The sequence below is a fragment of the Odocoileus virginianus genome, unplaced genomic scaffold (assembly GCF_023699985.2).
Source record: "Odocoileus virginianus isolate 20LAN1187 ecotype Illinois unplaced genomic scaffold, Ovbor_1.2 Unplaced_Contig_3, whole genome shotgun sequence".
Classification (NCBI taxonomy): Eukaryota; Metazoa; Chordata; class Mammalia; order Artiodactyla; family Cervidae; genus Odocoileus; species Odocoileus virginianus.
In genome coordinates this window covers 1,071,938-1,195,000 of record NW_027224320.1, presented here as the reverse complement: position 1 = coordinate 1,195,000, position 123,063 = coordinate 1,071,938, and the positions used below count along the sequence as shown (strand labels likewise).

General features: G+C 53.0%; 3 protein-coding genes and 1 non-coding gene across 4 annotated transcripts in view; 1 reads left to right on the top strand and 3 right to left on the bottom strand.

Annotated features, from left to right (window-relative positions):
* Positions 1-12,014, top strand: part of RUVBL1 (RuvB like AAA ATPase 1) — a 31,731-nt gene extending 19,717 nt beyond the window's left edge. The window contains exons 5-11 of the mRNA XM_020881033.2: positions 150-239; positions 940-1,089; positions 2,603-2,666; positions 3,705-3,903; positions 7,690-7,792; positions 10,732-10,823; positions 11,630-12,014. Of these exons, the coding sequence (XP_020736692.1) occupies positions 150-239; positions 940-1,089; positions 2,603-2,666; positions 3,705-3,903; positions 7,690-7,792; positions 10,732-10,823; positions 11,630-11,789 (858 nt within the window). The 3' untranslated portion in view covers positions 11,790-12,014. The remainder of the gene's footprint in view (positions 1-149; positions 240-939; positions 1,090-2,602; positions 2,667-3,704; positions 3,904-7,689; positions 7,793-10,731; positions 10,824-11,629) is intronic.
* Positions 12,015-17,266: 5,252 nt separating this feature from the next.
* On the bottom strand, positions 17,267-30,539 carry SEC61A1 (SEC61 translocon subunit alpha 1). Its single transcript, XM_020881046.2, has 12 exons — positions 30,412-30,539; positions 30,205-30,272; positions 27,352-27,417; positions 27,185-27,263; positions 26,097-26,228; positions 24,321-24,430; positions 23,899-24,052; positions 22,167-22,327; positions 21,025-21,222; positions 20,581-20,772; positions 20,134-20,210; positions 17,267-19,096 (listed from the first exon to the last, which is right to left on the bottom strand). Exons 1-12 carry the CDS (start codon positions 30,416-30,418, stop codon positions 18,910-18,912), a joined length of 1,431 nt encoding a protein of 476 aa, XP_020736705.1. The 5' UTR covers positions 30,419-30,539; the 3' UTR covers positions 17,267-18,909.
* A 19,181-nt stretch (positions 30,540-49,720) lies between these two features.
* On the bottom strand, positions 49,721-103,694 carry KBTBD12 (kelch repeat and BTB domain containing 12). Its single transcript, XM_020881060.2, has 6 exons — positions 103,602-103,694; positions 93,127-94,296; positions 86,770-87,040; positions 83,623-83,773; positions 63,170-63,367; positions 49,721-52,360 (listed from the first exon to the last, which is right to left on the bottom strand). Exons 2-6 carry the CDS (start codon positions 94,182-94,184, stop codon positions 52,179-52,181), a joined length of 1,860 nt encoding a protein of 619 aa, XP_020736719.2. The 5' UTR covers positions 94,185-94,296; positions 103,602-103,694; the 3' UTR covers positions 49,721-52,178.
* On the bottom strand, positions 77,904-77,975 carry TRNAC-ACA (transfer RNA cysteine (anticodon ACA)). The gene has a single exon. It is a non-coding gene; the product is annotated as a tRNA-Cys (tRNA).
* Positions 103,695-123,063: the final 19,369 nt, after the last annotated feature.

Genomic DNA, 123,063 nt, shown 5'->3' with positions numbered 1-123,063 from the left:
GCTCTAGAGCCCACTTCACACGTCCTCACACACACATTCTTTCTCCATGTGGTCACTGACTACGTCAACTCTCATATGGGAAGCTACCTTACAGTATGTCAGAATATAATGTGAATTACAGTTCTCTGGTTCACTTTTCTTTTTTTAAGCTGGACCCCAGCATTTTTGAAAGTTTGCAGAAAGAGCGCGTGGAAGCTGGAGATGTGATTTACATCGAAGCCAACAGCGGGGCCGTGAAGGTAACGCCGCAGAGACCGGGGGCAGGAAGTGGCCTTCTCTCTGCACAGGGTCCGGGGCGTGTGGGGAGGGGCTGCTGGTCTGCTCCGCTTTACGCTTGCTCACGCTTGCTTCCCTTTATCTGCGTTCTTTACCCGACAGTCTGTTAGAAAAAGGCTAAAACCTGTTTGGAAGGGGAGAAAAGTGAGGAGGTGAGCTAGTGGTAGTCATTTCCAAATTGAAATGTGCAGGGTATTTAATCTTCCTTTTATCTCTTTGGTATTTTCTTCCCAAGATATATGCATGTGGAAAGGAATGCTGCATTAGTATCTGATTTCCAGGGTCCTGTATGGAGTTCCTCACTGTTTAATGGATGAGCATAATACTTCATATCGTGCAGTAAATCACCCACCTACAAAAGAGTCTGAGCAGCCCCTCTGTCTCCAGTTAATCTACTGGATTTGCCCTTTATCGGGAATTGCATGCAGTTAAAACAAGGGGGAGATTCTGGGAGAAAGTGTCAGGTGTTCTCAGCTGGGTTTTTGGAGCCCAACGATGAGCAGATAGCGCTTTCTCTTGGCAGCAGGGGACCAGGCCACATTTGGAGTTTGTCAAGGCGGCTGTTGGCCGCAGTTGGGACCGGAGACTTTTATCTTGTGCTGAGTGCGTGGGGACTTGGCAGGGGGCCACACCAGGCACTCAGGTTTCTCTCTGTCTCTGTAGAGGCAGGGCAGGTGTGACACCTATGCCACAGAATTTGACCTTGAAGCTGAAGAGTACGTCCCCCTGCCCAAGGGGGACGTGCATAAGAAGAAGGAGATCATCCAGGACGTCACCTTGCATGACTTGGACGTGGCCAACGCACGACCCCAGGTACCGACCCTCCCGGGTCATGCTGGGCAGCCGGCCGCTGGCCCTGCGAGCGAGCGCAGGAGCTTTTCATGCGGGCTGGGGGCTCCTGGATGAGCTGTCAGTCTTGCCGCTTCTTAGGGCAGACAGTCCTTTTCTGTCTGTAATGTTCAGCAATTAACATCGACAAGAGCGACGAGGGCCTCCTTTGTTCCAATTCAAATGCTGTAGTCACAGATGGCTTCCTGCGCATTGTTCCTTCTCCCAGCCCAGCCTCTGGCCTGAGCTGGCCAGCTTCTCTCTGGCTTCCCTCCAGCACTGGCTCGGGCCTGGGATGCTCTGGGTGTGAATGGCGGAGGGCAGGAGTGTTCTTTGAGCCCTTTGCAGGATTTCAGAGAGCCTCACAAAGCGGTCTTCCCCCTGCCTAGCAGAACCCCCAGTTTTATAGCTTTGAGCTGGAACTGTCCCTGCTCCTCATGTGATGGATGCTTGTGTCCTGACTAATAAAACGTGGGGAAGCGCGGGATGACTTTCTGCCGTCTCTGGGGAATGTGCGCTTCAGAGAACTGACTCTTTCCCCGCTGGTGGTCTTTGACACTGGTTTCCTCTTCATCCTAAAAGAGGCTATCCCCTCTAGCAAGGGGACAGGCTTTCTAACCTGAAATCCTATCCGTGGGTGTTCTGTCTCTTGGAGCCTTGGCCAGGAAACTGCTGGAGAACCTCCGCTCTGTCTGTGCGGCGGCTGTCCCAGACCACCGTTGGGAGCCGCTCTCGAGTCGGCTCAGGGACTGTGCTGCTCCGACACTGATTGGCTCAGCTAGTGGTCACTGTGGGTCTTCGGGCTTTCTATGATTTAGGGCTCTCTGATTTTCTCTTTGCTCCTCTGAGAAGAGGGCATAATATTTCCTACCTGGCAGGGCTGCTCTGGGGATCAGATGTCTTTGACTGCTGTGTGTTCAGGGACCACCCGTGTGCCTGGTAGGGCCTGGCAGCCCCAGCTGACCGTGGACAGCTGGCTTCTGGCTGCCTGCACAGGGGCGCTGGCAGCTGGAGAGCCTGCTGTGGGGCCACCCGCCGCGCCATCAGGCTCCAGGCCCTGAGAGCTCTGGTGGCTAGGCCTGGAGAGAGGACGCAGGGCCAGAGTCACTGCCGCTCCCCCAGGGCTGGGGCAGCGGTATGGAGTCGGAGCTTCCTGGGAAGTGGGATATGATTCCCAGCAGGTGGGCTCGGAATGAGTCCTGGAGAGTCAGATGCCCAGGGAAGGGTTGGCAGTTCTGTGGAGTCAGGCAGGCATTTGGGACCGGGAAGAGACATGGCTGGGGCGGGGGTTTTGCTAGATTCTGGCAGGATCGGGGAGCCTCTTACAAGCCCTGTGTTGAGACGCTCCTTAAGCTTCCAGTGCAGGTGCCAGGGGTCTCTGCTTCTCCGGACCCCTGTTGAGTTGACCAGTTGATGAGGGGCCCTGGGGGTGGTGGTGCTGAGGCGTTTGCAACTGCCTTAGGAAGCGAGACTGACTCCTGAACCTTCTCTTGTGCAGGGGGGACAAGACATCCTGTCTATGATGGGCCAGCTCATGAAGCCCAAGAAGACGGAGATCACAGGTGAGACGAGGCGCAGTGCTGGGGGCCCGAGCCCGGCGGTGCGTGGGGTCCTGCCCCACCTGACAGCGGGGGCTGCGCTGGATCCTCACGCGCATCCCGAAGGGGAGACAGGTGGTCACGGGCACGTCCCGCCTGCAGCACACAGCCCGCTTGCCCCAGCAGCCCCTGCCTGCCTCCCCAGGTGAGGCCATAGGCTGGCTGCCCTTTTGGGCCTGTGATTTACCTGCTCCTCTTGCTAACCGTATGCTCCTTTTTTTCTCATTACCACAGATAGCTTTGTCACTTGAAAACTGTCAACGTTAAAGCTGTTTTCTTTCAAATTTCAGCCAGTGGCACGATGTGAATCCCCAGAGCAGTGTCCTTATCATAACATGGCCTTTTCAGCTCCGCCTCATAGCTGTGGTGGAAGGTGCTGGGTGTGTGGGCTGCTCCCTCCTGCTGATGGTACAGGCGCTGGGTTTGGAGAATGAGAACCATGACCTTGGACAGTTATTCAGCTTTTGAGATGCTCGTCCCTCTTCGAGCTCTGAGATGGGACCTCTCCTCAGACCTTGTCATTCCTCACAGGTTTTCCTCCAGAGAGGATTCTGAACGCACCCTATTCCTTCTAGGCGCTTGATTGAAAGTTAATTAACTGAAGCTTTGTCACACAGGCCACGAAAAAGGGTCATTTACTCAGTATAGCACAGGGAAATTTGCATATGAAAACTGCCACCTTCCAGGCGCTGGTGTGAGATAATAAGGCCTGGTGGGGAGTGTGACAGACCAGACCAGAGGTGTGCGCCCTGGTGAACACAAGTGTTTACAAACTTAACACAACTTCAGGGTAGCGTGCCAGTGTTCTGGGTTTTAGGTAACAGCGCTATTTTCAGATGAAACTAGAGCCTGGAGTGGGGTCGTGGCCTGCGGGTGGGTTCACACAGCTCACACTCAAGCCCAGCTCTAACTTGGGGTTGGATGGGATTCGGAGGGAACGAAGAGGAAGGCCATCGCCTCCCCACAGCACTGACCCTGCCTGTCGCCCTCGCCTACTCCTAGACAAACTGCGGGGAGAGATCAACAAGGTGGTGAACAAGTACATTGACCAGGGCGTGGCAGAGCTGGTCCCGGGCGTGCTGTTCGTGGACGAGGTCCACATGCTGGACATCGAGTGCTTCACGTACCTGCACCGGGCACTTGAGTCCTCCATCGCCCCCATCGTCATCTTTGCGTCCAACCGAGGCAACTGCGTCATCAGGTACCGACGCCCCCCCAGGCTCCTTGGTGTCTGCAGGGTCACTTCACCCCGTCACGTCACCCGCTGAGGTGGGGCGGCGGGCGCCCTGTTCATCCTGAGGGAGACACTCGGAGTGGCTTGATTTCACACCAGCAGAGTCACCCTGTTCCTGTGTGTGAGGGCTTCCATGTGGTGACGGGTTCCCGCAGGTGTGACCTGGTTATCTGGCTGGAGTGGGCAGGAAAGGTCAGGTGGGCCAGCCCTCAGCGACACGGCCTGTGTTGACTTCGTCCCCCGTGAGCTCCCGAGGTGTGTGTTGTGACTTCACTTTTCAGATGAGGAAACAGGGACAGCATGGTGTGCCCCTGGCCACAGAGCGGACAAGAACCCAGGCCTCGGACAGCGAAGCCTGTTGTTTCCTTCTGGCCCAGACCTTTTCTTGGAGCCACACTGGCACCTCCCCCCAGCCCCCAGGCCCACCTTCAAGAGGGGAGCCCAGGGGCGTTCCTGGTGGTCCAGTGGTTAAAATCCGCCTTGCAGTGCAAAGGACATGGGCTCTTTCCGTGGTCCAGCATGATCCCACATGCTGCAGGACAGCTAAGCCCGCGCACCTTGACTCCTGAGCCCTCACGCTGAAGCCCGCCTGCCCAAGGGCACATGCTCTTCAACAAGGGAAGCTGCTGCAGTGAGAACTGGAGGGTAGCCCCCACTCAGCACACCTGGAGAAAGCCCACACGCAGCAACAAACACCCAACTCAGCCAGAAACCAGCGAGAGGTTAGAAAAGGAAGGGGGCCCAGAGGACTCGCCCCTCTCCAGTGCCTAAGTAAGCACCAGTGTGTCCACTAGTAGGCTTCTGGTCTTCTGCACTCCCTGGGTGTGGGGCCTGCTCCCAGCAGTGCTAGGGCCTGACAGGGTGGTGCAGGGCCCTCTGCAAGCCTGCCGCACAGTGGTGAGGGCGGCAGGGCCCGGAGAATGCATGCTCCTGGCCCAGGGGGAGCGGGAATCTGAAGAGAGACCCCAAGACCATGAGTGTCTCAGCACAGCTGCAGCCAAAGTGAGTGAGGAGCCCAGACCAACCTGAACCCTAGACCTGCCTCTACTGTAGAGGAGCTTTGTCTCTGCTGAGCTTATACGGAAGCCATGCTGTTGGCTCTGGGCAGGCCCCTACTCAGGTGACCATTCTCGCTCAGATGAGGCTTTGTGTGCACGGTGTAAGTGCGGGCGGCAGCATCTCGCAGCCCCTCTTTGAATCCCTGTAATGCTGTCTTGTTAAGAACACCGCTCGTCACCCTCACAGGTGTCTTCTGGTCTTGAAGGGAAGGCAGCTTGGACCAGGCCCAGGCCAACGAGGGCCTGGCTGCTTGGGCAGCATCTGGAAATGACACGTGGTCTGGTGAACCTGGTGTCTGGCCACACAGACCCAGTGTGTGTTTTCTGGACTTCACTTTGGTGGGGCCTGGTTTCAGTGTTGACAGCGGGCAGATGGGCCCAGCCTGGACAGATGGCGCCCTCTGCTGAGAGCTCTCAGGATCAGAGTCCTCTTCGTCTCATGCCATCTAGGGAAAAAACAGGCACGGGAGGGTGGCCCTGACCTCAGAACCCACCCAGTGGGACCTGGGGAACTTGGCCCCAGCCCCATCCAGAAGGATGTGTGTTCCAGAAGCCATTTTCTCTAATACGTTGTCTGAAAGAAACTTTGTGCCTCAGAGTCAGAGCTTGGACACACTTCCACAGTCTTTGGTCTTTACTTCCTCAGAAGTGCTTAGTATTTTTTAAGCAGAGGTGTTTTTTTTTTTTTTTCCTGTTTAAATTTTTAGTTTTATGAACTCAAAACTATAAGAAAAAATTTTAACACATATTGATAAATTCTGTTGTGTTTTTTTCCCTAATCTTTTTTTCTTCAGACTTTTTATACTTACTGTCTCTGAAATGAAGATAATTTATTATGAGTGTTGTAGAATTGGGGATATTTTAAGATGGCAAATTGAGATCTCTTAAACTTTTCTCAGGAGAATATCTAAATAGGATTTAAAAAGAGAAACATACGACCTAAACAGAATTAAATAACTGAAAATTAAGTGTAGTTTTTAAAGGTTATTTTGTTTAATGTGACAATTACAGGTATACCAAATAATAAGATTTTAATCATGATAGAATTTTATCTTAATTCTTTATTATTATTTTTAGAAATCTTTGTGGATGAAAAAGATTTGTTTTTTCTAATGGTATCTTAATATTTTGTGTTTGCTACTAGTCTGTTTCCTTTTTTGTTTGAAAAGGTCTTAATTATTTTTAAGTATTAGATGTAACAATTATTAATGTAGTATTTTATTCTTTTTTTTATTGTGGTAGAATGCATATAACATAGTTTGTTGTCTTAGTTATTTTTAAGTGCACAGCTCAGTGCTGTTAATAACATTCACAGTATTGTATGCCCGTCACCACCATCTATCTGCAGAGCCGTCCATCGCCCTGACAGAAACTCTCCCCACAGCAGGAAGTCCCATTCCCGTCCCTCAGACCCGGTAACCTCTGATCCACCCTGCTTCTGTGCGTTTGCCTCTTTTGCCTGTTTCCTGAGGTGGAATCATACGGTGTTTGCCCTTCTGTGGCTGCCTTCTTTCACTTACCATTACATTTTCAAGGTTCATCCTGTTATAGCATGTGTCCACGAAAACATTTTATACTTGCAATAATCAATATACATTTACACTTCAACTGACTTGGATAGAATGTCCACAGATATTCTTTCACTGAAGTTACATTTCTAGAATGTTTGCTTATATAGGAAACTGAGTATTCTGATACTGAAAGTTAAAGCTAGATGACCTGCCCTTTTCCTTGGTTGTGTTGATGAGTGATGACCATAGACTGCAGTTGGTCAAGTTGGGGAGGCCAGAACTGGGGACCTGCTTGCGGTGGCTTCCTAAAGTGGAGGCAGGAGCCCCAGGCTCAGCTCACTGGGCTTCCAGAGGCGCTGAAGCCTGGCGCGTGTGCCACAGGGTCTGCCCAGCGCACAGCCCACTGGGAGCTGGTGCTGTCCAACCCAGTGGGGTGGCCATTCACTGGCTTGGCTAAGGATTTGAGAGAGAGACAGGCAAGGGATGTGATTGGACAGTTCCCAAAAAGAAATAAAATAACTAATGAACATAAGGGAAGGCATTCAAATGATTCATTAATAATCAAGAAAGTGCAAATTCAGATGAGGTGTTAGACCTTCCTTTTCCTAGACCTTTAAGGAGCAAACTGCTAGACTGCTCAGTGCTGGCTACAGTATAGTGGGGCCAGATCGCTTGTGTGGCTTCAAAAATTAACACATTCCTTCATTCACCCATTCATGTGTTTAGGGAGATATTCAGGGTTGTGTCAGGCTCTGTGAGAGATGCTGAGGAAATGTTCATGGCAGTATGCCTAAAACACCATTAATTATAACAGCAACAACTAGGAACTGCTCGAATGCCTGGTCGTTTGGGTCACAGGCTATTAATACTGAAACAACATGGACGAAAGCAAAACAAAAACATCTACATACTTAGTATAGCTTAAGAAAATGTGGCAGATACCCATGTGAACATTTTTAATGGGATTTCAGTTGGCTTTTCCCTCCTCCCCCGATTTCCTGTGGTGTTGATATTTGCAAAAATAATGACGTGGTTTCTGATGCTGCCCGAGTTAGTCTGTGTTCTCTGTGGTCCTGCTTCTGACTCTCAGGACGAGAACTAGCTGCTTTGTTATCACCCGGGCCTCAGCCATGTTTCCACTGTCCAGAGAGGCCTGAGTGACGTGGAGCTTGTTGGCCTTGCAGGGGCACGGAGGACATCACCTCTCCTCACGGCATCCCTCTCGACCTTCTGGACCGAGTCATGATCATCCGGACCATGCTGTACACCCCGCAGGAGATGAAACAGGTGGACAGCCCCGCCCCGCCCCCGCCCTCTTCTCCCTCCAGGTCCCTGATGCCGAGCAGGTCGGCACACGTGAGTGGCCCTGGTCCCCCACCACCCACCACGGAGCTGCCGGCCACAAGCATGTCTCGTCCCCAGGGCGCAGCCCCAGCTCTCCGTACAGAGCTGGAGCCACAGTCGTGTGCCCGCAGCCTTGGCAGCTCCGTCCCTTCTGGGCCTTCCGAGCCATCCTTTCCCCCTGTGCTGGCTGAGCCCTGAGTGGCGATTCCAGGACACAAAGCTGGCCGTGCGCCACGGGGCCCAGCCATCTGCTCTGCCCACCCTGACCCCAGACGGTCTCGCTGGGGCATAGGTCTCTCTCTCACTGAGGGGTCAGCGTATGGCCACGGCTGGGGACCTGGGGTGGCCCAGGGCTGCGCTGACAGCCTGGCGACTCTGCTGCCCCCCCCACCCCCCCAGAGCACTCTCCTGGGTGGTGTGCTGAGCTGTTCAGTCCCCAAGGCATTGTCACTCGAGGCAGCGTGGACAGTTACTGCTGATGCTCTTAAAGAGCAGGGTGCTGAGGCGTAGACTGGTTAGCTTGCCCAGGTTCACACGGCTCATCTGTGGCAGGACTGGGACCGGGACCCAGGCTGTCTCATCCTGAAGCCCCTTTCCTGATGTCTCTGCCACCAGCTTCCTCCCCGTGAGAAATGTCTCATCTGGAAGGGAGTCTCTGACAGTTGGTCAGCAGGCTGCTCCTTTCGGAGCTCAGAGGGCCTCTCCTGGACCCTCCCCAGCAGCCCCCGCCTGCCTGTGGCCTGTCTGGCTCGGCCCTGCGTGTCTTGTTGGCCAGCGCCCAGGAGTGCCCATGATGTGCAGAGCCAGAGCTCTCCCTACGTGACTGGCGTGGATCGGACACTCGGGTGGTTGTAGTTGACAGCAGCAGCTGGGTAGGAGATGGGGTCCATGGCTAGAGGCCTCGTCCCCACACAGTAACCTCTCGCTCTTGGATGAACGCTAGGTTGAAGCCAAGGTTTGGACTGGGAGCAGGAGTAAAATCAGAGGAGAAAGTGGGCCCTTCCTCACCCGACTGTCGTGGCTGGGGCGGCGCCCTGCGCCCCGCAGCGCTTCGGGGCTGAGTGGTGTCCTCCGTGGGCCTCCGCCTCTGCTCACAGGACAAGTGCTCCCTCCTCTCGGGGCCGTTGGGAGGCCCCAGGGTTGAGCGTGGGAACTCAGGGAGGCGTGACTGCTGCTCACAGGCTCCTCACAGCAGCTTTCAGTGGCCAGGGCTGCAGGCTGGCATCGCAAGATCAGCCAGCCAGCCTCTGTGGCTTCCTTTCCACCCGGAGCACGCTGCCCTACCCCCGGCACGTGCGTGCTGCCCCAGGGCCGCCTCTTGCCTTCCTCTTGGGCGGGGAGCGGACGGAGCAGCTCCAGGACAAGCCTGACTGCTCCTGCTGCTCAGGGGACAGTCTCAGCGTTTCCACTGGAGATTGGGGGGGGTTTCTAAAAACAAAGTGATGTAACTTGTGTACTCTGCCACCAGCGCCGACACCCTCATAAACTATCCCTTGCAGGTTATTAAATGATTAAAGATCTAATTTATGAACTGTCGCTGGTGAGCGGTCTAGAGCAGGAGCTCCTGGCATTGCTGTGACCTGCTCCAGGGAGAGTGAGAGCGCAGCGTCCCTGACACCCTGCAGGGTCCGCCTCTCAGGCTGGGTTCTCCCCACCAGGCTCCAGGGCCCCGTGTCCACATCTCCCCAGAGCTCCCTGAGGCCCTGGGGACTCCTCAGGGCAGACCCAGCTGCTGGCGAGAAGCTCTTTTTACTTGAAAGTGCAGAGCTGCGCTGCTCCGACGGGCGTGATCGGAGGGCTGTCCTTCGGCGGGAGCCGTCCGCGCCTCCTTTCCCCGCCGTCCGCGTGTGCCCGTCTGGTGACCTCTGCTCAGCTGCGCTTCCCTGCAGCGCCCGGCTGGACCCCTCATGCACACAGATGCTTCTGACTGAGGTCACACCTGGCAGTCCCCTGGCTGAGCCGATGAGTTTGATGTGGTCAGCACAGTGTTTGTGAAATGTTTAAATAAGTGGACAGCATTTTAGCGCTCTGGACATTTCATACAGAGGTCTGAATTGAGACCTTCCTGCCAGCACCTGGCCCTTGGCCCTGGCGGCACCGCTTACTGCAGAGGGGCTGCCCTCCCGTGCACCTTGCCCCCTGCCCACTCCCCGCTCACGTCTGCGGGACCTGCTTCTGAGCAGGGTCTTCCCTGGTGACGCCTCCTAACCCTCTGGTCCCTCTGCCCTTGTGACGCTTTAGCCTGGGGCTCAGTCTCTCCCACTTCCATGGCTGTATCCCGGGTACGTTTATGTGGCTTTAATTTAAACAAGGGCTTCTTGATATCTTGTTTACGAAGCTGCCAGAGTGAAAAATTCCTGTATTATACGAGGCTCGACGTCCCCGAGTTATCTCAGCTACACAACACGCAGCATCATTACCCCGCTGCCCCTTATCACTCAGCGCTGCCGTGCGGCCAGGGTCCCGGCGCCATGCGTGCTGCCGTCCCCACCCAGCCTGCCTCCCGCCAGTCCCCGGGATCTTCAGTGCTCGTGTGTCAGCCTCTTCTTGACGGACGTGATATCGCCCAGTGAGGTTATGAGGGCTGCTGAATCTTTAAAAGTAACTTTTAAAATTTATTGAACCATCATTTGTCAGGCAGAGAAAAAGCGTCTCTCCTTGCCGATGGGCTTACAGGTGGCGGAGCCCGCCCTTGGGGGGGAAGGCTGGCTGCCCTGAGGGGCAGGGCAAGGAGGTTCTGGCTGCCTCCTTGGGGGCGTGTGGCTGCGCCACCAAGGGGTGCGAGTCCCGCAGTGCCCACGGGTGGCTCTGCCCCGCCCATCCGGGTTGGGCCTTTACGCTCTCAGGAGGTGCCACTGTTGATCACAGTTTCTCTCCCAAAGATCATTAAGATCCGAGCCCAGACAGAAGGGATCAACATCAGTGAGGAGGCGCTGAACCACCTGGGGGAGATCGGTACCAAGACCACTCTGAGGTGAGCTGGCTGCTGGGACCCGGCAGGATGGGGGTCCCGACCCGGCCCAGGGCCAGAACGGCCTGCTGGCGATGTTGGGAAAGCTGAGTGGCGGGCAAGTCCTCCGTCCCTGAGATGGTCCCCCTGCCTGGCGGCCCCTGGGGTGCAGGAGGGGGACAGGACTGGACACGGGGGCGGAGCAGGCGGCCCCCTCCAGCCCGGCACCTCTGTCTGCTGGGCAGGGAGGCGTGCCGACAGAGGCAGCTGTGCTGCCTTCCCAGCGGCCAGGAGCCGGTTGGTGGAGGGCGCCCCTCTGTCCGGATTCCTTCCTGTCAGTCACGGCTTTTCAGTGCTCAGCCCAGCCCATTCCACCTCGGCTCCTCACTGCTAAGGGGCTTACGGAGCTGCAAGCTGGCTAGGTGGCACGGTGTCTGCAGAAGCGCTGGGACGTCCTCGCCTTTGGGTGGCGCATGTGCTCTCAGGGGCACGTGTTCCTTTCCCCGCCATGTGCCCTGCCCCGGCTGGACCCTGGCGTTGCCTCCCCACCACTGTGTGCACCCAGTTTGCAGGCCCTTTCCAGTAGCGCGGGTGCCTCCTGCTGGAGCACTTAAGGCGGTGTACAGATTCAGGCAGTAGGGCTTACGGCGTGTTGGTGACTTCTGGCTCCTCTGGTGGGGTGGCGGGTCCAGATCTCTGGGAAGTGAGCACTGTCCTGTCTGCTGCATCTGCAGCAGCTGGCACAAGCTCCCGGGGCTCAGCAGTGCTCCTGCTGGCATGGGGAGGGCTCCTGCCCGCAGCCCCGCCTCACCCCTGCCCGGCCACTCTAGGTACGCGGTGCAGCTGCTGACCCCGGCCAACCTGCTGGCCAAGATCAATGGGAAGGACGGCATTGAGAAGGAGCACGTGGAGGAGATCAGCGAGCTCTTCTACGACGCCAAGTCCTCGGCCAAGATCCTGGCTGACCAGCAGGACAAGTACATGAAGTGAGGAGACCGAGGGCCTCTGCCAGGGGACTGCGGTCAGCCAGGCCCAGTCCAGCTGTGGACAGGAGGTCCAGCCATGCTGGGTTCTGTCCCCCCGGGCGGAGAGCAATGCTGTGAGGTCGGCGTGGAAATGTTTCCTTTAAATTATTATAACTCCTCCCCTGGCTGCTTTGAAGGAACCCTGCCGCTGGTGTGCTTTCTAATAAATCCTGATAGGTTATTTCGATGACATCTGACTCCCTTAATTTTTAAAAAGGAAGCTTTGTGCTTTGGAGCAGTGGAGAGGTATAGGACTGTGAAGATGGCCCAGGGGTCCCTGGCTGTCAGCATCTCGCTGTGTGGCGTGTGTCATGTGCGCTGAGCCCCTGGTGCACATCGTGGGCTCTGTGCACGTATCCTCAGCGGTCCACTGTCCTCTGTCCACCCCAGGAGCCATCCGGCGCCCACGTCACATTCCATCGTCACGCCTGTGGTTTCGTCTCTGATGACCCAGATGGTTTTGAGGAGTGCTGGTCAGGTACTCTGTCATATCGCCCTCAGTGGGGCTGGTTTGGTGTTTTTCTCACAATTAAACTGGGATCGAGGGTCACTAGGAGAAAGAGCAGTGGGCCGTTTCCAACACGTCCCGTCAGGCGTGCCCGCCGGCGGGACTCCTGGCTGCCGTGCTGACCCGGATCCCCGGCCCGGCTCGTGCCGTGAGGCGTGCCGGCCAGCGGGGCTCCTGGCTGCCGTGCTGACCCGGATCCCCGGCCCGGCTTGTGTCGTCGCGTTTCTCTGTCTGCCTTCCTCACCGTCCTCCGTGGAAGGTGTCTTTAAGCACAGCCCTCCCAAGAGGGGTGACACTTTCACTTCACCTCCTGGAGGCTGAGTATCTTTGCCCTGGAGATCATCTGTTCTCTTTTGTGTCAGGATGGACTTCTGGATTTTTTACTTTTATTAGTTAACTTATTTGGCTGCATCGGGTCTTGGTTGTGGCATGGAGTTCCCCAACCAGGGCTTGAACATGCCCCCAGTGTTGGGAGCGTTGAGACTTGGCCACTGGGCCACCAGGGAGGGCCCTGGATTTGTATTTTATACTTCGGGCTTATAACCCAGCACGACGTTATTTTGTGGCTCAAGTTGTTCAGCTTTGACCACCGGGATCCCTCTCAGTTGGACCCTGTGTCCCTGAGCTGTGCCCCCGTCATGGGGACGACGTCTTTCGTCAGGCGCTGGGAGGGAGGGCTTGCGGAGCCTGGGCAGACACCGCCTGGGTGTCGCTGCCCGGGAGGAGAAGCACGGCGCGCTCTGCCGGGCCAGCCCTTGTCCCTGCGCCCGCTGCTCAGCAGAGGCAGCGCCCAGCACAGGAGCAGCGCTCCTCGGGCAGGCGCTCTGGGTGGTTTTGTGTGCGCGAGAGGAGACCCGCCGAGACGGGAGTCCTGAGCACCAGTGTCAAGTCAGCCTGCACGCACCCTGTCACCAGAGCCTGAGCGGGAATCCAGGCAGGAGGGCGGAGTGCCGGGGTCCGCGCACTCCCGCTGCCAGCACGGGTCTTGCGTGGGCCCTGCTGCTCCCCAGCATGGGGGTCCTGAGGTGGGGGGGTGAGGGCAGTGGGCAGGGAGGGGTGGTGGGGTGCTTCCTGAGGCCAGGGCCGTGCGCGCTGGCCTGACCTGGCTGCCCCTCCCCGCCGCGTCTGCGCCCGTGTCTCTGGTCTCCTGGCTGCAGCCGCGCTGGACCCACAGAAGTGTGAACTGAAGATGAAGACGCAGCGAGAGCTTGCCCTGCTGGGCTGCACGGCTGTGCGCCTCCACCTGTGTGCTTGCAGCAGCCCCCCGGGATTGGACTGGGGGGTCCCTAGCCTAGCTAGTGACGATTCGTCAGGTGGTCGGAGGCGTGCCCCTCAGCGTGCCGGGCTGTCAGGGGTGGGCCCTCGAGCCCTGGGGAGGACGGGCGTGTGTGTTCACAGCCCCCTGTTCTCACTCCCCAGGTCTCCTGGCCTTGGTGGTGCCCAGAGAGATGGCCTGCTTGTCCGTCGGCACTCATAGTGAGGGAGATGGGTCTGGACAGGTAGGAAGGTTGGGTTATTTTAATTTCCCTCCTATTTTTCCCAGCAAAGCTTGTGATTATTACATCAATCTTCCAGGCGAAGTTTTTACGACCAATCCCTCGCCGACTATGAGAAGTTTCTCCATCCATTACCAAGAGGGAAACAGACCCTGGCGGGGAGGGAAATATTTGTTACATCTTATCTGGCTGACACGCAATCTACCAACAATTACAGCAGTCCCATTTTTTGCACTATTTCAGCTCCGACGTGAAGAATTGTAATATTAACGTGAGGCAGGGAGGGGGCTGTTGGTAGGAAGTGGCTAATCTTCCACGGTCTGGTCCCAGGCTGTCCTGGGTGCCTCCCAGCAAGCCAGTTGGCCGAGCTGCCGGTGTTAATGGCCAGGAATGCATGTGAGGGCCCGGGGCCTAAGGGCTCTTGGAAAGGGGAGTCCCTGCTTCCATTTTCTCAGCCCATGTCTTCTCAACACCACACCTCTTAGGTTACACCCCCAAGGTTGGTTCTTACAGGCCATTTGTTTTTAGAACTAAACAGATGGTGGTGACTTCTTGGCTAGCAGACCTTTCTCAACCGTCTTTCTAAACATGGAGCTCCGCAGTGGTGGGCGTACGTTCCCTGTTGTTCCCAGCTTGGGTTGTCTTTGACCCTTGCCCTTGATCCCTCTGGTTCTTGAGCTTTGGTTTCCTCCTGTGAAGAGGGATTGGTGTGTGGACTTGGGGGTCTGGTGTGGCTGCATCAGGCACTCGTTTATTGAGATGCAGTGAAGAGTCCCGACCCCTGTCCCTCTTGGAGGAGGAGGAGGCCACACTTCATCCAACAGGAACCAGACGGTCCTGACAGCCCGTCCTGGGAGAGCTGGAGGTCCCCTGCAGCTGGACCCTTCAGCTAGGCCCACAGACTGGAGAGGGGAGAGAGCCGGCAGGGGTCTGGGCCTTTTCCTCAATGTCCACTGCTTCCAGGAAGGGTGTGCTGGCCCTCGCTGCCCCCTGGCCCCCTCCTCAGCGAGGTGCAGGCAGGGCTGGGCAACGGGGATGGGGGCACTGGTTTCCCGCCTCGTCCCAGCCTAGCCCCGCCCTTTGGCGTCTGGGGACAGGCCGGCTGAGAGTAGAACGGGGTCCAGTCATCCAGCCCTGTTCTGCCTCCGCTTCCTGGGGACAGAAGGCCCCGGGGAAGGGGTGCCGGGGCGGCCGCAGGGCTGGCAGTCGCTGGCTGGCCCCGTCACCCTGGCCGTCACTCACGGCAGGCGCGGTGATTAATGGCCAGGCTGCGCCGCCCGGGCCGCCGTCAGCTCGCGTCTGCGGCGATGGATGCGCTGTCAGGCGCCCGGCCTGCGCTGACCCCGGCCCGGCCGGCGCGATCAATGGGCGGCGCGCGCGGCGGCTGGGCCGGCGCGATAAGATGCGCCGATGGGCGCCCGCCGGCCGCCCGCTCGACACCGCCGTCGCCGTGTGATTAATGGGGACGCGGCGGTGCGGGGGACGCACGCGCGCGCGCACGGGGCCCGTCGGTCCCAGGACACTGGTACGCCGCCCTGCGCGAAGGCTGGGCTCGGCACCGCCGTTCGACCTCCGCCCGCGGGCCGCCAGCCTCTCCCCACGGCCCGGCGTCTGGCCCGATCGCCCTCATTCTCCCTGGCCCCGTGCGCGAAGGCGTACAGGCTGGAGACAGACGGCATGCGGCCGGGGAGGAGCGCGAGCCGGTGCTGCGGGGGCGGCTTCCCCGAGGAGGTGACCGGGGCGAGCAGCAGCCGGCTCGCACCAGGCCCTCCTACCCCTTTGCGGGGTCTCTGCAGCCGGCCGGCCGCGCCCTCCCGCCTCTGCGAAGCCACAGCGCCCCCGCGCGCCGCCCGCGCACAGCGCCTCAGCCCGGGGTGGCCAAGCCGGCTGGCGGCTGGGCCCTTCTGCCCCGCGATGGAGAGGAAGCCCGTGGAGGGGCAGGGAAGGAGCATGCGTCCAAATGCCCACGGGTCAAAGAGCATCAGGGAACTTTACTGAACCCGGCTTTTAATTTTAAAAATCTCCCTTGCCCCCTGCTGTCAGCCACCCTCTGCTTTCCAGCATTTTTATTAAGATTTTTCACCTCCACTCCTTTGCACTTTTTTCGTTTTTATGCATGTTCCCATATATACCACTCAGGGTAGTGTGATGCCCCCCTCCCTCCCTCCCCGAGGGTCTGTTTGGGGGCAGGGAAGTTGGGGGGCACAGCCCAAGGGGGCCCATGGGACTGTCTGGAACCAGGCACTAAGAGGTGTTGACATCCCTGCAGAGCCTTCTGCTGACCCTTGTACAGGAACACACGCCCACCCATTTCCCCTGCAGTGAGCTTCCTGAGGACTTAGCCGGGTGGGGAACTGGGCCCAGTAAAGGCCTTCAGCAGGAGCAGGCCGGGGTGGAGGGCGGCCGTGGGCCTGGAGCAGGGTGGCTGGGTGCCCCAGGAGGCTCCTGCATGCAGTGGGTGGGCGGCCCTCCCCAGGCCCCCCTCTCCTTGCCCCACAGAGGCCTCCGGCAGAGGCCCCCGCGGGAGCTTCCCGGGGCCTGTTTCTTCTCTGGTGGGGTAGGAAGAGCCCATGCTCCAGGAAAGGCCCCGAGTGGGCAGCATGGGCAGGGGCTCCAGGGCTGTCCCGCCACAGGCAGAGCCCAACTGCCAGGCGGGCAGGGCTGCCACGCTTCACGGGGGAGCTCCTCTGACCGGAGTCTCTGGGGGTCATGACGGGGCACCCCGCCTGTCTCACGCTTCAGTGCCAGCTTCCACAGGCCAGGCCGGAGCACCTGTCCCTCCAAGGGTCCCAGGGTCCATCCTGCCTTGCCAGCACACCCCCTCAGACATTTCCTGGATGAGAGGAGGGCCAGGGCTCCACGTGAACGGCTCAGGAGGAAGGCCCTGTCCATGTGTCATCGTGGACCCGAGGAGGCGGGGTGGACAGCTTGGGGTGCAGCCTCGTCTGGACGAGAGCAACAGCTCACAACACGGGCTCACGTCACTGTGGAAACGCCTGCCATCCAGCTCGATGGAAACTGCTGGAAATTTCTGCATGGCACATCCCAGGGAGCAGCCATCGCGCCTGCCACCGCGGCGCCCAGTGCTGGGGGTCCAGGGCCGAGTGGAGGCCCTCCGAGGCGGCCAGGTGTGGGAGGACATGTGCCACAGCCAAGGGCAGCAGCCTCTCGGCCCGGACGTGGAGCGCTGGCAGCTGCCATGCTCACAGCTAAGTCCACCGCCCATTCCTGGAGGGGCTGCCGGGGCCCACATGCGCGCAGCGGCAGACACCCGGGCACCGAAGCTCTCGAGGTTCCCACCAAGGGGGAGCCCTGGGCACCGTGCAGAACTGGGACTCAAGTCTCACATGTCCCCTGGCCCCCCAAAGGCAGCCAAAGCCATGCCCTCCTCTCACCGGCCTCGGCAACAGAACTGAAAACCAAGAGGCCACCAGCAGGCAGCTTGTAAAAAGTTGGCTTTATTTGTCTCTTATTCACCTTATCTCAGTTATGCCGCTTGGGCGTCCACAGTGACAGTCCCCTGGAAGTCCGGGTCAGCCCGCCTCCATGACCAGTGACGGCAGGTCAGCGGCCTGAGCTGTGCCGTGGTCCGAGGCTGCAGCGGGGCTGCGGGGCGTCAGGTCTCCGCGTGGGACTGGGTGGGACAAGGCCACGTGTGGTGTGGTGGGTGCCCCGGCCTGGGGGGACCGGCTGGGGCCCATCCTGGCTCTGTTGCCAACTCGCCAGGTAGTGCTGGGCAAGTCTCATCCCTCGGTTGGTCTGCTTCCTGGGCAGCACGGCCAGTGAGGTCTCGGAGCCCCTGGACTCAGATGGGTGCCAAACTCACCACCTCTACTGGCTCTGTGCTTCAAAGGCCGCCGTGTGCCCACTGCTGGGCCCATGCGCCCAGGGGGACCCTCTCCAGGGAGCACCCCTCAGGTTGCAGCACCTAACTCTGCTGGTCCCCAAGAGGGGCTTCCCTAAAGGCCTTTGAGAAGGTTCTAATTCCTAAGATCTAGGTCACCTATTATTGCAAACAGAATTTGTCTCAGACATAATTGTCTTTTTGTATCAAACATGGGCGAAACTTGGCAAAAAAGCAATGTCTCTGAGCCTGATGTCACTGTGGATCTACAGCCTATCTCCTCTCTGCTGGGCAGTTCTGGTGACACTGCAGATCAGAGGCATCCTGGCATTGACTTCACTTGTGTTTGGTCCTAAGCACAGTAAAAACGTTCTAAAAAAGTACAAATGGGAAGTCTTCAGCCTAGAAGGTAGCGTGTGGGGCCGGCCACAGCTCGTCCCCTCGCCAGGGGCGGGTGCGGGGGACACAGCACAGAGAGCAAGCAGCGATGGCCAGGGCGACTGGGCCGCTAGCAGCCCAGGGTCCTCCACAGCACGGACCACGCTCAGCCCGGCGCGGCTGCGAAGCTGTGGCTCCCAGCCCGGCTCCATCAGCGAGGACACCTGGTCAGCCAACAGAAGGACGCACAGACGGGCCAGGAGGGTCTTTCTTCTGGAAATTCATCCCTCTATTTTGGAAGAAACTCTGTCCTAAACAACTAACTTCAAAAGGGAAAATGATTGTCTTCCAGAGAAACCGTTTTAAACCAGATGTTCTGGCAGGACTGTGACGGGGACACGCCAGCGAGCCACCCTCAGGCACCAGAAAACAGCCTGCTGCTGGGGGCCCGCCTCCTGCCACCTGAGACAGAGACGTTTCAACAACGTTTGTGCTTCTAACCAACGAGACGCTCCGTCTGAGGGGGCAGCCGAGACTGCTGCGGTCGCCGGCAACACTGAGAAGGTGCAAAGGCTAACACAAAAGTGACGTGGACGCCGGGGATGCTGACGGCCCAGCCCCGCCTCTGGCAGTCAGCCGAGGAAGGCCCCACTTCTGCAGTTCCGCTGCCAGTGGCAGAACGAAAAGCAAAATTCTAAACTGGGAAATTTCTAACACTTTTCAAAGTGGAATGAAAAGAACATGAAATTCAAACACACGAGTGAACCGAAGCCTTGAGCCTCAGCAGCGCCTGAGACGAGCTCCCGCAGCGCGGCTCCCTCGTCCCCTTGGCCGCCTCTGCCGGGTCCGGGGCCGCGGCTCAGAACAGCAGGGCGCCCATGCTGCCGACCTCGCTCTGCTCCTTCACGAAGATCTCAAAGTACTGGTAGATGATGGTGACCGCCAGCAGGATCCCGGTTCCAGACCCGATGGCGCCCAAGAAGTCGGCCAGGACCGAGAGGGCCCCGATGCACAGCCCGCCGAAGGCCGCGGCCGTGGGGATGTACCTGGGGAGGGGCGCGCGTCAGCCACAGGCTGCCCAGAGTCCTCGGGAGCCGCCGGGCAGTGACCCACGCCCCTCTGCCTGAGGACCCTGACCCCTCAGGGAGCCTCCACGGCCCCGTGAGGCTTCCTCTGCTCAGGCAGCCTCGCGGTCTAGACTAGGCCTTGCTGTCTCATGAGCTGCCACACAAGTCACCGGCGGCTACCGAAATAGGAGCAGTCCAAATCGAGACGTTGAAAACGTCACAAAAGATTTTGAAGGCAGGAACCTGAAATGTCCCCTTATGACTTTCCGCTATAGTTCTCCTCAACAGCACTATAAATCTAGAGGCATCAGAGAATTCTTAAAGGAATGAACGGAACTGCCCACCCCTCTGTCAGGAACGAGAAAATGACCTGGCGTTTGCCACACTGCCTGCCTGTGGTTGAGGCAGGGGAGCTGTGGTCCCCAGGACAGACCCGGTCCTGACTACAGAACCTGACGCTGGACACAGTTCTACAGGAAACCACCACGTTCATCCACTCGCACACGGACAGAGGCAGAGTGAGCTAAGGTGGCTGAAGAGTCTACGGCGCTCACTGGGGCCCACGCGGCTGCCCACAGGCCAGCGCCACCGCCGGGGGAGAGGCCTGCAGACCGCCGCAGCCCCCTCACCCCTCCCACCCGAGTCCAGCCCTCTCGCCCGGCCCGGCGGTCTCAGCCTCCAGCACGGGCCTTCCACGCACCAACCCCCCCAGCGGCCTCCACCGGCCTCTCTGACTTCCCCTGCACTTGGACGCTCCTGAGACGCCTGAGCCTCCACCCTCCTCCTGGACTGCCCCGAGAACCCTGCAGAGAACCCCCCGCGGGAGCAGGGCGAGGAGCCGCTCCGCCAGCGCCCTCACCGCGCCGCCCGCCACAAGCGTCAGGTCTCCCCGCTCCGGCTGCCCCACTGCAGGCAGCGGCCGGCACACCGAGCCGACCTTGCCAGCATCGGCACTAGCAGGCTCGTGAGTGCCTGAAGACCCCAGGAGCCCCGTCAGCCTCAGGGTCGGCACTCACCGGTTGAGCTCGTGGACCATGGACGTCTCTCGGTGGCCCCTCATCACCATCTGCTGCTCCTTCAGCTGCTTTGCAACCTGTGTGACACCCACCCGGGAGGACGAGGTTCAAGTTCAGACGTGGAGTCCGAGGCCAGGCAGACTCTCGTGTCGCCAGATGCAGGCGCCCCCCAGCACCCTCACAGCACGGTGAAACCGCCGCCAAGAAGGTGAAGGGAAAGTCAAGTTTACTCTGCCTGCTGCTTCCCAGACAAGCGCGGGTTCATTTACCCCGGGCTCCGGCCATGGTCGCTAGCGCTTTGGGACTGGCTCTAGCAAGGACTAACTGCCATGAGTGTGCACAGGCCCATCCCAGGAGGAGGGCCAAGCCGAGCTCCGTCACACCAGCCGCAGGCGAAGATGCTGGTGCTGCATGAACCCCCTCCCAGAGGCTGTAACTCCTACTCACGTCCTTGGCGGAGGAGCCCGAGACCTCAATCCACGTCTTGGAGAAGAAGGCGCAGGAGCCCAGCATGAACACGATGTACACCACGGCGTGGACGGGGTCTTCCAAGACAGAGCCGAACGACTCGGGCGGGGACAGGTAATAGCAGAGGCCACCCACGGGGTAGGCCCGCGCCGGCCCGCCAGAGGAAGTGTCCTGGGGGGATTGCAGAGAGCGGTGAGCGCCGCTCCTCACCTCACCTCAGCAGACACAGCTCTGAGCAGGCGCCCGCCGTGCAGCTGTCCCCCACAGAAACGTCACCGAGTCTGCGACAGGCACAGCCGGAAAGCGTCTCGGGGGAACCAAACGCTGGCCGTGAGCGAGGCCCACGGCGCCAGCCCTGCCCGGCCACAGCCCTCACACAGCGGCGTGCGGCCCGTCACGCGCTCCCGAGGCCGCTGCACTTACAGACCAGGTGCCCAGCAGGCTGACCAGCAGGTTGCCGCTGAAGCGGGCGGACAGCATCTGGGAGATGACGTACAGGTTGGACACCAGGGCAGACTGCAGGATGATGGGGATGTTGGACGTGTAGAAGAGCTTGATGGGGTAGGTGTTGTACTGGCCCCGGTACCGCGCCGACTTGATGGGCAGGTCGACGCGGAAGCCCTGAGGAGCCGAGCAGAAGCGAGGTTCTCACTGCCGCGCTCGAGCCTCGCACAGGGCGCAGACCCGGGGCCTCAACGTCCCCCCCACCCAGCCTCCGCACTCGAGGGCAAAGGGACAGAAGGGTCCAGAAAAGCTGCTTAAAATGCACCCAAGCACAGCAGTGTTTTTGTCAAAAAACAAAGTCCACCGCATTACAAGAACACCAACGTGGAAAACGCGAAGTGCTATCGGTGGCTCGCCAGTCTTCCCCCACTCCCACGGCAGCCCCGGACAAGCCCCATGCCCAGCAGGGCCCTTCACGGATGCTTCACTCACTGCAGAGAAGCTAGGCTTCTCTACTTTTCTGTGAATACAACCTTTCCCGCTGAAACCCTTGGAAAATAAAAGGGCTTCCTTTATGTACTTTTTTTTAAACAATCTCCCAGTGCCTAGAACAGGGTTCAGAATATTTAAAATAAAACCTCAACAATAAAATCCCAAGACCCCAAGGAGCTAACGTGTCATTAACCAGCATCAACTAAAGGAATGGATGTGTTCAGCCCTCAGTGCCTGGCGGCATAAACACCCGTATGTCAAGATACAAAGCGGCTGACTGAAGCAGACAAACACGAGTCCAACTAGAGAAAAGCAGTGGGCAGCTGAGGTCTCCTGGGCAGAAGCACGTTATGCAGACTCACCACGTAAGAGCTGACAGTGCTCGCGAGGACAAGGAAACTGCCCAGAGGCACCTACAGACCTCAGCTAAGCAGCAGCGAGCTGCTGAACTAAGACCGTGAAATGTTAGAGCCGCCTCAGCTTGTTAGTTCAGGCAAGTTCCCGTAAGTCCGTGGAACCCACTCCGTCAAATGCCACCTGCTCACTTCACTGCTATACAATAGCCCACACCAGCCCTGGGGTGTGGGCATGGGAAATCCAACCCTCCCCAGGGCTGGATCTGGACGCACCTGGAAATAGATGACCACCGCAAAGACAAAGATGGTGGCGATGAGATTCATGAGGTTGGGGAGGTTCTGGCGGTAGAACGCCTCTCGCAGGGCTCGGACCTTGTCAGTACGGGTGGCCAGCAGGTGAAAGAGCGCGATGATGGCGCCTTCAAACTCCATTCCTGTTACGGGCGAAGGTAGGCGCAGGAGCTCGGGGCGGCCCTAAGCACCCTGGTGGCCGGAACCCAGGAGAACGGGACCAGCTTCGGGGACCGCAGGGCGGGGAGGCCTCTCAGCCCTCCTTTCTGTTCTGCAGACTCCAACCTGCAGAGGGGGCTATTCTTCCTTTTTGAATGAACTGATCTTACTTCTGTGGCTGGTGAGTCAACGGCCATCAGGCATGTGGAAGGGCTCGGAACACCAGGTCTCCCTGGTGGCTCAGCCAGTCAAGAGTCAGCCTGCCACGTGGGAGACATGGGCTCAACCCCTGGGTCGAGAAAACGCCATCCAGAAGTGGCAGCCCACTCCCGCATTCTTGCCTGGAGAGTCCCATGGACAGAGGAGCCTGGCGGGCTACCGTCCATGGGGCTGCAAAGAAGCAGACGCGACTGATCGACCAAGACTTTCAACATCTGAAGAGCTGTGTCTGTGGAGCTCCAGCTTAAGGGGTCCTGCCTGAGGGGCCCAGAGGCGCCCACCCCACGTCCCTCGGGGCTCCCTGGCAGCACAGCACCCAGACTTGTGGCCACGCTGTCCAGACGAGGCAGGCTCGGGCTCTCTGCTCCTCACCCCAACAGCCAAGCTGAGAGGACAACACATGTGCCCACACACGGCTGACTGCTGTCGGAGCTCACGCCTCCCCACAAGAGCGCGCCGCGGAGGCAGGCCGGCAGCAGACCAGGAAGAGGGCCAGGGAGCGGAGCACGCCCACCAGCGGCTCACGGGAAAGAGCAGGAGCGGCCTTCACCGGTGTGGGGACCTATTTCAGTCTAGTGACAAGATTACGTGGGTTCTGGAGGTCAGGGACTGTTTTCGGCCTTTACTTCAAAGAAAACAGTCAAATGTGTGCAAACATTTGCTTCTCCTAGGCCTCTTCTGAGTGAATAACGCATTTAGTGATGAAAAAACCTTTCCTAGTCAGCCATGCTTCCCTGAATGTTCGGAACTTTTCCTTGAACACAACCTCTGTAAGCTGGCGCTGTCACATTCACCGTGCACCTGCTGTGAGCCTGGAGTCCCGTGAGTTCATGTTATTTGTCATTTAATCCTGGCAGCCAAGGGTGCGGCCAGGATCGGAGCTCAGCTTGCGAGCGCCCACATCCCTGCCTCTTTTACAAGGCTGCCCCTTGCAGAGGCTGGAAGCAACTGGGTGTCGCCCAGGGAAGCCCCGCCCCGCCCGCGCAGTGACAGCCAGGCCGGCCGAGTGAGGTGGGGCCGGCTGTCCCGGCAGGGCCAGTGTTTGTGACCCTAACCCTATCCCTAAGTGACACATCGGTGTCAGCAGAAACCTGTATCTTCAAAACCTCTACATATACACACGCAGAACAACCAGAAGCGCTGTACCTAAAACTGATCCTTCTTCCTTTAAACGGGGGAGCTCGAGGGCTTTTTACCGAACCCTATCCACGGGCACCTCTTCCCTGAAACGGGGGACGCGGGTGCTTTTTACCGAACCCTGTCCATGGGACGCTTCTTCCCTGAAATGGGGGGACACTGGCACTTTTCACCGAACCCCATCCATCTGGGGCCTCACCTCGGCCAGTGTTGACGGTGGTGGGGCTGAACGCCTTCCACACGATGGTCTCGCAGATGTTCGTGGCGATGAACAGGGAGATCCCAGAGCCCAGGCCGTACCCCTTTTGCAGAAGTTCATCCAGAAGCAGAACAATCAGGCCAGCCACAAAGAGCTGTCAGTATTAAAAAATAAAAGTACAGAAACCTAAAAAGATGGCATGACTGCTCCCCAGAGCACAATTCTGTCCTTCCTTGGGAACTAGCTTCTCCGATATGAACCCGTGAAGGCAGAGGGCATGCCAGCCGTTGGGGGCTCCTCTGAACTCAGAAGGGAACCCGGGGCCTGGACCTCTTCTCAGGAAGCTTCTCTTAGCCTGACTCAGGTCTGCTGTTGGGCAGGGGTGGGTGTGAGGGCCTCAGAGGGGTGCGGCCTGGCGTTACCTGTATGGTGATGAGCAGGCAGACGCCGGCGCCCATCTCGGATGGGTCCCCGTACATCCCCGTCATCACGTACACGATGGATTGCCCGATGGTGATGGTCATGCCGAACACTAGAGGCGGGAGGAGAGCGGTGCTCAGGGGGCTGCCGTGAGTCCTGAGGATATGGTGACCAGACGCCGAATGCATGCCAGCAGGACCAAGGTGAGGCCAACAGACCCTGCCCCCAGGGAGCTCGGCCAGGAACGCTCCACACCCGTGTCGACAGAGTGACAATAACGCAAACTCTGAACAAGACTTCGTGAGCCCTCTCATTCCACCTCCTCCTAGATGCAGCTCCTTTCAGTGACGGGCAGAGGGAAAGACTGGAAGCACCACCACCCAGCTTCTTACGACAGATGTGAACACAACTCAGGGATGTCCGCAACCTGCACACCACACTGAGGTCATCATCGGGGGCCCGGGTTCCAGGAGCGCTCGCCCAGGGCGCCCAACAGGCTCGCGCTTCAGGGCACAGCACACAAATGCGACAAGGCGAGCCCTTCCCAGTTTGTATTTAATGTATTATTTAAGGAAAAACCTATCACGCCACCAATTCACTCAGCCCACTCCCCCGCCACACAGCTCTCCCGGAGCTCTCCTAAAGGAGGCTTTCCTTTCTATGGACAGTCTTGTATCCTGTTTCATTCACTACATTCCACCGGGATGCACAATGGAATCTACACGTTTCTGTTGGATTCCACGACGTTACATGGATCCTGCAGCATGGGACTGGGATTCGGCTCCAGCCCTTCTGCTTAGCTTGCCACCCCCCGCCCCGATACACACATTCTACTCCAAAGCGCCTGTCATATGCAGTCCCTTTTCGACTTCTTAAAAGTGCTCAATAAGACTGAATTCTTAAGGCAGAAAAAAGAGCAGAAAAAAATTTTTTTATAAAGTCCAAGACCAAAGAGAAAACAGCTGATCTATACTTCTGAAATATAACGCACATACATATTTTAAAATCCTGATTTGTGTCTGAAATTGAGAAGTTTAAACCAGATTAGTCTTTTGTGCTCAACTCTTTAACCTACTAACTTAAGATCTTAAAACATGCTGGTGTGGAAGGAAAAATGGCCAGGTAGGAAAGTGTAATTATTATTTCCTGATTAATACCTGTCAATCCACAGTCAGGCTTAACTTGGTTAATTCTGATGACTTTACCAGTGCTGCTTATGATTTACTACTGGGAAAATATCATTACCCCCATGTTTACAGGTGAAGAAACTGGGACACGAGCTGCCTCTAACTGCCCAGTCACACAGCTGGTACCCGGCAGAGCTGAGCGGAGAGAAGCATCATGCCTCTGAAGTGACTGCTTTAAAACTCCCACAGGAGGGAGATCACTCTGCCAGGTACCACCACTGACTAGGCACTCACTGGTGTTTCACACACAATATTCAAATGAAGTCTTACCACAGCCCTGCTTCTAAGTGGGAAGGACAGGGCGATGGTGGAGGGCAGGCTCTCCAGCCCGGCTCCCTCCCTGGACCTGCAGCCCTGGGCACCGGCACCCTTCCTCTGCCCGCTCCAGCCCTTCCCAAGTGCCCTCTTGCTAACAGGCCACACAGGGCTGGGGGGAATAGGGAATTACAGCAACGACGCCCCCACTCCTGCCAAAGACAATGAACCCCCCCCGCCCCGAAAACCCCAAGCCAATTTTTGATGACCCAAACTTCGTAGCAAATTCAAATTCTCAACTACAGACATCTGAACGTCATTTAAAACCGCACTTACACTTCTGGGCTCCGTTGAAGAGGGCTCGGTCTTTCGGGGTGTCACCAACCTCAATTATTTTGGCGCCAGCCAAGAGCTGCATGATGAGGCCAGAGGTGACGATGGGCGAGATGCCCAGCTCCATCAGCGTGCCTTAGGAAGGGGGGCAGAACACAGCTGACGTCAGTGTGGAGGAGAAGATGCTGCTAAGAAAATGGTCGCACACAGCTGGACTACGTGCCCCAGCACGAACCCAACGTGCTTCAGTCTGCCAGCAACATTTAACTCAGAGAATTGCCCCCAAATATCAGCAATGAGAGGGTAATTCAACGCATTCTGTTCAGTCTGCCAGCTAACATTCTGTTTAGGAGTCACATGGCATTTAAACTGACTGCTACATTTAAATTCATGAAAATAGATTCACGCTGGTTGTACAGAGATAAGATAGGTTTGTCTCTTCATCAGTTAACAAAAAAGGATAACATTAGAATAATTCCCAGAGTCTGGAGATGAGGGCCATACAATTGTATCTGGTTTCGAGTAAACCTCTATTTCCATTATACTGAAACAAGCTATACTTCCAACTGACTTAGAACTTAATTTGAATCGTATTTTTAAAACGAGTTAATCAAAAGCAGTATCAGCACAAACATTCAAAATCCCCCCTCACCCCAAACAGGTAACTGGTTAGAGTATACAATACACTGTTCATGCATTTATTTTTTTGGACACGTATATGTAACCTGTAGATATGGACAAGACACAGCTGAGAAACAAATTACATATTCTAAAGAATGTTATCAAAACAGGAGAAAGATAGAAACGTCATCATTTCAGCTGTTTAAGCAGCATTCCAATGTTTCCATGTCTTTTAAAAACCTCTGCCATGGAGACTCATCTTCTGGATACAGGTTTTGTCCTGCATACAAAGCAGTTCTAACAGGATGACACGCGTGGCGCTGAACCCAGCACTCACTAGGGCTGTTTCAGCACAGCATGCTAACACTCTCTCCAAACACTCTGGACTCCATCTAACGCCAAGCCTGCAATGTAACTGCAGGTGGCCAGTCAAGCCCGCGCAGCACGGGGGTGCAGAGGGCCAGCCCTACCTCTGTTGGAGGCGAGGATCACCCTCATCCAGTAGAAAGGGTCGGCGGAGTCTGAGGACATGATTCCAAACAGGGGGATCTGCAAACAAGCAGAGAGGAGCCAGGCACGTGCTTCTGGCCCCCTCGCACCACCCAGACCCTGGACCTAGACCCAGACCCAGGCTCACCTGGCAGCACACCAAGAAGATGAAGAGGGTGATGGCGGTCCATAGCACCTTCTCCTTAAACTGAATCTATGGCAGAACGGAGCAAATCAAGACAAGAAGTTATCTCTATACGCAAGTTAGCAGAAACGGACTCTGCTCAGACGCCTTTCTCTGCTCACAGAAAAGCAAACCTTGGACAGTCCACACTAGGCACCGAACATAAGTGTGTGTATTGCATGCTTTCTGTGTACACGTGTGTGTGCACACGTGTGCTCAGTCATATCCAACTCTTTGTGATCCCACGGATGTAGCCTGCCAGGCTCCTCTGTCCATGGAATTTCCCAGGCAAGAACACTGGAGTGGCTTGCCATTTCCTCCTCCAGGGGATCTTCCCGACCCAGGGATCAAACCCACGTCTCCTGCGCTGCAGGCAGATTCCTTACCTCGGAGCCACCTGGGAAGCCTTTCTGTGTATAAGGCACAGATGCAAAAACCTGCATATACATCATCTCATTTAATCTTCACACAACGTAATGTTATCCTCACTGTTTTACGAGAAAACTGAATCTTAGAAAAATGGACTTCCCTGGTGGCTCAGACAGAAAAGCATCTGCCCACAATGCAGGAGACCCGGGTTCAATCCCTGGCTCAGGAAGATCTCCCGGAGAAGGAAATGGCAACCCAGTCCAGTGTTCTTGCCTGGAGAATCCCATGGATGGAGAAGCCTGGTGGGCTGCAGTCCATGGGTTCGCAAAGACTTGAATACTACTGGGTGACTTCACTTTCACATTTGTCTCAGAACCCACAGCTGTAATGGATTTGAGTACAAAGCCTGCGCTCTTAACCGTCAGTTTGAACAGTTTAGGATCCAACCCAAGATCAAAGAATAGAAATAGAAAGTGATTCTGAAATAGACTCGCCCTAACAGCACAGGATCATCACTTCTCACTTGAAAGGGTTTTGTAATGGACAAAGTCTTGCTATGCTGGAATCAACTAATCTGAAACCTGTGTTTCTTTGTGTTCTCCAGTATTCTCCGAATTAAGGGTAAAACAATGCTATAAACACTGGAGGAGCAAGGAGAGCTGCATACTCAGCCAACTCACTAACTACTGGCAGCGTCTGTTTAACAAGAGTTTTCACATCTCCTCAGGTATGTCAGTAGGATAGGTGACTATTCAGAATCATTTTACAGATCACTGAGAAGCATCTTTGGGGAAGCTGAGACACCCTGCCCGAGGCCCCTCTGCTCTGAAAGCTAAGTGTCTTCATAGCACCTGCGGCCTGCACAGCAAGAATGAATGGCTTAGAAAGGCTTAGAAAACACAGGAGTTATTCTGTGGACTAAGAATATTAACACGGAAACACCTTGTGAGTGAAGATAGTAAGTGAACAAAATCATGTTCTTGAAAAACACTTTTTAAGCTTTGTTCTAAGTGAGCACAGAGCCGGAGCCACAGCTCTCTGGTCAGACAGGGCTACAGCGCCTCTGCGCTGCCCATTGGACAACCACACCACGGTGAGGGGATCGGATACCGAGACACTCCACGTGCCGCTGGGGGGAGTCCACAGAACTCTTTCTTGAGAATGCTCCCGCACCCCTTCCCACTGGGAAATCAGGAGGCAGCCAAGGAAATCAACGTCTTGTCAGGCTGACTGGTAACATAACAAGCTAGAAATGATTCTTTATGGGGAAAGATAGTGGACAGGTCTTACAGGACTCCTCATTCCTAAATAACCAAGTCTCCTCTCCTGGAAGCAGCCAAATTCAACAGCAAAACATCAAAAACTGTTTATCCCAGTTTTGCCTCCCATTCCTCTGGAGTTCACTCTCTTGGCAGAATCCTCTCAACCTCTACCCTACCCCAAAGCAATTGTCTCATCTGTCTGGCTCCCTGCCCACCCTTTCTGTTCTATCAATACTGAACACCCTCCCACCCACTGTCTTCTATGCCTCAGCAGACTCCATCCTCCTTATGCCATTAGAATTCCTGTCCTTTCCTTCAAGGCTGCCATCAGACACAATGTCTTCCAGAGTCAATCCCTTCTGGAGCCACTGCTGTACCCTGCACAGATTTCTACTGCTCACCCACCACACTCAGTTACACACAAGGCCAAGGTCACAAATTAAGAGGCTGTGTGAGGGTGGATCCCAGGCGAGCCTGCCTCCAGAGCCAGGCCCTTTCTACTGTGCTGGGGACACACACACAACTTGGCCTGTCAGCCCATCAAAGCCAGCACATACACGGAGATGCAAAGAATGTGAGGACAGAAACACCTTCCTATTAATCAGCCTAAGAACCCAATGAAGCTTTTCTTCCTTGGTTAACAGCTTCGCTTACACTGGCAACTGGGCCTGAAGCCGTGCACGTGCAAAACTCCTTGATAAAGAGTCAACAGAGCTCTACATTCCTATCTTCCCACGTTTTAATGAACCTACTGTAGACAGGGGTCACAATATGCCCTCATTCTCGATAGAGTGAGGGCACACGGAAAAGCGACAAACTCAGTTACACACAGTAAAGTGGCTGCTCTCAACTCCCTTCAGCATCTGGACAAAAAGAGCATCTCCGGGAAAGAGGACAGCCGGCGATCCGCTCCCGCTGGAGCGGGAGGAGGGAGAGGAGCTCAAACCGGAGGGTCTCAGGCTCTCGAGGCCTTCCTCACTCAGGCCAGGGTCCTCTTCGGGGCAGCGCAACCCCCGGGTTCGGGCCACCCAAGGAACGTCCACAGAGGACGCTCCAACCGAAGCCCGGCGCGGCTCGGGGGAAAGCACGCCGCCCGGACCAGACTCGGGGGAAGGGGCGTCCACTCGGCGCGTCGGGGCCGCTTCACCGGGGTGCAGCAGTCTCTCCGAGACTTGCTCCAACTCACCTTCCGCTCCGGCTTCTGAATTTCGGGCAGGATGACACAGAAGGGCTTGATGACTTCCAGAAACTTGACTTTGGGGGGAGAGACAAGGGGAGAGTTAGGGCTGGGGGGCCCCGCGCCGCCCCGGGGAGCAGGGGCGCGGGGCCGGGTGGTCTTCCCTGCCGGGGGAGCGGGGTTCCGCCCGCGCCCGTGCTGCCCCGAGGGACTCACTCCCCATGGCGGCGGCTACTCGGCTCCGGATCCCGCTTCGGCTCCGCCGCGCTCCGACTGCCGCTCCAGTGCCACCGGGCCTGCTCTAGAGCGCGGCGCCTAGCCGAGAGACACGTCAGTCCTAGCGCCGCGGCGGCCGCTTCCGCTTCCGCTTCCTGCCACGCGCCACGCCCGCGCGCGTCGCCCGCGCCGAGACCACAACTCCCGGCGTGCAGCGGGGCCGCGCGGCCTGTCGGGAGGGAGGCCGGAGGGGCGGGGCGAGGCCGGAGGGGCGGGGCGAGGCGCGGAGCCCGCCGAGAAGGGGGCGTACGCCTGCGCGGTTGGACCCGCGTGTTGGGGCCCGGAAGACGTTCCCACGCCGGCCTGTCCCCCCACGCTTCAGGGCAGTGGTGGTTCGTTTCTCGGGTGTAGACCATGAGCTCCTTAGTGCAGGCCTGTCCTGGGGCCGTCTGAGTGCCTGGCGCCCGGCAGGTGCGCGGCGGCGGGACGACAGGCATCCTTTTGTGGGCTTAGCGAGCAAACCCGCGGCCGCTCGGGGCGCGGGCCCTGCCGACTGTGGGAAGGGGGCGGGGCCGGGGAGTCCAGGGGTCCCTCCCGGAGCCCCGGGAAAGGCGCCGTTGCGAGCGCGGCAGACGCTGCGCCTGCCAGAGATCTCCAGGGATAGGAGGCCTGCTTGGCGGAGGGCTGTGTGAGGGGAGCGATAACGTTTAAGGCTCTTGGGGCCGTTGGGCGGGGCGAGGGGTGCTGGACGCGGAGTTTGGGGTTTATGTCCGAGCAGCTGTGATCGCCGGTGGCGCGCGAGAGGTAATCTGAGGAAGGAGACTCCGTGACGTCAGCATCTGGAGCAGGCTGGCTCTGCTGCCTGGGTTTAGGGGAGGTTCCCGGAGCGCAGCCTGGAGCTGGGCCAGATGTAGTAGGAGGCCGGGGTGAAGTGCTTTCTGCTGCCGTCAAGTCACTGAAGTGTCCGACTCTGTGCGACCCCATAGACGGCAGCCCACTAGGCTCCTCCGTCACTGCGATTCTCCAGGCAAGGACCCTGGAGTGGGTTGCCATTGCCTTCTCCACCAGTATTAGTTTAGGGATTGCTATTTCTCTTTTCACTTCCCTCCCATTTCTAGCAGGTCTTTCCCTCAGGGTTTTTTCTTAGTTGTGAAGGCCTTTTTCGGAAACCTAACCCGTGGTTGGAAAATGCAAATGCCAGCAGGAGGTGGGCAGGAATTTAAGTGAAGTGACCAGATGTGGTAGCACTTGCTATGCATCCCCCACAGAAAAACGTTAAGTCCGACCCTCCTCGGCCTGCTTCTGAGAGCAGCCCCATCTTCCCGTGCAGGACCCCTTTGTAATAACTGCTGCAGTTTTGTGTCAGCCCCTGGACACAATTCAGCAGGTAGCTCAGAGCTGGTATTTAGCACATGTGACCCTGCACCATCCTGATGGTGAAACTATTGAAACGCTTTATGGTAAAAATTATCATAGTGATTGTATTGTTGTTGTTCAGTTGCTTCTTCAGTGCTTTGTGACCACGTGGACTGCAGCACACCAGGCTTCCCTGTCCTTCACCATTTCCCAGAGTTTATGCAAACTCCCATCCATTGAGTCGGTGATGCCATCCAGACATCTCATCCTCTGTCATCCCTTTCTCCTCTTCCTTCAATATTTCCCAGCATCAGGGTCTTTTCAGATGAGTCAGCTCTTTGCATCCAGTGGCTAAAGTACTGGAGCTAGAGCATCAGTCCTTCCAATGAATATTTAGGGTTGATTTCCTTTAGGATTGACTGGTTGGATCTCCTTGCAGTCCAAGGGACTCTCAAGAGTCTTCTCCAACACTACAGCTCAAAAGCATCAGGTTTTCGGTGCTCAGCCTTTCTTTATGGTCCAACTCTCACATCCATACATGACGACTGGAAAAACCATATGTGTGACTATGCAGAGCTTTGTCAGCAAAGTAATGTCTTTGCTTTTTAATACTTTGTCTACGTTTGTCAGCTTTTCTTCCAAGGAACAAGTCTTAATTTCATGGCTGCAGTAACTGTCCACAGTGATTTTGGAGCCCAAGAAAACAAAAGTCTGTCACTGTTTCCATTATTTCCCTGTCTATTTGCCATGAAGTGATGGGACTGGATGCCATGATCTTAGTTTTTTGAATGTTGAGCTTTAAGCCAGATTTTGCATTCTCTTTTTTCACTTTCATCAAGAAGCTCTTTAATTCCTCTCCACTTTTTTGCAGTTAGGGCGATATCATCTGGATATCTGCGGTTATTGCTATTTCTTCTGGCATCTTGATTCCAGCTTGTGCTTTGTCCAGCCTGGCATTTCACATGATGTACTCTGCATATAAGTTAAATAAGCAGGGTGACAATATACAGACAATACACTCCTTTCCCAGTTTGGAACCAGTTTGCTGTTCCATGTCCAGTTCTAACTGTTGCTTCTTGACCTGCATACAGGTTTCTCAGGAGGCAGGTAAGGTGGTCTGGTATTCCCATCTCTTTCAGAATTTTCCACAGTTTGTTGTGATCCACACAGTCAAAGGCTTTAGCATAGTCAGTGAAGCAGAAGTAGATGTTTTTTTCTGGAATTTTGCTTTTTTCTATGATCCAGTGGATGTTGGCAATTTGATCTCTTGTTTCTCTGCCTTTTCTAAACCCAGCTTGTACATCTGGAAGTTCTCAGTTCATGTACTGTTGAAGCCTAGCTTGAAGGATTTTGAGCATTACTTTGCTAGCATGTGAAATGAGTGCAATTGTGTGGTAGTTTGAACATTCTTTGGCATTGCCCTTCTTTGAGATTGGAATGAAAACTGACCTTTTCCAGTCCTGTGGCCATTGTTGAGTTTTCCAAATTTGCTGGCATAATAAGCGCAACGCTTTTAACAGCATCATCTTTTAGGATTTGAAATAGATCAGGTGGGATTCCATCATCTCCACTAGCTTTGTTCATAGTAATGCTTCCTAAGACCCACTTGACTTTGCACTCCAGGATGTCTGACTCTAGGTGAGTGATCATACCATCATGGTTATCTGGGTCATTAAGATCTTTTTTGTATAGTTTTTCTGTGTATTCTTGCCATCTTTTCTTAATATCTTCTGCTTCTGTTAGGTCCATACTGTTTCTGTCCTTTATTGTGCCCATCTTTGCATGAAATGTTCCCTTGGTATTTCTGATTTTCTTGAAGACTTCTCTAGTCTTTTTCATTATATTGTTTTCCTCTGTTTCATTGCATTGTTCACTTAAGAAGGCTCTTTTATCTCTCCTTGCTGTTCTTTGGAACTCTGCATTCAGATCTTTCCTTTTCTCCTTTGCCTTTGGCGTCTCTTTTCTCAGCTATTTGGAAAGCCTTCTCAGACAGCCATTTTGCCTTTTTCTTTTTCTTGGGGATGGTTTTGATCACTGCTCCTGTACAATTGTACAGTTACAATTAGCTGATATAAATTTTCATATAAACTCAGTGGTTTGTGCTGACAGGTTTAGGACATTAGTACTGGGGAATATGAATCTGCTGTTGTAACCACATCTGAGGAACATTCGTGGCACAGTTTGGTCTGTGCCACTGAAGGGACTGTGCCTAAGTTGTTTGTGTTAACAGAATGCAGATTGCTTTAGGAGAATCACTGACTTAAAATTTTGTCTGCCCAGTGTAAGTCTTTTAAATTATAGCAAGTATGCAGTGTTTTTATGCTTATATGCTTAAGATTGTATTATAAATATTAAGAACAACTATCTAAAGTGAAGAGATGACAAAATCTGGATATTTTAATATTTTTAAATGTAATAAATCTGAGTCTTGTTAGTCTGAAGAACTAAGAAGGAATTATAATAGTAGTCCCAGCCTGGAACTTGTTTTTTTTTTTTTTTTTTTTCTTCCATTTATTTTTATTTGTTGGAGGCTAATTACTTTACTGGAACTTGTTTTGATACTGTGCAATAATCTGCACAAAGTAAAACTCGTGTTAAATACATATTGTTGGGTTGGCCAAAATGTTCTTTGGCGTTTTTCCATGAGATGTTACAGAAAACCCAAATGAACATTTTGGCCAACTCAATACATAAAACCTGTAGTCCTGGAATAAAAAATGACTTGATTTTTTTTCAACCAGGAATTTGAGTTAGTGCTTATGACAAGTTTTGGCTACAAATAGTGCTCAAAAGTTATGTGTTAAAAGATCAAAGTGCTAAATATGTGCATTTCATCAGGATGCTGTTAAAACGTGGTTCAGGTGAAAAAATTTGTGATAGAACTTAATTTTGGGTAAAGCAATACAAGATCTAAATTAAGTAATTCTTGTATTTTTCTCAACAAATTGTATTTCTTACCACGTGTCATGCAAAAGAGTGTTGGCCTTTAATGAGAGATGTTTTAAATGGGATTATCAAGATTTTAGTTTTATGAGAAAATAGCTTAACTATTAGAGCTGCCACTGATCTAACAGACTATGGACTGACTGAATGTATGTGAACTGCTGTAGTCTGCCAGGCTTCTGTTAACAGAACACCACTGGCTGGGTGACTCTAAATAAGACTTGTATTTCTCACAGCTCTGGAGGCTGGGAGTCTGAGATATGGGTGGCGGGGGCGGGGGGAGCCAGCACCATGGGGTCCTGTGAGAACGCACTTGTGGGTTGCAGACTGCTGACTTCTCCTCGGGGAGAGCGGAGCAGAGAAAGCAGGCTCTCTCGTGACTCCGAGCGTGTGTGTGCTCGGTCGTGTCCGACTCTTTGGGACCCCATGGACTGCAGTCCGCCAGGCTCATCTGTCCATGGAATTTTCCAGGCAAGAATACTCGAGTGGGTTGCCATTTCCTCCTCCAGGGGACCTTCCTGGCCCAGGGATTAAACCCGTGTCTCCTTCATTCTCCTGCTTTGGCAGGTGGGTTCTTTACCACCGTGCCACCTGGGAAGCCCAAGATGTGTATTTGTTTAAAATTTTGCAGATGGCTAGAATCCATTACTGCCACGGGGTGAAGAAACTGCAGGAGTTACATCAACTCCTGCTCCGTGTCTGAAACAGTGGAGCTCTTGGCGGCCATTCCTCCGACAGCTCTGCTTCCTGAAAGCAGCGTGTCGGGACTGTTGGGCACGGGCGGGTCACAGCACTGTAGTCGGTGATGGAGAACAGCTCAGCCGCGCAGGGCACCCGCTAGGGGAGAGGGGGAGGCAGCCGGCTGGGAGGACGCCTGTCCGTGCAGCTGCTGTCCAAGACCCTGGCTCCCCTGCTGAGTTACGGCCCCGCGGAAGGAATGAATGCTGATGTCTCAGCTTGCATGTTGGAATGCCCTCCCAGGGCAAGGCCGGAGACCCCCAAGAAAACACACAGTGCACTGGCTGCTACTCTGGGGCCAAACACCAGCTAAAAAGTGAGAGCCTCGGAGGAGAAGCGCTGGTGTTGCTAAGAGCTTGTTAGAAATGCAGGTTCCCAGGCCCAAGGTCTGACTTGGAATCGGTGCAGAAGGGGCTGAGGACATGGTGTTGCACCAGGTTCTCAAGATGAGTCTTACAGCATGAGAAGAAATGACCGACGTCCACCCTTCCCGCCTCACCCAGCCCTGATTACCTCCCGAAGGCCCCACCTCCTGAAACCATCACGTTGAGGGGGAGGGTTAAGGCTTTAACGTGAATTTTGGAGAGACACTCTGCGACCCCTATGGGCTGTAGCCTGCCAGGCTCCTCTAGTCCACGGGTTTCCAAACATAGGCTTAGTTTGCATGACAAGCAAAGGAAACTTTGAAACAGATGTAGATAAAAAGTAGGTACGCTGAAGCAAAGTGAAGTATCAGTTTCAGGAGAGAAACTTGTGGATTGTCTAATCAATAATATAAAAAGGGTTTTGGTGGGAAGATGAGTGATGAACTTTTTGGTTGAATCTTGAGATTTGGCTAACTGCTTTGTGAAGCTACACGGTTTGAGGCTGAACACAATAGTAAATTAAGCCTGCTGGTTAAAAGGTACTTTGGAAGTGATTTTTGTGATTTAGTTGTAAAAAAGAAAAAAACAGAATATTTGAGTCTCAGACTGTTTGAGTTGCCTGGAGGTTCTGTGGAAGACCCCAAGTGCAAAGCTGTTTTTATTTGAACTGAATTGGAGCTCAGAGTTTTCCCCAGCAGTGGTTTAACATCACAACTGCCTGCCTGAGGGAGTGAATAATGCTTAAGCCAGAAGTTTAAAGGAGAAGGAGGGGAATGGGCAACCAGGGGTCCAGGGGCCCTTGAGAAGCCCTAAAGCATCGGCTCTTCTGGAAGGCCCTGGCTGTAGGGAGACCTGGGAGGCGCTGTGCTGTCTCAGGGACCTCGGCCCCACGGCAGGCGTGAGGGCTGAGCAGAGCTGCCCAGGGCGGGGCCCTCTGGGGGCCCTCTGGGGGCCCTGTCTGATCACTAGCTGGCCACTGAGCGTCTCCACGGAGACGTCAGTGCCCTCACATTGCTTTGCAGAGTCAGTTCAGGTAAATCAACAGACAGCAACGGAAACTGAGGCCAGCCTTGGGGAGGGGAGCGAGTCTGACTTCCAGAGTCGGTACTTTATGTTACTTAGAATACCATGCTGTCAACGACACGTGAAACATGGTAAGAAAGAAATGACAGGGAAATACGGTATACACACAGGAAACAGGAGCCGCCCATAGAACCCATCCCTGAGGATACCCAGGCGTCGGACTTGGCAGACCAAGACTGAGTCGGCTGTTTTAAACATGGACAGAGTTAGGTCAGGTCTAGAGACTTAAACATTTCCCTGGTGGCTCAGTGGTAAAGAATCTGCCTGCCCATGCAGGAGATGAGGGTTTGATCCATGGGTTGGGAAGATTCCCCTTGAGAGGGAAATGGCAATCCACTCCAGCATTTTGCCTGGGAAGTCCCACGGACAGAGGAGCGTGGCAAGCTGCAGTCCAAAGGGTCACAAGGAGTCGAACACTACTGAGCAACTACCCCCGTGTGCACGTGAGAACACTGTCTCACCAAATAGAGAGTAGCAATGCAAAATAGGGGTTTGGGAGTAAAAACATAACTGAGGTGGAAAAAAGTCACTTAAGGGCTTAACAGACTTCACTAGGCAGGAGGGAGAACCCAGCCTCACGGGCAGGTCAGTTGAGATGATCTGGAGGCAGAGGAGAGCAAGCAGAGGCAGTGTTCGGTGGTGGCTGGTGCTGAGGGCAGAGAGGCCGAGGGAGGACTCCGTCTGCTGCCTTGGTCTTGCTGAGGGCAAGGAGGCCGAAGGAGGACTCCGTCTGCTGCCTTGGCCTTGCTGAGGGCTATAAGGTGCGTTTCGTGTGCGGTCAGGTTCCTGGTGCCCCACAGCGTGTCGCTGGTCACGGGATGGACCGGCCTCCGCGGCGTCCTGCTGGGAGGTCTGCCACTGGCGGGCGTCATGTTGCAGACAGCGCCTTGGCTCGTGTGTGGTTACCTTCTTGACCATCTGTGTGACACCTGCATCCCCTCGGAAACCACATTCAAAGTAAACAATTTCAGTCTCATTTACGTAGAAGCAAATCATTACTAATAGTCACTCATTACACTTCACTGCAGTCTAGTCACATACATAAGTTTATGGGTTTTTTTTTAAATAACATGACACAGATCCTATTGTTCTGGAAATAAACTTACTAGAAACTGCTCTTCCATGTTGGATAAATGACATGTATGCACGGGTGACTCATGCCTCCAAAACCGTTCTGAGGAACTATGGGACCAGCTTGTGTCTGCCTCCTAGGGGCTCAGCTTGGATGGGCAAGAAAGCCAGACGGGGGACACTGTTGTAGCCACGCGTTCCTGGAAACACACTCAGAAGGACAGTGCGGATGGTGGAGGGCAGTTATTACACCCGCAGGCCCAAGGCAGTCTCCTCTTAGCCAAGGACCCCGGACGGTTTTTGTGAAAACCTTACATACCGTGTGTACGTGCCCAAACCCACCTCCCCAAATTCCCTGAAACTAGTCTGAACAAAGGAAAAGAAAGATACAATCAAAGTTAACCCATGATTCATATGCCTTAAGCCTAGGTAGTTAACAGTGGACAATTATCAATAGGCCTGTGGTCATACCCCAATAAGCATAATAGAATGTATGATTCTATTTGGTTACACAGATAATTAGGGTATTCTTTTAGACAGAGAGATTAGCTACGTGCCCTGGGGCTCTTCCTTCCCGGGGCCTGGTTTTCCAGTTGGTCTCTCGTTTCCAGAGATACTGGGCATAGAGCTCAGTCCACAGCCTGGCCCAAGATGGAGCCTGTTCCGTTTCCTCCTTCAGCATGAACAACAGAACAATCGATGAATGTTGAGTAAGACAGCAGTTAACAATGTCATCGGGAGGGTTTGAGGGTGGCAGATTAAGTGGCAAGTTCAGGGCCAGTGCAAGAGAGGAAACCGCCTATAAGCTCATGAAATCCAAGACTTGGCTGAGCGACTGACCTGCAGGGCGGGGGCTGCCGTTGCTGCAGCTGGGCCTCATGACACCTAAAACCAGGCGCCAGGAGCCACCGTTTCTCACCGTTGCGTGTTTCTGCTCGTAAACCTCATTCTTCCCGACTGCATTGCCTTCTTTCATGAAGCGGGAAAAATAAGCGTCCTAAGGTACAAGTGTCAACTCTCACGTGGGCTCACAAGTGCAGGTGAGTCCTGGGGCCTTGTAAAGAGTGAAGTGATCTTGGGTGTGCAGTGTGGGCTGCTGGGGCAGAGTGAGTCAGGGTTCAGCCTGACTCACCCCAGCCTGGTGCCAGCGAGGGACGTCAGCCCAGGCCTTCAGGTTTTCTGAGAGGCCCGGCGTCTCGGGCCGGCCCCACCCAGGAGGGCAGCAGGGTCCTCGCAAGCCCGCTCGGGCTTGTGGTCCTGAGGCGTCTTCTCCCCCGCAGCAGCCACTGGGCGCGGGGTGAGGGGGACGTCGGGTCCGGCCAGGCTCTGGGTCTCACCAGGGAGGAGGGAGGAGACGGTGACGGGGTGGAGGTGATCAGAGCAGTGTCTTCTTGCTGGTGGGAAGACGGGGTCTCAGCAAGCACGATGCCCCTGTTCTGATTATAAAGTAACTCGGCATTAGAGGTGTTAGAAGGTGCGTAAATGCACAAACAAGTGATGGAAAATATCCCGTCTGGAAATATCTTGTCTCTTTGTACCGCACCTGTTTGCAATGTAATCGCGACCACATGTCTTTTTATGTAATGCTTTTACATCTTAAATTAGTCTTGATTTTCAAAAGTTTTGATATTTAGATACGTATTTTCAATGTTACTGTGTACTATCTTCCTTGTATTACTAACATCTTTTCCCCATAAACCATATTTGAATATTCTACTCTTGGGAGGTGCCTCCAGGGAGTTATATAGTGGTGTTACAGCCACGGTGTTATATAGCGATTTCCCTGAAGTTAGGGGTTTAGAGTCTTCACTGTTTTTTTTTCCTGTTACAAATCACACTGGGATGAATCTCTTCATGACCAAAATGTTGCCTACATACCCTCTTATTATTTCTTTGGGATAGAACTCCGGGAGTGGGAGTTTCTGGGTGGGTCAGCAGCTGCAAATATTTTCCCAGTCCTGGGCATGTGTTGCTATGTTTCTTGAAGATGAGCTGCACCTGGTGTGACTCTGAAGCAGGTGATAATTTTAAACACGAAAAGCCGGTGTTCTCAGCTGGAATGGAAGAGGGCTGTGTGCGGGCCTCTCGGGGTGCAGGCTGACCTGGCCTGCAGGACCGGCCGTACCGCCTGGAATATTCCCACCCTGTCCCACGCCTCCCCCGTGCCTGTGGGTCCTGCAGGCGGTGCCGTCGCTCCCCACACGTTCCAGCCCCCCGAAGCCCGCCAGTGTTCCCGACCCTTCCGAGTTGGTCCCCGGCCAGGGTCCTCCTGCCCTAGGCGGTTGGAACCCACAGGACGAGAGTGAGTCAGTTCAGAAGCAAAGGAAGCCTTTGTCTTGAGAAGGGGCAGCGTGAGCCGGAGCCCCCGGAGCCCGTGCTCCCTGGCCGGCTGTTCTTGCGAGGGGGGGGCCCGCGGTGCGGGGTCTGCGCCCCGGCGCCACACGGCGCGGTCGGTGGACCCCAGGACCTCCTCTGAGGGGACAGGTGCGTGGGCCCTGCATGCGGCTTCCTGCAGGCAGGTGAAACTGGGCTAAGCATGAAGGAGAGAAAACAGTTGGAGCTTTTTAATTACCAGGTCCTACTGGTATTTCCCGGGAGTTGGGTGACGGCAGCGGGTGCAGCCCAGGGAGCCCCTGACCCTCTGCTGGCCCCCCGAGTGCAGGGGCTGCTCCCGGCACCTTCTGTGGGGGCACCGGGCCGGCGTCTTGGGAGGGGGCGTCGGGGCTCCACCGGCCTCCCGACGGGGTTGGGTTCCAGGGGAGAGGTGCCCCGAGGTGCGGGCTGGCTCAGCCTCCAGTCTGGGTGCTGCCCTGCCCCTGGGCTCTGAGAAGCTTCAAGCAACGGGCACCGGGGGCTTCGGGGCGCGTCTGCTGAGGGAGTCGGGCCCCGGGAGCTGGAGGGCTGGGGCAGCCCAGCATCCCGCGACGCTTCTCCGTCCTGAGTGGCCGGGCTCCGGGGGTCGGGTCGGGGGCCAGGTCAGCTGCTCTGCCTTGCCTGTCTCCTCTCCAAAACCAGTTTGCTCCCAGGAGGAGGTGGGGGCCACCCAGGGAAGTGCTGAAGACCAAAGGGGGCGCGTGCGTTCTTGTGAAGAGCAACTTTGACCTAAGGGGGCCTGATGCCAGGCGCCCCGCGGCGAGAAAGGGTCACCCAGTGCCGGCGGCTCCCAGTGGGTGGGTCCAGGCCCGTGGGGCAGGGCTCACCTCCACCTTTGAGACCCACTGGGGTCTCTGTGCTCAGCCCAGGGCGTTGGAGGAGCCCCGTCGTCTGGATTCTGAGCTCAGGCTCTGGACTCAGAAGGCGCAGCCTCAAGCCCAGGTCTCTGACGGACCCCGGAACCAAGGGCAGGTAGCCTAGCCCGAGTCGTGCTCCCCTGAGCTGTGTCCGGCGCTGAGCACTCAGGGCAGGGAGGTGTGTGACGCAGTCAGCACGCCGGGCGCTTCCTCAGGCGTCCATCGGCTCAGGAGTTGATGGAAAGGAAAATCAAGGTCACCCTCTGGCTTCACAAACCTGCTCCGCGTCTTGCTTCCTGCCGTGTTTGTACAGAGTCCTCATGTTCCCAATTCCTGGAAATCCGAACCCCCCTCGCTGCTCTGTTGTGGTCTCACGTCTGCGTCCACCACTGACCTCCGCGGCGCCTTCTGGCCCAGCGTCCACTGCCAGGACGCATCGCCCAGTGACTGCCCTCCCGCACTCCTGGGCGGCCCCATCCAGCCCACCCGCCACAGGCTTCTAGAGCTCACGTGTCCTCCCCAGTGTCTGTATCACTTATGAGTAGGTCTGGCTGCTTGTTCCAGAAAAGCCCAAATAACAGCAGCTCGGACAGCTGGCTTCTCCGTCAGCGGCCAGGAGCCTGGAGGCGGCTGTGTCAGCGCGGCCGCCAGGCTCTGTGGCCTCAGAGGCCCAGGCCCCTCCTGTCACTGCGCTGTCGCCTGCGCCACCTCGTCATCCAGGAGAGCTGCTCACGCACCAGCCTTGCAGCTGCCTTCCAGCCAGCCAGCAGGACGGAGGAAGGGGAAGTCACACTCCTCCGTGTAGAGACCCTCTGCAGAAGCTGTGCGCACACACCTTCCACGCAGCTCTCACAGGCTGGAGTCCAGTCCCTCCTCACACAGGGGAGGCTGGGGCCTGCATCGCTAAGCCTAAGAAAGATACGCAGCAGGAGAAGCGTTCACATGCAGCTATACCTGGGTCAGCACGTCCAGGACCGAGACGGGAGCTGGGTGCCTCCACAGGCTCCCCCAGGTGCGTGCCATTCCAGCCTCTTGTCCAGATCTGCACATTCTGAGCTCCGCGTGCGCGGAGGCACGCAGCGTGGGGCCTTTCGTGTCTGTCTGTGAGAGGCGCCTGTGCGCGCAGTGATCGGCTCTCTAAGAGCACTCGTTTCGGCCGTGCTGGGTCTCCGTGGCTGTGCGCGCTTCCTCTCGCTGCAGCGGGCAGGGGTTACTGTGGTCGCAGTGCGGGCCTCTCATTGTGGCTGCGCTTGTCTTGGGCCCGGGCCCGGGCGCACAGGCTCGGCTGCTCCGCGGCCCGTAGGGTCATCCCGGACCCGGGGTCAAAGTCGTGCCTGCTGCACTGGCAGGTGGGTTCTTTTCCTGCTGAGCCACCAGGGGAGCCCCCCACATTCCGCCTCTCTTCCCGGACGCCCGCGCAGCATCTGACGAACGCGTGCGGTCTCTCAGCCGCCACCGAAGTCAAGCCACACCAGAGTTGGGTCCAGTGTGCCTCTGTGGTCAGCGCCCCCCACCAGCCCCCAGTCCCAGCTCCTGCCGACCGCAGACGGGTTTTCTGTCCCCACGGTCTTACCTTCTCCACGCCTCCACACGAACGGGAGCGCGTCGGCTCTGCGGCTGGGCCCTCCGGCTCGGCCGACGCCCGATTCGCCGAGTTGCTGGCGCCTGTGTGTGCCGAGCTTGCCTCTCTAGCTTTGCAGGCCCACCAGCTGCATCCGAGAACTCCAGTTGTTCTGCAGCCTCACCAGCCGTTGCTTGGGTCAGGTTTTTAATAAAATTTCAGTCTTCCTCATGCGGCGTCCTACTGTGTGTGTCTTACACGGAGGATGTTGCCTCACGGTGCCGTGCTAGCTTCTGTAGGACAGCGTGCGTCAGCCACACGCGTCCATGTGCCCTGCCGCCCGCCAGGTCGTCAGAGCGCCGAGGTGAGCCCCGTGCTCCCCGCTGGCCGTCTCACACGACGGTGTCTGTGCCCGTGCTGCCCCCTCAGTCCCTCCCACGTCCCCACCCGTGTCCTCAGGCCCGGTCTCTGCATCCGTGTGTCGGTTCCTGCCCCGCAGATGGGGGTGTCGGCCCCGTTTCCCTAGATTCCATGCACATGTGTTACTGTATAGTGTGTGTTTTTCTCTTCCTGACGTACTTCACTCTGCGTGTGTGTGTGTGTGTGAGTCACTCAGTCGTGTCTGACTCTTTGCGACCCCGTGGGCTGTAGCCCACCAGGCTCCTCTGTCCGTGGGATTCTCCAGGCAAGAACGCTGGAGTGGGTTGCCATTCCTTCTCCAGGGGATCTTCCCAACCCAGGGATCAAACCCAGGTCTTCCACATTGCAGGCAGATTCTTTGCCATCTGAGCCGCCAGGGAAGTTCTCCACTATATAACAGGCTCTAAGTTCTTATCGTGGTTTAAAATTACATTTTCCTAGTGACTCATTCTAGCCTCTTTTCATGCATATTTGCCATCTGTAGATGTTTTTATTTATTTATTTTTTTTTTGGTTGACTATCTTCAAGAATTTTGAGTATTAAAACAATGGATTGTTTGGATTTTCTTACTGAATTTTGAGAAGTTCTGGCTAAAGATCCTTTATTATCAAAAGCAAGAGAGTTCCAGAAAAACATCTACTTCTGCTTTATTGACTATGCTAAGCCTTTGACTGTGTGGATTACAACAAACTGGAAAATTCTTAAAGAGATGGGAATACCAGACCACCTTACCTGCCTCCTGAGAAATCTGTATGCAGGTCAAGAAGCAATAGTTAGAACTGGACATGGAACAACAGACTGGTTCCAAATCAGAAAAGGAAGTACATCAAGGCTGTATATTGTCACCCTGCTTGTTTAACTTATATGTAGAGTACATCATGAGAAATGCCGGGCTGGATGAAGCACAAGCTGGAATCAAGATTGCTGGGAGAAATATCAATAACCTCAGATATGCAGATGCCACCACCCTTATGGCAGAAAGTGAAGAAGAACTGAAGAGTCTCTTCATAAAGTGAAAGAGGAGAGTGAAAAAGTTGCTGTAAAACTCAACATTCCGAAAACTAACATCATGGCATCTGGTCCCGTCACATCATGGAAAAGAGATGAGGAAACAGTGAGAGACTCTTTGGGGGCTCCAAAATCACTGCAGGTGGTGACTGCAGCCGCGAAGTTAAAAGACGCTTGCCCCTTGGAAGGAAAGCTATGACCAACCTGCTCAGTGCCCTGTCCAGGCCCCCTGGTCATCCCCCAGATGGACGGTTGCCTCCAGGTACACTCCTGGGGGAAATTTAAGACACTGTTGACACTTTGGAAAACACGTCCAACTGTTCCTCAATGACTAGATGACTGATGATTAGATGTCAGAATTAAATGAGTGACTATGGCTTAACCGTCAAACGTTGTCCTGTGAGCTGTCCCGAATGCTTAGTCACTCAGTCGTGCCCAGCTCCCTGCGGCCCCGTGGACTGGAGCCTGCCAGGCTCCTGTGTCCGTGGTTTCCCCAGGCAAGAATACTGGAGTGGGCTTCCACACCCTCCTCCAGGGCAATCTTCCTGACCCAGGGATTGAACCCGCAGCTCCTGTGTCTTCTGCATTGCAGGTATATTCTTTACCTGCTGACCCAGGAATTCCATGCTTAAATATAAGCCCCGAAGAATTGAAAACAGATGTTCAAACAGAAACTTGCCCAGGAACGTTCATAGCCCCACTATTCACATGAGTTAAAAAGAGGCGGCGGCCCAGCCAGTCAGGAATAGACAAATAGGAAATTCCCTGGCGGTCCAGTGGTTCAGACTCTGGGCCTCCACTCCAGAGGGCTTGGGTTTGATCCCTGGTCGGGGAAATTCCACATGCCTTGGTGTGACTGAATAAAGATAAAAGGGATCCATTCTTATGGCGGTAGCAGAAAGAAGTGAGGTGCTGACTCTTCCTACAACGTGGCTGAGCCCCGAAAACATGGTGCTTGGCGAAAAGAGAGTACCAGGGGACCACGCTTGTGCGAAGTGTCCAGAACACGCCGCCCAAGAGACAGAAGTCAGGCTAGTGTTTCCCGGGGGTGGGGGGTGGGGATGGAGGAAGTGAAGGGGTGCCTGGAAAGTGTGTGTGTTGGGGGGGGGTCTCTTTTTCTAACGAGCACAAGTAGGCCAATTTCAGCTCCTGTTTATATCAGAGGACACAGGAGCGGAGATCTGCGGTTGGTAGTGAGGTCTGTTCATCCTAACACCACAGTCCCAAGTGTCTCCTCCCTGTTATTTCCTTCTCTCCTTGGGATTTCATTTCAGACTGATAAAAAGTGTCCTACGCTTGGTTGTTGTGATGGTTGCGCAGCTCTGAATACACCGAATCACTGTGCATTTTCAGTGGGTGAGCATTGCCATGTGCGAATTTAATCTCAAAGCCGCTACAAAGCTGCGCTGGCCCATTTCTTCTGCCAATGATCTCTCGACTCCTCAGCAGAGGCTTGGTTTCTTTTCTTTGCTGGAAGTTCTCCCTTTTGACGCCCACCGGCCTGGGCTTGGCAGAAGGTGTTTCTGGAAGCTGGGCGTACAGTTGAAGGGCTGCCATAGCCTAGCATGTCTTCCATCTCTGGACCCTGAACTCCTCCATCCCGCCCCTGCTCAGCTGTGCCCCCTGCTGGCTGTCCCGGGGGCCATTTGCGTGTCCCTGCGGCCTCCCTCCCCAAGCTGGGGTGATGGAAAGACACGCAGCAGGCTGATCGGGGACTCGGCCCTCTGCTTGCCTGGCTGAGGTGTAGGAACGGAATAAAACCTGCAGGATGAGGCTGGGAGGAGGAAAGGGGACTGCAGCTGGGTGGTGGGGAGCCAGGCGGGGGAGGCCAGCTGCAGGTCCCGGCAGCGCTGGGCTTTGGCTAACAGCCACGGCCACACGTCCCGTCCATCTGCCGGCTGTAGGTCAGGCCGGCCAGGCCAGGGGCGCAGGGACCAGGTCTGCAGCGGAAGCCAGGCCTGCACTGGGTGGCTCAGCCTGGTGGGCCTTCCTGGGGTCCTAGGGGACGGACGGGAGGGGCCGGGGGGACCCCCTCTCCCCACAGGAGGGTCTCGGTAGGGGTGGGGTGAGCTGGAGGGTAGGGGCTGGGGTAGAGGGAGGTGGCTGCCCTGGAAAATACAGTCTCAGGCCTTCTCCTGAACTTCCCAACGCAGAGCATCTGGGCTGGGGCCTAGGTCCCTAGGTTGCCCACCCCCAAGAGATTTCTGTAACCCTAGAGGCCTCAGTGCAAGACTTGCACTTTTAAAGGATGTGGAAAACACCCCCCCCCAACAGAAACCAGCAAAGACTGTAACTCAGACCATCTAGCCATTTAGCTCTTGATGCAGAAAGTTTGCTTATTACTGCTGTAAACCCTGAAGTGTGGGGACCACCCCGCCCACCGAGTGCTTCCTCAGGTTCCAGCCTCCTCCTCCCGATTGTCGGAGAAAGGCTGGTCTTTCAGGTGTAAAGGGAAGTGAGCTCGGGTTGGAGGAAAGGAAAGTCGTGTGTGCCCCGTGGGGACCTGTCCTGGACACGGACGGGAGGGTGTAAGGTGGCTGAAAAGCAGCCTCTGTGTGGGGTGCACCTGTCATCGCGGGGCCCACGTGGGGGGGCTCAGGTCGGCTCCCCGACTCGCCGCCCTGCGCCCAGCCTCGAAGCCCCCGTGTCCACCTTGCCCCCTGCCTGGCTCATCGCAGCCCCCGGACGACTCCCTGGAGGACTGACTCCCTCACTTCTCTCGACAGGGTCGCTCTGAGTGTCTGTCCGACACCAACATGAACAAAAGCAGCAAGTTGAGTGACCAAGGCCACACAGTGGGCGCCAGGCCGGGTTAGTCCAGGGAGCTCTCGCTGTGTGGGGCTCACTCCAAACAAGGTTCGAGAAATGCTGTAACCAAATTATTACAAAATGTATCGTAAAAGTAAAAGGAAGTATAGAGAAATGGGTAAAAGATGCCATGGAAACTCCGATGCCGGGAAGGGTTGAAGGCAGGAGAAGGGGGCGACAGAGGATGAGATGGTTGGATGGCATCAATGGACATGAGTCTGAGCAAGCTCCGGGAGTTGGTGATGGACAGGGAGGCCTGGCGTGCTGCAGCCCATGGGGTCGCAGAGAGTCAGGCACGACTGAGCGACTGAACTGAAACACCCAGGACAGACAGATACTACCCCGTGTCGTACGTGGCGTGGATCAGAGTCACTGAGGCCCGGGAACGCTCAGAGGGCACTGAGCCCGCAGAGCCGCCCCCCTGCGTCGTGTACCCCTCCCTCCGGCCGCCGGCCAGGTCCCGGAGTCCTCCCCCAGACTTGCTATTCTGTTTCACGAGGCCCCGTTTCTGAGTCACGCAGGGCACTCGTGTGTGTGTGTGTGTGTGTGTGTGTGTGTGTGTGTGTGTGTTTCCAGTCCGACCGCATGGTGTTGCGCAATTTCTGGTTTGCTGCCAGTCTGCACTGGGTGCTGCATTTCCGAGGTTCCCCCCCCCCCCCCAGAAGACGCGTGCCTGCTCTTTTTTTTTTTTAAGGTAGAAACAGGATGTTTACTTATGTGCAGAACAGCTCTGAAAGTTTACAAAAGAATTTAGTAGTCATAGTTGCCTTTGGGGAGTAAATTAGAAATCTGCTATGAGGAGAACCTTACTTTTCTGCTGAACATCTATTAAAAATGTTACATTTTCCCTGCCAGGTACATGTATTTCTTTTAGCTTTCAAAAAGTTAATCAACTTTTGAGAAACAACCATAGCAAAATAGCAAGGTGCTGTTAGAAAAAGAAAAGGCAGGAAGGGGAAATGGGCTGTTTATGGCTAAAACTGGGGAAAGAGGTGGGTGAATTTTCTCCCTAACTTGTTTCTCTTTGTGTTTTCTCCCTTGAGCCATTTCTCATTGTCTCTCCTTAATTTGTGGTTTATTTGTCAACACTGTTTTTCTTTCACCTCACAATCCCGTTATGCCCACCTTTCCCTTCTCCTCCTGGAAAAGGAAGTGCTAATAAATGAAAACAGTGTTACAGAGGAAGAAAACCTTAGAATGGCCCCAAAATTCAGGACACTGGAAAACAGGCCTTGGCGCTCAGGCACTCAGCCGTGACTGACTCTTTGTGACCCCACGGACTGTAGCCCGCCAGGCTCCTCTGTCCATGGAACTTTCCAGGCAAGAATACTGGAGTGGGTTGCCATTCCCTTCTCCAGCGTGCCTGCTCTGATCCGCTTCACCTCTGTGGGGTTTGCAAGCGGGACCGTGCCTGGACGCTTGTGCATTCTCCTGTCGCCGCTGGGCGCTGGGTCACTTCCTGACCCCACATCGCAGAAACCCTGCTGTCAGCGTGAGCTCAGGCCACTGGGCTGTGCCTCCGGGGATGGGGGCGACCCGGTGATGCCAGGCCGCTCCCCACGGGGGCTGCTCGCCCCGCCTGCACGTCCCCCACGAGGGCCTGCCCGGCGTCCCCGGGGGCTGCCCGCGCTCTGGCCTGCCCGGCGTGAAGTGGCCGCTCCCCCCGGGTGGACTTGCTGTTCCCCGAATCCAAGCGGATGAGCTCCTGTTCCTGGTTTCCCGGCCCCTCCAGGCTCCCTTTCTGTGAAGCCTGCTCATCCCTTTCCCTGTCCTCCCACATTTTTTTTTTGCTCATCCCCGGTGCAGGCTGCCTCTCTGGGGGTTCAAGCTGCTCCAGGGCCCAGCAGTCCAGGCGGTGTCCCCAGCAGGCGCCCCCCGCGGCCCTCCGAGAGGGGGCGAGTCCTGCCTGGCGTCCCGGCTCCAGCTGCGGCCTCGCTGTGGAACGCTGCCCGGTGCCGCCGCCAGGGGGCGCAGCTGCTCCACGGACCGCTCGCCCCCCGCCGCGCGAGGCTCCGGACCCGGAGGGCGCGGGGCGGGCGGGCGCCCCAGGAGGGAACGGCCGGACAGCCCGCGGAGTCGGCCTGCCCGGCCCGGCCAGGGAGGCCCCCTGCCCTCACCCCGCCCGCCACGGCCTTCCCGAGCGGGGCCGGGGCACAGGCTGCCCCTTCTGTCCGCCCCCACTCCCGCTGCCGTTAGGGTCACTTTGCTCCAGGAAGCGAGTCACCACACGGCGCCTCGGGGGTGGTGCCAGCCTCCTCCTCTGAGTCCCGGGGCCCTTGCTAGAGCCAACTGGAGGCCGCCCCGCAGGCGAGGGGGCCTGTCTCTCTGTCCCCGCAACCTCGTCCCCGGACTCCGGGGGTCCAGGCTGCGCCCCCCGCCCCGCCCCGGGGCACTGGCCACAGCAGCCGCTCGTCTCAGGTACCCGCAGTCTCTGCAGCTCTGGGGCCTCAGCCCGGAGAGCGCCCGTCTCTCCCTCTGCTCGCTGGGGGTCTTCTGTGACTGGGCCCATCTCCTCTGGGGCTTCGGCTGTCCTGGGGACGGGACCACCTCCTGTCCTTGGCCCCCGCCACCCCCCACCCCCATGTCCTGGCCCCTGGGCCTGTCTCCTGATGTCCCGGAAGACGGCCTCCCTGACTGATTCCCGCCTGGGGAGTCCTAGCACCACCCCCCCTCAAATGAAAGCTTCCCTAAATTGCAGTAGGAGAAACAAAGTGGGAGCAACATTTTATCAGTGAGATCGTATTTAATGATTCATTGTGAAGCGGCTGCTGCTATAAAGTCAGTGAGAAGGATGATGCTTCAGCCCCCAGATCACTCCCCCAGCCCCACCCTGTGCCCCTGCTCAGCCCCAGACCATCCTGTCTCACACGGAAGAGAACCAGCAACGGTCCAGGTTTTATGAGTCCCCCCACTTTCCCCCCAACACACACTGGGACAGCCTTCAACTCAGGTGAGAACAGGGCAGACAGGGAAGCATTTGAGGCCGGATTGCTAACTCTGTCCAACAAGAAGAGCTTGCTCAGTCTCTAAGTTGGGTCCTACTCTCTGCAACCCCCTGGACCGCAGTGCACCAGGCTCCCCCGTCCTCCACTGTCTCCCAGAGCTCAAAGTCACGTCTAGATCCAACCAGTCCAAACTAAAGGAAATTAACTGTGAATATTCATTGGAAGGACTGATGCTGAAGCTGAAGCTCCAATCCTTTGGCCACCTGATGTGAAGAGCTGACTCCTTGGAAAAGACCCTGATGCTGGGAAAGATTGAAGGTGGGAGGAGAAGGGGATAACAGGATGAGATGGTTGGATGGCATCACTGACTCGATGGACATGAGTTTCAGCAAACAGCTGGAGGGCAGAGTTACAAATAAGGGCCAGAGGAGCCGCACCAGGGCTGGGTTATCAGCCCCCCACCTGGACCTGGAGGGGCAGGGGCCTGGGGCTGGGGCTTTAGAGCATCTCAAAGCTAATTCCCATCCCTCCCTGGAGCTCCAAGTTCCCCTCCAAGGGGGGTGTCCTGGGCACCCTGCTTTGGGGGATGCTGACGACGACGATAACGAAACTAGCAGCAGCTACACAGTGTAGCCCGTGACGCATCTCTCGGGCGCTGTGCTCAGCGCTTTCTCCCTGATTTCCTTCCCTTCCTGCACAGGAGGAGAACCAGGCTTCAGAAAGGTAATGCCGCCAGGACCACACAGCGTGCTGAGAGGCAGAGCTGGGCCCAGAGCCTGGATGCCAAACCTGGCACCTCTAGAAAAGTGCGTGACCTGCCCACGGGGCACCCCCCCCAATCCAGGGGAACCTGGCAGCTTCCACTCTGGTCACGTGGGTGGAGCAGGGGCATCGCCAGGCTGGACACCCAAAGACCACGTGTGTGCTGGGAGCCGCCATGGCCGCCTGGGGTACACCCACAAGGAGACGGGTATGACCTCGCCCTCTGAGAGTCTGGCCCACACAGGACAACCCACCCTGGGTCTGACGGCCTTTCATGGTGACAGAGGCAAGTCTCCAGTTAGCTCTGGCTTCCATGGACCGGCCCCTCCTGCCTGGGGCAGCAGCAGGAATGTGGGGACATGGGGCGCAGGCTGCCCAGTCCTGGGCTCCAAAATCACCGCGGACCATGACCACAGCCATGACATTAAAACACACTTGCTCCTGGGAAGAAAGGCTGTGATAAATCTAGACAGTGTATTAAAAAGCAGAGACATCACTTTGCCAACAAAGGTCTGTATAGTCAAAGCTATGGTTTTTCCAGTAGTCATGTATGGATGTGAGAGCTGGACCATAAAGAAGGCTGAGCACCAAAGAACTGATGCTTTTGAACTGTGGTGTTGGAGAAGACTCCTGAGAGTCCCTCAGACTGCAAGGAGATCAAACCAGTCAATCCTAAAGGAAATCAACCCTGAATATTCATTGGAAGGACTGATACTGAAGCTGAAGCTCCAATACTTTGGCCACCTGATGCGAAGAACTGACTCATTGGAAAAGACCCTGATGCTGGGAAAGATTGAAGGCAGGAGAAGGGGATGACAGAGGATGAGATGGTTGGATGGCATCACTGACTCGATGGACATGAGTTTGAGCAAGCTCTGGGAGTTGGTGATGGACAGGGAGGCCTGGCGTGCCTCAGTCCATGGGGTCGAAAAGAGTCGGACACGACTGAGCAACTGAACACCAACCACACAGTCACGCGGCCCTGCTCCAAAGCTGTCTACGCTGGTCTCCCCTGGGGAAGTTAGAGGGGATCTACTGGCTATTCCTGCTTAAGTAAGAGTCTTGTGCATGTGAAGCCCTTGGGAAATTGGTGAAGGACAGTGAGCAGAATGCACTCTTTGGATGCAGTGCGCTTCCAGAAGAAGAGATGACGAGTGAAATAGACGGGTGTCCAAGGGCTGTTCAAACAACATTCCTACATTATGTTTTGGGAGAAGGCTGTTTCCCGATGCTGCTCAACTGTGACTGAAGCGGGCAGCTCCGTCCTTATTCTCCGACCTTGGGGAAGACATTGCAAAGGCAGTGTCCCCTCTGTCTGCATACCCTACATCACCTGCAGCGCCCAGCAGCGCTGCTCTGCTTGGGGGCCACTACGCATGCACACGCACGGGTCCCGGGTGACAGATGCACGTGTGGACCCCCCACGCCCAGCGCCTCCTCCGCAGATACCACAGGAGGCCCCCGGGCGGCGCTGGCCTCAGCGCCCCCCGCCCTCCTCCACCAGATCCGATGGCGGGGGGATGAGGTCGCGGGGGTTCATCCTGGCAACCAGGCAGACGTCGTAGCTGTCGTGCATGAGGACGTCGACGGCTACCACGTTCCACTGGTTCTCCCAGGGGTCCAGCTCCAGGATCTCCTTGCAGATAACCTCGTGGCGATCTGAAAAACAATAAAGAAGGGTGGTACTGAATGCAGAGGTTGTCGCCGCCGTTACACAGCTTCCCCTAGAAGGCAGCGTGCACCGAAAGTTGGCTACCAAGCATGAACATCGCACTGCGGAAGACGCGGCGCTCCTGACGTTTAAGGAAGGAAGCAAGGCCGTGCGAGACCTCACATTCAGGCGTTGTTCAGACAGGCGACGGCTGAGTTGTACACACACTGTGGAATGGTCCCACAGTCAAGATATTCACACACCCCTCACCCCACATGGTACCTGTGTGTGTTGAGAACACTTAGCAAATCTCAGGTACACAATACAGTGTTGTTTTCTTTCTTCTTTTCCTGGCCAAACGGCTTGTAGGATCTTAGTTCTCTGACCAGAGATTGAACCTAGGCTGCAGCTGGGAAAGCGCCCAGTCCTGACCACTGGACCGCCGGGGGCTCCCAGTACCGTCAGCTGCAGTCCCCGGCCAGGCCTTAGATCCCAGAACGCCCTCACCTTGGAGCTGGAGGTCTGGACCTTCCGACCAGCATCTCCAGGTCTCCTGCCCCTCCCCACCGCCTGCCGAGTCCCCAGCACTCCCATCTCCACTGTCTGCCCCTGTGAGTTTGGTCATTTTGGAGTCCGTGTCTCAGTGAGACCACACGGGGATGGCTTTTCAGTCTGGACTGTCCCGCTTAGCACAACGCCGCCCAGGTTCACCCTTGTGTGCAGTCACGAGTGGCCCTTTGTGACCCCAGCGTCTGTAGCCCGCAGGCTCCTCGTCCATGGGATTCTCCAGGCAAGAGCCCTGACTGCTGTCTCCTCCTCCGGGGACCTTCCCGAGCCGCTGAGCGCGGACTTCTGCTCTGCCCTGTCCCCTTCCTGTTTGTGGATTACTTGGACTTTTCTTTCTCTCTCCCTCTCTCTTTTTGCTCCCCTGGGTCTCTGTTGTGGTACGGGGTCTTGTCTAGTCGCCCTCTTTTGGACCGCAGACTCTAGACCAGCGGGCTCAGTAGTTGCAGCTCACGGGCTTAGCTGTTCTGAGCCATATGGGATCTTGGTTCCCCGATCAGGGATCCAACTGGTGTCCCCTGCACTGGAAAGCAGATTCTCAGCCACTGGACCACCAGGGAAGTCCTGGACTGCTTGAATACTTTAAATATTCCAGTTTAATTTATCTTGAGCTTTTAAGCATGCTTTTTTTTCTAATTTTTTTTATTAAGCATACTTTGTACAGCTATTTTTCAGTAGTTGTTCTAAGGATTGCAGCGCCTTTGAACAGACTGTTTGCATTTATGCCTCATCACGTGGGTGGAGGCAGGAGCTCCCCTCTCTGCATCTAGACCCTCAGCCTACCGACCCCTTTCCACTTAATTGTTGCCTCAGGACACGGCCTCTCGGTGTGACACTGACCACCCTGAGGACAAGGTCAGACAACGCTAATTTTCTTTCCTGTCAACTGCCATCCACATGCGCGAGAACTGGAGAGCGGGAAACCTCGTCCATTACCTTTAGCCGGGTCTTCACCGTTTTCCTGCTTCTCCTTCTCCTCCAGGACATCGTCTCCATTGCCCTTGGTCTAGAGAAGTTTCCTTCTCTCTGTCTCTTTTTAAAGCAGGTCGGATGGAAATGCATTCTCTTAGCTTTCCTCCGCCTGAGACAGTGTGATGGTCATTTTGCCCTCAGTTCTGGGGGTGTTTGTGTTGGATTTGTAGTCCAGATGGCTGGCTGTGTGTGTTTGTGTGCATCTTCTATGCTTAGATTCCACTCCATTGGCTTCTGGTCTCTTTGGTTGGAGAAACCTACAGTCATTCTAATAATTTTTCCTCATATGTTATCTCTTATTTTTCTCTAGCTCTTAAACATTCAGTTCAGTTCAGTTCACTTGCTCAGTCATGTCCGACTCTGCGACCCCATGGACTGTAGCACGCCAGGCCTCCCTGTCCATCACCAACTCCCGGAGTTTACTCAAACTCATGTCCATTGAGTCAGTGATGCCATCCAACCATCTCATCCTCTGTCACCCCCTTCTCCTCCCGCCTTCAATCTTTCCCAACATCAGGGTCTTTTCCAGTGAGTCAGTTCTTCATATCAGGTGGCCAAAGTATTGGCGTTTCAGCTTCAGCATCAGTCCTTCCAATGAACACCCAGGACTGATCTCCTTCAGGATGGACTGGTTGGATCTCCTTGCAGTCCCTTGGACTCCAACACCACAGTTCAAAAGCATCTATTCTTTGGCCCTCAGCCCTCTTTATAGTGCAACTCTCACATTGCTGTTGTCTTTTTTTAAGTGAACAATTCAGTGGTTTTTCGTATATTCAAGAACTGTCTCAACCACCACCACCATCTGGCTTGAGAACACTCTCGTCACCCCCAGAAAGCAACCCTGTTCCCATCAGCACTAAGTTCCTGCTCACACTTGCCCCGCCCCGACACCCCATCCCCGCACACTGGCCTTTTCTGGACTTTTTGTATAAATGGACTCATTTGGGGTCTTCTGTGATTGCCGTCTTTCCCTGAGCACAACGTTTTCAAGGTTCATTTACGCTGTAACCTGTGTCAGCCTTCATTCCTTTATCGACACGTAACATTCCATTGCACGGATGGACCGTGTTTTATTTATCTGTTCATTAGTTGATAGATACTTAGATTGTTCCTACTTTTTGCCTGTTAGAAATACTGCTGCTCTGAACACTCGTGTACTGCTTTTGTGTGGACAGATATTTTCACTTCTCTGGTGGATGTGCTTTGGAGGGGAACTGCTGCTGTCCAAGGTAACACACACGATGTGACTCCAGAATCCTCAGGTTTCAGATTCCGCGGCAGCCGCTCTGTTTTGCATTCCCACCAGCCATGGATGAGGGCCCAGCTTCTCCAGCCCTGTCAGCACTTGCTATTGTCTGTTCCTTTCCTCACAGTCACCCTAGTGGGCGAAAGGACTGTCTCACTCTGGTTTTGATTTGCATTTCCTTTGTGACTGGTCATGTGACCCCTTGGCCATTTCTTTATATTCATTGGATGCCTGTCTATTCAGGTCCTTTGCCAGTTTTTTAAAGAGTGTTACCAATAGTTTTCTTTGTATTATTAAGTTGTAAGACTTCTTTTAATAGATACAAGATTCGAGTTTCTTATTAGACGTGTGATATTTTCTCCCATCCTGTGGGTTGTACTTTCACTCTCTTGACATTGCCCTTTGGAGCACGGAAGTTAAAATTTGATGTACAGCGTATCTGTTTCTTTCTTAGTTGGGCTTTAAGTTTATATAAGAAACCATGTCTAATTCAGGACCACAAAGATTTACATCTATGTTTTCTTCTGAAAGTGTATAGTTTTACCTCTTGGGATTACGTTTTTGATCCATTTTGAGTTCATATTTGTGCCTGTGTGAGGTCCAAACTTCACTCATTGGCACGTGAATGCACATCCAGGTATTGCACGTGGATATCCAATTATTCCTGCACCGTTTGCTGAAAAGGGGGTCCTTTCCCCATTGAATTGTCTAGCACTGTTATTGAAAATGAATTGACCAGTAAATAAGGTATCATTTCTGGACTCTCAAATATATTCCATTGATCTCCATATCTATCATGCGTCCCTACTACAGTCATTATTATATCTGTGAAGGAGGTTTTGAAATTAGGAAGTAAGAATCTTCTAACTTTGTTCTTTTACAAGATTGTTTTGAGTGTTCTGGGTCTCTTGCATTTCCATGTGAATTTTAGGGTCAGTTTGTTACTTTTTCTGTGCCATATCTCACTATTTCTTTGGGTCCTCAACGTCTTTAATGATGTGCAGTTTTCACCGCACAAGTCCCGCGGTGTTTGGGGTCACATTGTGTGTGTGTCACTCTGCCACCCCCGACTGCAGCCCGCCAGGCTCCTCTGTGCATGGGATTTTCCAGCGAGAGTACTGGAGTGGGCTGCCGTTCACCTCTCCAGGGGATCATCCCAGCCCAGGGGTCAAACCCTCGTCTCTTACACTGCAGGCGACTCGCTCCTGTCTGAGCCGCGAGAGAAGCCCCTTAGTATTTCTGGTGCTACTACAAATGGAATGTTTTCTTTTTGAAAATCCATTTATTTAGTAATTATTTGGCCGTGCTTAGTTGCAGCACTCGGGACCTCTCGTTGCGGCGTGTGGGCCTGAGCTCCCTGACTGGGGCCGAACCCAGGCCCCCTGCGCTGGGAGCGCAGGGTCTGAGCCGCTGGCCCCAGGGCCGGCCTGGGGCTGCTCTCTCCACGTTAGTTTTGGAGAAGTCGCTGGGAGCGAGCGGAGACACAGCTGACTTCTGTGCGTCTGTCTCATGCCCTGCTGCCTTAATGAGCTCGTGTTAGCTCTGGTGGCGTTTTTCTTCTCTGAACATTTACCTGTTTTCCCGCATCTGTTCTCAGCTGTGGCACCCGGACCCTCCCTGCGGCAGGCTGGCTTCTCCGTAGTGGTGGCGTGCGGGCTCAAGTTGCCCCGTTGCCTGTGGGATCGTAGTTCCCCGACGACCAGGGACTGGACCCACATCTCCTGCTCCACGCGGTGAGGCCCAGGCGAGGGAGCGCTGGCGAAGCCCCGCTCGGAGCTCTTCTGGTGGGTCCCCTCAGGTCCCAAACAAAATGTCATGTCCTGGGCAGTTACCTATTCCGCTGCAGTCTGGATGCCTTTTATTATTGTTTTTCTTTCCTGACTGCCCTGATTAGTACAATGTTGAGTAGAAGTGACGGGGGCGGGGGGCATCTTGTCTTGCTACTCATCTTGGGGGAGAGCTGCTCGTCTAGCAGAAAGTCTGATGCTACCCGTGGGTTTCCATAGGCGCCCTTTATTGGGTTGTGCAAGTCCACTTCTGTCCCCGTTTTGGGTGTTCATACCACGGAAGGTGCTGGATTTTGTCAAATTCTTTTTCTGCATCTATTGAGATGAGCAACCTGATTCTGTCCTTTATTCTGCAGACGTACTGATAGTATGTCACATTGATTAATCTTGTGAACCAACTTTTCTGGCCTGGGATGAACCCTGCTTGGTCGTAGCATATAAGTAACTCTTGCTCCACACTGCGGCACTCAGCTTGCCGGTCTTTTACTGAGAGGTTTGGCATCCGTATTCACTCAGAGAAACTGGCCTGTAGTTTCCTTGCAGTGTCTGCCCAGCGTTGGTATCAGGGAGATACTGGCCTCATCAGAAGAGCTAGAAATGTTCCCTCCTCTCTGGTATCCTGTGAGTTTGTGAAGCGCTGGTGTCATGAGTGCCGATCCTTCTGAAATGTAACCTTGGCTTCCTCAGTCTGTGCTGGAGGCGGACAACAGAGGTCGTGAGTCTGTCTTTTACCCCGGCGGGTCCCAGGACTCCGGGCAGGAACCGTGAAGAGTCTGAGACTCTGCCGGTGAGCTTGCTGCAGCTCCTCGGATCCCAGTGCACCTGCATTTTCAAGCCGCCAGTAACTTGAGCCCCCAGCCCCACGGCAGCAGGGAGCGCCCAGGTGGCACCTGAGCAGTCAGCGGGCGGCTCTGGAGGAGGGGAGCCCCAAGGTCAGCACCTGGGAGCTCTTACAATGGCCAGTATGCGCGACTGGCCGCCCCTGCGTGTTTAACTGTCTCCTGGTCCCCATCTATGCTTTTTTAAAAAATATCTTATTTCTATGTATTTGTTTGGCTGCGCTGGGTCTTAGCTGTGTGTGGCCCTAGGATCATCAGGCTCCACTGCAGCTTGCAGGGGCTGGTTCCCTGACGAGGGGTCGGACCTGGGCCCCCTGCGCTGGGAGCTCGGAGGCTTAGCCGCCGGACCCCCACTTCCTACTCTCATTTGGCCTGGACGCTGTTTTTGGTGAAGGAAAACCCGATGAAAGGCAACTGGGGAGACAGGTTTGGGGAGACACAGCGTGTCTCACGTCTGAAAACGCACCACCCATCTGGCGGTTCGGCAGGGACGGCGGTGCAGGGAGGCGACTGTCCGATAGGCGTTTGAAGGCATTGGCCCCGCTTTCTTCTGGCTCCCAGCGTCCTGTTTCCTGAGCGTGGCTCCTCTGATTCCCAGCCCTTTCTCCGAGACGAGCCCTTTCTCTCGGGGACCCTCAGGACCCTCCTGTGTCCCCGGCGTCCCGTGTCGTCGCGGGGCGTGCTTCACTCACGTCCGTTTCCTCCCGCTCTGCCGGGCGGCCGACTCCTTTCAGCGGGGACTTCAGTTCGAGGAAACTCTCCTCATTTACTGCGAGGGTGTTTCGGCCAATCACTGTTTCTCTTCCTCTTTTTTTTTTTTTTTACTTTCGCCTGTTATTCACATGTTGGGCGTCGCAGATGTACTCTGTCTCTCGTTGCTGAGAGTCAAAGATGCTCCTTTCCACCCCGCATCCCAGGTTTTCTGCTCTGGATTTCTTTCCTGTCGTGTTCCTAACCTCCAAGAACCCTTTGGCACCGACGCATGTTCTCTCCCTTCTCTCCAAGGATGTGTCCCCTCCTGGCATAGCCCGTCTCCTCCAGCCTGTTTCTTCGTCTCTGTGTTTTGATTTCTCCCTGTTATGTACACACTTTCTGCAGAGGTCTGATTATTCCCAGCTGTTTGCCCACCTGTAACAGAGGGACACCACAGAAGCCTTTTCTGTGAGGTTCTTTAGGGGGTGAGTTTGCTTTCCCTTTCTGGGGCAGGGGGGAGGGTGTTGGCAGATCCCCAGGGGAGGATCATCCAGTCTCCTTCCTAGAGGGTATGGCCCACGTCTGGGAGTCAGAGAAGGAAGAAAGCTGATGCTCTCGAGGTTCAGGATGTAGCTGTTCTCTTAAGCTCCCTGTTTTATCACTGATCACCTCCCCCACTCCCCCGCCCCGTCGTCAGCTTCTGTCTTTGCTGGGGTGCAGGAGGGGCTTTCTCTCGGTGTGGGAGGGGGGGAGTTGGGGTCCCCTTCCTGCCTTCTGTCCCCGTGTGTTCAGCATTACCCCCTTCCCTCCTGCAGCCTCTGGTCCCTCCCGGGGTCTGTGGTTTGCGCTTCCTTCTGCTGCTAGGTGAGCTCCGAGCTCTTGTCGGGGCGGCCACTCACCCACCCTCTGTGCTTCCCGCACTGTGTCGCTGCGGTCTGCTGTCCCCTTCTCCTTGTCTGACTCTGTCCGTTCCTCGTACTGTCCTTTTCAGGGAGTGTGGGCGAAAACAGAGGTGTTCCACCTACCATTTTAACCAACACCGTATCGCTGTATTTATTATGTGCTTTGCTACCCATCGAGCTGAGCCCAGCTGCTCGGTCATGCCTGACCCCTGCGACCCCGCAGGCTGCAGCCCGCCACACTCGGCTGTCCGTGTCTCCTGCAATGCAGGCGGGTTCTGTACCACTGAGCCACCAAAGAAGCCAGAGAAATTTCTTGACTATGGTCTTCTGAGTAAATAAGTGGGATGCGTATGCTTGTGTTGCAGAAGAGAAAATTCAGTGCTTGTCTTCCGGTCCGATCCTGAGATCCCCAGTTCATCATGAGCATGCTACTGTATTAATACCCTTGTTCTGTTTTCCATAAACCCCTGTGACAACGCACTCCGCCAGTCTCGGACAGTCTACTGTCTTCAGAGCAAATAATTAAAATGGACTTTGAGAGCTTGTATGGTAAATCCATTTCCCTCTGGCTGGAAGCATTATTAGTCCATTACTGTTCCAGGAGAAGAGGTTGGCTCAGACAGTCTTGAAAAACAGGATATCAATTCTCTAACTCAATATGATACAAAGGAAGATAAGACAAGGAACGAGATGAAGCAGTGTGTCTTCTGGGTCCTCAGACTCTGCTTACCAGCCACTGCTCTGGAGCTCCCGAGGCTGCCCTGTGCCTTGTCTGCCCATCTCTTCGGGTGCAGAGAAAGCCCGAAGCCAGAGGACAGAGGGCAGGGCCGTGAGCAGCAGGGCTTCTGTGGTTTCCTCTTCCTCTTCCTGTTGCCCGGTTAGCACTGAGCTCACTGCTGGAGGGAGGCGGGGGTGGCGGGGCGGGGATGGGGTGCCTGGCTCTCTCCGCCCCCTCCCAGGCCTCCTTACACTCGTGGCTCCAATGAAGAGCCCGACAAGAGCTCCTTGCCCTGCCAGGGTTCTTGCTACTGTGACAGATACCACCTTTATGTGAGCGTCTGACGTTTAATATAAAAGAGGTTTTGTTGTTCAGCCGATAAGTCTCGTCTGACTCTGCGACCCCATGGGCTGCAGCACGCCAGGCCTCCCTGTCCATCACCATCTCCCAGAGTTTGCTCAAACTCACGTCCATTGAGTCAGTGATGCCATCCAACCATCTCATCCTCTGTCGTCCCCTTCTCCTCCTGCCTTCAATCTTTCCCAGCATCAGGGTCTTCTTCCAATGAGTCAGCTGTTTGCATCAGGTGGCCAAAGTATACTAATAAAAGCTATTAGAGCCATTAAAAATACATTTTGGAAAATTCTATGAAGAACAAATAGAGGAAAATTGAGGCTTCTTATTACGGGGACTTTCAAGCACACAAAAACTAGTAAATATGGGCTTTTGGCAGTCCAGTGGTTAGAGTTCAGTGCTCTCACCACCAGGGGCCCAGGTTTGATTCCTGGTTGGGGAACTAAGATCCCACAATCCACGTGGCCAAAATGAAAACAAAAGAGTAGTAAGTAAACCCCCTGGAGCCGTTACCCAGCTGTAAACATGACCAGCACTTCACCAAGGCTGTAAAATCTGTTCTTGCAACCCCCAGCACCCAGTCCTCATTCAATTAAAAAAGTATTTGCTAGGGTAGCGTAACAAAATTTCAGACAGCATATCATTTCCATCTCTAAAGGCTTCTACACAGTCTCTAATCATTCATAATGTTTTTCCTTTTTCTTCCTCTCTTATGTAAAACTACAGTGAAAAAAGTGAAAGTGTTAGTCCCTTGGTTGTGTCCAACTCTTTGCGAACCCCTGGACTATATCCCACCAGGCTTCTCTGTTCATGGGATTTCCCAGGCAAGAATACTGGAGTGGGTTGCCATGCCCTCCTCCTGGGGACCGAACTTGGGTCTCCTGCATTGTGGGCAGACTGTTTACTGTCTGAACCACCAGGAAAGCCCCTACGACACACTTATTATCACGACCGAACAAGACTACCAATTCCTTCATACCATCTTGTATTAGATGCTATTAATACTTCAGTCCATCTAACACTCCAGGCCACATTCAAATTCCCCAGAGTATCTGAAAAAATATCTTTCTGCAGAAGACTTGTTTGAATCAAGAGCCTAACAAGGCGCACCCATTGCATCGGGTTCACGTAGCTCCAAAGCCTCTTAGCTCCTAATGAAAACTTCATTCTTTAACTTAAACATATTTATGTGCTTTCAACACGAAGGCAGGCGCATCTCAGGCGTGGCTTTCTTCAGGGGCTGTGCCATTTTTATCTGGAGTGCATCCAAAGTCGTAAGTGCTCCTGAGGCGTGTTTTTCCTGGACCGGTCCTGGCCTCCAGCATCCATTAGGGAGGTTAGAATGAAACATCTGGTCATTTTTAATGTAAGTGCTTTTTCCACCTTAGTTACCAGGGCAACTAATCAAACTTTGGAGACAGCCGCTTATTAGATTTATGCATATTTAAGATTCTCCCTGTTGCATTAAAAAGCATAAATCCATACCGCAGATTGCAACAATGGAAGCAGTCAGATTTATGGAAACTGAGTTTGGTGATAAATGCATGGATCAGGTGTTAGGACTGCTTTCGAGCGATCCCTCTCGAGTGCAGCAACGCAGGAAGAGTTTTCGAGGACGGGGTTTTTATAAAGACTGAAAAAGGCGCGGGCGGTGCCCAGCGCTTCCGGTTACTCCTGTTCCCACGTGCTCCTCACCTGTTTAAGTTCTACAGTCGGGCATCAGCCCCCCCCCCCTCGTGTTCAACTCCTTCTCATCGCATGTCTGCCGTGTGCCAGACGCATTCCTGCCACCCACCGAGGAAGGAGCCGCCCCCACTCCGAGGGTGTGAAGACCCAAGGTCAGAGGTTGGCAGGTCGCTCGACGTCACCAACTTTGAGTCAGTCTCCTGGGAGGGTAAGAGGCGGGAAGGCCAGGGGTCTCCAAATGGAGGAATAGGCTGCAAGCGTCAGACCTTTTTTCTCTCTCTCTTAAGCGGCAGGAGGAAACAAACTATAAGGGTTAAGATTTCTTCCCCTTCTCTACACAAATTTAAAAAGAGGTTTCTCTTAACATTCTGTGTTGCCATGACGACACCTGGCTCCACCTGAACTTAACTTTGCTCAAATCTTGAGCTAACTGATGCGATTTTCTTATGGACGCCTTTGTCTTGAGCTATGTTAATGTGCTATGCGTTTACCCTAGACTCTGTCTTCAAGTCAGTTCCGCCTAAGACTCAGAACTGACTTGACAAACCATACATTGTTCTCCTAATCTATGTTAATGAAACTGTATGTTTGCTTGGGAATCTGCCTTTCTTCAAGATTTCATGTCAATGGCCTAGTCTGATGGCCCGGGATGACTCACCTGGTGCCAAGGTCATCTCAAAATGCAGGTTGTGGAGGAGGGGCCTGGTGCCTCTCTCTGAGTTTTGAGATATCACCTTTCTCTAATTAGCAGCCTGCTGGTAGCTATATAACATCTGTCTGGCCAAAGTGTAGCAGGCGGGCAACTCTTTCTGCCCCCGTCTGATGTCTGTGTCAGAAGCTTTCTCTATCTCTTTTATACTTTAATAAAACTATCACACAAAAGCTCTGAGTGATCAAGCTGCATCACTGGCCCCGGATTGAATTTCCCTCCTCTGGAGGCCAAAAATTCCAGCGCCTTTCACTGCTCAGCAGCAGCCTTTCAGCCCACCCCACTCTAAGGATTGTCGGTTGGGTCAGTTAAGGGCGGTGTCGCGGCATTTCCAGCCCAGTGGGTACCTGCTCCGTGGAAGCCCCCGCAGACGTAGAGCTTCCCGTCCACGACGCCCGCGCTGGTGGAGTTGGAGCGCAGCGAGAGCAGGGGCACGGGCATGGGTGGCCCTTCTCTCCAGAAGTCCCCGTCCGGGTTGTAGATCTCCACCGCGTCCAGGCACTTCCGGACCTGGCCCTTGTCCCGGCCGACGCAGCCGATCCCACCTGCGGAGGGGGGCACACGACAGACGGACTGAGGTGGGGCGGGCATGCCCCTGGCCCGCCCGGCCTACACCCCTGGGCGTTCTTGTGCACCTGGTGCTTCTCCTGGGATGCTTCCTTCCTTTTTTCAAATTAATTAATTAATTATTTTAATTGAAGGACAATTGCTTTGCAGAATTTTGCTGTTTTCTGTCAAACCTCAGGCTGAATCAGCCATCGGTATACACACGTCCCCTCCCTTTTGAACCTCCCTCCCCATCTCACCCTCCAGGCTGAAACAGAGCCCCTGAGTTTCCAGAGCCAGACAGCAAATTCCGTTGGCTACCTACTTTACATACGGTAATGGAAACACACTGGCTGTCTCAGGGACCCTCCCTTGAGAGGAGGATTTGCGGTCTGAGTGTGAGGGTGACCCAGTTCTGCCAACCGATGGTCGTTAGGATTCCAGGGACCTGGCTATCGAGCAAACGTCCTTTCCCCTCCCCAGTGTCACCAGCCCATTTCTCCGTCTCCTCCTGTTTTTATTTATTTCTGGCGGCACTGACTACTAGCCTGTGGGATCTGACCTCCCGGACGAAGTGTCAAACCTGTCCCCGGTGCAATGCGAGGGCAGAGTCCTAACGACCGGTCCCCGCTCCCTCTCTTCTCAAGGGGCAGGAATCTTCCCCCCTTAGGGCGGGCCAGCCTTTGGTAAATTTTAGCTTTAGGGTTCAAAGGGAGGCCCCAAACCCAAATGCCTGGTGAGTCTTCCGTTTTCAGCAGGCGCTCTCTGACGGCCTGTCTCATAGCGGGCGGCATGCTCACAACCAGCTGAGAAGAGAGTGAGGCGTTTCCTGCCGCCAGGAAGTTAACGGGGCGGAAAGCCACGTGGACAAATAAACCGAGAGCAGACATCGTGACAGGCACCTTACAGGAGACACGCCTACGCTCGGAGTCCAGAGACTGCAGCAAGTTCACAGAAACACCATGTACTTAATTATGACTCTGCGTCTCACCCTCCACTGGGCAGTGATGGCAGAAGGACTTCCAGCCCACCATAATAAGAAACAGGAGCTTGCCCCGCCATGAAAGGCTGTGAACGTCGGGGCTGTCTCTCCTCGTCTGAAGCGCGGCTCCTGGGAAGCAGGTGAAGCCTCCGGAGGGGAAGGCAGTCATCTCATCGGCGACCTCACTGCACGCAGACTCGATCGGACGGCCTGCTCTGCATGGCCCGTCAGAGTCGGGAAGGTGCCAGCCTCGGCTACCCCGGAGGGTCGGGGAAGGGTCACGGCAGCGGGGTGTGGGTGGGGCTCGGCTCTGGTGTTCACAGCAACAGCGAGGCCAGCGTTGAGACCCCTCGGCTCTCACAGGCTTTGCCCAGCGTGTCGTGTCTCTTAGGGATTAACACCAGGATGCCTCATGGCGTTCCTTCTGTCGTTTAACCCCGCGCCCATCCGTGTGCTGCCGGTGACCCTTCCATCCGCTGCCGGGCGGTTTTCAGTCTTCCTTCCTCTGTTGCTGTTCAGTCGCTCAATCACGTCCGACTCTTTGCGACCCCATGAATCGCAGCACGCCAGGCCTCCCTATCTATCACCAACTCCTGGAGTTCACGCCAACTCGAGTTCATCGAGTCGGTGATGCCATCCAGCCATCTCATCCTCTGTCGTCCCCTTCTCCTCCTGCCCCCAGTCCCTCCCAGCATCAGGGTCTTTTCAGATGAGTCAGCTCTTCGCATGAGGTGGCCAAAGTATTGGAGTTTCAGCTTCAACATCAATCCTTCCAATGAACACCCAGGACTGATCTCCTTCAGGATGGACTGGTTGGATCTCCTTGCAGTGCAGGGGAGTCTCAGGAGTCTTCTCCAACCCCGCAGTGTGAAAGCATCGATTCTCGGGCGCTCAGCCTTCCTCATGGGGACAGCCGTGTTACCTGCGTGACGCTCGGCCCCGAGTGGATGGGAGAGGACTGAGGGAATGGCTGTTCTCAGCCGGGTCAGGCCTACCCAGGATAGAGGCGATGGAGGAGAGTGCGGGAGGAAGCCTTTTCTTCCCCCCTTTTGCTGATGGAGCCCTGCCCGTTTCCTGTCTCAGGACACATCCAGGGATGAAGGTTGTAAACACAGGAAGCTCTTAGCGCTTTCTCTCTTCTCCGCCTGGATAAATAATTTAGCCCATTACTGTGCCAAGTCTGAGTGGCTGCGCTTCCAAGGAGGGGCCACGCGGGCCTCAGTCAACTGCGCTGTCTGATGCTCACAGACCCACGTTCCCCCTGGCGCTGAGGTGGCCAGAGGCTGCTTCGTCCAACAGATCGGGGACTCTCTGTCTGAGGGGCGGGACGGCCTTAAAGAAGAAGAGGCTTTGTCCATAGCCGCTGACCCTGGAACCACCCATCAGGTAAGAATGAGACCACTTAGCTCCCTGCTCCCTGAGATGGGGAGAGCGGTGACGGGCCAGCTTCTGTTGTTAATACGAGCACTGGGGATGACCGGTCAGTGGAGGCGCGCAGACGGCATGCAAGCCGCTGGTCATCAGCCCGGCGCAGCCAGCAGCCAGCACCCTGGATGTGATCAGAAGTTCACATAAAGCCCATCAGGGGAGCTCCCCCAGCATCACGTGCAAGAAGCACGGGGCTTATGCTGGAGGTCGCTGGGATAATTAGAGTGCTTGTCACTTTCCTCCCCATGTTGCTAAGTGCCTTTAATGGTGCCATTTAGCCCTTTTACGTAGCTGTGCCTTCTGCTCAGCTGGCAGAGAGTTCACAGGCTCCACTCGGGCGACGCGGGCTCTGCCTTTGTTTCTGACCGTCGGCCCCCGAACGCACCCCCCGTCTCCTCTGGATGTAATTCCACCACCAAGCATGCTCTCGGTGGCCCTCTAGTGCCAGCGACTTAACGAGCTTAACCTGAAAGTGGAGGCTGATCAGATAAACCATCCCACGAAAGCGTGGTCTTTATCAGTAAGTCGGCACCGGCGCTCCGAGAGAAGCCTTTTGACCCTGCAATGGGATCAGAGCGTCTTTAGAATGTCAATGCGCCGCCCCGGATCTCTCACTTCTGTGCCACCAGAGCCTGACTTCCTGAGGTCAGAAACGGGTGCACAGAAGTTCTCTTTGCGAGTCCTACGTCAGCGGGCCTCCGGCGCAATATGCAAACCTTAGTTCTTCTGGGGTGGGCCTCGGTTACAGAAGAGGGTGCCTCTCTCCCCTCTTTTATCTCTCCCAAGATGGAGACCTGCCCTTCGTGTGTTTGGCCATCATGGTCTTTCCCTGTTCGGAGCTGAAATGTCCCCCCACACAGAGCCTGGGCCCGGGGCTGGGGACGGCAGGGCGTGGTCCCCCCCGACTTCCGCTCGGACCTGCTGTCCACGCGGCCTGGCAGCGGCGCGGGGGTGGCTCCTGTGTCCCTGCCCCGCAGGCTGCCATCAGGAGGCGTACTCTGCCCCGCTCGGGGCTCAGCCCCAGAGGGGGGGTGATTCTGGAGCTCTTCTGACAAGCTCCCGGAGTTGCTTCCGTGGCTGAACAAGCTCTTTTTTTGTCTTCTTTTTAAAAAAGTATTTATTTATTTATTTACTTGGTTGTTTTAGGTCTCAGGTGCAGCATGTGAGACCGTGTTCCCGGATCAAGCATTGAACCCATGTCTCCTGCATTGGGAGCTAGGAGTCTTAGCCTCCAGGCCTCCGAGGAACTCCCTTGGCAAGCTTTAATAAATACATTCACTGCTGCTGGCTCCCATGGGCCTTGGGAAAAAGTCTGTGGGCTTTTGAAAACAGAAAATGAAAGTGAAAGCCTTGGTTGCTCAGTCGTGTCTTACTCTTTGCGACCCCCGTGGACCGTAGCCCGCCAGGCTCCTCTGTCCATGGGATTCTCCAGGCAAGCATCCTGGAGTGGGTTGTCATGCCCTCCTCCAGGGGATCTTCCCGACCCAGGGACCGAACCCAGGTCTCCCCCATGGCAGACAGGTTGTTGACTGCCTGAGCCACCAGGACAGCTTTGGGCAATGTAATTTCTCTAAGTCTCAATTTTCTCATCTGTAAGTTTTGGATAATAATTTCAGTTTCATAAAGCGTTGCAAAGATTAACTTACAGGTGAAGGAGGAGAGTGGTGAGGAGCAGACGTGTGTTGCAAAGCCAAGTATCACCAGTAGGATAGGAGTTTGATTTCTTCCCATGCACCCGAGTGAGCAAGCGGCCAGCACATAGCCGGTCCGGGGGGATGGTCATCCCTCCTACTCCGTGTTCCAGATGCTGTGTTAGTACGCCAGCGTTCACAGGAGCTACTGAAGTCTCCGGTTCGCTTGCTCTCTACTCAACTATCTGCGTGTCTGTGATTCAGGGCTTACTGACCGAAGGGGTGAATCTTGCTTCCTCCGAGGTTGGATGGAGGTGATGGGAAGCTGAAGGGCTGAGTGATAAGCTGAACCTCCGGGCAGGGAGGCAGGCTCCCTGACACGGTGCATCAGGCCAAGCGTTTCGGGGGGTGGGGGGGTGGGAGCTGCCACATGACCCCATGGGAGACAGGCCGGAGGATCCTGTTGGGGGGGTGGGGGGCGTCCAGGAGTGAGGCCGCCCGGGGTAGGGGCGGAGGGGCTGCTCTGACTCACGTGTGGGGTGCGGTCCCTTCCTGAGAATACAGTGCCCGGGGCAGTGTCACTCTACCCAGGCCGTCTGCTCTCCCTTTTTAATCGTATTTATTTATTTATGGCTGTGCTGGGTCTTCGTTGCCATGCGGGGCGTTTCTCCAGTGGTGTCCACGGGCTTCTCGTCGCGGTGGCGTCTCTTGGCTCAGGGCACAGCTCTAGGGTGTGCGGGCTTCAGTAGCTGTGGCCTGCGGGCTTAGTTGCCCCGTGGCTTGTGGCATCTTCCCGGGTCAGGAATCAAACCTGTGTCCCTCCTACACTGGCAGATGGATTCTTTGCCACTGAGCCGCCCGGGAAGAGCTCTGCTTTTGTTCTGCTCTCAGTTAGGAGTTCCAGATGTGAAGCCTGAACCCCTAGCAGACACGACCTCACTTCTCATCCCCTGTTAGTTAACGCAGGGCTCTAATGGGCATTTTCAGAAAAAGAAAAAAGCCCTTCAGCACAGGGTGAAAGGCAGGGCCAGCTGCCTTCACAAACTCCCCGGCCGCGCCCAGGAGTGTCCGGCTCACCACCCGGGCGGTGTCACTCTGTCTGTGCAGCATCCTGTTCACCCGCTGACCCCTGCCCGTCCATCACCAGCTTTTCTTGCAAAGAAAACAGCCACGGGCCTCCATTCTGCATGCTTTTCAAAACAGATGACCGGGAAAAATCAAAAGAGCTGAAAGGGAAAACCGAGTTCCCTTGGTTAGCGCTTGACTCTGCTTGATTTTGGAGGGAAACTCAAGGGTGTGAAATGTCTGATTATTGCCGAGTAGGAATACAGGCGGTTGACAGAAGTTCTGGCTCCAAGTCCCAGGCATCAAAGAAGCTGCAGTCTTGTCTGTGGCTGATTCCAGACAACCGCTGGGCTTCCCTCCGGCCCAGCCCTGGGCCTCCGTGGACTTCAGCGCGCCTCACCTCTCTGTTCCTCCAGACTCTGACCCATCTCAGTCTCCTTTCTTCCCTGGCCGTCCTCCCTAGCTTGTCCTGCAGGTCCTAGCAGGTCCAGGGCCGAGCCCGCAGAGGGGTGAAGGGAGCACCTGCAGAGATCAGAACCTTGGAACTGCCCTCCCGCCACCTCGCCACCCTCAGACAGGAGCCCCCAGATGTCTCGTGTCTGTCCATCTCCCGAAAGCGTGCCTGGCTTTCAGCCACCCCTCTGCCCAGTCCTCTCCTCCCTGCCTGTCTTCCCTGGCCGCCCTGTTCCCGGCACCCTGTGCTCCAGGCTGGCTCAGCCTGGGCCCTGAACACTGAGGTGGTTCCCCTCTAGGCCGCTGTGGAGGCTGGTCTCCGCCTGGACGGGTCTCTCCTCTCCAGGAGGACAAATCCCTACTTCAAGGCTCAGCTAAGCCATCACCCCGAAGAAAGGCGTTGTGTCTCTGCAAGCGGCCATCCCCTCCTTCGGGCGCCTGCTGCTCTCTGAACTGAGATCAAGGTTCCTATAAAGATGCTGCTCCTGTGTGTCTTCGTAGGCTGCAGGTCACTGGACGGCAGAAGGATGCCTCGTTCACATCCGTACACCCCACGCTCCTCGCTGGGGCAGACAGCCGAGAAACGAAGCTTTACTGAGTGTGTGTGGTCCAGCCCCTCACCCACATCGCGGATACTGTTTTCTTCTTCTACTCTTCTGTCCAAACACAAAGTGATGACTAGCTTTCTAGAACTGGTCAAGCCCTAAGTCCAAACAGCTGAACACTCACTCCCTGTCAGATTGTAAACACGATCTGCTTAAGGATATAGGACTCCCAGCGCAGGTATGGACCTTGTTGCTGTCTGCTGTTGGACTTATCTTTGCCCCCAGGTCTGCCTGCCTGAAAAGTCACTGACCCCCCCTAACTTAGGCTGGACATAACTTAACAGGACACAGGCTAAGTTTATACTAATAATTCTGTCTGGAGACCAAGCAAAGACACATTAATCAGATATACTCAACAGCTTGCAAACGTAGACACACAGATGTAATGTGTGAAGGCAGAGTATGCACCATTCTGCTGCCTGAGGTTCTTCTAAAGGGGGCTTGATAGTGTGTGGCGAATAATTACCGTAGAGAAAAGATCTCAGGGATTCCCTGGTGGCCCAGTGGTTAGGGCTCTAGCGCTCTCATAGCTGGGGCCCAGGTTTGATCCCTGGTCCGCGAACTAAGATCCCACAAGCTCACAGAACAGCAAAAAAAAAAAAAAAAAAAAGTCTTAACAAATCTGGCATATTGACCTTGTGTGTAAATAAAATGATTTGCAGAAAGTGATAATTTGTGCTCATTCCCATATCTACCCAAGAAAGGGGAAAGGAAGGGAGTATCTAAAAAATGATCACATACATAAATCAGGATAAACTAGTCGAAGATAATACACTGTACTCAAAAATGACAGGATTTTAAAATAGATATCTTCTTCTTTGAAGCATTAAAATGTTTCCATTTCAGCTCTTCACGCTGTGAACTGATGAGACCAGAGTCAAGGTTTTCTTAAGGGCTGAGAAGTAACTATACACTGTTTCCACAACATGCTACAGACATGGATGGTCTGGACACCAGGCTGAGTGAAAACACACCTAGATCTGCTCTGCTGAACGAATTCTTGCTTTGGGTGTGGCTTTGAGCAGTTTACCTCTTTTCATGAAAGCAAAGCGTAGAGAGTGCACTTGCTCAAGGTTTTGGCTGCATCCTTAGCTCCTCTGCAAACATAGTCAGAGACCCGGACAGCGTCCGCCAGACATTTCTCATCTGTTCTCAGTAACGGTCTCATCCCTGTCCACCCTGGGCTTTCACAGCATAGCAGCTTCTGACATTCTCTGCTTTCAGCATCAAAATCACTGTGAACTTCTAGCTAGTGTTTTTTATGTATATAATTTTATGTATTTACTTTTGTCTGTGCTGGTCTTAGTTTATGTGTTTATTTTTGGCTGTGCTGGTCTTAGTTATGTATTTATTTCTGGCTGTGCTGGTCTTAGTTGCAGGGCAGGTTTTTCTCTAGTTGTGATTTCTCACTGCGGTGTCTTCCCCTGTTGCGAAGCGCAGGCTCCGGGGTGTGTGAGCTTCAGTAGTTCTGGCTCCCAAGCTTAGTTGCTCCCAGGCCTGTGGGGTCTTCCCAGACCAGGGATCAGAGCTGTGTCTCCTGCACGGGAAGGGAAGGCTGACTCTTCACCTCTGGGCCACCAGGGAAGCCCCTTCAGTTATTTTTAAGCAATCCGTATGTATATTTTGGGTATTTACTTCATGTCTCTACTAGGTGCTAGAGAACAAGTTTAAGCTCTTTGTCTGTGTGTGTGTTTTATGTTTTTTTGTACATAAAGCTCAGTCTTGGGAAATTGAAGGCAAATCCGAAACCATTATAACACAGCATTACCATCACACATCGATCGGACGGAGCACAAGTCCCCACCAGTCGCCACACCGAGATGTGGGCCCGCCGACTCTGCGGCCTTGTGGTGTCAGTGACGAGAGTGATGAGAGCTAAGCTGGGACGCTCGGCCATGTGGACTCTCTGCGGCCCCGGGACTGCAGCTCGCCAGTGAGAACCCCGGGCAGACTCTGGCCTCTGGGAGCCCTTGATCCCGGGTTCCCCAGTGAGGGGGCCAGGTATTCAAGGGGAAAACCCTTCACAGGGTTCCCTGGAAAGACCTCTCATGGGTACTGACTGCAAAAACACAGCGAGCCATTCTCTCTGGTTCAAGGCCACTTCAGCTGCTACGTCTGCAAACTCAAGTCTGCTCTCAGAATAAAGGGGGCACTGGGACGCCCCACTGAACTTCTGTGGCCGTTGAAAAAGCACCTTCTTTCCTTGTCCAGCATGAGCTTAAGAAGCCTAAGAAGCGTATCTCTAGGCCCAGAAGTCTCTCGGGACGAGATCAGAGCACTCCCAGCCCGCCCTGAGGGCCTGCAGACACAGGGAGCTCTGAGCAGTGCCTGACCTGTGTTCCTGGGACACGCGCTGTCCAGGGGACCCCTGTCCCCTTCACCTCTGGTCTCTCCTAAAAACCAGCCGGGGCGGCTCGTGCACCAGAGACTTAGTCGATGCTGTGAACATATTAAAAAAAAACACCCTCTGTGAACGCGGCGTCCCCTCTTCCCTTCCTCACCCAGCATCTGAGCTTTGCCACATGCAGTCCTGCAGGCATTTGTACCAGAGTTGCCTGGCTCTTCCCACAGAGCAGACCCCAGGCCCCACTTCAGACCTGATAGCCCAGAATTCGCCGCAGGTCGGGGCCAGGATTCTGCCATTTTAATGAATAGCCTGGGTGACGTTGGACTGCTCACTGACATGCATTTACTGCAGCAACTGGAACCTTCTGTGTAACTACCCCCTCAAGGGGTGCCATCACCCAGTGAAAACGACCCCATGGCCACGTGGGGAGACTTAGTATTAGCTGGCTCCCTGGACAGGGAAGTGAAAAATCTGTGCTTTGCAAAATCCCCTACAATGCCTGGAACTCTGATGCTGTTTGAGGCTTTTTGCCCTGATGGAGGAGTAGGAGAGAAAGGTCAGTCCCATCAACTGATGTTTGTGAGCGCTGGTCACGTGAACAGCCAGGCCGGCCGTCAGAACGGACACGGACGGCTGAGCAGGGCAGGTCTCTGCCCCTGGGAGTCGGGGAGCCTGCTCAGAGCCCCACTGAGAGCAGCACGCCCGAGTCCCACAAACCCCCCCGAGGGGCGGCGTCCTGCAGACCCTCAGGGTGCACTGGTCCAGACGCAGAGGCTTAAAAGCAGAGGGGTGAGAGGAGACCAGCTGCAGAAGGGAGGCTTGTTCAGGGGTGGGCCCCGGGCCCGCAGAAGGGAGGCTTGTTCAGGGGTGGGCCCCGGGCCCGCAGAAGGGAGGCTTGTTCAGGGGTGGCCCCCCCGGGCCCGCAGAAGGGAGGCTTGTTCAGGGGTGGGCCCCGGGCCTGCAGAAGGGAGGCTTGTTCAGGGGTGGGCCCTGGGCCCGCAGAAGGGAGGCTTGTTCAGGGGTGGCCCCCGGGCCCGCAGAAGGGAGGCTTGTTCAGGGGTGGCCCCCCCGGGCCCGCGGCGGGGCAGGCAGGGGCACGGCCAAGTGGCCGCCGGGGCCGGCCCGGGACAGGTCTCAGCATTTTCCACAAATAGATCTCGTGGCTCACTTTCTATATTTGACTTCGCCTGACCCATCAAGTTAAAGGAACTTTGGAATCCAATTTGGCTTTTTAAAAACACCTGAGGAAAACCCCAAGTATATTTATGAGTGTGCACTGTCATGTCAGAAGAAAGCATACTGCATTCAAAGGCGTAACTGATACTACGAAATCTGAATTTCACAAAAACTTTTTTCAGAGAAAGAAAACCTCTGGTACCACATTCCATCAGTAATTTATAACAAAGCATCATGAGTTGGGTTTAATGAGGTGGAGCCCAGGAGGTTTTCTTTTTCTCAAAACTTTACTAATAAGAGTATACAGAGGACTTCTCTGGTGGTGCAGGGGTTAAGACTTCACCTTCCGGTGCAGGGGGTGCAGGTTTGATCCCTGGTCAGGGAACTAAGACCATGGCATCCGGTCCCACCACTTCATGGAAGTATAAGGGTAGAAAGTGGAAACAGTGACAGATTTTATTTTCTTGGGCTCCAAAATCACTGCAGATGGTGACTGCAGCCATGAAATTAAAAGACGCTTGCTCCTTGGAAGAAAAGCCATGACCAACCTAGACAGCATATTAAAAAGCAGAGACGTTATTTGCTGACAAAGGTTGGTCTAGTCAAAGCTATGGTTTTTCCAGTAGTCATGTATGGATGTGAGAGTTGGACCATAAAGAAGGCTGAGCACCGAAGAATTGATGCTTTTGAACTGTGGTGTTGGAGAAGACCCTTGAGAGTCCCTTGGACTGCACAGAGATCCAACCAGTCCATCCTAAAGGAAATCAACCCTGAATATTCATTGGAAGGACTGAAGCTGAAGCTTCAATACTTTGGCCACCTGATGGGAAGAGCCAACTCATTGGAAAAGACCCTGATGCTGGGAAAGATTGAGGGCAGGAGGAGAAGGGGACAACAGAGGATGAGATGGTTGGATGGCATCACCAACTCAATGGACATGAGTTTGAGCAAGCTCAGGGAGATGGTGAAGGACAGGGAAGCCTGGTGTGCTGCAGTCCATGGGGTCACAGGATCGGACATAGTGACTGAACAGCAATGGGGGGCCAAGATCCAACATGCCTTGAAGCCAAAAAATCGGAACATAAAACAGAGGCAATATTGTGTCACATTCAGCAAAGACTTTAAAAGTGGTTCACATTAAAAAAAAAAAAAACTTTACAAAGGAGTCTTCATGTAATTTCTTTCCTACTTTATTCTTCATAAAAGTAGGATTGAAAGCCTTGAAAACAAGGAATTAAGAACATTTTCTCCTAGCAATAGGATATCTTAACCTAAAATTACTGGACTGATAACTTTTTTAGAGAATTACAATTATACTTTTGAATACAGTATGCTTGCTTCTGAAATGACAGTGCACACTCACAACATTTTTTTAGAGGATTAAGCCATATTTTGGATTAAAGTAGCTTAATTGTGTCTTATAATGAGCTCTCATAGTACAAATGACAAAATAGTTTTCTTAAAAAAAAAAGCATGTTAAAATGCATGGCCTCAAGCAGCACCCTTCCATGGGTCTCCTCCCAGAGGATTTCAAAGGCTTCTGTTAAGACACAGCCCCTCTGCCCTGGTCTTCCTGAGAACGGGCTGCCTGAAGGAACTCTCAGGAAAAAGTCAGCATGGAAATCAGCTCATTTTAAATACCGGGAGTTTTTAATAAAGGCATCATTGGCTCAGTGGTAAAGAATCTGCCTGCAATACAGGAGATTCAGGTTTGATCCCTGGGTCAGGAAGATCCCCTGGAGGAGGAAAAGGCAGCTCACTTCAATACTCGCAGAGTCAGACACCACTGAGCACGCACAGACTTTACTCATAAGGCTCCATGGAGACTATTTAAATTATTTTAAGTGTTCCAGAAAGTCACCCATCAGAAGAGCCAGTTACCGTGTAGGGAAGCTGGTAAAATACACACGTAACTGCATGAACCTTGGAGTCACTTTAGCAGCAACTGAGACAGATGCTTTCCTGAATTTTTATTTTATTTTTGAACATTTATTTATTTGGCTATGCCAGGTCTTAGTTGCAGCATGCGGGATCTAGTTCCCTGACCAGGGATTGTGAACCCAGACCCCCTGCATTGGAGAGTGCAGAGTCTTAGCCACTGGACCACCAGGGAAGTGCCTGTATTTGTATGTTAAGAAGGAAATGTACAGTTTTCCAGGAACAACCACCCAATAGCTTACTAATGCAGTCTTTGCTAGTCCGTCGTAACTTCTGGAATCATCTTCATCTAAATTCAAATTATTCATGGTGTCTGTGATGATGTGGTTTTCCAATACAGGCATTTTCACAGTAAACATTTAGTGCAGAATTTAACTTAAATCTTTACAACGCAAATCAAACCTCCAGCGGCAGTTTTAGCCAGAGAAGGCACCCAGCAATCTGACGTGTGCAGCTTTAGTTCCTACAGGAGGAATACGTCCCGGCCAGTATCCCCCCCACGCAGGGGCAGGCTGTGTGAATGGACGCCAGGCCAGTGCGCGAGTCCGTGAGGGGAGGACGGGAGAGCGCGAGTCCGTGAGGGGAGGGCGGGAGAGCGCGTGTCCGTGAGGGGAGGGCGGGAGAGCGCGTGTGTCCGTGAGGGGAGGGCGGCAGGAGAGCGCGTGTCCGCGAGGGGAGGGCGGGAGGAGAGCGCGTGTCCGTGAGGGGAGGGCGGCAGGAGAGCGCGTGTCCGTGAGGGGAGGGCGGGAGAGCGCGTGTCCGTGAGGGGAGGGCGGAGGAGAGCGTGTGTCCGTGAGGGGAGGACGGGAGAGCGCGTGTCCGTGAGGGGAGGGCGGGAGAGCGCGTGTCCGTGAGGGGAGGGCGGGAGAGCGCGTGTCCGTGAGGGGAGGGCGGAGGAGAGCGCGTGTCCGTGAGGGGAGGGCGGGAGAGCGCGTGTCCGTGAGGGGAGGGCAGGAGAGCGCGTGTCCGTGAGGGGAGGACGGCAGGAGAGCGCGTGTCCGTGAGGGGAGGACGGCAGGAGAGCGCGTGTCCGTGAGGGGAGGACGGCAGGAGAGCGCGTGTCCGTGAGGGGAGGGCGGGAGAGCGCGTGTCCGTGAGGGGAGGGCGGGAGAGCGCGTGTCCGTGAGGGGAGGGCGGAGGAGAGCGCGTGTCCGTGAGGGGAGGGCGGGGAGGAGAGCGCGTGTTCCGTGAGGGGAGGGCGGGAGGAGCGCGTGTCCGTGTGAGGAGGGCGGGAGGGAGCGCGTGTCCGTGAGGGGAGGTCGGGAGGAGAGCGCGTGTCCGTGAGGGGAGGGCGGGAGAGCGGGCGTGTCCGTGAGGGGAGGAGCGGGAGAGCGAGCGTGTCCGGAGGGAGGGGGCGGGAGGAGAGCGCGTGTCCGTGGTGGGGAGGGCGGAGGAGAGCGCGTGTCCGCGAGGGGAGGGCTGAGGAGAGCGCGTGTCCGTGTGAGGGGAGGGCGGGAGAGCGCGTGGTCTGTGAGGGGAGGACGGGAGAGCGCGTGTCCGTGAGGGGAGGGCGGGGAGGAGAGCGCGTGTCCGCGAGGGGCGGGCGGGAGAGCGCGTGTCCGTGAGGGGAGGGCGGAGGAGAGCGCGTGTCCGCGAGGGGAGGGCGGAGGAGAGCGCGTGTCCGTGAGGGGAGGGCAGGAGAGCGCGTGTCTGTAAGGGGGGGACGGCAGGAGAGCGCGTGTCTGTGAGGGCAGGACGTGAGGAGAGCGCATGTCCGTGACGGGAGGACAGGAGAGCACGTGTCCGTGAGGGGAGGGCGGGAGAGCGCGTGTCCGTGAGGGGAGGACGACAGGAGAGCGCGTGTCCGTGAGGGGAGGACGGCAGGAGAGCGCGTGTCCGTGAGGGCAGGACGTGAGGAGAGCGCATGTCCGTGACGGGAGGACAGGAGAGCACGTGTCCGTGAGGGGAGGGCGGGAGAGCGCGTGTCCGTGAGGGGAGGGCAGGAGAGCGCGTGTCTGTAAGGGGGGGACGGCAGGAGAGCGCGTGTCCGTGAGGGCAGGACGTGAGGAGAGCGCATGTCCGTGACGGGAGGACAGGAGAGCACGTGTCCGTGAGGGGAGGGCGGGAGGAGAGTAGAAAGAGGGGGTCCTTTGACTCCAAAGGCCTGGGAACGGGTGACCCCAGCACAAGGACGCCCCCTCCGTGGGCCGCGAGCCCAGCATGGAGACCTGCCGGGGCAGGAGCTGGAATACCTCACGCTTCTGAAGGTAGGAAAGAGTTTGGGGCCATGTTAGGACACTACAGTGTAAGGGCACCCCCTGCCACTTTTTTTAAAACGCAGTTTTCAATTGGTGCCTCAGAGAGTAAAGAACCCGCCTGCAATGCAGGAGACCTGGGTTCGATCCCTGGGTGGGGAAGATCCCCTGGAGAAGGAAATGGCAACCCACTCCAGTATTCTTGCCTGGAGAATCCCATGGACGGAGGAGCCTGGTGGGCTACAGTCCAAGGGGTCACAAAGAGTCGGACACGACTGGGTGACTAACGCACTGACACACACACGTATTTTGCTGTTGTTTTGTTTTGTTTGTTTTTGGTTGCGCTGTGAGGCACACGAATGTTAGTTCCCTGACCAGGGACCAGACCCACGCCCCCTGCATGGGAAGTGAGAAGCCTTAACCGAGGGAGCCCCCCCCACACACTTATTTCAAGTGATAATAATCACCATATCTACTGTTTATTGGGCACCTGAACATACAGCACAGTGTTATCTCCCTTAAGTGCCTCATTTTATGAATGAGGAAAACAAACTCAGAGAAGTGAACCAACTTGCCGGAAATCGTAAAGTGGGGTCACTCACTCGTGTCTGACTCTTTGAGACCCCATGGACTGCAGCCCACCAGGCTCCTCTGTCCATGGGATTCTCCAGGCAAGAATACTGGAGCAGGTAGCCATTCCCTTCTCCAGGGGATCTTCCCAACCCAGGGATCGAACCCGGGTCTCCCGCATTGTAGGCAGACGCTTTACCGTCTGAGCCAGCAGGGAAGTCATAGGGTCTTCACAACTTACAGGGTCGGGTCTGTCTGCAGGAGGAACTTTGTTTCAGCAAAGAAGACACTTGGGGAGTCTTTGTACAGATGGGATTAACTCGGAAGACTTAAACAAACATAATGAGGTGAAGGTGAGGGCCGCTGATCAGGGAGCCCAGATTGCCCCTTGTGACTGCCTCTCTCCCTGCGGCACTTAGCTTTGAGGTTTTCCAGTCCCCGTGGCTCCAGCTCTGTAACAGGCGTCCTCACGTGACAGAGGCCAGACTGCGCGCCCGGAACACAGGTGCAAACCCCGAACAGAGGCAGCAGCGGGCCCGTGACGGGCATTGGAGCTTTACTCTGCAAAACCTGGAGTCTGTTCTAAAGACACGTGTGCTATTGGCCCCAGTGAACGTATCAGTACAGTCTGTGCATCTGCACAACGGCCGACACGGGCAACCTGCAGGTGAGTCGTTTGCACGCCTTGTGTGGACGGGGCGTGACAGCAGTGGGAATTGAAGAAACCGTAACAGCAGCGAAGGGAAAGGAAGGACCAGCGAGACGTGCAGTCAGCAGAAGCCGTCCTTCGTAACCAGGGGACGGTGCGCACACGCAGGGAGCGCGATTTTGCTGCTCATAATGGCCGAGTCACTTTTAAGAGTTATTTTAGCTTTGAAATGGGACAGATTTGGGTCAGAATCCCGGATTTAATCACACTGTTTGGTGATAAAAGTAAATGAAGACCTTCCCTTCTAGGCTACTGTGACAACTGAGACTGTACATGGAAACAGCACCTAGCATCTAGTAATTCTTCAGTAATTATTACTTTCTCTCAAAGTAATTTCTCATGACATAAAGAAGAATGTGATAACTTAAAAACTTTTTTTTTCTAGTTAGAAATGTTGCCAAAATTTCACACTTAAAGGTGACTTCCCTGGTGATCCAATGGACACATGTGCACCGTGAATGATTCGTGGTGATGGATGGGAAAAACCACCACAATATTGTAAAGTAATTATCATCAAATTAAAATTAACTAATTTTTAAAAAGAAAGGAACAAAGATTTCTCAGAGAATCTTACCAAATTTTGCATAAATATCATCTGAAAAATGAAATAGAAAACTTACATAAATACTATGGAAACACATGAAAGAAAATAATTTTGAAAACTCTGAAAAACAAACAAAAAGAATGCACCATGCATTGCAGGGGAATGCAGGTTCCATCCCTGGTGGCGGAACTAAGATCCCACCTGTCGTGGGACATCCAAGCCCACGCGTTGTAAATGCTGAGCCCGTGAGCCACAATTAGAGTCCGCGCGCCTCAAGGAAAGATCCCAAATGACACAACTAAGGCCCGACACAGCCAAACAAGTAAAATGGTAAAGAGGCTGGCATCAGTTATCTGGAAAATGTAGCTGTGCAGACTCTCTCAATTTCCAACGCCAGGAAGTTTCTGCACTGCTGTGAACTCAGACCGCAAAGCTGGATTGTCTACTCACTTAAAGGTAGTTTTATCCTGTAAGTAAGATGATAAACCTTTTGCAGACAAAGACCTTGTCCATGTGATCATCTAAGTGGTGCTGGACAAGTAACAATAATACAAAGATTCAAAATGCAAACACCCTAGAGACTTTAAACATAGACTCTAGGAAACGTTCAGTTTTCTTGGATGCACCCAAGAGATAAGGTACAGAAAACGTACTATACCCTGGTGGCTCAGCGGTAAAGAATTTGCCTGCCAACACAAGAGACCTGGGTTCGATCCTTGGGTCAGGAAGATCCCTTGGAGAAGGAAATGACAACCCACTCCAATATTCTTGCTGGGTTAATACCATGGACAGAGGAGCCTGGTGGGCTATAGTCCATGGAACTGCAGAGTCAGACACGACTTAGTGACTGAACAACAAACAACAATTCTTTTTGTAAATGGACTCTAATCTGAAAAATAAGTCTCAGAAAAAATACACTGAAATGGAAGATTGCTGATTTAGATCTAATGTGGGATGAACATTTTCAAAGAGTTTCAGAAAGTAAACAGAACTGGACAAACACCCATTAGGGATCTTAAACTGAGGTTCTCCAGATGACCTCCAGAGGCATCTGGTCCATGGACAATCCTTGAACTAAGGAGCATGTGTTCAGTTGCTAAGTCATGTCTGACTCTTAGTGACCCCATGGACTGCAGCACACCAGGTTTCCCTGTCCTTCACTATCTCCTGGAGCTTGCTCAAACTCATGTCCATTGAGTCAGAGATGCCATCCAACCATCTCATCCTCTGTCGTCCCTTTCTCTTCCCGCTCTCAATCTTTCCCAGCACCAGGGTCTTTTCCAATGAATCAGGCTCTTTGCCTCAGGTGGCCAAAGAACTGGAGCTTCAGCATCCATCCTTCCACTGAATATTCAGGGTTGATTTCCTTTAGGATTGACTGTTCTGATCTCCTTGTTGTCCTAGGAACTCTCAAGAGTCTTCTTCAGCAACACAGTTCAAAAGCATCAATTCTTTGGTGCTCAGCCTTCTTTATGGTCCAACTCTCACATCCATAGGTGATTACTGGAAAAACCATAGGTTTGACTAGATGGACCTTTGTTGGCAAGGTGATATCTCTGCTTTGTTATACACTGTCTAGGTTTGTCAGAGCATTTTTTCCAAGGAGCAAACGTCTTTTAATTTCATGGCTGCAGTCACTGTCCACAGTGATTTTGGAGCCCAAGAAAATAAAATCTGTCACTGTTTCTGTTTTTTCCCTCATCTATTTGCTATGAAGTGATGGGACTGGATGCTATGATCTTAGTTTTTTAAATGTTGAGTTTTAAGCCAGCTTTTTCACTCTCTTCTTTCACCTTCATCAAGAGGCTCTTTAGTTCCTCTTCACTTTCTGCTGTTAAAGTGGTATCATCTGCATATCTGAGATTGTTGATATTTCTCCCAGCAATCTTGATTCCAGCTTGTGATTCATCCAGCCTGGCATTTCACATGATGTACTCTGCATAGAAATTAAATAAGCAGGGTGACAATATACAGGACATACTCCTTTCCCAATTTTGAACAAGTCTGTTGTTCCATATCTGGTTCTAAATGTTGCGTTTTTTCTAACTGTTGCATACAGGTTTCTCAGGAGGCAGGTAAACTGGTCTGGTATTCCCATTCTCTTTAAGAATTTTCCAGTTTGTTGTGATCCACATGTCAAAGGCTTTAGCATAGTCAATGAAGCAGAAGTAGATGTTTTTCTGAAATTCCCTTGCTTTTTCTATGATCCAATGGATGTTGGCAATTTGATCTCTGGTTCCTCTGCCTTTTCTAAATCCAACTTGTACATCTGGAAGTTCTTGGTTCATGTACTGTTGAAGCCTAGCTTGAAGGATTTTGAGCATTACCTTGCTAGCATGTGAAATGAGCACAATTGTGCAGTAGTTTGAATATTCTTTGGCATTGCCTTTCTTTGGGATTGGAATGAAAACTGACCTTTTCCAGTCCTGTGGCCACTGCTGAGTTTTCCAAATTTGCTGGCATATTGCATCACCTTTTAGGATTTGAAATAGCTCTAGTGGAATTCCATCACCGCCACTAGCTTTGTTCGTAGTCATGCTTCCTAGGCCCACTTGACTTCACATTCCAGGATGTCTGGCTCTAGGTGAGTGATCACACCATCGTGATTATCTGCATTGTGAAGATCTTTTTTGTACAGTTCTTCTCTGTATTCTTGCCACCACTTCTTTATATCTTCTGCTTCTGTTAGGTCCATACCATTTCTGTCCTTTATTGTGCCTATCTTGCATGAAATGTTCCCTTGGTATCTCTAATTTTCTTGAAGAGATTGCTAGTCTTTCCCATTCTACTATTTTCCTCTATTTCTTTGCATTGTTCACTTAAGAAGGCTTTCTTATCTCTCCTTGCTATTCTTTGGAACTCTGCATTCAGTTGGGTATATCTTTTTCTTTCTCCTTTGCCTTTTGCTTCTCTTCTTTTCTCAGCTGTTTGTAAAGCCTCCTCAGACAACCATTTTGCCTTCTTGCATTTCTTTTTCTTTGGGATGGTTTTGGTCACTGCCTCCTGTACAATGTTATGAACCTCTGTCCATAGTTCTTCAGGCACTCTGTCTATCAGATCTAATCCCTTGAATCTATTCATCACTTCCACTGTATAATTCATAAGGGATTTGATTTAGATCATACTTGAATGCCTAGTGGTTTTTCCTACTTTCTTCAGTTTAAGCCTGAATTTTGCAATAAGGAGCTCATGATCTGAGCCACAGTCAGCTCCAGGTCTTGTTTTGCTGACTGTATAGAGCTTCTCCATCTTTAGCTGCAAAGAATATAATCAATCTGATTTCTGTATTGACCATCTGGTCCTTTCCATACAATTTACAAAAATGACACTGTTGGTTTTACTTCACATTTAGTCTAGTTGTGTTTTCACATTGGGGAGGGGCTGGGAATCTCATTGTGCTTCCACCGACAATCACTTTTATCCCACTTTCCACTGCCTCCAACTTTAATATAATTAGTGGATCAGCCCTTTGCGCCTTGAGTTCCATATACATCAATCCCAGGAGATTGATCCTAGTTTAGATGTTATCACTACTGGAGATGGCACTGCATATAGTTACAACCAAAGCAACAAATGTATACCCAGAGGAAAAACTTAATTATAATCTCAAGTGAGTCTCCTAACTGAGGCAGTCATAAATCATGTGGCATAATGTTCTTGTTCTTAAAATCACACAACTATTAATGTTGCAATGCATTAATTATTTTGTTTCATGCTGTGCACACAGCCAAGAGATAATGGCTTCCATTTAGCTTAAAAAAAAAAAAAAAACTACTCAAAGACGTGGTTTGCTTTCAGCCCATATTTCTTTTTCTTTTTTCGCCATTTCTCTGTTACCCATTACTTTTGCCAGTTGGCCAGCATTGCAGAAGGGGTTGAAATAAAGAATCGGCATCATTTTACCAGTGCACTCAGCCTATCTCAGCCCTTGTCCTCCCATGCCCATGGGAGGGGGACGGCAGGATGGCGGAGGGTGAGTTAGGAGGAGGGAAGCAGCTTAGGTGCGGACTGGGAAGGACAGGGAGGCACCGAGGATGCCCTGGAGTCCTTGGACCCACCTCAGTGGGAAGGAACCAGCCTCTCACCAACCCCTACTGGCCAGTGTAAGACCACACACACTCATTCCAAAGGTAAGGGACAAGTGCATTCAGATAAAACATCATCTGATAACACCTTAGTAGAATTCTGGTGAGTGAGGCAAAGTGAAGAGGACTGGCATAACCTGTGGCATTTTTTTTACCCTCTAAAGAGCACATGAGTCTCTTTAATTAGTGCAGAGAACCAGTTGGTTGTAAAAGCCTATGTTTTGATCCATGTAAGGTGGCCAAAGGCTTATTGCCTTTTCACAGCATTTTACCTGGTGGGTATATTAGGATGTATCCCTACTGTTCTTAGATTCCAGATGACTTAAAAATTCGATAAAAGTAAACTTAATTTCAACACGTTAGTGGACTTTCACGTAATCTTATCTGACTGTGCTCTAGAAAATAAAAGAAAATCGGGGGCTAGTGGTGTGTGTAGTTGAACTGGGATGCGAGAAGGAAGAATATTTCATTTTCATGGAGGCAAACTGCTGAGAAAAATAAAAGGAGTCATTTAGCTTCTCCTTACCCAAAACATAAATCTCACTGTTGACCACGGCTGTGCTGAACCGGTACTTTGAGTACTTCATGGGCGCCCGTTCCGTCCATTGGTCTTGGCTGGGGTCGTATCTCAACAGCTTGTTGCTCAATCGATCAGGTTCTTCGTCAGGAAGATCCATCTATATGAAATATGACAGCCAATATAATAACAGCCCATTTAGAGACCTTTGTGAGCACATGAGTGCCATTAATCAAAGCAGACAGCCAACAAGATAAATAGAGGTTAACTACAGTGACTTATATTCACAGACACTCCAAATCCCAAGGCTTGGGATTATAAATACACTGTCAATAGAGGAGGGATTTATATTCTGTGCTAATGGGGGTAAGGTGTTGGTTTTAGCAAAGAATCTGTGATTTTAGCAGGAAGACAATACAGTGTTTTTTTTTTAAATGAAGCATTGCAAAGCCTTAAAAAATGAAGCCAAGGTTTATTGAACAGTATTTAAAGTGTAGTTTTATTTTACCAAACTTTATAGTGGTTGATTAATAATACTTGTGAGAAACTAACTTTAATAATTTATAAGGCATTTTTCTTTATAACATTTTTATAATCCAAATAGAGCAAAGCTACAAAAACAATTGAGTATTTTAGTAATGAGAGTATTTTTATCCCATAGTATAGGAGTGGTTTGAATTTAATTTTAAAGATACATGGATTAATAGAAATTATTTGCAGTTATTTTTATGTATTTATTTTACATTTGTTATTCAGTTGCCGAGTCATGTCCAACTCTTTGAGAGCCCATGGACTGTAGCCTGCCAAACTCCTCTGCCCATGGGATTTTCCAGGCAAGAGTACTGCAGCGGGTTGCCATTTCCTCCAGAGGATCTTCCTGGATCAGGGATCAAACTCATGTCTCCTGCATTGGCAGGTGGATTCTTTACCACTGAGCCACCAGGGAAGCCCCATTTATTATACATATATAATAAATGTATAAAAAAATATATATATAATAGATGTGTGTATGTGTGTGTATATATATGTGTGAAGTGAAGTTGCTCAGTCGTGTCCGATTCATAGCGACCCCATGGACTGCAGCCTACCGGGCTCCTCCATCCATGGGATTTTCCATGCAAGAGTATTGGAGTGGGTTGCCATTTCCTTCTCCAGATATATATATATATATATATGTATATATATATATATATATATAAAATGAGTAGAGACATTAGAAGCTAAATACACATAGATGAATGTGGCTTTCCCTACTCCTAAATTTCCAGCAACAACAACAGTAACAAACTTCAGGTAAAGTAATATTTTCTGTCTGTAATGTGTTAGGAACTTCTAAGACGTCAAGCTAAAGATGACTAAGTGTCTGTTGCTTTTTGTTTTCGTGCAGGTGTTCAACACAGAAATAATTTCCTTGCTTATGATAAAGTCATGCAATTAGTTTTGGCTCAGGATTATAATCACTATACTGCAATCACAGGCTATCTTGCAATTTAATGTATCATATTCTATACAGATTAGCAAAAGCTTTCATTATCCAGGAAATAGTCACATGTTCAAAGACATTATAAATTAGGAAATACTGACTTTATTGTTTTACTTTTCCTTATAATTTAAGTATTTAATCTCTACTTTAGTGTTAAAAAAATGGAAGGAAAGCTTTTCTTTGGCGCACATTCATGCAAAATTAACCACGTAATGAATAGCTCTGAAAAAGCTTAATTACAAATAATCTGTCAGGCTTCAGCTACTAGCTGTGATTAAATCTAAGTTACTTTTCGATGCATAGCATGAACTTAAAACATGTATTAAATGTGAAGTTTAAAATTTTAAAGACAAGTATGATACATCCTAAAAGGCAAAATGGAACGCATGAAGTGATTACAAAAAGAGGTATCAGACAACTGATGTATCACGAAGCAAACTTGGAGAAAGGAGAACTCATACAGGCAAAAATAAAACTAGTATATGTGAAGCTCCAGTCCTTTGGCCACCTGATAGCAAAGAGCCAACTCATTGGAAAAGACCCTGATGCTGGGAAAGATTGAGGGCAGGAGGAGAAGAAGGTGACAGAGGATGAGATAGTTGGATGACATCACCAACTCAATGGACAAGAGTTTGAGCAAACTCTGGGAGACAGTGAAGGACAGGGAAGCCTGGCAAGCTGCAGTCCTTCGGGTTGCAAAGACTCAGACACGACTTAGCGACTGAACAACAATGACAGCGTGGGGACAGACAATGAGCTAGTGAGATTAATCTTTTTACAAACACTGGATAACCGGGGCAGAAGGCAGCTGGGTGAGACTTCTGTGACAGCCCCAGGCGCTGGCAGGGCCACCAAAGAGCAGAGAAGGGGCCACCGTGGTCCCAGCCTACAGGCTCCTCTATCCTGCAGCCCTGCTGCACCGCACTTCAGTCTGGCCTCTGGTCTCTCCCTCTGCTGACGCCCGGCAGAGACAGAGGGGCTTAAAATCACAGTATCCTCTTGTGAAAACGGCTGTGACATTACACATACGTATTTCAATTTCCCACTTAGAGTGAGAAGTTTTATATAAAAAGACCTAAGAGTTACACGCCCCCGGTCACACAGCTGTAGCGCAGACAGAACTGGGGTGGGGGTCCGGCTTCCTGCCTTGAGCTGAGATGCTTCCCACACATAAGCCCTCAGGACAGGCATCCTTCATTGTCTACAAGAATGGGCAGGTTTTGAGGAACACAGAAGTACTGAGTGAAGTCAGGTCTAGAATAACGCACTTTAACATTCGTTCCCCTAAGCTGCTCTATCAGGCTTCCCAAGTGGCTCAGTGGTAAAGAACCCGCCTGCTAATGCAGGAGACACGATTCAAACCCTGATCCAGGAAGACCCCCTGGAGGAGGAAATGGCAGCCCACTCCAGTATTCTTGCCTGGGAAATCCCAGGGACAGAGGAGCCTGGTGGGCTGTGGTCCACGGGGTCACAAAGAGTCAGACACGACTTAGTGACTAAACAACAAAGCCGCTTTCACACTATAAAATCTTGTTTGATATTCTATAACAAAAAAAGCATGTTACCAAAGACGTGGGTCACCCTCTTTTAGTATTCAACAACTGCAGCGTTTTTCAACAGAGCGGCCAGGCTCAGCGCAGCCATGCCAAGCAGCACACAGGAGCTTTCCGAACCTGAGGGGTCCAGCCTCCAATCACGTAGAGTTTGTCGTTCACTGTTACCACCGCGTGACAGGCCAGCTGCAGAGGAAGCGGGGACACCCTTTTCCAGGTGCCCCGTTCCACAGAGTACTTGTCAACACAGTTTGTGATAAGATACTGGTTTTTAACTTTCATCTGTCCTCCTATCACATAGAGGTCGTTACGGACAGTGCCCAGAGCGTACAGCTCTCGAAATTCTGCAGTGCATAACTTTTCCCAAAACTGGTTTCCTCTGTCGTGGTACCTGTGAATTAACAGAGAACCAGGATTAGATTTAACCTGGAAACAACCTGCCAAAGAAACACAAGCTTCTTTTCCAACCCAAAGCAGCAGGATTTGGTTCTTCTAATTGGAGAGGAAAGAAACATCAATATAATATAGTGATACGTATTGTTGTTGTTTGATTGCTAAGTCATGCCTGTAAAACCCCAGGAAAAATATGGAAAATAAGAAAAAAAGCAGTTCTGTTAGGAAACAGATGAAAAAAATTATGTGTGTTCTATACAGAGTACGGCTTCTAAGCATAGGTTACTTATTTTGCGTCAAATATTTGACAGTTGGACATATTACAGGCATTTTCCCAGCTGTTCTAGACCAACTCTTACATTCTTCCCCAGGACGACGTTTTACTTCAGGTTGGACAGGGAAGTCAGAAGATTGTTCTTTTCAATCAAAAGATTGCTCTTTTCCTTCAAGTTTGTCTGGCTGGTCACAAACTGAACGCTGACATTTATCAAACCTCAGGACAGCCGTCTTCTCAGTGATTTTAGGCAGGAAACCAGAGTTCCTAACATCACAGACAATATTTTCACCACTGCTTTGACCTGTAGGGGATTTTAGAGAAGGGAGGATCGGGTGTCTACAGGCGGGGGCTCCTAAAATAGACGGTGAATGTGTTATTAGGATGGAAACTGGGTTTTGGGGTCTGGGAGACCTCCCTGGTGGCCCAGTGGTTAAGATTTCACCTTCCAATGCAGGGCGTGGGGGTTCCATCCCTGGTGGGGGAGCTAAGACCCCACACGCCTTACTCCAAAACGCCAAAACATAGAACAGAAACATTATACCAAATTCAATAAAGACCTTAAAAATAGTCCACGTTAAAAAAAAAAAAAAAACCTTCAAAAGCTGAGTTTTCTGAGACATGGTTTAAGAGGCCAAGAACAAAAATATATCCCGGAATGTCGGGAGCCAAGAAGAGGACAAGCGAACGCCCCGCCCATGACAAGGCTCTGGGTAAAGGTCATGGACCCAAGGAGGCCATGAACCCAGGGGAATCCGAGTCCAGCAGGCTCCGGGACGCTCCCTATTCTTGCTATATGTGTCTTGTCTGTGCTAATACTCTTTCTTGGAATTCTTGGTGGTTTTTCGCTGTCCTGGTAGACCTCGGGGAAGGTCCCAGGGACATCTCTAGGGTGTAAACGTCTGGGGGCTTCCCAGAAGAGTTAGGCTTACTCTGCCCCCGGGGAGATGGGAACCATATGAATAACCTGGTATGCGGGAGGTATTTAGATTTAGGCCATTTATAGATATGTGGGATTTTATATATAGGAGGTATATTAGGGAATATGGAAATAGATTAGAAGTTAAAACTGCTTATAAATGTGATTGTGAATCCCATCCCTGGACACGCAAACACTATTAGATTTAGTTGTAAGTTTATTAACCACACAATGCTATAATTCTCATAATGTGGAGTAAGGGTTAAGGCAGCTGCGACGCTGCTGCTACTCCATTTCCCCTGCCCATGGTGTGCCTGGGAGTACACTAGGAAGTAGTGTTAGTGCTTTAGGTATCATAGATGGCTGTGTGAAAATAGAATGAATTATGGCTTGTAGATTAAATAGTAAGCAAGATATTGTAGTATGTGTATAATATAAAAGTTAAGTTTTCATAGTAGGTAAAATTATAATAGAAACTATAGTGGTTAAGTGATTGATTATACTGTAAAACTGTTAAGATATTTTTTTCCCTGTAGCTATGTGTTTCTTTGTAGCTGACGTTTGTCCATTCAAGTGAAGCAGTGAAGCAAGAAGAACGTTTAAACCTGAAAACAGAGTGGGCTAAGAGGTCCAAAACAATCCTTGTCACGCGCCACTAGGGACGGAAGATTTTGTACCCTGGGAAATTCTGTCTTGGAAAATATCCCCTGACTTGTTTTGTTGATCTAAGGGGCACGTCATCTGGAAAGATCTGAAAACAATAATTCGTACCTTGGCCCCGGTAGTAAAAAAAAGATATATAAGGTGTTAGAGAAAAAATAAAGAAGAAGAAGTTTTTCCACTGCAACTGTGTGTGTGTGTGTGTGTGTGTGTGTGTGCGCATTCGCCGACGCCGCTCATCCCAAGGGTTCCCTGGACCAGCGGAGGCTGGACCCCCGCACCGGAAGTACATGTTTGCTGGGCGACTTGGTAATTGATTTAGCATTTTGAACTAAGAACGAGGAGATAAAATGCCCAGATGAAGGTGTACAGCTTACTGTTTCGGATGTGTCACAAAGAAGACGACAGTGGGGAAAGCTCACAGCGCTCTTTCAGAGGCTGAGTCCAGAGATGACACGTCCTCAGTGGCTTGTCTGTCAAAGCGTGAGAGATGAAAGAGATGGGAAGGTGTGTGTTTAAAGAAGAAACAACCTATGCAGTGCGAGTAATCTACTTCCTCTTTTAAGTCAAGAGGCAGGGTATCTGCTTGGAAGTCTGTGAACTACAGAGGACAGGCAGACAGGGCATCTTGCAAAGATAAACAGCGTGAGAAGCAGACGTCATACAGCAGAGATATAAACAGACCGCTCACTCCTGTCACAAGCCTCTGTTAGGCCCGCACCATTTCTGTCCTTTATTGTGCCTATCTTTGCATGAAATGTTCCCTTGGTGAGACGAGAATACCAGACCACCTGACCTGCCTCCTGAGAAACCCGTATGCACGTCAGGAAGCAACAGTTAGAACTGGACATGGGACAACAGTTTGACCTGGACTGTTTCAAAATCAGGAAAGGAGTACATCAAGGCTGTATATTGTCACCCTGCTTATTTAACTTAAATGCAGAGTACATCATGCAAAATGCCAGGCTGGATGAAGCACAAGCTGGAATCAAGATTGCAGGGAGAAATATCAATAACCTCAGATATGCAGATGACACCACCCTTATGGCAAAAAGTGAAGAGGAATTAAAGAGCCTCTTGATGAAAGTGAAACAGGAAGGGTGAAAAAGCTGGCTTAAAACTCAACATTCAAAAAACTAAGATCATGGCATCTGGTCCCATCACTTCATGGCAAATAGATGGGGAAACAATGGAAACATGACAGACTTTATTTTCTTTAGAGCTCCAAAATCACTGTGAATAGTGACTGCAGTTATGAAATTAAAAGACATTTGCTCTTTGGAAGAAAAACAATGACAAACCTAGGTAGTGTATTAAAAAGCAGAGACAGTTACTTTGCCTACAAAGGTCCATCTAGTCAAAGCTATGGTTTTTCCAATATGGTTTTAAGATCATGGCATCTGGTCCCATCATTTCATGGCAAATAGATGGGGAAACAATGGAAACAGTGGCTGACTTTATTTTGGGGGCTCCAAAGTCACTGCAGATGGTGACTGCAGCCATGAAATTAAAAAGATGCTTGCTCCTTGGAAGAAAAGTTATGACCAACTTAGCATATTAAAAAGCAGAGACATTACTTTGCCAACAAAGGTCCATTTAGTCAAAGCTATGGTTTTTCCAGTAGTCATGTATGGATGTGAGAGTTGGACTATAAAGAAAGCTGAGTGCTGAAGAACTGATGCTTTTGAACTGTGGTGTTGGAGAAGACTCTTGAGAGTCCCTTGGACTACAAGGAGATCCAACCAGTCCATCCTAAAGGAAATCAGTCCTGAATATTCATTGGAAGGACTGATGCTGAAGCTGAAACTCCAATACTTTGGCCACCTGATGTGAAGAACTGACTCATCTGAAAAGACCCTGATGCTGGGAAAGATTGAGGGCAGGGAGAAGGGGACGACAGAGGATGAGATGGTTGGATGGCATCACTGACTCAATGGATGTGAGTTTGAGTAAACTCTGGGAGTTGGTGATGAGCAGGGAGGCCTGGCATGCTGCAGTTCATGGGGTCACAAAGAGTTGGACACAATTGAGCAACTGAACTGAACTGAATGGATGGTTTTTCCAGTAGTCATGTATGGATGTGAGAGTTGGACCATAAAAAAGGCTGAGCACCAAAGAATTGATGCTTTTGAACTGTGGTGCTGGAGAAGACTCTTGAGAGTCCCTTGGACTGCAAGGAGATCAAACCAGTCAATTCTAAAGGAAATCAACCCTGAGATATTCACTGGAAGGACTGATGCTGAAGCTGAAGCTCCAGTACTTTGGCCACCTGATGCAAAGAACTGACTCATTGGAAAAGACCCTGATGCTGGGAAAGATTGAGGGCAAAGGAGAAGGGGATGACAGAGGATGAGATGGTTGGATGGCATCACTGGCTCAACGGACATGAGTTTGAGCAAGCTCTGGGAGATAGTGGAGGACAGGGGAGCCTGGCGTGCTGCCGTCCATGGGGTCACAAGGAGATACGATGTAGCAACTGAGCAACACTAACAGCAAATGCTTCTGATTATCTCTTTATTTGCCTTGCTGACAGTTTCATCACTGGGGGAAGTGAGGAGGGAAACTGAGACTTCAATTCTGCCCAGAGTGGGAGAGCCTGTGGGTGACACGAAACAGGGTGAGTTCAAGACAGAGAAGAAAGGGGACGCAGGGTGCATAGTTAGAAGAATAGAGAGTGGGATTTTGAAGACAGTTACAAGGCGAGACATTTAAGGATCAAAACACAGACTTTGAGAGGACTGCAGATTGTGAGGAATGAACTCTGATGGCAGAATTGCACCTCTTTGAGGAAGAAAGCAGAGACCAAAAGAACCTGAGGCTCCAAGGGGAAGAGCAACAGGAAGCCAGCATCAGGGGCCCAGAGGACTCCCCCCAAGAGACCCAGGCCCCCTTCCCCCCAGGGACCTGAGGTTCAAACCTGCCCCCGCTCAGGGGCGGCTCTGTCGCTGTGGGCAGAGACTAGAGGGGCAGTCGCTGTCTAGGGTTTCCATGACCGCCCCCACTGCTGGGCAGAAGTGACATGCCTTCAACGTGAGGAGGTGAGGGGCGCCCACTGGAGCCTGAAGCGGTCCAGCGATGCGAGGAGATGACAGCTAAAGAGAGACCTCTCCTCCTCTCTCTGTCCCCACTCTGCTGTTGAGAAGCACTTCCCAAGCGAAAAGTCTAAGAAAGTCCGGCTCGAGGGCCCTAAGAGGGGATGGTGTGTGAGGAGAGCTTGAGGACCTACGTGCAGAGTCATTCACCCAGGTCCATTTCAGGGCTGAATTCCTGCTGTTTTCAAGTACAAGACCTAGACAGATGCGACTGCCAAGCAGACACCCCTGTCCTCCTACAGCTCTAGGTTGAAGCATCCTTTGGCTGCCAATGCTCTACACTATTAGAGATTTAGGAAGTGGGTGTTAGTCGCTCAGTCGTGTCTGACTCTTTGTGACCCCATGGACCACTATTAGAGATTTAGGAAGTGGGTGTTAGTCGCTCAGTCGTGTCTGACTCTTTGTGACCCCATGGACTGTGCCCGACAGGCTCCTCCATCCGTGGGTTCTCCAGGCAGGAACACTGGAGTGGGCTGCCATTTCCTTCTCCAGGAGGGTTAGGAAAGACTGCTCATTCAGGGCACAGAATGAAAACTGACAGGATACATAGTATATTTTGGTCAAGAAAAAAATTACTTATTTCTCTGAATTGTGAACTAGAAAGTGTCAGCTCAAAGGAGTCACTGTTCTTCTTGTTAAAAGTTATATGCAACTCTTCAAAAGCAAAGTGATTATAGCATATGGATAAACAGTGAAAACTGAATGAAAATATACAGAGGAATTGTAAAATATACACATCTAACTCATGCAACTTCATCTATACCTTCTTAACAATGAAAGTGAAGTGAAAGTCACTCAGTCGTGTCCAACTCTTTGCGACCCCATGGACTATACAGTCCATGGAATTCTCCAGGCCAGAATACTGGAGTGGGGAGCCTTTCCCTTCTCCAGGGGATCTTCCCAACCCAGGGATCAAACCCAGGTCTCCTGCATCGCAGGTGGATTCTTAACAATGAAACAGAGAGGGAAAATAATGTGGATGCTTTCATTATGAATTTTACCTCTATGTAAAATACATGATCGTGGGGTAATTCAGAACACGTGTGATTTAAAACATGCTCTCTCAGCAGTAACTTCTGCTGCCAGTGTCAAAGCCAGATGATGGAAACAAACTTACAAGCACATCGCTGGATACAAACCTGTAGATTTCAATGTTCTTGCTCTTTTGTCTGGAGAGTTTAGAGGCGCTGGCTTCCCCAGCCAAGATGATAGTGTTGTCTTCCATGACGACACCAGCACACACGGTGCCCAAACCTTCCCCGTACTTGGGAGACGAGATGAAATAGGTCTTCCGTGATGCAGGGTCATAGCAGAAGCTGGCGTCCCCGTAGTTCCTGATCCCTGAAGCGTTGGTGCCTATGCACAGCAGGAGGCTGGTGGTCTCCATGCCGTAACGAAGATTCAGGACGTGCGGCTGGGGCGTCTTGATGGCTTTGAACGCGTTCTGAATGAGGTCGATGCAGTTTGCATCGCACAGGAGCACTGTGTTCCTCCGCAGGGCTTGTCTCAGAAAGGAAGGGCTGACCAGTTGCAACCTAACCTGCTTCAAGAGCTCCACGAGGTGCCCCGTGCGTTGGTCTGGGCGATGATTGACCCATCTCAGAACAAGGTCCAGAATGCTTTCCTCTCTGGACACGTTCAGGTCATCAGACTGAATAAGCGTCAGGAGCTGGTGCACCTCCACTTCTAGGATCTCTTCATGTAAGCTCACCTCAGCAAAGTGCTGATACAAATATTTCCGTGACTGATCAGCTAAGTCTTCAGCGCCAATCTGCTTTGCAAAATAATAGATGCCGACACAGTTCGAGGCATCCATGTGGGCCATCATGTACTTCTGACACGCCTGGAAGACCTCCTCCATCTGCATGAAGTAGGCGGCCATGGCCACAGTCTGCACGTTGGTGTTACTGATCTCCAAAGCCGCGTGGTACATGTAATGCAGTATCACCGACACGCTTTCCGCCGTGGTGTCGTAGAGCACCACCTCTCTCTGGGTGCACTCGAGGAGCCCACAGGTAAACATGGCTTTGAAATAAGGACTAAAGGCAGCCAGGACCAGTCTGTGGCAAGGGAACTTCTCCCCTTCCGCGACGATTACAACATCAATCATCTCCGCTAAATCTTTCATGCTCTTGATCTTACTCAGTAAGTTCAAGCTGTGTTGGTATTTCTCTTTCCCCTCAGATTTGCACTCCATGGCGTCCTCTCCAGCGTCTCTAAGTAAGTCTTCCCTAAACGTAGCTTGATTCTTGAGGGCCTGTTTTCATGTCTGATTACTCACCAAGCAAGAGAGATGTCATGAAACATTCCTGAGGAGAAGAAAAGAGGCAGGTTTCTTCTAAGAAAAAGATTCTCTGAAATTCAAACATGCAGCCTTAGTTCTAAGAGACAGTATAGCATTAGTCGCTCAGTCTTGTCTGACTCTTTGCGACCCCACAGACTGTAGCCCACCAGACTCTTCTGTCCATGGGATTCTCTAGGCAAAAATACTGGAGTGGGTTGCCGTTTATAAGTAAACATTCATTCCAAGCAGACTTTTTGTATTAAGACAACCACTAGGGGGCTTCCCTGATGGCCCAGCAGTGAAGAACCCACTTGCCAAGCAGGAGACTCAGTGCCTGGTTCAGGAAGATCCCCTGGAGAAGGAAATGGCAATCACTCCAGTATTCTTGCCTGGAGAATCCCATAGACAGAGGAGCCTGGTGGGCTACAGTCCATAGGGTCGCAAAGAGCCAGACACAACTTAGTGACTAAACAACAGCAAAAAAACAACAAAAGACAACTACTGTGGCATCTAAAATAATGGCATTGATAGTAAAAAAAAAAAACAACTAATAAATTATTAACCACGAACAATACTTCTCTAACTTATGGCAGAGATTTTTCTAGGAGGGCTGGAAAGACCTCTCTGCCAAGGTGAATGAAGAGAGAATAGATGGCCACCTTTTTAAAAAATGATTTTACTTGTTTGTCTGTGGTGCGCTGGGTCTTGGTTGCTGGGCGGCTTTCTCCAGCTGCGGGGTGGGGCTGCTCCCCAGCTGCGGGGTGCAGGCTTCCCGGTCCAGGGGCCTCCCGTGCTCTAGGGTGTGTGGGCTTCAGGAACTGTGGCGCATGGGCTTTGTTGCCCCGAGGCGTGTGGAATCTTCCCAGACTGGGGATCAAACCTGTGTCCTCCACGTTGGCAGGCAGACTCTCAACCACCGGGCCAGCAGGGAGTCAAGATGGGCACCTTTTGTGTGTCCACTTCCTGTTACCAAATTCAGCTGACCCGCAAGTGGAGGACCGGGGTCATCAGGAGACAGTCTCTCTGTGGAGATGCAACCCCACCACCCCAAAGGTTGCATGCGCCGTCCCCCAAAATGCACCCAGATGTGATCACAGCCAGTCTGCAAAATCACAAGGGGCCTTGTAGGCTAGCTGGAAAAACAGTCCACTAAAATTCTGCTCAGAGTTTGCTGTGGAGTAAATACTTCAAAACAGCGCTTGGGAAAGCAAAGCACAATCAAGTGTCTGTTGATGTGAGAACGCAGAGCCCTTGAAACTCACAAGGAAATCGTCCTAAACTTACAGAACCCACAAGAGTCACCCCCTCTTTCTGACCCTCCCTGGCTCTCTCCCATCTCCCAGGGTAGAGGCAGAGGCCGAATTACTTCTTGCCTGAAAAGGCACAAGTCTAATTAAAAATCTCTCTAAGCTTGTCTCAGCTTCACTTTCCCCAGGGGAATGGAAACAGGATGTTTCAAGGAAGCTAATTAGCCATTTTGCTCTAAAGAAAGACATTCCTAGAGTCGGAAGCCCTTGATGGGAGGAGTGGATCTCAAGTCTCTGTCACCCCATCCAGGTGTAACATGGCTAAAGTTGTTCACAGCAAGAATTAACATCGATGGCAGCAGTCAGCAGAGGAGCTAAGAAAGAAAGGGAGGCGATGCCTTCCACACCGTGAAAGCAGGATCTGTCAGCTGTAAGGTTATAAGCTTTCTGAATTTCTATGATCTGGTAAAGCATTAGAAATCTCACATGTCTCAATGAGACATGGCATGTTTTCAGTGTTGAATTAAAGTTCACTTCAGGAAACAAGGGTTAAGCATGAAAGGAAAGTTTAATGATATAATAGCAACTATAAGACCTAAAAGATGACTGTGCTCAAGGGTGTGGAATCATAGTGACTAGCCAGTCCCACAATCGGTACACTCAAAATGAGAATACAGCTCTCCTTGACGGATTTTCTGGCAGTAATGGCTCAGCTGGCTTCCCTGCTGGCTCAGTAGTAAAGAACCTGCCTGCCAATGCAGAAGACACAGGTTCAATCCCTGGGTCGGGAAGATCCCCTGGAGGAGAAAATGGCAACCCACTCCAGTATTCTTGCCTGGAAATCCCACGAACAGAGGAGCTGGCAGGTTACAGCCCATGGGGTCGCAAAGAGTCGGCTATGACTTAGCAATTAAACAGCAATAAGAACAGAACAATGGCTCAGGTATATTTCAATAAGAAGTTAAACTTCCTATGTAAGAGTTTTCAGGCTAAAAGTGAACCTTTGCTTTTTTGCTTTGTTGTAGATTTTTACAAAGAGAATCCAATTACAGGTAATTAGGCAGTCATTATCTGTCTGAGCTCTCCTGCGACACATTACAAGTGGTCCAAACCATATTATGCAGGCTTCTTCATACATAAACACATCAGTCAGCTTTACATGACAGCTGTTGCCTCAACTTAAAAACTGCAAAACTGGTCTTACAAGGAAATAAATGTTTGAAGATTTCCATTCCATTTACTGATATATAAGACTCTTTCAAAGGGCACCTACCCCCACAGTGCTAGAAAGCCAAGAGCAAGCTTCCCGGTGGGATTCCAAGATGTAACACAATGCAGGCAGTTCAGCCTTGCTGGTTCCTAAAGCGCTTATCTTGATGATGCTGGAGGGAAACGAGGCACTGGGGACCCAAGCGTTATGACTGCAGCCTAGGATTTTGTATCTTTCAGGCAGGAACCAAGCCACCCTTGTTGAACCTTTTAGCTTAGGACTAGTTTCATAAAAACAGAAGTGGCAAATAAACAAAAACAAAAACAGAAGTGGCATTCGTTTCAAATATTAAAAACAGAATCCTTGGTCCATGATGGATGGGTTTTCTGTTTTTAAACCTCTATCTTATTTATTTATGCATTTGGCTGTGCCGCTGCAGAACGTGGGCACTGCGATCTTCGGGTGGCGTGTGAACCCTTAGTTGCGGCGTGTGGGATCCAGTTCGTTGCCTGGGGGTAGAACCAGGGCCGCCTGCACTGGGACCGCTGAATCTTACCACTGGAGCACCAGGGAAGTCCCTGGGCCAGTTTTCTTGATAAACATGTCACAGGTAACGTCTTACATGCAGCTCTGTACTCACAGAGCCAGCATTCTCTCAGCACCCAGCCTGCCTCCCTCGGAGCAGAGCGGGTGGGACTCCCCCCCACGGCCTTTGCCCTGAGCCTGCTTCAGGGGCCAGCGGGACCCTGAGACTGGTCCGACTGCAGTGACACTCAGCCTCTGGTGCAGTGGTAGGGGGTGTCCATGTGCTGCACAGATCAGGGGGTCGGGGGCATCCGCGTGCTGCACAGATCAGGGGTCGGCCCTCTGCGCCATGCGCCCACAGCCGGCAGGAGGACGGAGCCAGGACAGGAAAGGAGGCAGCGATTTCAGAGTGCCGGCGCTGGAGACCTGCCTCATATCTGTATGTTTCAGTCCAGAGGGAGATCCCACTCCCTCCGATGTCTGAGCAAGCTTGAGTTGGTGGCTGCTGTTAGCGCTCAAGAGGCCTCACTAGTACAAGTGGCGTATGCATGAACATGAGACAACACTGCATAAGGAATTGCAAATACATATTTTACAGTTTCACTCTTGCTGTATCCTTACGTTCTCTGTTGCTACACTGTGGAGCAAAAGAACTGTAGAAATTTCCAGTGTTGCTCATTTCTCCTTGATAGAAGGCAGAAATCACTAAGTCAACTCATCGGAATTTACCTGTTCACATTCAGCGACCACATCTTATAAGCAGAGGAACTGAGTCTTGAACCCAGACTCCAGAGCCTGCCCTCTCAGTCAGCCCTCTAACGCAAGCACCCGGCTAGGGCCAGAGACGGAGTCTCGGCTTCGCGGGTTTCTGTCTGAGCTCAGCATGGCCACTGAAGTGCAGGGGTGGCTGTAGACAGCATGTAACACATGAGCATCGCTCTGCGCCAAAAAATGTCCTACAGACACTGAAACTTGCATGTTGTGCATTTTCACATCATGAAATGCTATTCTGCTTTTGGTTTTAAAAAGCCATTTAAGATGATGAAATTCATTCTGAGCTGGTGGGCTATACAAAACAGACCACAGGACAACAAGCCCGCCCACTGTCAGAAGGAAACCCACCGTCCAGACTCTGCCGGGCGCCCAGCCTCCAACTCTCTGCTTCAATCCAGCTGGAGAGTTTTGAGATGGGGAAGGGTCAGATTCCTATTTTAAAAAGATCTGGTTGTCTCCCCGAGATTCCCGAAGATAAATCAATTTTCTAAATAAATGTTTGGATACAGTTTCTCTGCCCCAAGCACTGGCTTCAACAACAACAATAAATAATACTTTTCACAATCGGAAGAAGCATTTATGATTTTTTTAGATGAGCTTATATATTTAAGTATCTGTTCCTTTTAACCACCTTTTATACAACTTCTGAAAGCTACTCTAATTGCCATGGATTTACAGACCAAATGACTTTCCTGGTGGAGACCCTGGAAAACGCTTGGGCAGTTAAATACTTCAACAAGCGTTCCCAGCATTGTTTCTTGTACGTATAAGCTGCGTAGAAGACACCGGTGTTGGAGACGGGGCTTTAAAGTGAGGCGGTCCTGGGCCTGGGCTCCCCTGGTGACTCAGACGGTAAAGAATGTGCCCGCAATGTGGGAGACCTGGGTTTGATCCTTGGGTTGGGAAGATCCCCTAGAGAAGGGAATGGCAACCCACTCCAGTATTCTTGCCTGGAGAATCCCGTGGACAGAGAAGCCTGGCAGGTTTCAGTCCATGGGGTCACAAAGAGTCGGACACGACTGAGCGACTCACACACACACACCACAATCCTGGGTCTGAGCTGAGCCATTTACTTGCTGTCATCCTAGAACGATGGAACCTTTCTGCATGCTGGTTTCTGCATCAGTAAAATGGGGGCACTGTATATAAACAAAGTAGTCACAGTTGGATCAGTCCTTTGGGTCCAGGTGCTCATGGTGGGGTAGCAGTGTGGCTCAGAGGTGAGGAACATGGACTTTCTCTTGGGTTCCTGAGACCTGAGTTCTGCGACCTTGCTGTGCCGTTTACAACACGAGCAAGTTTCTCAGCCTCTTTCTGATTCCTGGCCTGAGATTAGTGTCAAGAATTATATAAGAATAGTTGGGAGAATGAAATAAGGCCATGCATCTCCAATATGTAATTTGCCTGGTGAAGCTGAATACACCTGGGCAAATAATTTTTGAACAATAAAAATGTTTGTGCCCCTAGACAAACTGCTCGTGGCACAGACTCGGCTCACAAGTAAAAGAACCGACAGCAACTTTTCCTGGGGGGTGGGGCGGCGCACAGAGGGCATTCTCCTTTCATCAGCAAAATAAAACTGTACAAATGTTCTCAGTGATATCAATGGGAAGTTATTCTCTGCTCCAATTTACAGAAGACTGAATTGGTGCACTCATATTAATAGTGCCCATAACAATGGGAAAAAATGAGTAGCAAAGATAAATGTGTCACAAGAATAAGCCCAATTACTCTGCCAATCCAACACGCAGTTCACCCACGTCCAGAATGCTTAGTTTTAAGAAGTGGATTGCTATAAAGTTTAACGGGACATAAAAATGTTAATTTAAATGGCCAGTGTTGTGCTTTTACGATGTTTAGTTTTATAATCTTTATATTACCTTTAAAGTTGCTCAGTTCAGTTCAGTTCAGTCGCTCAGTCATGTCCGACTCTTTGCCACCCCATGGACTGCAGCATGCCAGGCCTCCCTGTCCATCACCAACTCCCGGAGTTTACTCAGACTCATGTCCATCGAGTCGGTGATGCCATCCAACCCTCTCTGAATCATGATTCATACGTGACCATGCCTCTATATTTTGCTGAAGTTAAATGTAGTTTAAAGTCATAGCAGCACTGTTTGAATTAGCAAAACTTTGGAAAGAGCCTAAATAGCCAATAACGGGAGAACAGATAGACTATAGCATACTCACTCAAGAGAATATTGTACAGTATTTAAAAAGAGCTTGTAGAAGCTTAAGAAAAGAATGAACTAGAGCTACATGTGTCAACATGGATGAATTTCACAAACCTTAGTATGTGAAAAAGACTGTGAAGAACGCGGGCTGCGTGCCATTGACGTCTTGTTTAAAACATGCAAAACAACATCATATACTCTAATGAGTAAACATAGTGTATGTTATGATAATGTAAATATAAACATTTGGTGAGTGTGGTAAAGGGCTTTAGGGAGTTTTTTGCACTATTATTAGAATTGTCCTGTAAGTTTGACATTATATTAAAATGAGAAGTCATGGGGCTTCCCTAGCTGTCCAGTGGTTAGAACTGTGTTCCCAGTGCACAGGGCGTAGGTTCAATCCCTGGTCCGGGAAATAAGATCCCGCATGCCACACGGTGCGACCAGAAAATAAAGGAAGAAGTTAGAAGAACTGCATATTCTTTAAGGGGATACATACAACTGTAGTGGAATATAAAGAAATGAAAGTTAACTATAAACACCACCTTCAGGACAGTAGCTGCCTTCGGAAGGCACGGAAGGAAGGGGACACAGTTGGAGAAGGAGCAAGGAGCTTCGACTGAATAATCCACGTTTAATTTCATCAGTTACATGGGGGCACCTGACGCATTTTATTAGTATTCCTTATGCCTTTTTGCATGTCTTAAATATTGCATAAACTAAGTTTAAAATTAAAATTTGTATTAACATTAGAGAAACTTACCAACTTTGAAAATTGAACATACACTGTAAACCACATTAGTGTATGTATATATATATAGAGAGACAGACAGACAGGATATATAGATATATTATGAATCTACTGTCACAGTGAAGGCAACCTAACTTACGAGTCACTGGAAAATCCAAAAGCTCACACCCTACTTCTCCAGTCTGAATGAGAACTGCCTTGAGAGAAAGGCAGGAACAATGTCTTCCTACATCTGCTTTGGTGGGAAAAGAAGTTACTGGATTCCTGAATTAGTGTATATATTTTTTCCCCATAGACATGTTCAGTATGTGAGGAGGTTATAATCTGAAATGATAGAGTTGGTCAACAGTAAAGCCTTGAATTTTACTGATGAAAAAGACTGAAGACCTAAGAAATTACGTGGGTAGGGTCCCAAATTCCAGCATAAAACCCCTTTGAACAGATTTTGGTTGGCAAGCCGAGGAAGGTCAACATGACCTCAGAAAGTGATGCCTGAGTTCCAGAGCCCTTCTGGGAGCTGGTGACTCTGTGCATGAATCAGTCTCCCCACGGTCACAGAAGTTATCTTGAGCCTGTTTTCACCAGCGCCATCCAGGCATCAGAAGGCCGTCTCCGCGGCCCTCCCAGCCCTGCCTGTCTCAGAGGCTGACTGCGCCCCCCTGTGTTAGCAGGCTCTCCGTGACGGCGCACCTTGGCGTCCCGCGCAGCCAGCCTCACATGTTGCTCTCTGTCTGTAGCACCCTTCACCCGCTTCCGCCTCAAAAACTGGGACTGGCTCTTCAAAGTTCAGCCCAGACATCAGCCTCTCAGTGAAGCCTTCAAGGCCCTTCCTTGCTTCTTACCTTGAGCACAGCAGTGACTTCACTGTGGTTCAGTCAGTCAGTTCAGTCGCTCAGGCGTGTCCGATTCTGCGACCCCATGGACTGCAGCACACCAGGCCTCCCTGTCCATCACCAACTCCCGGAGTCCACCCAAACCCATGTCCATCGAGTCGGTGATGCCATCCAGCCATCTCATCCTCTGTCGCCCCCTTCTCCTCCCGCCTTCAGTCTTTCCCAGCATCAGGGTCTTTTCCAATGAGTCAGTTCTTCACATCAGGTGGCCAGAGTATTGGAGTTTCAGCTTCAGCATCAGTCCTTCCAATGAACACCCAGGACTGATCTCCTTTAGGATGGACTGGTTGGATCTCTTTGCAGTCCAAAGCACTGCTATTACCACAATTTATTTCTGTGTCCACCCCCCTCCCTTCTCACCGGGGAGCACAGTGACCACGGGACTCCGATCTTAATCCTCTTGTATTCTTTCTTAAAAAACATTATTTACTTATCTGGCTGTGCTGGGTCTTAGCTGCGGCATGTGGGATCTAGTTCCCTGTCCAGAGATCAAACCTGGGCCCCCTACATTGGGAGAGCAAACTCATAGCTGCCGGACCACCTGGGAAGTCCCTCCTTTTGTGTTTCTAACATCTGTCTGTGACACTGCCTGGCACAGGAGAGTTGCTCAACAAGGCTTGTGCAGTTAAATGAATGCTTTGCTTAGCCCTAAATTACAAGTTCATAGCTTTTATGCATATTATTAACCAGTATCTTGAAGATGTTTTCTTTCTACGTATAAAAGTGGCGCTTGATTCTTTAAGTTGCTATCCCTTTTTTCCGAGGCAAATAAATGCTGCAGAATCATTACCTCGATTTCCTTGCCTGCAGCTTGACACATTCTGACATCCAGGTCTCTGGCCCTCAAGATCGGTCCCCAGTCACCGTGTGCTCGGGAATTTGGCCCTGGCCCCTGTTCTTCGGGGCCTGAAGCCAGAGATAGCAAATTGGCAGCTCACAGACTTTTTTTGGTAACTTGTCAACATGCAAAGCTGACATATTCCAGCATCCATTGAAGAAAAAAAAAAAGGAAGACAGGGCAACAGAGGGTTCTTAATTTCCATGGCGAGGACCACCAGCAGGCCTTGGGTAACCCCACCTCTCAGAGGAGACACGCCCCCCATCCCCCGCCCCTCCTCCGCGGCCTCCGCCCTCCTCTCTAACTCCTCCGCTGGGGCTGTTATTTTCTCACCCCTACAGCCGTTACCTTGGTGACCCCTGGCTTCCCCGCTAGTCCCCAACCCATTGCCTTTCAGCATCACCATCTTGTTCAGAGCCTGGCAGAAATGGGTCTGGCCCGGCCTGAGTGCTCCGAGTCTCCCGGGCGTACTGACAACCCTGGATTTACTGCATGGTAATAAACCACACCGGGGCGCCACGGCCGCCCAGGAGGGAGAGGAGCTGCAAGAGACGGGTCTCCTTTGCTGCTCCCTTCGCGGCCTCTTCGCATTCTCCCCGGAGCCTTTAGCTGGCTCCTCGAGTCCCCCCGGGCGTCGGGCGTCGGCGCGGGAGGGAGACGCAGGACGGTTAGAATCTTCAATCTGCAGTGAAGACTCTGGACCGCGTGCTGTGCCGGGCACTGTCCTCGGGTTCCAGGAGGACCCCCGGGACGGGCAGGCACAGGCGCCCCCGCCCCAGCGCTCACGGGCCGGCGAGGGCGCCCCAGGACCTGGCGGGTCCCAGCGCGGGACTGCGCTCGCGGCGGAGGCGCAGGAGCCGGAGGGCCCCGGGACGCGCGGGTGGTCCCCCCGCCCCGAGGAGGGTCGCCGCTACTCACGGGGCTGCCCGGCTGAAGGCGCGGCCGCAGTCGCTCCGCTGGGGCCGCCGCGATGGCGCCTGACCGGCCGGGCGCCTGACCAATACGGGCCGAGCCGGGACGCATATAAATAGACGGCGCGGGGAGGGCGCGCGGGCCGGCGGGCAGGGAACCGAGCTGGCAGCTCCGCGCGGACAGGTGCTCGCCCTCCGCGCGCGCCCCCAGGCGCAGGCACCGCGCGCCTGCGTGTGTACTTGCGTGCACGTGTGTGTGTACACGCGTGTTGCACGCGCGCGAGGGCCTCGTGCCCGAGCCTCGTGGTGAGCAGGGAGGTCCCAGCCGTCCTCGCGCAGTCGTTTGTCCTTTGTGGCTGTTCCGGCCTGAAGCGCTGGGAGCCCGGCGGTTCCCCCCGGGCGCACGGTGCTCACCCTGGAACCACACTGTAGCCAGGTGCCAACACCTCCGCACAGGCCACGGGCTCTGTCCTGCCCGCCTCGGCATGCTGGCCCCGCGGAGAGCCCATGGTCAGGGAGTGGGCCCTGATGGGGGTGATGGGGCAGAGCTGGGGAGAGGCAGGAAGCAGGTCTCACCTGGCGCCCTGACCTCCCGTGAGCAGCTCAGACTCTGGGGGACATCAGCTGGACTTCAGTCGCTCAGTCTGTCCGACTCTTTGCGACCCCCTTGAGGGCAGCCTCTGTCTATGGGATTTTTCCAGGCGAGAACACTGGAGTGGAGTCTCCGTGCCCTCCTCCAGGGGATCTACCTGACCCAGGGGTCGAACCTGCAGTCTCCTGCATCGCAGGCAGAGTCTTTCCCGTCTGAGCCCCCAGAGAAGCCCCGGGGACACCTCGGGGAAGCAGACGCAGCCGGCTCACACCCACGTTATTAGAGAGCTGATGCTGAAGGTGCTGTGATAGCCACCCTGCTCCCCAAGCGGTTTTCTCCTGAGGAGGCAGCTGCCGTTAAAGGAGAGGGTGGGAGGGTTTGAGAGAATAGCATGGAAACGTATACAGGACCATTTGTAAAAGAGATGACCAGATGCTTCATGTGATCTCGAAGCAGCGTGAAGCAAGGCTCCCAGAGCGGGTGTCTGGGACAACCTAGGGGGCGGGGTGGGGAGGGAAGTGAGGGGGGTTGAGGATGGGATGGGGGTGGACCCATGTATATCTGTGGCCAATTCATGCTGATGTATTGCAAAAACCATCACAATATTGTAACTATCCTCCAATTAAGATTAATCAATTAACTAAACATTTAAAAAATGCAGACTGCTCTCCCCACAGGTCTTGGAATTGGGCCACAGTCACCTCTCACTGATAATTCGGACCGTGTCGGGTCCTCAGCCAGAGGCAGGAATCATGTTTCTTTCGGAGGCTCTCCTGCTGTAACAACCTGTCACGGGGAAGCGTGGAGAAGGGAGGTGCTGTCTGTCTGCTAAGCTTTGCCTTCCTGCTCCTGGGATGACAAGCCCCTTAGACAGCCTGGCCTGGGGACGGCCAGGGCTGCACACAGCTTAATCTAATAGATGTGAGGGGGGTTGGAAAGGTCACGAACCTTCTAGAAGCCAAACTTCTCTCCACATCCCCAGATGATTTCATTTCCCCAGCAATGAGTTCCTCAGATCCTGAGTACACAAATAATCAAATCTCTCTTGAGGCAGAGTCCAACTCATTTCTCAACAGGCCTGACTAATTGTTACTGTCTGTGGGATTATTAAGAGACTGTTCAGTTCAGTTCAGTTCAGTCGCTCAGTCGTGTCCGATTCTTTGCGACCCCATAAATCGCAGCACGCCAGGCCTCCCTGTCCATCACCAACACCCGGAATTTACTCAAACTCGTGCCCATTGAGTTGGTGATGCCATCCAGCCATCTCATCCTCTATCGGCCCCTTCTCCTCCTGCCCCCAATCCCTCCCAGCATCAGGGTCTTTTCCAACGAGTCAACTCTTCGCATCAGGTGGCCAAAGTACTGGAGTTTCAGCTTCAGCATCAGTCCTTCCAGTGAACATCCAGGACTGATCTCCTCTAGGATGGACTGGTTGGATCTCCTTGCAGTCCAAGGGACTCTCAAGAGTCTTCTCCAACACCACAGTTCAAAAGCATCAGTTCTTCAGCAAAAGAAAGCTAAGTGACCTTTAGTATCTTCCAGATGTGTGCATTAAGAAGTATTAGTTCGGGGACTTCCTGGGCGCTCTTGTGGTTAAGAATCTGGAGACATGGGTTCGATCCCTGGTCGGGGAACTGAAATCCCACATGTGTATTAAGTCGCTTCAGTCGTGTCTGACTCTGTGCAACTCCATGGCCTGTAGCCGTCAGGCTCCTCTAGGCAAGAACACTGGAGTGGGTTGCCATGCCCTCCTGCAGGGGATCTTCCTGACCCAGGCATCGACTCCGCGTCTCTTGTGTCTCCTGCATTGGCCGGCGGGTTCTTAACCACACACCGAGGGACAACTAAGCCCACACATCACAGTGATTGAGTCTGCATGCCACAACGAGAGTTTGTGTAGCACGAGGAAAAATCTCGCATGATGCAGTGAGGATTCTGTGTGCTGCAACCAAGAGTTGAGCCAGACAAGTAAATAAGGCTCATTCTAAAAAAAAAAAGGATGTATGAGTTTAGTTGCTCCCACAAAGCACTCCAGTGATAGTTCCCTGAGAAGGGAGAAGTCCGTTTCTCTTTCACACTCCTACCTGGGGAAGGGCTCCGGGCTCTGAAGGCAGTTCCAGCGTCAGTGCCCCGGGGTCCCTTGCTTCCCACTTCCCTGGAGCATCGCCGTGGTCCATAGGCTCCAAGACGACTCACCACCACCTCCAGCGGGAGAGGAAGGGGAAAAAAGGGGAGGGGAGAGAAGTCCCTTCTTTAGGGATGCACTCAGGAATCACACGCCAGATACTGTTGGCCGTGGCTTGGTCACGTGGTCAGACCTCGCCCCCGAGGGTCGACCCGGGCAGTCTGGTCTCTCCTTGGGCGGCCGGCAGCTCTGTTATTTACACTCTGGTCCAGCCCGCAGTCTCTGCCGTCCAGGGTTCTCCATAGATCCGGAAGTGCACTCACGGTTTATTTCTCCTCCAGGAAAGCCTGGCACCGCTCCGTCTTAGCCTTGGTTTCGGATTTAGGATGTGCATTTGTTGGCGTGATTGTGAGGCTGATGGCACTTCTCCCCGGGGAAGCGAGGGCAAGGCTGTGTCTGTTTCTGCCCATCTCTGTGGCCCAGAGCCTGGCAGAGTCAGAGCTCGGTACCAGTTGCTGAGTGAACAGACGCCCTTAGTTCGGGGACTTTCTCCTGAGAGGAGCCCAGGCATCGGCGCCTCTGTGTGTCTGTCCCAGTACATGTCTCCGGCAGGGAGACTGACACGCCCTCTGTGCCCAGGGCTCTCCTGCTCTGCTGTTGGCAGGTTGCATTTAGCGCGTGACCACATGACCGTGGTTTGGGCCAGACATGCTGCTGAACCGTGGGCTTCTCCGGGCAGAGAGTGGCTGCTCTCAGCCGTGCATCCCCAGAGCGCAGCAGTGGCTGGCACGTGCAGACTCTCAGCTTCCAGGAGGCCCGGACGTGGAGTTTCCTCAAACAGCTGGCTTCTGCGGAGAGCAGGGCGTCTGCTTTCCTGCCTGTGCCCTCCCCCACCGCTCATGTGGCTCCGCTCCTGAAACATTCTTCCATCCTGGCGCCCCAGCCCTTTCCTCCCACCTGCCGGTGCCCACTGGTGGCAGAGACCCGCCCTCCACGTTGCACGAGACGGGTGTCGGGCAGCGCCCTGAGTCCCCGGTGACGCCCCGAGATCTCGGTTCCTCTCTAAGCTCCCAGCTGATCTCTGGATCTTGTCCTTCCCCATCGCTGGGGGTAACTGGGCTTTGACACTGGAAAAGTAATGCCTCTGTCCCTTTGTCTAGTCGAGCTTCCCAGGGGCACTAGTGGTAGAGAATCTGCCTGCCCATGCAGGAGACTTCAGGGGTGCAGCTGTGATCCCTGGGGCGGGAAGACCCCCTCCAGCAGGGAATGGCAACCCACTTAAGTATTCTTGCCCGAAGAATCCCAAGGACAGAGGAGACCGGCAGGGTAGAGTCCATAGGGTTGACGTTTGTCTAGTCATTTAACAGACACTGGACTTCCCTGGTGATGCAGTAACAGGGACCCGCCTGCCAGTGCAGAGGGTGCGAGTTCAATCCCTGGTCCGGGAAGATCCCGCCTGTCAAGCAACTAAGCCTGGAGCCACAGCTGCTGAAGCCCGCAGGCACAGAGCCTGGGCTCTGCAACGAGAGGCCACCGCAGTGAAGAGAAACTCCCGCTTGCTGCGGCTAGAGGAAGCCCCGGGCAGCAACAGAGACCCTGGGCACCATAAATAAAAATAAATACACAAATAAAGAAGCATGAATGATGTTCACGGAGCATCTGTTCTGTGCCAGGCACAACTAGAGGCTAATAAACAGCTGTGGCTAAAGCCAGGTGTTTCCTGGAAGAACGTACCCTGGTGAGGTGACAGGTGACCGCTAAGCTCTAATTTCTGCCTCTGTTTTCTTGGATGAGATGGAAGACACCACGAGGTCAGAGATGAAGCCGCGTCAAAGAGAGAAGCCGGGGACGGGGACACACCCAAGGTGGGGGTGGAGATGGGGGAACAGGAGAAGAATATTCCGAGAATCGAAGTGATTGAAATGGAATTCGGCTACGGACGCCAGCAAGGAGGAAGTGCTGGGAGGAGGGTCGGGTTACGGGAAGAATTAAGAACCCAGATCGGACCCCAGGACCTGGCTGAAACATCACGCGTGCGTCGTGGTCATCTCGTGGCAGGTGGGGAGCGGAGGTGGGGTAACAGGAAGATGAGGACGGGCAGCCTGGGGTCTGGGCGGTGGTGAGAACCGGCTGCAGCAGCCCAGGTCTCTGCACGGACAGGCACGTGCGCCTCCCGTTTCTGCGGCGGCCCGGCAGGCATGGGCATCGTCCAGGGGCTCCTCCGCCCGTCAGCTGTTCAGACACCCGCCCTGTGGCGGTGGTGCTGAGTTGAGTCCACTGGGGGTTCATCTCCAGCCAGAGGGACAGTGTGTGGGAACCAGCACACAGAAGGTTTGGGGGGTCAGGGCCAGAAAGGGCACATCTCCCGCTGGGAAGATGGAGGCCACGTGGTCACACCTCGCTGAGAGGGAGGCTGGGAAACTGAGTCCAGCCCTGTGACCAGGAGGAAGGGAAGAGCACTGGGCTGGACAGACAGCCGTGTCCGTCCCAGACCAGCTGGACGCAGAGACACTGCGTGCTGCCCAGCACTCGTGACAGCTGACGTCAGCCCCTTGAGATGTTCCGGAAGACGGAGTTCTGAAGCTGTGTTAGAACAGCGTGGGGAGCGCCGCATCTCAGACCCTTTTTGTTTTTGGAGAATTAAAGGCTCTGATGACCCCTGCAAGAAGGAGACAAGGCATTTCCTAACTGCACTGGACTTTGCTACCCTGGGCCTGTGATGTGACTGTGGCTCCTGTGAGACACACTTAGGAAATGCTGATGGGCGGAAGGAGACCTCAGGGTAAATGAGGATGTGTTAGGATAGAAGCTGTATGTCTGCATGAAGGCACACGTCAAGACACCCTTGCAAAGGGGAGGTTCCTCACGTTAGAGAGGAGAGGGGACCGCAGGATCAAGGCTGGAGAAGCGGGAAGGAACAGAAACCAATGTGGAGACAGGAGCCCGGCCATCTTTGCCGGGTGCAGAGAAATTGACTCTTCCTGGAAAGTAAGTGTGAGGCCCTTCTGCTGATTGAGGAGTAGCTGGGGGTCTGCGGAGACGCGCTTTAGAAGGAGGCCGTGGAGAGCCTCTTCTAGGACTGCATGGCTCCACTGCTCTGCAACTGGGTGGAAACCTCCTAAGTGTATTTACTAAATTAGCACACAGTTGAATTTGTAAATGAGCAATCTCCTGTTATGACCAACCTAGACAGCATATTAAAAAGGAGAGACATTACTTTGCTACAAAGTTGTGTCTAGTCAAAGCTATGGTTTTTCCAGTACTCATGAATGGATGTGAGAGTTGGACTATAAAGGAAGCTGAGCCCCAAAGAATTGATGCTTTTGAACTGTGGTGTTGGAGAAGACTCTTGAGAGTCCCTTGGACTGCAAGGAGATCCAACCAGTCCATCCTAAAGGAGATCAGTCCTGAATATTCATTGGAAGGACTGATGCTGAAGCTGAAACTCCAATACTTTGGCCACCTGATGTGAAGAACTGACTCATTAGAAAAGACCCTGATGCTGGGAAAGATTGAAGGCAGGAGAAGGGGATGACAGAGGATGAGATGGTTGGATGGCATCACCGACTCGATGGACTTGAGTTTGAGTAAGCTCCGGGAGTTGGTGATGGATAGGGAGGCCTGGCATGCTGCAGTCCATGGGGTCGCAAAGAGTCGGACACGACTGAGCGACTGAACTGAACTGAGCTGATCTGAATACCCTCCGAAAGTGATAAAGATGACTGTGAAGAAGTGATGTCGGATCTTGCCAGCAGACCCTGTCTCCATCCCGCCAGCCCCTGCTGTTGGGCTGGGTCTTGTTTAAAATATGCAAAACAGTATTATATATTCTAATAGGGTAAATGAAGAGGGTACGTTTCATGACAAAGTAAACACAGTGAATCTGGTAAAGGGCCTGTGAGAGTTCTTTTACTTCTATTAGAACCTTCCTGTAAGTTTGAAGTTTTATCAGAACGAACAGTTATGGGAGAGAATGGATGCATGTACGGCTGAGTCCGTTTGCTGTCTGCCTGAAGCTATTATAACGTTGTTAATCGGCGACAGTCTCACACAGTGTTAAAAGTTTAATCAAGAAAAAGTCGTGGGATTTGCCTGGTGGCGCCTGAGGTCAGAGGGCTGTGCTGGCTTGCCATTTGCACGAAGCCCTTGCCTGTTTCCCCATCTAACGCTCACGCCTGCAGGAGTGCAGTGAGCCTCAGGCTGGCCAGTGGTGAGTGACCGGCGGGCACGTGGACATTTGAGGGAGCTGGCCTTGGACACCCCCACCCCCAGTCCAGGACGGCTATGCCAGCTGCCTCGTCAAGCGCTGAGATGGGGTCAGTGCGGGGGTAATCTGGTTAGGATGAGGTCATTAGGGTGAGCTCCCATCCAGCATGACTGGCATCCTTTTGAGGAGGAAGAGTGAGGAGACAGACGCACACAGGAGGCACCGAGTGAGTATGAAGACAGCGTCTGCAACGGGGAAGGGCTAACCTCACTCCAAGTCGGGTCTGCTTCTGCTGACCTTTGTTTTCTATTGCTTTGGCTAAAAGGCAATCGCTGAAGGGATGCTGCCTAGACGCTTACATGATGCATCATGGCCCGTCTCTGGGAGCCCTGCCTGGCCAGGAAATGAGCATTAGGCTAAAATTATGTAGTTTAGCTTAGAAAACATCCTCACCAGCTGACTAACCGGTGAATGGCTGCAGGAAGGGCGGCATGAACACATTTCCCTCCGAAAGGACTGGAACCAGGACTTTATTCCCTCCGCTTTTAGTATAAAAGGCAGCGTTCGTCCCTCATCCTGTCAGACTCTGTGATCCCTGTGGACTGTAGCCTGCCAGGCTCCTCTGTCCATGGCATTCTCCAGGTAAAAGTACTGGAGTGGGTTGCCATGCCCTTCTGCAGGAATTGAACCTGCGTCTCCTACGTCGGCAGGCGGATTCTTTACCACGCCCCCTGGGAAGCCCCTGTGTCGTGCACAGCTTTCTCCAGAACTTTGACAAAATCAAGATACACTGGGCTGAGGACCATTTCCCTAATTTACTTTAGAAAAGAAAATGAAGCTTGTTGCTGATCACTCACTAAGTCATGTCCGATTCCTTGAGACCCCATGGACGGCAGCACGCCAGGCTTCCCTGTCCTTCACCATCTCCCAGAGCTTGTTCCAACCCATGTCCATTGAGTCAGTGATGCCCTCCAACCATCTTGTCCTCTGTCGCCCCTTCTTCTCCTGCCTTCAGTCTTTCCCCAGATCAGGGTCTTTTCCAATGAGTCGGCTCTTTGCATCAGGTAGCCAAAGTATTGTAGCTTTAACTTCAGCCTCAGTCCTTCCAATGAATTCTCGTTTACCTTTCACCCAGGTTCACCAGTTATTAATTTTTCATCCTATTTACTTTCTCTCTGTTCAGATTTACACACATACACACACGCAGACAAAGGCTGATTTCCTTTAGGAGTGATTAGTTTGATCTCCTTGCAGTCTAAGAGTCTTCTCCAGCACCACAGTTTGACAGGATCAATACTTCAGACCCTATCTGTAATTTATTCTAGAAAAGAAAATGACACTGGTTTGATCTACTTTGCGTTTATTTATTTACTTAGCGAGGGAAGCTCAAGTTGACCACTAGAGAGCCTCACCACCCTTAAAAAGCACTTGTATCCAGCTGGAAACCACATTCCAGAGGTTTGGGCAGGATCACCTGAAGATGACAGTCTGTACTGACGATAGCCCACTTTCTGTGAATTGTCAGGAGCTTTATCAGGTCTGAATTCCTTAGCAGGGCTGGGCGCTCTCATCCCACTGGCTTTCTATTTGGGGGACTGTTTCTGTTCTTCCTTTTATTTTGAAAGAGCTTCAAGCATGCAGAATAGTCACAAGAATACTGCATTGAATTCTCGTTTACCTTTCACCTAGGCTCACCAGTTATTAATTTTTTGTCCTATTTACTTTCTCTCTGTCAAGATTTACACACATACATGCACACACACACACACTCAGACATGTTCTCTATCACTGAGCCACCAGGGAAGCCCCAAATAAATACAATTATATATTTATACGTATACAACTTGGGGCTTTTCCCGTGACTCAGTGGTGAAGGATCCACCTGCAATGCAGGAGCTACAGGGGACTTGGGTTCAATCTCTAGGTCGGGAGAATCCCCTGGAGGAGGGCATGACAACCCACTCCAGTATTCTTGCCTGGAGAACCCATGGACAGAGGAGCCTGGCGGGCTACAGTCCACAGGTTGCAAAGAGTCAGACACGACTGAGCAACTTAGCACACAGGCATCTATAAATAAATATATATATTTTATATTTCACATATGATTTTATTTTTTTCTGAATATTTGGGAAGAAATTCCAGATATCCTTTGCCCCTAAACATTTGCTCATGTGATCCGAAGGACAGGATTTATTTACCACCCACACTGTGACTGTGAAATTCAGGAAATATAACAAAATCATCAGCTGTGGCGAGAGGAGCGATCCCGCCCCTTCCCTGCTAGGCGGTGGGCCTCCCGCCACTGTTTGAGAGGCGCCCTAATCACGCCCGGCCACCCTCCGGTCACTGGGCCACTTTCCGGGCTCCCTGTCCCCTGGCTTCGTCCTCAGTTTGGCCTGGTTTTCTTACCTGCTCATTCCTAACCTTTGTTTCTTTTGAAAATGTTGTTTATGGAAAATTTGTATCTGAGCGTAGTTAACTAAACCAAGTTATGCCAAACAGATAACAACCACAGCACCCTTTGGGCAAGCCTTTTCCTAGAACCCAAGGTCGTGTGCACTTGGAGACAGACACACTCATCTGTGCGATTTTGTTAGGCAGAAATTCTACCCTGTTTTTATTTGCTGGGATCGTTAACAAAATTGAACATCTTTTCCTGCTGCCTGTTTGTAGTCCTTTCTTTTTTCTTGTTCAACTTCTTTGTTTTCCTTTTATAAGTTTGCTTTATTATTGGTTTATTTGAGGTTTGAGATATAAATGCTGTTAAATTACTTTTCCTGTAGGAAAAGCAGGTTACAAAATGCATCACAAACACCCCCCTCCCTGTCCTCTTGTCTTTCAGTGATACGGACTCTTTTAAAAGAGCTTTTTGTTCTTCACTGGGCTTTGCAACCTGGTTAGCAGTGTTTTTCTGTCTCAAGATTATTTTAAATTGCATCAGTGTTTCTTGTGTGTTTATGAGTTTGCCTGTTTTAAAAACCTTTAAATGTTAACCTGCTCGGAATTTGTTTTGCTGCAACGAGTGATGTGGCATCCGTGTTTATTTTGTTTTTCTCTGAGTGTGGAGCTGGTTGTCCCAGTCCTGCACTGAACGCTCCCTCTGCAGTGTCTGTTTGGAGATTCTGACTTTTTCCCGCACCACCTCCTTATTTACTTCTGTGCATTTCTACCCTCTCTTTTTTCCTACCAGGCTATCTGTTTATCTTTAACTCTTTATCTTTATCTTCTGCTTTAACTCCTGCAACTTTGTAATGTCCTTCCTTCCTCTCTGGGTCCTGTCCCCCGCCCCCACCCCATGTATCTGGCAGAGCCGGGTCTTGGTTGAGTCGCCCGTGATCTTTGATCTTCGTTGCATCATGTGAACTTGCGGTATGTGAACCCAGCGTGGCATGTGGGTCTCGTTCCCTGACCAGGGATTGAACCCAGGCCCCTGCATTGGGAATGTGGTGTCCTAGCCACTGGACCACCCAGGAAGTCCTCATAACGCTCTTAAATGGAACCTGGTTTTTTGTTGGCTAGACAGGCAGCAAGTCAAACACCGAGATGCTGAGTTTTGCCGCAGAGAAAGGGATTATTTGGAAGGCAGCCAGTGAGAAGACGGGAGAACCAGTCTCAGACACGAGTCCCTGAAGACGAGGCGTTCAGGATACTTTTGAGTGGAGAGTCTAGGGTGATCGGAGGTGCAGGGGGCGGTGGGAGAGGCAGGGAATGGGGAGGTCATCCGTGGTCCCTGCAGGTGTATCAGGGTTGCGGGCTTCTCCATGGGAAGCGGTTCAGAAAGCAGCAGCGTCAGCATGATGGAGGGTGGAGTTCTGGTCTCTCTGATGTTAGAACGTCATCTGTCAAACACTCGCACAGACCCAGTTGAGTGGCCTGTGATCTTGACCCATTTGAACTGGAAAGACTAGTTCCCTGTTCCTGAGAAACTACTGAAGCAATTGGTGCTGCAGTGACCCGCATGCTCAAGCTGTGGTCTCCTGGGAGTCTTGCCATGCCTTGTCTAAGCCACGTGCACCTTGGAGGGCGAGCAGGTGGTCACGGCAGGCGACAGGGGATGGTTTATTGGGCAATACAGCAGGTTACAGTTTAAGCGATCTCACCCAGGACTGCTCTCGCTTGTCAACTCATGTTGGGATACGTTTCTCTTGTTTTTCAATATCTCTTGGCTACCCTTAGATATCTATTTTACTTAGATTTTAGAGTCATTTTGTCAAGTTTCCAAGGTAGTCTTTTTGTAATTTTATTTAGAATTGCAAAAGGCCCCAACATGCTGTTTTGGGAAAACCAAGAAATCTTGCAATCCTGAGTGTTCTGTCTAAGATCCAGACGTGCCTTTCCATCTGGCTGAGTTACCTGATGTGTCACTTGGCAGGGTCACTTTTCTTTTGGTGAAAGATGCCTGGGTGTTAGTGTCAGAGTGGAGCTAGTGGGTCAGCGAGTGTGTTAGTGCCAGAGTGGAGCTGAGTGGGTCAGCGAGTGTGTTAGTGTGCGAGTGTGTTAGTGGCCCAGGAGGTCGGAGCGAGTGGGTCAGCGAGTGTGTTAGTGTCAGGAGTGGCAGCTCAGTGGGTCAGCGAGTGTGATAGTTCCGGAGCGGGGGGCTGAGTGGGTCACGAGAGTGTTAGGGGTCAGGAGAGGAGCTCAGTGGGTCAGCGAGTGTGTTAGTGTCAGAACGAAGCTCAGTGGGTCAGCGAGTGGTTACTCCAGAGCGGAGCTAGTGGGTCAGCGAGTGTGTTAGTGTCAGGAGCGGAGCTGAGTGGGTCAGCGAGCGTGTTAGTGTCAGGACGGAGCTCAGTGGGTCAGCGAGTGTGTTAGTGTTCAGGAGCGGGGGCGGGATGGGTCATCGAGTTGTGTTAGTGTCAGGAGCGGAGCTCAGTGGGTCAGCGAGTTGTTAGTGTCAGGAGCGGTGCTTAGTGAGTCAGCGAGTGTGTTAGTGTCAGGAGCGGAGCTCAGGTGGTCAGCGAGTTGTTAGTGTCAGGAGCGGAGCTGAGGCGAGTGTGTTAGTGTCAGGAGCGGAGCTGAGTGTGTCAGCGAGCGTGTTAGTGTCAGGAGCGAGTCGTGTCGATTTGTTATCGGACGAACAGCGGTGTGTTGTTCGACGATTGAGGTCAGGGAATTGTTTAGTGCAGGACTAAGCTATGGCGGGTGTGTGCAGAGCGAGCTGATGGCAGGGGTTTAGCCCGGCGGAGCGGGGTCGCGAGGTTAACTGAGGGAGCGTGGGTCAGCGGTGGAGGGCAGAGGGATCAGGGTCCCGAGGTTTAGTGTAGGAGCGAGCCAGGTCACGAGTGTTTGTCTGGAGCGATGTCTCACGAGTGGTTGTGTCGAGGAGTAGTGGGCAGAGTGGTGCGAGTGACCTCAGTGGGTCCCGGGTTTAGTGTCAGAGACCTTGGCAGCAGGTGAGGCGGACGAGTTGGGTCAGGGTGTTTAGTCAGGAGGGAGTGGTACGTTTTTTGTCAACGGCTCTGTACATTTTAGTTGAGCGTCAAGTCAGGAGTTGTTTATGTCAGGAACAGGTAGTTCACTTTGTAGTCCAGACGGCTCATTGGCGAGTGTTATGCAGGCACTCTGGTAAGAGTGTGTGCAAGGGCGATGCAGCGAGTGTGGTGTCCTGAGGAGTGCCGTGGTGGCGGGGAGCAGAGTGGTCAGGTGATTGGAAGGAACCATCGGTCGCGAGTGTGGCAGGAGCGGCTAGTGGCGAGAGTCGGACACCATCCCGGTTTTGTGGGCGGTTCTCAGTTAGTCAGGGAGTCAGTGTGAAGTGTTTGGGACGGCTCAGTGTCATTTGTTTCGAACGACTAGGCACGTTGAGGCAGGACGAGCTTAGTGGGTCACGTGTTAGTGGGGGGGGGGGCTGAGTTTCACGGTGTGTTGGTCGGGGCTGTGTCGAGGGTGTGCGGCGTAACCAGTGGGCGCGAGTGAGCGGACAAGTAGGGGTCAGGGTTGTTTGCGGGGGAGCTCAGTTCCCGATGTGGTAGTGTCAGAGCAGCCAGTGTCACGGGTGTGGGGCGGAGTGGTGGCGGTTTGTGTATCAGGCCTACCCATCTCCTTTCGGGCGGCTAAAGGGCCAGCAGTGGTAGTTCAGGCGGAGTGGTTTAAATGTAATGCGGTGCTATGGGTCAGTGAGGTTTATGTCGGGGCGGACCAATGTCAGCGATGTTGGCCAGTGCCCAGTCAGTGTTTTAGTAGACTAATGGTCACATGAGCAGGAGCGAGCTGAGTGGGTCAGGGTGTGTTATGCGGAGGGACAGTGGGTCACGTGTGTAGTGCAGGAGAGCTGAGTCAGGGTGTTTATGCAGGAGCGGAGCGGTGGGTCAGCGAGTGTGTTAGTGCAGGAGCACTAGTGGGTCAGCGTGTGTTAGTGCAGAGCGGAGCTAGTGGGTGCGAGTGTTTAGTGTCAGACGGAGCTGAGTGGGTCAGCGAGGTGTTAGTGCGGAGCGAGCTCATGGGTCAGCGATGTGTTAGTGTAGGGCGAGTAGGGGTAGCGAGTGTGGGTAGGAGCGGAGCTAGTGGTCAGCGAGTTTATGCGGGAGCTAGGGTCAGCGAGTGTGTTAGTGCAGGGCGGAGCTCAGTGGTCGCGATGTTTAGTGTCAGAGGGAGCTCATGGTCAGCGAGTGGTTATGTCAGGAGGAGCTAGTGGGTAGCGATGTGTAGTGTCAGAGGAGTGTGGGTCCGAGTGTGTTAGTCGAGGGAGCTCAGTGGTCACGAGTGTTTATGTCGGAGGGAGCTAGTGGGTCACGAGTGTGTATGCGAGGGAGCTATGGTCAGCGAGTGTGTTAGTGCGAGCGGAGCTGAGTGGCAGGAGTGTGTTAGTGCAGGCGGAGCTAGTGGGTCAGCGAGTGTGTTAGTGTCAGAGCGGAGCGGTGGGTCAGCGAGTGTGTTAGTGCGGGCGAGCTGAGGGCAGCGATGTGTTAGTGTCAGGAGCGGGCTGAGTGGGTCAGCGAGTTTAGTGTAGAGCGAGCTCGTGGGTCAGCGAGTGTGTTAGTGTCGGCGGAGCTGTGGTCAGCGAGTGTGTTAGTGCGGAGAGAGTGGTCAGCGAGTGTTGTTCAGGGGGAGCTCAGTGGGTCAGCGGTGGTAGTGCGGCAGTGATGGTCAGCGGTGTGTTAGTGTCAGAGCGGTAGTGGTCGCGATGTGTAGTCGGGCGAGCCGTGGTCAGCGGGTGTTAGTGTGACGGAGTATGGTCAGCGATGTGTAGTCGGAGCATAGCGGATTGGTCACGGGGCGAGTGTGTTAGGTCGGAGCGGGCGATGGGTCAGCGAGTGTGTTAGTGTCGGAGCGGAGCTCAGTGGTCAGCGGGGAGTGGGTAGTGCGGAGCGGGCGAGTGGGTCAGCGAGTGTGTTAGTCGGGCGGAGCTAGTGGTCAGGAGTGTGTTGTGTCAGGCGGAGCCATGGGTCAGGAGTGTGTAGTGTCGAGCGAGTGTGGGTCAGCGAGTTGTTAGTGCGGAGCGACTATGGGTCAGCGAGTGTGTTAGTGCGGGCGGAGCTCATGGTCAGGGGTGTTAGGAGCGAGCTAGTGGGTAGCGAGTGTGTTAGTGCAGGAGCGAGCTGTGGGTCAGCGAGTTGTTAGTGCCGGGAGCGGAGCTGAGTGGGTCAGCGAGTGTGTTGTGCAGGAGGGGAGCTCAGTGGTCAGCGAGTGGCTCAGTGTTCGGAGCGGAGCTCAGTGGGTCAGCGATGTGTTAGTGTCAGGAGCGGAGCTGAGTGGGCAGGAGTCGGTAGTGTCAGTCAGACGTAGATGTTGTCGGGTGTGTTGTGCAGGAGCGGTAGCTAGTGGGTCAGCGAGTGTGTTGCGAGCGGGCACTCAGTGGTCGCAGTGTGTTAGGTCAGGAGTGGAGCTGAGTGGGTCAGCGAGTGTGTTAGTGTGGGCGGAACGAGTGGGTCAGGAGTGTTTAGTTGGAGGAGCGGGTGTCGGAGTGTTACGCGGGTCAGTGTAAGTTGGGGGGGGGCTGGTCAAGCGTGTGTTTGGTTCCGGGGAGTTGTGGTCATGGCGAGGGTGTGTCAGGAGTGTGTAGTTGGTGAGCTGAGGCTGTAGTGTCAGGAACAGGCCAGGGGTCAGCGATTGTTAGTTGGCGGGGGAGCCGAGTCCTGAGGTTCAGGCTTTTTGTGTAGGCGTGGTGTCAGGAGTCAGCATGGTCAGCGGTGTGTTAGTGTCAGTGGGACTGATTGTCATAGGTTGTGAGTGTAGGCATAAGTGTTCACTGTATTAGTGACCTGTTTTTCCGAGTTTTCCCGGCTTGGTCCGGGTAGAGGGCCAGCTGCAGAGTGGTGTTCAGGGGCAGTGGTGGTTATGTAGGACAGGATGTTTTGTGGAGGTACTGAGTGTGCAGATTTAGTGTCTGTGGGAGGGTCAGCATTTATGTCAAGCGAGATTTCAGCGCTGGGGCAGTTGCCAGCGTACAGTGTGTTAGTGTCAAGCGAGGAGTGGGTCACAGGGGAGCAGGAGCGGAAGCTGAGTGGGTCAGCGAGTGTGTTAGTGCAGGAGCGGAGCTCAGTGGGTCAGCGAGTGTGTTGTGTAGGAGTGGAGCTCAGTGGGTCAGCGAGTGTGTTAGTGTCAGGAGCGGAGCTCAGTGGGTCAGCGAGTGTGTTAGTGCCGGAGTGGAGCTCAGTGGGTCAGCGAGTGTGTTAGTGTCAGGAGCGGAGCTCAGTGGGTCAGCGAGTGTGTTAGTGTCAGGAGCGGAGCTCAGTGGGTCAGCGAGTGTGTTAGTGTCAGGAGCGGAGCTCAGTGGGTCAGCGAGTGTGTTAGTGTCAGGAGCGGAGCTGAGTGGGTCAGCGAGTGTGTTAGTGTCAGGAGCGGAGCTGAGTGGGTCAGCGAGTGTGTTAGTGTCAGGAGCGGAGCTCAGTGGGTCAGCGAGGGTGTTAGTGTCAGGAGCAGAGCTGAGTGGTGTCAGCGGCTCGGTGGGGTAGTTAGTGTCAGGAGCGGAGCTGAGTGGGTCAGCGAGTGTGTTAGTGTCAGGAGCGGAGCTGAGTGGGGCAGAGAGTGTGTTAGTGTCAGGAGCGGAGCTCAGTGGGTCAGCGAGTGTGTTAGTCCCTGAGCGGAGCTGGGTGGGTCAGCGAGTGTGTTAGTGCGGGAGCGGAGCTCAGTGGGTCAGCGAGTGTGTTAGTGTCAGGAGCGGAGCTGAGTGGGTCAGCGAGTGTGTTAGTGTCAGGAGCGGAGCTCAGTGGGTCAGCGAGTGTGTTAGTGTCAGGAGCGGAGCTGAGTGGGTCAGCGAGTGTGTTAGTGCGGGAGCGGAGCTCAGTGGGTCAGCGAGTGTGTTAGTGTCAGGAGCGGAGCTCAGTGGGTCAGCGAGTGTGTTAGTGTCAGGAGCGGAGCTGAGTGGGTCAGCGAGTGTGTTAGTGTCAGGAGCGGAGCTGAGTGGGTCAGCGAGTGTGTTAGTGTCAGGAGCGGAGCTCAGTGGGTCAGCGAGTGTGTTAGTGTCAGGAGCGGAGCTGAGTGGGTCAGCGAGTGTGTTAGTGTCAGGAGCGGAGCTCAGTGGGTCAGCGAGTGTGTTAGTGTCAGGAGCGGAGCTCAGTGGGTCAGCGAGTGTGTTAGTGTCAGGAGCGGAGCTCAGTGGGTCAGCGAGTGTGTTAGTGTCAGGAGCGGAGCTGAGTGGGTCAGCGAGTGTGTTAGTGTCAGGAGCGGAGCTCAGTGGGTCAGCGAGTGTGTTAGTGTCAGGAGCGGAGCTCAGTGGGTCAGCGAGTGTGTTAGTGTCAGGAGCGGAGCTCAGTGGGTCAGCGAGTGTGTTAGTGTCAGGAGCGGAGCTGAGTGGGTCAGCGAGTGTGTTAGTGTCAGGAGCGGAGCTCAGTGGGTCAGCGAGTGTGTTAGTGTCAGGAGCGGAGCTGAGTGGGTCAGCGAGTGTGTTAGTGTCAGGAGCGGAGCTGAGTGGGTCAGCGAGTGTGTTAGTGTCAGGAGCGGAGCTCAGTGGGTCAGCGAGTGTGTTAGTGCAGGAGCGGAGCTCAGTGGGTCAGCGAGTGTGTTAGTGTCAGGAGCGGAGCTGAGTGGGTCAGCGAGTGTGTTAGTGTCAGGAGCGGAGCTGAGTGGGTCAGCGAGTGTGTTAGTGTCAGGAGCGGAGCTGAGTGGGTCAGCGAGTGTGTTAGTGTCAGGAGCGGAGCTGAGTGGGTCAGCGAGTGTGTTAGTGTCAGGAGCGGAGCTCAGTGGGTCAGCGAGTGTGTTAGTGTCAGGAGCGGAGCTGAGTGGGTCAGCGAGTGTGTTAGTGTCAGGAGCGGAGCTGAGTGGGTCAGCGAGTGTGTTAGTGTCAGGAGCGGAGCTCAGTGGGTCAGCGAGTGTGTTAGTGTCAGGAGCGGAGCTGAGTGGGTCAGCGAGTGTGTTAGTGTCAGGAGCGGAGCTGAGTGGGTCAGCGAGTGTGTTAGTGCGGGAGCGGAGCTCAGTGGGTCAGCGAGTGTGTTAGTGCGGGAGCGGAGCTCAGTGGGTCAGCGAGTGTGTTAGTGCAGGAGCGGAGCTGAGTGGGTCAGCGAGTGTGTTAGTGTCAGGAGCGGAGCTCAGTGGGTCAGCGAGTGTGTTAGTGCCGGAGCGGAGCTCAGTGGGTCAGCGAGTGTGTTAGTGTCAGGAGCGGAGCTGAGTGGGTCAGCGAGTGTGTTAGTGTCAGGAGCGGAGCTGAGTGGGTCAGCGAGTGTGTTAGTGCCGGAGCGGAGCTCAGTGGGTCAGCGAGTGTGTTAGTGTCAGGAGCGGAGCTGAGTGGGTCAGCGAGTGTGTTAGTGCCGGAGCGGAGCTCAGTGGGTCAGCGAGTTTGTTAGTGCCGGAGTGGAGCTCATTGGGTCAGCGAGTGTGTTAGTGCGGGGGCGGAGCTCAGTGGGTCAGCGAGTGTGTTAGTGTGGGAGCGGAGCTCAGTGGGTCAGCGAGTGTGTTAGTGCTGGAGCGGAGCTGAGTGGGTCAGCGAGTGTGTTAGTGTCAGGAGCGGAGCTCAGTGGGTCAGCGAGTGTGTTAGTGCCGGAGCGGAGCTCAGTGGGTCAGCGAGTGTGTTAGTGCCGGAGCGGAGCTGAGTGGGTCAGCGAGTGTGTTAGTGTCAGGAGCGGAGCTGAGTGGGTCAGCGAGTGTGTTAGTGCCGGAGCGGAGCTCAGTGGGTCAGTGAGTGTGTTAGTGTCAGGAGCGGAGCTGAGTGGGTCAGCGAGTGTGTTAGTGCCGGAGCGGAGCTCAGTGGGTCAGCGAGTTTGTTAGTGCCGGAGTGGAGCTCATTGGGTCAGCGAGTGTGTTAGTGCGGGGGCGGAGCTCAGTGGGTCAGCGAGTGTGTTAGTGCGGGAGCGGAGTTCTCTTGGGCTCCCCAGGTGTCTCAGTGGTAAAGAATCCCTGCCAGTGCTGGAGACGCAGCTTCGATCCCTGGATCAGGAAGATCCCCTGGAGGAGGGCAAGGCTACCCACTCCAGTGTTCTTGCCCGGAGAATCCCATGGACAGAGGAGCCTGGTGAGCTACAGTCCTTGGGGGTGGCAAAGAGTCAGACACGACGGAGCACACAGCAACCACAGAATTCCCCTAGGCCGAGCAGCTTTTTCTTAGCACTGACTTCAGAAGGGCCGGAGGGCACTGAGCGTCCCAGTCTAGGCTCCCTTACAGCTCATGTCAGTTTTGGACTCCTGGAGCTAGATGCTAACTGAAATGCAATCTCAATCAGATTTCACCGAAAATTATAGTTTTGTTTCTTTTCCATAATGCCAGGGATATAGTTAGCTGCATTAGATATCATCAACGGTGGACCTTCTAACTCATGTGACACTTTCAGAAAATGGCCTTGCAATGCATTCGCTGACTATTTTATTCAAACAATAAATATGAAAGGACTCCTGTGTCTTTAGCGCTGTGCTGAGCGGGGTTGTTTTATCAGAGTCTGGGGGTGATGGAGACTGAGAGTGGCGGGAATAAAGGAAGCCCGCAGCCTTCTGGGGCTCCTAGCTGCTCCCAGGCGGACCCCTGCGTCAGCTGTGACCCCGGAGGCTCCAGCCTGGCCTGAGAGGGGCGTGTTCCAAGCCAGAAAGTAGGTCGTCTTTTCACTGGGGCCCTTGAGGGTGTTGCCAGGGTCACCGACACTCACAAACTCCGTTTTTAATGACTACGACACTGCTGTGCAACAAACCGCCTCACAGCTCAGCAGCTTAAGACAAGCCCAGCGTGGCATGGTGGCTCTCCTGGCCTGGCGGGCCGAGCTGAGGGCCCCCCTCAAGGGCGGCTCTGTTCGCAGGCCCCTCAGCTTCTCTGGACCAACGGCCTGGCCAGGAGTGTTCCCCGTTAGAGGCGGAGTCTGCAGCCCAGCCACGTGAGCACTTCCAAGCCTCTGCTTGCATCGCCTCCACTATCATCTCGTCCGCTGAAGCACGTCAGAGGCTAGGAAACACCTCACTATCACAGGCGGACGGCACTCAGAAAAGCGCACGGACAGCTCCCGCTGTACCTGGGTAGCCGGGACCAGTTGGAGCGATGCTGCAGTCCACCTGTGCAGGAGACGCGGGGCGGTGAGGCCGGCTCCCGTCAGGAGGTGGAGATTCTGCCCTTACGCCTGGACGCACCTGGGTGCGAGAGTTCTGTTCTCATCCAGAGAGACTGGGGGCTGGCGGCTGACTTCTGGTTT

Excerpts from the sequence above, each read along its gene's own strand:
- SEC61A1 (XM_020881046.2), bottom strand. Across the intron at positions 22,328-23,898 it reads CACCGTCAACACTGGCCGAG|GAATGGAGTTTGAAGGCGCC; the intron begins GTGAGGCCCCAG and ends CGCCCGTAACAG. Across the intron at positions 20,211-20,580 it reads CGGGCTCCTCCGCCAAGGAC|GTTGCAAAGCAGCTGAAGGA; the intron begins GTGAGTAGGAGT and ends GGTGTCACACAG.
- KBTBD12 (XM_020881060.2), bottom strand. The coding sequence starts at position 94,184 with ATGGAGTGCAAATCTGAGGGGAAAGAGAAATACCAACACAGCTTGAAC. Across the intron at positions 83,774-86,769 it reads TTGGAGGCTGGACCCCTCAG|ATGGATCTTCCTGACGAAGA; the intron begins GTTCGGAAAGCT and ends TATTTCATATAG. Across the intron at positions 63,368-83,622 it reads CAGTGAGATTTATGTTTTGG|GTGGGATCGGCTGCGTCGGC; the intron begins GTAAGGAGAAGC and ends CCCCCTCCGCAG.